We start from the raw sequence: 134,703 nt of genomic DNA on the forward strand, positions 1-134,703 counted from the left end.
TTGCCCCCAACAACCAGGGCTGAGTTGAGGCAAGGATAAATCAATAAATAATAAATAAATAAATAAATAATATAAATAAATAAATGCTGTCCCTTGCTAACTAAATCGCCTTAAATGTTATAATTTGCATATTTGTATTATCTCATCTCATCTCTCATCTCATTTTCCGTGCCGCTTATTCCTCATTAGGGTCGCGGGGGTTGCTGGAGCCTATCTCAGCTGTCTTCGGGCACGAGGCGGGGGACACCCTGAATTGGTTGCCAGCCAATCGCAGGGCACACAAAGACATACAACAGTCACTCTCACACCTAGGGACAATTTGGAGTGGTCAATCTGCCTGCCATGCATGTTTTTGGAGTGTGGGAGGAAACCGGAGGACCCGGAGAAAACCCACGCGGGTCCAGGGAGAACATGCAAACTCTACACAGGGAGGCCAGAACGGGACGCAAACCGGCGACCTCTGCACTGTGAAGCCGGTGTGCTAACCACTCGACTACCGGGCCGCCCTGTATTATCTCATGCATGTCTTAATTGCCCCCTCAAAGATAAAATAAATCAAGTTGTTTCTCAACTCTTCTTCAGCTCCCTTTTTCACTCTGCTCAGAGGATCGGCCTTCTGCCGGCTTAATGTGAGGGGCACCCTTCAGTATTCAAATGGGCCAGTGTCAGATTTGTAATAGCAATTTGTAAACTGCAAAAGTGAAGGAAATGAACTCTTTCATATTGTTTTGAATCATGGCATACAGTACTTATTTGCATAAAAAAACCCAAGACTTATTTTGTTTCTTGAAAATCTTTATTTGTTCGGTCTATTTCAAAACATGGACTGTATGTGTGCATAATCAGACAGCAAGGGGGGGTATAGAAACAGTGTCGCGATTGTTTTCATGACCGGCTTCTTTAAATACAGTATGTGATAGTGAAGTCAGAGAGGCCAGACTGAGATGGTTTGGACATGTTCAGAGGAGAGAGAGTGACTATATCGGGAGAAGGATGCTGAGTCTTGAACTGCCAGGCAGGATCCGAGAGGAAGACCGAAGAGGAGGTTTATGGATGTGGTCAAAGAGGACATGAAGGTAGCTGGTGTGTGAGAAGTGGATGCACAAAACCGGGATAGATGGAGGACATTGATTCGCTGTGGCGACCCCTGAGCGGAAAAGCCGAAAGGAAAAGAAGAAGATGTGATAGTGTCTGATCTGCTGTGAGTTGACCATTTTGACATGACCCGTTGAACAAACAGCAACCGGTCTCCTGTGCTTCTCATGTCTCCTGAATTTACAGAGTAGTAGCTGAAATGTGAGCGATTTTGTCAGACATGGTAAAGGGTGCTGGAGCATAAGTTTAGGAAATTACATTTCTGTAATTCCTAATACACAAGCCGGCACAAATGTTTATCCTCAAGAGGCAATCGTTGACAACCAAAGCAACAACCAGAGCAGATTTTTAATTGCCCACAAGCAGCTTTTCTCGCAGCACTTCACCACTGGAAGACATACTGTTCCCAACTCTCAGTTAGGTTAAAGATAATTAATGTTCTTCTACACATCATAAAGGTCACAAGATGAGATTCTGACTTCAATAATTTTCAATGTTCCCGTGCATAGCACAATGTCCCTACTCCAAATGATGGAAGCCATTGGAAAAGCAAAAGTGATTAACTCAACGGATGGACAGAATAAACTCTCCAGGGAATCCGAAATGAAAATGAATGAAACGACATTTCTTCAGTCGAATGAGCAAGAAATGTGTGTCTTCGTATCAGACCTGGGTTCTGTCTTGTATTTTGTGAGTTCCGCTAGACACTGTAAACAGCAACACAGCAGGTTTTCAACGGGATATCGAAGACAGTCTGTGAAGTTGAGCGCTGAATAATGCATTAATCACAAAAAACTGCACACATTTTTTGTCCAGTTCAAGTGGCACTTGAAGCCACTGCAGGCCAATGACAGGATTAAAATGGCCATGGTCAGTTAAAAAACAAACAGCCACATCCATCCATTATCTGCCACGTATCCAAGGTCAGGTCGCAGGGGCAGCAGTAGGGAAGCCCAAACATCCCTCTCCCCAGCCACTTCTTCCAGCTCCTCCAAGCGGATCATGAGGCAGTCCTAAACCAGCTGCGTGAGTCTCCCCAGCGTGTCCAGAGTCCTCCCCACTGTCTTCTGCCAGTGGGGCATGCCCAAAACACCTCACCAGGGTGTCCAGGAGGAATCCCAAAGTGGCACGACTCTGAGCCCGTCCCAGACCGAACGTTATCTCTAAGAGGAGCCTGGACACCTTCCAGAGAAAGCTCATTTTGGCCGCTTGGATCCGGGATCTCGTTCTTTCAGTCATGACCCATAACTTGTGACCATAGATGAGGGTTGGGATGTAGATCGGCAGGTAAATTGAGAGCTTTACGTTATGGCTAAGCTCCTTCTGCCCCATGACAGATTGGTACAAAGTCCGCATCACAGCAGACACCGTACCGATCCAACTGTCAATGACAAATTGGTCCCTCCTACCCTCATTCATGAATCCAGATACTTAAACTCCTCCATTTGGGGGAAGATCTCCTCCCCGACCGAGAGAGGGCACTCCATTCTTCTCTAACTGAGAACCATTATCTCAGATTTGGAGGTGCTGATTCTCACCCCAACCGCCCCAACAGTATCATATCACACATCCACATTTTGGACAAATTGTGGACCAGAAGACCTTTTCCGGGCAAACCAGAAAAATGAGCAGATTACATTAAATTAATATTATAAACATTTATTGTGTGGCAGGATCTGCCAGGGCATTAAATGTACTCCAAAGCTTCCCGGCGCCCATTCACCCATGTAAAATTCCATGACAACATGGGACAAAAGCAGTGACGTGCAGTCAGGGGAGGCAAGTGAGGCAGTGCCTCACCTGTCATCATGGAGATATCAAATAAAAAAATAAAATAAACAGTCATATTTATTTAGTGATTTGTACTTTAAAGTTCTTTTCCATTTAACTGCACCATTTCTGGATTTTTTTTCAAAATCGCTGAATTTTCACATTTACCGTTCAAATATGAAGTAGAGACGCGCGGTGAGGCAGAGGCCGGCTGAGCCTCACCATGGATTGTGCAATAACTGTGCTGGCTTGCTCTGCAGTGAGACCGCATTGCTGTCCCTCTGCATATCGCTATTAAAGTGTCCAGTCATTTCTTCGTGTTGCTTGGCCTTATTTTCAGAATGGATGATTACATATCTAAATTGAAAGAAATAGAGTGACTTTTAAAACTGAAGAAAGATAAGGAAGGCTTCTGCAAAGAAGTTATCGATGCCTTTCTTCAGAAGGAGCGGCGCATGGACTTTATTTATAAGTAAAGGTAACACGATAATCCCGTTTTTTTATTCTTTTTTTCTATGCTAAAGTTTACATAAAGAATGCTGACATGACATTTTAAACAAAACGCGTTAACTGTTGCCAATCAGATGGTGAATAAGCTACTCTGCAGAGTTCATGTTTGTAAATCTGACTGTGATGACGTCAGTGCCTCACCAACCATGAACCTCACCGCACGTCACTGGACAAAAGTGAGAGACTGCATCAGAATTTGATATACTCAGAGGGAACATCCCGGTTTCCGTGAAAAACTGTGTACCAAAATGGTAGACATCATTGATCCGCCCAGACTCAGCTGCCTTGTCCTCACGTGAAATATATCCATGGGTGACCATGAGAAAACTTGGGAAAACTTGAAAAGGAAAAGTAAAAAATGCTCATATCCCAAGGCAAACAGGACTTTACTGCTTTGCCCCCAACAACCAGGGCTGAGTTGAGGCAAGGATAAATCAATAAATAATAAATAAATAAATAAATAATATAAATAAATAAATGCTGTCCCTTGCTAACTAAATCGCCTTAAATGTTATAATTTGCATATTTGTATTATCTCATCTCATCTCTCATCTCATTTTCCGTGCCGCTTATTCCTCATTAGGGTCGCGGGGGTTGCTGGAGCCTATCTCAGCTGTCTTCGGGCACGAGGCGGGGGACACCCTGAATTGGTTGCCAGCCAATCGCAGGGCACACAAAGACATACAACAGTCACTCTCACACCTAGGGACAATTTGGAGTGGTCAATCTGCCTGCCATGCATGTTTTTGGAGTGTGGGAGGAAACCGGAGGACCCGGAGAAAACCCACGCGGGTCCAGGGAGAACATGCAAACTCTACACAGGGAGGCCAGAACGGGACGCAAACCGGCGACCTCTGCACTGTGAAGCCGGTGTGCTAACCACTCGACTACCGGGCCGCCCTGTATTATCTCATGCATGTCTTAATTGCCCCCTCAAAGATAAAATAAATCAAGTTGTTTCTCAACTCTTCTTCAGCTCCCTTTTTCACTCTGCTCAGAGGATCGGCCTTCTGCCGGCTTAATGTGAGGGGCACCCTTCAGTATTCAAATGGGCCAGTGTCAGATTTGTAATAGCAATTTGTAAACTGCAAAAGTGAAGGAAATGAACTCTTTCATATTGTTTTGAATCATGGCATACAGTACTTATTTGCATAAAAAAACCCAAGACTTATTTTGTTTCTTGAAAATCTTTATTTGTTCGGTCTATTTCAAAACATGGACTGTATGTGTGCATAATCAGACAGCAAGGGGGGGTATAGAAACAGTGTCGCGATTGTTTTCATGACCGGCTTCTTTAAATACAGTATGTGATAGTGAAGTCAGAGAGGCCAGACTGAGATGGTTTGGACATGTTCAGAGGAGAGAGAGTGACTATATCGGGAGAAGGATGCTGAGTCTTGAACTGCCAGGCAGGATCCGAGAGGAAGACCGAAGAGGAGGTTTATGGATGTGGTCAAAGAGGACATGAAGGTAGCTGGTGTGTGAGAAGTGGATGCACAAAACCGGGATAGATGGAGGACATTGATTCGCTGTGGCGACCCCTGAGCGGAAAAGCCGAAAGGAAAAGAAGAAGATGTGATAGTGTCTGATCTGCTGTGAGTTGACCATTTTGACATGACCCGTTGAACAAACAGCAACCGGTCTCCTGTGCTTCTCATGTCTCCTGAATTTACAGAGTAGTAGCTGAAATGTGAGCGATTTTGTCAGACATGGTAAAGGGTGCTGGAGCATAAGTTTAGGAAATTACATTTCTGTAATTCCTAATACACAAGCCGGCACAAATGTTTATCCTCAAGAGGCAATCGTTGACAACCAAAGCAACAACCAGAGCAGATTTTTAATTGCCCACAAGCAGCTTTTCTCGCAGCACTTCACCACTGGAAGACATACTGTTCCCAACTCTCAGTTAGGTTAAAGATAATTAATGTTCTTCTACACATCATAAAGGTCACAAGATGAGATTCTGACTTCAATAATTTTCAATGTTCCCGTGCATAGCACAATGTCCCTACTCCAAATGATGGAAGCCATTGGAAAAGCAAAAGTGATTAACTCAACGGATGGACAGAATAAACTCTCCAGGGAATCCGAAATGAAAATGAATGAAACGACATTTCTTCAGTCGAATGAGCAAGAAATGTGTGTCTTCGTATCAGACCTGGGTTCTGTCTTGTATTTTGTGAGTTCCGCTAGACACTGTAAACAGCAACACAGCAGGTTTTCAACGGGATATCGAAGACAGTCTGTGAAGTTGAGCGCTGAATAATGCATTAATCACAAAAAACTGCACACATTTTTTGTCCAGTTCAAGTGGCACTTGAAGCCACTGCAGGCCAATGACAGGATTAAAATGGCCATGGTCAGTTAAAAAACAAACAGCCACATCCATCCATTATCTGCCACGTATCCAAGGTCAGGTCGCAGGGGCAGCAGTAGGGAAGCCCAAACATCCCTCTCCCCAGCCACTTCTTCCAGCTCCTCCAAGCGGATCATGAGGCAGTCCTAAACCAGCTGCGTGAGTCTCCCCAGCGTGTCCAGAGTCCTCCCCACTGTCTTCTGCCAGTGGGGCATGCCCAAAACACCTCACCAGGGTGTCCAGGAGGAATCCCAAAGTGGCACGACTCTGAGCCCGTCCCAGACCGAACGTTATCTCTAAGAGGAGCCTGGACACCTTCCAGAGAAAGCTCATTTTGGCCGCTTGGATCCGGGATCTCGTTCTTTCAGTCATGACCCATAACTTGTGACCATAGATGAGGGTTGGGATGTAGATCGGCAGGTAAATTGAGAGCTTTACGTTATGGCTAAGCTCCTTCTGCCCCATGACAGATTGGTACAAAGTCCGCATCACAGCAGACACCGTACCGATCCAACTGTCAATGACAAATTGGTCCCTCCTACCCTCATTCATGAATCCAGATACTTAAACTCCTCCATTTGGGGGAAGATCTCCTCCCCGACCGAGAGAGGGCACTCCATTCTTCTCTAACTGAGAACCATTATCTCAGATTTGGAGGTGCTGATTCTCACCCCAACCGCCCCAACAGTATCATATCACACATCCACATTTTGGACAAATTGTGGACCAGAAGACCTTTTCCGGGCAAACCAGAAAAATGAGCAAAATAGTACTTCAATCTGGACCACACAAAAGCTAGGATTTGAGCCTCTGGATCCTTCACTGAAAGGATCTAATCTTTGAAATTTTATGGAGATGAAAACTTCTTTTAAATGCAAATCAAATGAGTCTGGTCAACTCGTGTACACCAGGGGTGCCAAACTTTTTTTCCCCCCCTGGGCCACTTCGTGTCACGATCTGGTTGGCGACCAACGGGTGGCGCTGTCGGCCCTGCCCTCATCAGAGGCAGTTTAAAGGACTCCCAGCACGACCATTTGGTGTCGGGTTATTGTACTGTGTATGTGTTTGCTGCACCCTGTCAGGTTTGTTTCATCTTGGCAGATTTTTACACATGATTTTCTTTGATAGTCCGTACTTTTCTGTTCAGATGACGTGGATGTTTTAGATTTTGTTCCTGCTGACTTTATTTTAATACAATTTGTCAAATACATCCGTCTGCTCCCTCCTGCCTGCTTTTTTTGGGATCCACAACCACCATCACCAGCTCGCAAACTGTGACACTTCGGAGTTATGGTTTGCCACGGATGGCCAGTGAAAAACCTCAGGTTTATTTATTACCTGTGACAATTTGACATTATGGGACAGATTTCAGCAAGAATCATGAAACCTGACTCTCGCCGGCCAAACACAATGGTATGGGGGGCAGAGGCCTTGACTTTCACACCTGTGATGTATACTATACTTGCATATCAAATCACAGGCGCCGGAAATTTCCCCAACTTTCAGTGTATATTTTCACCTGTAAGTATCTTGATATGTACTGAGACATGTACAAGATCACATTACGAACAAAGGTTTTCTGTTTCTGATGACAATCTAAAGCCACAACCTTGCAACTTAGTTGCATCATAGTTGCAAAACATTCCCTCACCAACTGGTTCCATCCCCCACTTTATTGAACTCATTTACTATCCAAACATCTAATCTTGAGGGTACACATAACGTTAGGTTATTTACCAAACCATGGCAATTGGATAGTAAAAGACCTTGATCACGACTTTGCACAGCTTACATTACAATGTCCTGCACACTACAAATTACACCATATGCTGACTCTTCGTGGTTGATTTATTGCCACCTCTTTCTTGGAATATTCATCTCATTCGTCATTTTGTCACGTTGGTTGATGAAACGAAATGTGATTGTAACTTTAAATAATAACAATCCTTGCGATGCTAAACGTGTTGTCTCTTTGCACATCCTTCAAAGTGATCTCGTTGTTTTTTGAAAGCAGAAAGACTGAAAAATTTGATTGTTCACCACATAAACGTGTGAGCTTGAACCTTGGACCTTTTAGGCCAATTTTCGACACATCACTTCTGAAACAAAAGGTGTCCCTGAGTACTGACACACACACACACACACACACACTTGAATGAGGTAAAGACATACCAACTTTCTTTTCTCATCTAGGTCGGCCATCTGTTGGAGAGCCCTTGTCAACTCAATGTCACCTGATGACATCATGATCCTGCCAACCTTTCCCCTCATCAAAAATTCACGTGTGCGCTCGTGCACACACATACACGCACAAAAAGTATTCACACTTGAATTCAACTTTTGCCTTTTGTCCCTGGAGTTACATTTACAGCCAAATCAACTTTCTTACCTTCATGTATCTTACTTGGGGTAAAATAAATGATTCTTATCCTTCGACAAAAGACATTGAAAATAGTCCACACCACGTACAACAAACACCATATGACAACACGGAAGACAAAAAGAAGTCTTTGAGATGGCTGTGAACTATGGCGCCATCTTGAAATGTATACACGGCAATGTTTGAGTAATGATGACCCACTATAATTGTACTGGGCAGCCTAGTTGCTTTCCTCGGTCGCTCCATTTCTAGTTTACTGGTTATTCGTGGACTTTTTCGCTTTGGATCACTTTTTTGTGGCGATATCACAAAAATACCAAAGTTCCCCCCAAAAAGCAAAATGGTGGCGGCGGCGATGATGATAATTATGGCCAGACTATATCCTAATTTACAAGGGGAAATTGGGGTAGAGGATGACCTTCAAAGCTACTTGAAAGGACTCTTCTCATACTTTCACATTTGCCTCATGGATGGATGAACTTAATTTACCACAAGGGAAATTATTGAAAAATAATTACATTTAGGGAAGTCACTCTGAATTAGAATTGTGCTTGCTAAATATTATAATCCCTACAAGAAGATACTGCATTGAATGACATGTCTATTAAGAAAATGGGCAGGGGATCATTTGAATGCAAGCAGAATAGAGGGAGCATGTTTCATCATTTTTAATGGAACATTCAATGGTCGGCGGGAAACTCAACTTGTCATGCCTAGAATGTGCCACTTCAGTAATGTGCATGGAATGTGCAAGGAAACCATCACAGATTTCAAGTTGCATGAAAGCAAATAAACAAAAACACAAATTAATTGCCAATTTGAAAATGTATTCTTGTTCTCAATCATGATCTTCTTTTGACTCAAACCTATTTTGAGGTGTACCTGCTCAGCTCATGGATGTCATAAAGCAGGGTCACACTTCAGAGGAATATTGGGCCCTCGTGTGTTCTACATACCTGGCAATAAAGATGATTCTGATTCTGAATACATTCGCTCATCTGTGGCGCTCTACTGTCATCGAGTGGCGAAACTATCAAAGTACACAAGCATCATTTTCATTTGTTGACTCATTCATTCATTTTAAAAGGTTCGTTTGGATTAGTGGTGCACTGTGTTTGGGGTCACTGAATGTGAATATTGTATAATTTTCTTGAAAATGTGTTGAGTTGATATTTCAGTTGGGCGTGACTTAAGAAACGTCTCGTTTAAGTATCACTGATGTGTGTCAAAAGGAAGATTCTGTGATATCGTTGGCATTTTTAGAATAAGTTAGGTTAGTCACTGTGGACTGAATTCTGGATCTCGATAAGAGATTATTTAGACCAGGTAGCCTGAAGAGGCCTCAAATCACAACAGTTGTGATGGCAAAAGTCAGGATCACATCTTCATTACCTCGTCTATGTTTCTTGATGCTGTGGATCAAAACTGATGGCAACTTAATGAGCCTAAGTACAGTGCATCTGGAAAGTCTCCAGAGCATTTTGCAGAAATCTTGATTGCAGAGCTCTCCTTTCCTGAGTTTGCATTTTCTCACCGTGCCTAGGCAAGTTTTCTCTGGGTACTCCGGTTGTTGGATTATTTTGATCGTTAGCCCTTGGTTCGATGATGACGTAATGTAAATGCGACATCATGTAAAGGAAGGCAGGAAATGACGTATAAGGAAGTCCAAAATGTAAACAAAGATAAGCGAGCGATGTTTAGAGATGTTTGTATGGCGAATTACACCAACACCGGTTTACTCCCATGTTCCAAAAACATGCATGGCAGATTAATGGAACATTCAAAATTGTCCCTCGTTGAGATTGTGAATTTGGATAGTTGTTTGTCTACGAGCCTTGCTATTGGCTGGCAACCAGTTCTGAGTTGGGATGGGGTCCAGCACACCTACGACCCTAGTGAGCATTAGCGGCTCGGCTAATGGGTTGGATGGACTGCAAATCGGATGGAGAACGAGCTCAGTCTTGAGTTTTGTGACAAAGGTTGTGAATATTTACATAGATGTAATTTCACAGCTGCACTTATATTGTAAATATACTTTGAAAAATGACAAAGCTATCACGATACAAAATGTGGAAAAATGAAACTGCAAATATGTTTGAGCTGCGCTCTACATCATACCCATTTGAATTGCCAGTGGATCTGAGATGTAAATTATGTTAATATTTTTTTCCAGAATTAAATATCCACAATCTTCACTCATAAATTGATCACACCCTAAGCAAGGTGTCATCCATCAGACATCATTAACATCACGTCTGATGACATCGTCACGTAACTATGAAACCAAAGTCAATTAAAGGATCGACATCACTTATGGACTTCGTTTCAAACATGCATGCTTCCACACATGCACATTCTTTGGTGAAGAAAGATGGGAACAGGATAACTCCTGTAAATAAATGAAAATGACAAATACAAATTCAAAATGTCCCAAAAAAACACAAATACTTTGAAACTTAAAGGTAGACAATTTGATACATCCAATTTTAAAATGACACGAAACAATTCAAATGTCAAAATAATCATAAAAGGCAGAGGAACATTTTGGTGAGGAATGTTCTTAACGTGCACCTGTGCTCATTCTTATTTCAGAAATCCTTCCACAAAAGTACAAGACAATCAAAGTCTTGGGAAAAGGCAGTTATGGAGTTGTCCTCAAGTGTGTGGATCGAGAATCAAAAAAAAGCATGGCCATAAAGATTGCCAGGCCAGGGAGGAACATCCGTCGTGAGGTGTGTCGCTGTGTTCGCTTGTATTGTCAGTGAGTATTGAAAAGTTGGGCAATTCTAATGTTTGATTGGCATTGGAAAATAGTCTCAGTATCATCTTAGTTTGCCTTGAAGGGGTCCTTAAAAACTGACAGTGCCCCCACTTATTCTGCTGAAAAGGGGGATTTAGAGAAAGTCACATATTTTTCACTTGAAAGACAATGAGAGAGTAGAAGATTTTGGTGAGAAACTGGAAGACAGTAGGATGAAGGTCTTGTAATAAAAATGTGGTAACATTCACTATCTGTATCAGTATATCCAGTTCACAATGCTGGAGCAGATAGGGGGAGGGTCAGGATTCTTATCTCACTCAGCATATTATTTATTTATGATCTGTTTCTTTATTTACTTATTTATTTGTTTATTTATTTACTCATTTATTAGTTTATTTATTTACTCATTTATTTGTTTATTTATTTTATTTATTTATTTCGTTTATTTGTCATTGTGCTTGGGTTGTTTGCGCCTGCCCAAAGGTTCTATCTGGGTTTGAATCCTGACTCGGGCCTTCCTGTGTGGAATTTGCATGAGCTTCCTGTGGTTGTGTAGGCTTTTTCCAGCTTCCTCCAATATTTCCAAAAAACTGCATCTTTCGTTAATTGAAGTTTGACAAAAAGATTCCCGATGTCTGCTGTACAACTGCTTTCATGTTCTCCTATCGTCGCTACTATTTAATCGGGCTGCCCATGGGCTGATGTACATTAAACTTCAAACTTTTCAGGCCTCCATACTACAGTTGTTGATGGACATTAGACTTGATCGAGACAACATTGTTAAGTACTACGCTGGCTCCTCTAGTGCCAACTATCTGGTCTTCGAAATGTTGGATATCAGCCTGTCTCAATATTATCAGGCAAATGGGCGAATTCATCTCAAGGACATCAGACCCATCATTCAGCAAGTGAGGGTCAACACAAATCATTCATCATTGAATATGTTGTTTTTTGGCTTCTCGACACAAATATGCTTGATACTGTTCATGGTGCAATCCAGCTCGCCACGGCGTTTGATGCACTGAAAGCCGTGGGAGTGATCCACGGTGATGTTAAACCGGACAACATCATGCTGGTGGATCAGGTCAAGCAGCCGTTCACAGTGAAGCTGATTGACTTCAGTGTGGCACTAGGTCGACATGAAGCCAAGAAGGTTATCATGAGACAGGTTGCTTATTTCAGGTTGGTTTTCCAGCAATGGTTGTTTCCATTTTCATTTTCTTTGTGCCTTGTTTAATTAGTTCTTGAAACTTTTTTTTCTATCAAAAGAGCTCCCGAAATCATCCTTGGACTCCCTTATGCAGAGCCCATCGACATCTGGTCATTGGGTGTTGTAATAGTGAAGATGGTACTTGGTATTTTCCCCTTCATTGGAAATACAGACTATGACTTAGTAAGTTTGCTATACAGATGCTCCCCACCTTACGAATGAGATACGCTCCGAGCAGTTGTTAGTAAGGTGAATTTGATCATAAGTTGCTTCAGTGCTATATTTTGTATGAAACACAGACAGTCTTAACAGTCGTAAAATAAATTCACACCTACTGTAGTACGACGACATATATCCTTGGGTCTTTAGTAAGCGATTACTGAAGCCGCTAGCACGTAATTACCGAATTATGTGGCGTTACTTTTTTTTTCAAATGGCTTGCAAAAAACAAAGTAACCGAAACAAACAACACTGCAAACAAAACAGAACAAAATCAATCAAAAACACTGGCTTTGAATAGCTTGTGGAGCTTCTAGAAGTGAATCAGAGGTGTGTCTCAACAAATCTTGTGCCATTATTTATTGTAATGTAATTGTAGTTTACTTGTTTTTATTTTATATACTATAACTGTTATTTTTAGATTATGTTATGCCTGCTAATGATATTGGTGTTATTCGTCTAGCTGGAATGCATGATTGGTGTCCTTGGGCTACCACCAGACAATGTTCTAAAAGCTGGAAGGGAAACAAGGCAGTTTTTCAACAAGAGTGCTTTGGGTCAGTGGAATTTCAAGGTAAAATGAGACATTGATTGATACTGTAAGAACCATTTAAATCTCTTTACTTGTGATTCCTGGAATTGATACCGTTGTGAAATATAGAGTAGGTTTGAAAATCATTGTATTTTATTCATTAATGCAGTTGCCACGCTTTACCTTGAAAAATAGTTTGTTATCATTTATTATCTCTCTGCTATTTCTTAGACACGTGAAGAATATTCAGTTGAGTCAGGCGGCACAGTGAATTTCAAGAAATACTCTCTGGAAGAAATGATCAAGGTTGGTCACTATCAAAGTAATGTTTCCCAAACTGAATTATGAGTTCTGTAAGTCTAACAGTTTGAACGTTTATCGACTTCCTAGATGTTTCCAGAGAGAGACAATGAGGTTGACAGCTTTTTTGAGCTATTAAAAGCAATGTTCAAGTGGGATCAGACAGAGAGAATTACACCTGGCAAAATCCTCAAGCATCCATTCATCACCAGAAGCTACATCTTCAACAGCTCCCACCTCTGCTTTTCTCGACAACTTCATCGGGCCCTGCATGCGGTCAACAACCAGACCGCTATGAAATGCAACAAACCGGGTTGCAGAGGTGTTGCTGGATCAACACCATACCCATCTAGAAGGAAAAAACATCCTCCAAAGACGAGGGGTATGCACTGTATCAAACGTTTAGCCTGCTGGATGAAGAAAAGCATTTTATTGTTACTGCTTGAAGGTGCGTGTTCAGTCAAGATCCAGTAGGTCGCAAAGTCCGGACATTCTTCCTTTGGTTGTTGAAGTGGACTCAAAACATGCCGATAACTACAAAAATATGCCTAAAATGTTGATGTAGACATACAACCAGATTTTAGTTTTTTTACCTCGACTCGGTCACAAATTAATTTGTGTCTTTTGCAATCGATTGTCTGTTGTCCTTATTGTTTGCTCAAATGATGCAACATTTTTGTCACGGGTGTGGCCCTTTTTTACCAATTCTCTGAATTCCCTTAATTGATGATGGGGAAAGTCAATTTTATCAAGTTGTAAATATATTGCAGTAGAATGGGAGAATCTCTCTGACTGTTCCGAACAAATATTTCCATGCCAGTGTCGTATAAAGCAAAAGAAGAGACATACAGAACCGCGGCTGACGTCTGCATGGATGCAGCTCATCTTCCCACAGCTGATGTCATGTTGTTTAGACCACAGACTATATGAGCCTGGTGGTGACTTAAGCCAAGTAAGCCACTTCACTTTGCTTCAATTGCATAAAAATCCATCAATTGCACACAACTGACCAAATTCTGAATAATCATTTCAATTACATGCATGAAGTATTTTGAAAATTGCCACTGCTACCAGAATATACTGTTGACCTCATCCTGGACCAAGTTCTTTGAAGAAGGAATCATCTTCAAATGTAGTGGACTTGATTTTACAGAGTGAGACTTTTGCAGTGTCAGTGAGTGAAAGAAACGATCATCTTTATCTTTTCATAAAGATGACAGACCGTTTTTCTTTTAAATGGTAGGAATAAAATTGTATGTTTTCATATGAAGAGACTGATTTTTAACTTTTTGTCTTTCACACATTTCTTTCTTTCTTGATAAAACTTGCAAAAAAATCTAGCATATTCCAAGAACAATGGGCATGAAAATAAGGGGATTTATTGCTGAATGTTAAAATGAATATACAGTTTTTTTTCTGTTAACCAAGTGAAAAAAAGAAAGAACCTGTTTGCTGACTGCTTAATCCATGCACCCAACTACCATAACCACTAGGACATGCGGGGGGAGGAGAAGAAAAATTGTTTTGAAAAAAATATGATAGAGCCCAACTGCGTAACATAGACAGATATGAAACAGCGTTGGGTGTGTTTGTGTGTGTCCTTCTATTTGTCAGTGTTCATGCACAGTGCTGAGTGAAAAGTGTGTAAGTCAATTTGGAGAGGTAAAGGGCGAGGAGAATGAGGGTGGGAGTTACCAATTCAACAAGCTCTAAAAGCACACTACCCTCACTTGCAGTTACAGTATTTCAACGTTGCAAATCCCAGATTGATAAATGATAAGAAAACTAGGCACACCTCACAGCCGTTAAGCCCAATAATGTGTGTGTGTGTCTCTCTCTCCACACACATCATTCTAATATGATGATAGTCCATGAATTGAAGGGATTCCTCTTTATCAGAGTGTGAAGATGTAATTTTAATGTAATTTGACACAATTGGAGGGCTGACAAGACCAATGCACTGTAGTTATCAGAAATGTTTCTGTGCTGTGATTAGACTGACAGTAGTGTGCAGAAGATGGGGCCTTGATTCACCAAATACTTCTGAAGGTCTCCAAAGTTCTAAAGACATACATGAATGTGTAGGAATGGTGGAAGGGACAGGTGGAATCACATGGACAATGCAGTATTCAGTCAATATGATCAAGAGACACAGATTTTACCAAGAAAAGTATTGGAAAATGTATCAGAGATGTGGTAGTTACCGTTACACCAGTGATCGGCTTGGAGCTTAATGACAAGTACAGCCAGCCGTAACATGAATAAATTTCTTTGCCATGAGAGCAGCGAAATGTGATGACTTTTCAGTTTCACCAACATTCCAGAAGCGCAAACATAAATAAAGCCAGAGTGAGTAATAATGTGTGCTCCTCCTGTTTCAGAAGTGAACAGAAGTAGTCTCATGAGCAACATGCGTGGCCACTTTCACACAGTGACAGTGTCTTGATATTAAAAAACAAAGCATCTTCCATAGTCATCCTACACATTCTAAACTGCAGCCCTGACCTGAACGCATCAAAATTGGTCAATGAGAGATGGGGGGGGGGGTGATTCTGGCCCGCGAACTGAGAGGGTGACTTGACGAGCTCTCTCCTCTCAAGTCCTTTGACTGTGATGGGATGGGGAAGTCCTGAGACACAGTGCGGCTCTAAGCTGCTGGCATAGGAAAAATGTGGGCTTGGCTAGTCCACAGGAGCCCAGAATCAGGCTGCATTTCAACTGGTGGGTTTCGGTGGGCGGCTTCCTGCCTGCTCACGAGGGGAGGGTCAGTGCAATGGAGCTTCTGGCAGCGCGAGGATCGGTGAAAGGAACATACTTGTAAAACAAGACATCACCCATATGAGGCTTGATGAGCTGCACGCATACTGTACACACATACTCAAAGCCAATCAGTGATATTGCAGCACCCTGATCACATCCATGAGAACGTGATGCCGTATTCCCGTTCACGGTTCCACTTCTCGCAGGAAGAAACAAATCAGGAAGTGGGCAGAGATGTAAATGAATGATGCGTGTTCATCCAAAGTGACAAAACTACCAAGCACACGAAATGCGTCAGTGACCCATGCCTGTGAAACAAGCGCATTACGTGAATCAAAACTATGTAAACAGACACCTTGGACACAGAAGGACTCAATATTGCACAATGACATAATCAGATCACAGTTCAAAAAGAGGAGGATCCCAAGTCAGAAAACAAATAAATAAATAAATAAATAAATAAATAAATAAAGCAAAGGAAGGAAGAGGGTCGCTCTATATAAAAATGAGAAGTATTCATAAGAAAGGCTACAAAACTCAATGGGACCTCCGACTTTAGCGTACAGCAAAAGGCACCACAATATAATTCTATGTAACTTCTGAAAAAATTGGCACGTAATTCTCATCGCGCATACTGCTGTAAATCAAAAAACTTTACATATAAATATCCCCCTCCCCCGTTATAAAAAAAGTCTTTGCTGTTAGCTAGTAGACAATTTTTGCTGAAATGAAAATAAATATTTCATTTGTTTACAATATCTGTCTGTTATACAAAATAAAAAATATTTCTCCTTGGAGGTCTCTAGTCCAGAAGAGGAAGAGGTGTGTGCGAGGTGGACCAGTGTGTGAGCGGGGCGAAGGCAGGGCCGCATGGGTGGGCAAGGAGGATGATGGGACGGTAGTCTTAAAGGGGCATGTTGTCCGACTTGAAGCGATGCGACTGTGAGCCGCGACTCTGCACGTTGCTTCGATTCCCCGGCCGACTCAGCCCGCGGTGAGTCCGTGTGTCGGCACCTGACGATGAATGGAAACCTGGCACGTTTAAAGGCAGGTCCATGTTCATGTTCTGCATACTGAGGAAAGGCGTGCGCTCCCCTTGAGCTTCGTCCTCGTCTTCCTCGTCTTCCTCCTCTTCCTCTGATTGGCTGAAGCTTTGTGACCTGTAGTCCTGTAAACCCGCTGACCTCTGAGATACGAGTCCATTGAGGCGGTTGCGTCGCGGGCGCCGTCGACTTCGGATGGGTTCCCTTGAAGAGGCATACTCCTGCGTGGTCTCATAGGCCTCTTCATCGGCGAGACGGTAGGGGCTGGATGGGAGACTTCCTGTGCTCTCTGTCAGGTAGGGCCGACGCGGTCGTCGAGGCTGCCTGTACAAACTGCCATCCTGGAACATAAAAAACAGATTATTGATACACCAATATTTTACATTTCTTGGCAGCACTGACAAGGTATCAATTTCTCTTTCCGTGACCTATTTCCATGCACTTGACAGACATGACTAACAATGACAAATTATACAATTTTTGTCAATTTTAACTATTGATAATAATAATAATAATAATAACAATACAGTAAAGTCTCATTATATCGATATCGGTTATATCGATAGTACCGCTTATTACGATACTACAGTAAAGTCTCGTTATATCGATATTCAAGGGAGTCCGAAAAAATATCGATATAACCGGGACTATCGATATATCCGACCCTGTTTGCATGTAATTTTCTCCGTGCGTGCATAGAAATAGTATCGATATAACCGGGACTATCGATATATCCAATATCGATATAACGAGACTTTACTGTATTTCTATGAACGCAAGGAGAAAATTACATGCGCACAGGATCGGATATATCGATAATCCGGTTATATCGATATTTTTTCGGACTCCCAAGAATATCAATATAACGAGACTTTAATAACTGTAATAATAATAATATAGACTGTAATAATAATAATTATTGCAAATGAGAGTGAACTTTCGGTAGTGATGGCCTACCAGTTTGATGCAAATTTCTGAAATAAATAAAAAGCTAATGTCACCTTTAATAGTGTTACTAGTATTAATAATTAACTCATTCGCTGCCTTTGTCAAATTATTTGAGAACTGAAAAGCATAACCTGGAGCACCATTTCTGAATTTGTTCAGGTTTTTTTTTTCTTGGGGGGTGCCCTGGTCAGACCTCTGGCAATATTTTCCCTCCCACGAGGGGGCATCATTTGCCTTTTGTACAGCCAACCCCCATTTCCAATGCAGATAACTGCCAAGTAAGCTCAAAAATCTTTTTTTTCTGATGTAGGAAGAGAGTCTAATGTTTCTTATGCTGCGTTGAATGTAGTCCAAAAACTAATGTTCTGTGGGTCCTGCAATTTGAGTGAAAATGACAAAACCCTGGAACTCGTGTGGACACATATTTGTACATCATCTCTCAATGAATGCATTTATTAAATGTGAAGACACTGATCGTTTCAATAATTTCTAGGCCAAATCATTTTCCACAATGAGACGGTAACAATCTGATAGGTGACACTGACAGAACCAACTCGCATCTTTAAACATCACAACTCCCTGCCCTTTTGACCCCATAACATCCATGGTATCATTTTAACCACTTTTCCTGTCATGACATTTATTTTCTACATGAATACAAAATAGAGCAAATGAAGCATGATGATGCTTCAGCCTATGAGCGAACTAATTGGATAGAAAGCCTCATTGCTTCACGATGAATCAGTTTACCATCACTATTATTTTGCATGATGGTAGAGGACCCAAAAAGCAGGCAATTCGGAAAGGCAGGGTGGACTGAACAAAACATATACAGTAAAGTCTCGTTATATCGATATTCAAGGGAGTCCGAAAAAATATCGATATAACCGGGACTATTGATATATCCGACCCTGTTTGCATGTAATTTTCTCCGTGCGTGCATAGAAATAGTATCGATATAACCGGGACTATCGATATATCCGATATCGATATAACGAGACTTTACTGTATATAAAAAAATAATAATCATTGCAGGTGTACAATGAGAAAACTAACTCAACACAATGGGTTAAGCACGCTGATTGGTTAAACACAAGGGACACAGATAATGAGAACAGGTGGAGATAAAAAAAAAGGCATATGGGGGAAGAAAACTGAATGGAACCGAAACAACAACACAACCGAGTGTTCAGCAAAACATGAAAGAAAAAAAAATGCTGATCTGGGGAACTGTTTTTTTCCCCGCTATACTAACTCCAGTGGGTGGAGAGAAGGGTCATCTAGGATCCTGAAAAGCTGGTGTACCTACATCAGGGCATCGTAGCAGTGGCTGGTCGTCATCTCTGCGGTAGACTGCGGCAGCAGGTAGAAGGGAGAGGGCATGGCTTGTGTTGGGTGATGTGATGTGGAAGGTAGGAACTTGCGGCGGCAGCGGTGGGTAGTGAAACTCCACCGGAGATAAGCGAGCTGGTGTGGTCAGCGCAGACACATACCTGCATAGGGTTAGACAGTTAGTACATCATTTGCACTCATTAACCAAATTCGCTTTTTTTCACTTTAACTTCAAATGTGTCAGAAAAAAATAGAGTGGTATACATTTTCCCCACTCAATTTATATGTTGGAAAAAATTCAGTGGGGCCTCGGTTTACGAACACCTTGCCTTGCAAAATTTTCAGTTTATGAACATTTGTGAAAATTAAACCTTGGATTAAGCACTACTTTTCGGAATACACACGGAGTGCCGCCCCACCACGGCTGGCGGAGTAATCTTCGGTGGAAAAACACCAAAGCACACGACCGAACAGCGCCCCAGCCGGCCTACCTTTCCACACCCCCTTTCTATGAGTGCACACATCGATACTTTTGCTGTTATGGGACCGAAAAAAGACCCCGGCACAGGCTCGTGTTCAGCTGAAGAAGACACAAACCACAATTACAGTCGAGGAGAAGGAGATCATTGAGAAACACGAACGAGGTCTGCGTTTGTCTGATTTAGCGGCCCGGTACCGAAATGCTAAGTCCACCAATGCTACCATCCTTCGCAACAAAGGCTTTATTTACTCGATGCTTTCACGTGACTAGTGACACCGAACTTGTCACGTGCGAGTTGACAGCTGGGGCGGGGCCGCCGCTCCCGACCTCCCCTAATCACTGACACTGGGACATTTAAACGAGTCGCTGTCAGCAGTGACGGATGATTACGACGCCTCGCGCCTCGCCAGTGTCTTGGACTTGCAGGCACAAGAGTTTGCTTCGCCTGAGGTGATTGTTAGCCGCGATCGCGTCATTTTGTTGCTTTCCAGAATCGCGAGCTTTTGCACCCTCGTGTGCCATTTTATTTTGCATTTATAGGCTGGACGGATCGCCCCCGCCCGCCTACTACCCCTTTTTTTAATATGATCTCTGCCAGCACCTACGGGACTCAGATGACATCGAGGAGCTTGTTGCTGACCATAATGGGGTCCTCAACACAGAGGATTTGATTTGCCTTCAAGAGGACAACCAGAAGCAAGCCATTCCGGAGTTGTCATCAGAGGGCGAGGAGGATGAGATGGCTGCAGCATCAAGTGAGAGCATTCAAGGCAATGCTAGCTAAGTGGAATGATGTGCAGGCTTTTATTGAACAGTTCCATCCAGAAAACACTGTGGCTATGAGGATCATCAACATGATGAATGATAATGTGATGCCTCAGTTTCGTAAGACCTTACAAGTCAGAAAGCAACAGGTGTCAATTAAGAGCCATCAACGACCACCACAAATGTAAATAAAGTGACTTTATTATACAGTGCAGTGTATTTCTTTCATTGCAATACAATAGAACATTTATCATACATAGAATAAGATATGTTGTGTGTAGTTTTAAGGCTTATTTAGTTGAAAATTATATTTTATGGGAACGGATTACTCTCATTTTAATGGTTTTCCATGCGAAATTATTTTTTGGGATACACACTTTTCGCCTTACACACTCTGTCTGGGAACCAATTAAGTTTGTAAGCCAAGGCCCCACTGTACTCTGTTCAGATAGTGAAATCGAAATTCGGATACAAAAACAATTGTCAAAAAGAAAAACTCATGTGAAAGTACTGAGGCGATTTGTGTATTTACTTTAATTCAAACCAAAAACACAATCAACATCTGAAGGGCCAGGATAAAGTTATTTCAAAATTTATTTTCGCTGGCTACCTAGCATGCTATCTATTTGCTATCTCGCTAGCTATCTATCGATTAGCTATCTCGACAGCTCTGGCTTGTTCTGTAGCCACAAGGGGACACAAGCCAGTGTCTTCTTGTGCCGGTCCCAAGCCCGGATAAATACAGACGGTTATGTCAGGACGGGCATCCAATGTGAAAGCTTAGCCAAAACAAACATGCAAATGAAACCTCAGAAGATGGAGGACACTGATTCGTTGTGGCGACCACTGAAGGGAAAAGCCGAAAGGAATAGAAAGGAAGAAAGTATTTGTTTTCCAACGTCAAACGTCAAAGGGTTTAAGAAACATTGATGATATTTTCTTTAACTATCTGATCTGTTCACGGGGCTGGTGTTAAGATGTGAACATCTTGAATAAATCAATAATCAAATGGTCAGCTCCTCTTGCAGAATGAAGGAATCCGTACACATTTTCGGCCACTTGATGTCGCCCAAAACTAAACAGAGATTGTGTAACAGTAACAGATGAGACAACGAGGCAAAAATTTCAAGAGACAGCAGGTCTACAGACGCTGGCGTTTCATCTTCTAAGGCGCCTCGTATTATTTTGGGGTGTTCGATTTTATGATGATGATTGTTGAATTTTAACAATAATAATCATCATCATCATCATCATCATCATCATCATCAATATACATTTTATTTATAAGCGCCTTTCAAAACTCTCAAGGACACTTTACAGTCACAGGATATTTTTTCTGCGGTTGAGCAGCGACAGCCACACGCGCCAGCGTTCAATCAACCCCAGAACAAAATGCAATAGTCACTTATTCGATCATGTTACTGTTACTGATGATGAATTTGGAATTGACATTCTTTCTGCTGAAGTAAAGTTCATTCCCACGACTATGAATTGTTGATGTCCATATGATTAAATGTACCGTGTAACAGCAAAGCAGTGAAATTGATGAAAATATTTCAGGCCGTGTTACTGAATGTACACAAAAAAAAGAGATTCTGCTACCTGTCACTGTGAGGCGAATCCCTTAACGAGTCGTAGGAATCTCCATATTGCATTCCTGGACTGGAGACACCTGTACAACTCCAATGGGCTCTCCTTGCCATGCAAGCTGGACTACTGCATTTACTGGTTCCAACAGAGCTGGACAGGCCACCAGATTGGCAGTCTGAATTCATGCTGTCTGTTCGCTCTATGCTCCACGTCTGCTCTTCATGTCTGCAAATGTTAAGGACAGAAATGGTTTTAAAGGTAACCGTGGGACTGGCAAAGCAAAAGGACGGAGAGAAATTTTAGGGAACTCCTGAAACATATACTAGTGCAGCGTGTTCTACCGGAAACAAATTCCTTGTGTGTTCTACATACTTGGCAATAAAGATGATTCTGATTCTGATATTCACTCAAGACATTTTCACGGAATTTACTCTTACGTATCATTTTACTTTGGTTTCAATTGTCCTTGAGAATATTTTTTTATCACCAGCCATTACGGTTGAGGACTTTCTGAGGTTAACAGTAGCCCATTTTTTTTCTGCTGATTTTTTCAACCTCTCTCTCAATGTCCCTGTTCACTTTTCACACGGATTGTACTCATGCCTGTAGTGTGAAATATTGTTATTTGTATAGCCATTGTTGGTTTGTGCAAAGTAGTTCACAGTTCAATTCACAAACTCTGAAATGAACAACTTAAATTCAGAGTTCGTGAATCAAAAAAAAAAAAACTATCTGTAAGTTCAGCTTTCGAAAACAGACCTGTTCATTGTTCTCCGCCACCTTTTTTTTATTTGATTGTATTTTAAACAAAATGTTGCTTGCTATAAATATCTGAATCACAGACTAATGTGAATTATATTTTGTCCATGAATTCTTGTTAATTAATTTCAAATTGTCTTTCAGCTTCCTTTCATTGCTTTTCCCCTGTTGTGCAGCTTCCAGGTGTTGTTTTCTTATTTAAGCATTTAATCAATAACATTTCAGCCATCATTTGTTACCAGGGTCAGAAATCTACATGGACGCCTTCACAATCAGTTCTGCAGGCCCTGGAGCATTAAATGCGGTGTCGATGACTCTGTTGCTTTGACCAAACAGGTTTTTAGTTGGTGACGCGCAAGGCCTGCTCGCAGAGTTTTCACAAATTATGATTGGCTAGTCACCAGTCAATCATAGTATCACTAGCCGCTAGTGAAGTGACAAGAGCATACTGGCCAGAGCTGGCCACTGTATCTGAAGCGAGCTGTATAAGCAAATATATTTTTATGTTTATTTAATAGCGGGTTTGTCAGCCCACAATGGCTGATGGAGAACAAATTAATTTGGTTGCATATATGCTGTTAAAACCATTTTAAGGACAGTCTTTTAAAGAATAGATGGACATCGTTAAATAAGGTTGGACAGCTTCGAAGCTAGCAAAAATAGCAACAAATATTGCAAGTTTATGAGGTTAACATGAATTTTATGAGGTTATCATGAATGTGTGTCCGTTCGTGTGTGCGTGTGTGTGTGTGTGTGTGTGTGTGTGTGTGTGTGTGTGTGTGTGTGTGTGTGTGTGTGTGTGTGTGTGTGTGTGTGTGTGTGTGTGTGTGTGTAAGAGCTACCTGGATGCATGTGAGGCAGTGGTCGAATGATGTGAGCGGGTAGACATTCTGCTGCCTGCGTAGTTGCCAGCACCTTCTGCGCCGTGGCTGATGACACACTCTGTGGTCGGGACACTCTTGGAGATGTACTGTAAAACATGTACACACACTTTTTACTCAGCAAAATGGATGAAAAATGTTTGGAGGCTGATGAGGTGTTGTCCTAGTCATTCAATGTATTTATTTTTAATCAGAGTACAGTGAGACCTTGGCTTACGAACTTAATTGGTTCCCAGACAAAGTGCGTAAGGCAAAAAGTGTGTATCCCAATTTTTTTTTCCCATAGGAAACCATTAAAATGAGAATAATCCATTCCCAGGTCTCCATAAAATATAATTTTCAACTAAATAAGCCTTAAAACTACACACAACATACCTTATTTTATGTATAATAAATGTATGTATGTATAATAAAGTCACTTTATTTACATTTTTGATGGTTGTTGATGGCTCTTAATTGACACCTGTTGCTTTCTGACTTGTAAGATTTTATGAAACTGAGGCATCACATTATCATTCATCGTGTTGATGATTCTCATAGCCTTTTCTGGATGGAACTGTTCAATAAAAGCCTGCACATCAACTCCTGAATGGCCTGCTTCTGCTTGTCCTCTTGAAGGCAAATCAAATCCTCTGTGTTGAGGACGTCATTATCGTCAGTAAAAAGCTCCTCGATGTCATCTGAGTCCCGTAGGTGCTGGCAGAGATCATATTACAACAAAAGGTGCGAGTCCGATGATTCCACGGACGCAGAATAAAACCCGACAAAAGAAGGCGGGCGGGGCAATCCGTCCAGCACATTCGCGATCCTGGAAAGCACCAAACTTACGCGATCGCGGCTAACAATCACCTCTGGCAAAGCGAACTCTTGGACCTGCCAGCACAAGACACAGCGAGGAGCGAGGCGTCGTAATCATGTCACTGGTGAGGTGACAGCGACTCGTTGAAATGAAATGAAATTGAAGTGTCTTCTTCGGATGGCGGAGGTCGCGAGCGGCGGCCCCGCCCCAGCTGTCAACTCGCACGTGACAATTTCGGTATCATTAGTCACGTGAAAGCATCGACTAAATAACGCCTTTGTATGGAGCTTTTAGGTGAAGGATGGTAGCAATGGTGGACGGTACCGGGCTCTTTATTTGTAGAATGGTTGTCGAAAGTTACTCTCAGGGAAGTGACACACAGCGTGAGAGATGTGTCAGGCTGAGATTCACATGACAGCCGCGGTGTACACATGTGACGCAACAAACCTCGTTCGTGTTTCTCAATGATCTCCTTCTTCCATCTTGCATTCATTTCCTAATAGTAAAATTATCTGCAAAAAGCTCCTCGGAGGCGATCGACGTGTGAATTCAGAGAGAGGGGGTGTGGAAAGGTGAGCCGGCTGGAGCGCTGTTCGGTCGTGTGCTTCCGCCGAAGATCCAAAGATCACTCCGCCAGATCCGAAGATCACTCCGCCAGCCGTGGTGGGTGTGTATCGCGAAAAGTAGTGCGAATTCCAAGGTTTAATTTTCATAAATTTGACGTTCGTAAACCGAAAATTTCGTAGTATAAGGTGTTCGTAAGCCGAGGTCTCACTGTACTTGAACAAATAAAAAGTGCATTAGATGAATAAGACCAATGCTTCATGGTGGATCCATTTCAAGGAGACAGTTGACAACTGTTCCTGGACAGCCCTTGGGGCGTTTGTGCTTTTGCTCCTGAAATGGGGAGCATTTTTTTACAGCACCGCTATATTCATTCAGCGACAATTCCGGTGAAAAAGTTGATTTCAACCTTAAACCTTAGGACAACCTGGAGAATATGGTTAAACCAAACAAATGTGTGAATGGGCTCTTCACTCATTTTTTTCAAAGTAAAAGAAATGGAATACTGTAATCCTAATCCCTGCGCCATTGTCTTGCAAGGGTTGCGACGAACAAACTGGTCAAAGCCACAAGACAGGGATATACGTGTCCATTGGTCGAGAATGTCTATTTGTTCATTCTGACATCAGAATTACCTGTACCCGTCTCTGCTGTGTGTTTCTACAGTTTCGACTCACATCAACCATGGGAATTTCTTCGGGACCAGGCCCGGGGTGATTGGGCCCATTGGCCAGCATGCGGTTGGGTTGCTCCATACATTGATTCTGGTTCTGATGGAGGTGATGTTGCATCTTCTTCCTGTGCTTCCTGTTAAATACATTATCGGGGAAAAGATAACTGATTTGGCGAAGGGGTTCATGTCAATTCAATATCAAGTAACCATATTCTTGTCTTTGTGACAAATGAGTATGACACACTTTTTTGTTTTCAGAGTGGGTGATGATGACAAGTGTGTTGAAAAGTGTGCATTATTTTGTGTACTATATTAAAGGACATACTTGGTTTTGCAGTAGGCCACCGCGCAAACTATGCCAACCACCAACAAGGCCACACAGATCCCTGTGATGGTCAGCATCCGCCTTTGGTAGAGCTCCTCGGCCTCTGTGACAGAAACCGCACACGTGCAAATACAAACATTCATATACGCACAAGACACACATTTATGCATTGTAGACAAAAGCACAGTACAGGAGCACAAATCATGCACAACACGCATCCAAACAATAACACACACACACACACACACACACATACACACGCATGCATGTTATCACATAATGCGCGACAACGTCTGATAGTTTGTTTATGAAAATAAATTGCTGTTCTGTAAACATTTACATTTCGAATATGCAATGTATTTTCTTTTGATTATTTCAGCCTGCCCAGTGTCTGCTAAACTATTTCATTTACTGAGGTGTTACGGAATGAATAAATTCCAATTAGAAACAGTCTATAAGTGAACATACATATCTCGGCTATATGCAGTGTGCGCAAAATTGTGATGCTGCTGTTAATACTAGATGCACTTCAGTCATACATAATGCCTCTATCACACTTAAGACATGTTACATTATGAGAGAGAACAGACATTTGAACGCATGCTTGCATAGATGCAAATGTAAAGTTAAAAATGCAAAAAGTGTGTTGACACCACAATAATTACACTGAATGTCCGGATGCTCAAAGCAAAATTCTGGGCTCGCAAAAGTAATAATAAATAAATAAATAAATAAATAATAATAATAAAGGTTGCTGACATGTTGCATACGTCATATAATAGTTTTATCGGCCCATTATGGGAAATGATCTACTCTACTGTATTTATACTTCTCTGCATTTTAGCAACAAAAAAAACAAGTGTAACACAATATCAAGTTTAAGAGTACGGTGTTTGAAACTGCCTGTTGCCTGTCATGATCCTGTTCGTGTGTCTCCAGCGGGTGCCATATGTGGGCCTTCCCCTCTGTGCACACCTGCAGCCAATTTTTATCAAACTTGTATCGAAAGACTGACAAGCTGCCTGTACCATGTCGGTTTATTTGACATGTTGCTGCTCTTACTCGAGTGTTTGTTGTCTAGACTTCTCGCTCTCATCATAGTTGTTTGTGTTCCCTTCGTTCCACATTTTTTGATGTATAGTTTTTGTTTTGTCGTGTGAATTGGACTCTGTCATTTCGTTTGGTATTCCTGGTTTAATTTGCTCCTTGCCTTTTGCAAGCATTTTCTATTAATGTATTTATTTATTTATTTTTCCTGGATCCTTGTGTCTAATGTTTTCTTTTTTTGGACTTTGTCGGCTTTGCATTTTTGATCAACAATTTTTCTTGTATTTTGTCTGTCTCTGCATTCCTGGGATCCAAAACAACATTCGTTCTGAACGAGCCTTTGTGTAAACTATTGGGATTGATCCAGGTTGAATGTTTTCTTTTTTACTGTGGTGTAACACGAAAAAAAAATGGGAAATGAAAGAGCAACAGCACAACAGCATGGTGGTGGTAGTAGGAGGGGGGCAAACAAAGGGACAAGAAATAAAAGAGGGGGCAAAATGTCCTGAAAAGCATAGGGAGGAACCTAGATGGGAAGAAGAGTGGGTCACGGCTGATAAGGGAGTCCAGGAGGGCAAAACTTCTTCCCAGAAGCAATAATATAACATTGTGCTCTCCTCAACTCAAAGTTGATTTTAAAAGCTTGTCGGTCATGCCCTAATAGATATCGCTGTAACAATTCAATGTCGTACTAAATAAACTTCAGCTAATTTGTCTAAATTAGATCACTGAGCGAAGAAAAAAGAAATGACGGAACTGTCAAATACACAATTGGCCCAATATGTGCAATGGGCCAAAGCAAAAGTTGTATCCGTGGCTAATATTTCGATGACTTAAATCAAATTACATGACAGACAGGAAACAATATTATTCAGAGCTTTAATTATGTTTCCACACCTCTGAATACTTCTTTTTTTGGGGGGGTTCTTCTTTTACAACTTAACAATATTAACTTTTTGGATACAACGGTCTATACTCCGCTAGTGGATATAGGGTTGTGGCTGATCATTGAATATAAGATGTGGTAGCTTAAAAGAAATGCAGCCCAGAACAGATAAGAAAAAATACAGTGCCTCTTTGTGGGTAAAGAGACAAATCCAAATTATCTTTAAAAAAATATCTTTTTACCTCAATGAGGTGGCTATAATTTCTTAAAAGAAGCCCTGAGTGGAAAGTGACGAGTTACTGGTAGCCTTGGCCCTGCACTGTGCCTGTATTACTGTGCACTGATACAGAAAGCCAAGGGAATTGGGAAGGCAAGCTCGCATTTGTGAATGAGGACATGCCCACTGTTTGACTTGTCTCTGACACTGACTCAATAAAGGGCACAATAATTAGGACAAACAATGTGTTCATGGCTTTTGGGGCCCTCGGTACAAATTTTCCAAAAATATTGACCAGTGGCATTTATTAATATTTCTTGTGTGAAACAGCGTTTCCGATCTTCCGTGTGATCCAGTACATTGTAGCCCATTTACATTTCAGCAGAATTGTCTCTGCCCTTTCTAGCTTTAAGGGATTCATCTCAATTACCATTTTCCTTCCTCCTTAACTATGTTAGTCTATGAAAAAAGAGCTCATGCAGACAGGGGGGAAGAGAGATTACAAGTCTTAAAATAAGGTTAGTGGGCGGAAGAATAGGAGGGTCAGGTTTGTTGGTTTTAAAAACAAATAATACAATAATGTGTGACTGTGACACAATCTTGGCAAACGCTTATAGTACAACAAAATAAACAACAATGTTCCATACCCATAAATTCAATTCTGAGAAGCTCTGCCAGCACAGAAAGTTGTTGTGGTAAAAAAAGGAAAGAGACAAACAAGGGTCAGCTGTAATGTCCACTTTGTAGAGGATCTGATGTGTATTTTGTTCCTTTCCAGTACAGGCTGAACCAGGAAGTCCATTACTGCTTTGGAATTTGTCAGTCAGGCTGACAGTAACAGACAAACAGTCACACAAGAACCCCAAAAATGTCAGAAAAAAACAGAAGCACACCTAACATAAAAGCAAAAGGATACAAAAAATGAAGCCTATCACGAACAAAAGCGAAATCAGCAGGCAGGAAAGCGCGTACAGAAAGACATGGACAAGGATAGCAAAACACAAAGTCACATCACTGAGTGCAATATTGAAGACTGCTTGTTTATAGAACATCGGACAAAAAAATACAACGGCAAACGAAAACAATAAATAAACAAAGCCGTGAGATTGTTTGGCTAACATAAATGCTGAGGACAGATGATGATAGACTGGCAGTGAAGGTGATGCTGTACCTCATTTTGCTAATGACAACTCTAGTTAAGCATTTCTTCCGCACTCATATCTTCTAGTCCTGCCCAGAGCTGTTAGAACATGTTATGAGTTTGCGTTGCGTTGCATTGCATGCATTAGTCCAAAAATAAAAGAAGATGCTCTTGCCCATCCAAACCTGATCTATAGTTTGACAGGGCTTGACAGTCAGTATATCGACTAAGCAGACATTAAGGCATCACGATGATCTTTAAACAGCACCAAACTGTTCTTTCAAACAGATTGAAAGAAGACAATACAAAATAATGACACACAAGCATAAAGCACGAGTCCTGAGGATGGAAACAAATACAATATTCAGACAACAGAAATCACAGTGTGTAGTCCTTACAAAGTGATGACAATTTATTGAAGACTGAAATACAAAAAAATGAGGCTGTAAGACCAATGCAATGTCTCACATTTTTGTTTCTTTTTTTTTTGTCATTGTAATAATATTATTGTTGCTTTCCAATACAAAACAGATGCAAACACATCCTGTTTAATTTCATTCCAAAATTAGAGACCACATTTTTTGTTTGACCACCATTTTGGTTCTCGGAGTCCCCTGTTACACCATTTTGTAAGAACTACTTTTCAGTCAAGAATCTAATATTGCCTTAAATTGATTTGGTGGATTGACAGTCAAAATAAAAATACCCAAAAGTTTAAAGATTGAAGAAAGAAGAAGAAGAAGAAGAAGAAGAAGAAGAAGAAGAAGAAGATTAAAGATGAATGTCGGTACAGACAAATATGCAAAGTTGAAAGGATTATTGAATTTAACAAGAGTCTTTCTATAACTCTATGTATGCGTGTGTGTGTGTGCGATGTGCATGTATTACTATATATCATGATTTTTTGCACCTTCTTATTCATTTTCCTCAGAGTTTCAATCGTGATAACTCTACATGCAACAGTACAAGGATTGCACACAAAGACAACAGGCATGACCACCACTACCCCTCCGCTCCCATTTATATCCCTGGTCATCTTGAGGCAAGTTTTTTGTTTTGTTTTTAAACATAAAAGAGCATTTCAATCACTACATATGATGCTGATGTCAGTAACTCATTCAAGTGTCATATTGCCCATGCAATGGGAATGGAGATCTAAACCAAGCCCAGTGAGTATATATGACTTCCTCATACAGCCAGCTAAGCTGTCTGTACCTGAATAGATGATGCTTGTGACAGCGGCAGGCTTGCTATTTCCGCTTATGTAAAGATAGCTTCTTTCTAGCAGCCGGATGATGGCTTTCATTTAACCACACGGCTGTATCTTACAATTTAGCTTCATAGAAAAATGACATCATGTAACAGATAGAGGAGGAAAACAACAGTTGGGAGAGTATGATTTGTCATTGTTCAACCTCCATTCAAATACATAGGACATTATCACAAAAGGGAAAGCTTTCATCAGCGGCAAAAGATGATTATTCTTTGTCTCATTACCTTACTTGGCTAGTTAAAGCCCCCCAATTTAGTTCAATTTGCGAATCTATGAGAGTCTGCCCCCACAGCAATTGTGACAGGCAGGTATTCTAAACAGTGCCAGAAAGACTCATTCACCGCATACAGACCTAAATTGACACTTTTGTTCCAATTGTGCAGGTGAAAGAAATCATGATGTTTTTTCTCAAACAGTACTCCAATTTAGCTTTCATTTCCATAAAAGAAAATTAAGAAGAGGTACGGCCAAAAGGTGGCCACAGTCATGTTTACTGTCATTGATATTAGCATGTCTCAGGGGAAATCAGAATTCCCATAAGCAGACATGGCATCTGCATCATTTTTGTATGTGTAAATGGTTGAGCAAGAGCAGAGCGCATCTAACATGGGAGGAGAAACTAGTATTATTAACACGTACATTAACACCTGTGGGAAATTTAGGGTCCTCAATTAACCCAACCTGTTGTTGAAACACAGGAGGGTCTGAACCAACGTTCAAACTCAAAAGTTTGAAAAGAAAATACTTATAAGTGTTCATGTGTTCCTCTGTGCTGCCATATCCACTTAAAGGGTGTACATTTGACAAATAAAAAATATTTGAAGCCATAACTACCAATGCTATTGATAGAGAATAGACAGAATAGAAGTTATTATGTTTCAAAGTTGCATCTTTACACATGCCCCGGGGGAGGTGGGGTCATTGAGTCCGAATGGACCATGTTCCGTACCTCCCTTGCTGAGGTGGCAAATAGGAGTTGTGGCCGTAAGGTGGTTGGTGCCTGTCGTGGCGGCAACCCCCATACTCGCTGGTGGACACCAGTCGTAAGGGATGCCGTAAAGCTGAAGAAGGAGTCCTATCGGGCCTATACAGCCTGTGGGACCCCTGAGACAGCTGACAGGTATCGATTAGCCAAGCGGAATGCAGCCTCGGTGGTCGCCGAGGCAAAAACACGGGCACGGGAGGAGTTCTGTGAGGCCATGGAAGACCGGGGTGGTGGTCCCCCTTTTTAAAAAGGGGGACCAAGGGGAGCCTTCGCGGAGCCGGTCCCCCCTTTTTAAAAAGGGGGAGCGGAGGGTGTGGTCCAACTACAGAGGGATCACACTCCTCAGCCTCCCTGGAAAGGTCTATTCAGGGGTTCGAGAGGGGCGGGCCGTCGGAAAGTCGAGCCTCAGATTGAGGAGGAACAGTGTGGTTTTCGTCCCGGCCGCGGAACAGTGGACCAGCTCTATACCCTCAGCAGGGTCCTCGAGGGTGCCTGGGAATTCGCCCAACCAGTCTACATGTGCTTTGTGGACTTGGAGAAAGTGTTTGACCGGCCCCCTCGTGGAGTTCTGTGGAGGGTGCTTCGGGAGTATGGGGTACAGGAGCGGCTGATACGGGCCGTTCGGTCCCTATACGACCGATGTCAGAGTCTGCTTCGCATTGCCGGCAGTAAGTCGGAATCGTTTCCAGTGAGGGTTGGGCTCCGCCAAGGCTGCTCTTTGTCACAGATTCTGTTCATAACCTTTATGGGCAGAATTTCTAGGCGCAGCCGAAGCGTTGAAGGTTTCCGTTTTGGTGGCCTCAGTATAGCATCTCTGCTTTTTGCAGATGATGTGGTACTGTTGGGGCCTTCAAGTGGAGCTCTCCAACACTCTCTCGAGCGTTTCGCAGCCGAATGTGAAGCGGCTGGGATCAGAATCAGCACCTTCAAATCCGAGACAATGGTTCTCAGTCAGAAAAGGGTGGAGTGCTCTCTCCGGGTCAGGGAGGAGGTTTTGCCTCAAGTGGAGGAGTTTAAGTATCTGGGAGTCTTGTTCACAAATGAGGGTGTGATGGAGCGAGTGGTCGACAGGCGGATTGGTGCGGCATCTCCTGTGATGCAGACTTTGTACCGATCTGTCGTGATGAAGAAGGAGCTGAGCCAAAAAGCAAAGCTCTCAATCTACCGGTCGATCTACATCCCAACCCTCATCTATGGTCACGAGCTATGGGTTGTGTCCGAAAGAACGAGACCCCGGATGCAAGCGGCCAAAATGAGCTTTCTCCGTAGGGTGTACGGGCTGAGAGATAAGGTGAGTTCGGTTTGGTCATCCGGGATGACCGAACTTCTCACTTTATCTCACTTGAATTTGCATGTAGTCTCAATAAAAAGCTGGGCAGGGGCTGCAGAGGTCAGGTGTCAGTCGAAAAACACACACAGAGTGGCTACATGATAACTACACCTCCTGCCCGCAGTAAAGAACAATTTTCCTGTGTTCGAGCCTTTGTTCAAACTGTCCTATTAAACATTTATGACAGCTGTGAATAAATGTGTGTTTAAATGTGTATTATTACATCTTGTACTTTGAAAAACACATATTGTGTTACAATACCTGCACCACATTTTAAACCGCTTTTTAAGTATCGTAGTGACTACAGCGTAGTCTATTTTCTGTTATCAAATTGGTAGGTGTGCCGTGGGCATGTGATGCAAAACACCCATGGACCACTGTAATGACCAGTGCCGCGCGGCCCGCTAAATTACACTTGCCCCTTAGTGAAAATGGAAATGTGTCGGTTTTTATTCATAAATAGTTTCATTGCTCAATATCAATACTTGAGATACTTAAATTGTTCCTGTATTGCTACTCCAGTCCACTCGTCTGTTGAAAGTGTGGAACAGACAAGCAAAGAGTAAAGGCGTGGCTGCAGGAGGTGTGTAATTGTGTGCTCAAATGAGTATAAAAGTAATGCTAACTAAACATCTGTTTAAACAAATGATGAAATATGTTCTTATCAGCTGAAGAAACAAAAAGTTCTTGGCCACAATGTGAGGATTCTACAAACAATATTACACGTTAAAGGACAACCGATGTCACTTTTTTGTTTCCTCACTGACATCAGAAAAACGTTTTATAGCATCTAAAATACCCAAAACATGCAGTATGATATTTTTTGTAAAATGCAAAACACCAGTAAAAATGACTTGAAGTGTCTAAAAAGTACATCAATTTGAAACCGGAAGTGGCCAGTTTCAGAAGGTCCCGCCCCCGTGCTCGTGGTGTCACGGCAAGACGTCTTGCCTTGCTCGAGAATCAAAACAATGGCTTCAGATTTGGAGAATATGCTTTCTTGTTACTCATCCAGTTATGAATATGATTCAAATAGTTCTGAATAAGAAAGCATACATGTTTGCAATCGATTAAATAATTTATTATGTGTCATTTTGAGGTGTCAGGGATGGGAAATGTCGCACCCAGAAAAGGCAGAAAATAGTGACAAAGTGGTGGAAGGAATTAATCAGCCCGTTTCCACAGGCTGAATAATTCCTTAAATGGAGCTTTCTCGCCCTCTTCTGCCTCTTTTTGGTCCTACATGACGTTTTCAGACCAAAGTACAGCAAAATGCATTGACGTGATGGAAGGACTGCTACAATGTGTCTGTTTTTCGGTCAGGGACATTCCTTTAGTGACGTAGGGTGAGGACTCGTCACCAACTCAAAAACAAGACTTGCGGAATATTCAGCGTGAGTCTTAAAACGTAAAATATAGCTATATGCGGTGGAATCTTTGTAAAATATGCTCAGTAGAAGTCATTTAAAGCCATTTTACAAATTATGGACACACCTTGTCTGGAGACGTCGGTTGTCCTTTAAGGTTCCAATTTTGCCATGGTTGGTTTAACCACACCAAAGGGTACAGGACAGTTGACATCAAATCCTCTTTAGTATCCAGTGTAAAGGTTTGAAAAAAATTAAGATTTTATGTTTCTAAAACCTCACATCCTGATATTGTTAACCAGAGGGGCAGTGGGGAAACAAGTGATCACTATTAAGGCATGCAGACATATTCTGTCCGTAAAATATGTCAGACACAAGCTCTGCAATATTGCATGCTGTATCTCAGTGGAAGAAGACAGACAAGAGCAAAAGGACATACTGTAGAAACCGGCCATGACGGAGTTTTCACAGTGGTCCCCCGTATAGTCATTGGGACACCTGATGGAGGGGAAAACAACACACAGAGGGGAGAGAGAAAGATTTGGGGTTCAAGTTTACAGGGGAGGGAGCGTGGGGTATATCAGGAATAATTAGAGGTAAAACACAAACACAGACGCAGGGAAAGAGAGGGGAGAGGGGATTGGAAGGAGACACAAGAAAGCATTGAGAATGTTGAATCAGAAACAACACAACTCACCAAGTACGGAAAAAAAGACCATCATACTGTCTCATCACCGTCATCAAAACGTGACACCAGTAAGCGCATCATCACAATAATGAAGTAGTCATGTGATGTAGTCTGGCAAGTAAAGGTGGCAAACACCCAACTCCGACATTTACATCAACACATACATAAACATATAATGATTACCGGGCACTACATTAGGTACATTTGAACAACCTAATGAGTATCACAAACATGAACGCTAACTAAGACAGTGTAGGAAATGCACAGTTTTGACTGACAAATAGGAAATGACTCAAATTTATGCAATAACACATCATAAGCATTATTTCTGATATGTTCAAAAGAAAATGTTGGATATGGAGTTGATATTCTTATGTCATTGTCTGTGTACTAAAAGGTTGACTGAAAAGTGAAAACATGACAATCAATCAAACACCAAGGGCCTGATTTATGTAAGGTTTGTGCGTGCAAAATCGAGCAGGAACTGAATTGCATTGTGCATTTTGTGCATCCTGGGAGAAGCACATACAAATAGATGAATTCAGCACAAGCAATGTCCTTCATCAAACCTGAGATGGACGGTGTTGACTCATTTCGGATCTTTAAATAGCGCACCTGAAAAGGCCTGTGTGAATTCCAATACTGTGCGAAAGAAACCATGACAAGAAAAATTCTTCCTCTTTTGGAAATCTTTGTGAAGCGCCACCTACTCAATAAACGTCTTCTGTTCAATAGTGCAATTTTGGTGTTTGTCAACGATCGAAGGACTGCTTTTATCTTTGCATTTCTTTGGGTCTTGGTGATTTCAGCTCACAGTGACAAGTGGTGCTCGCAGGCTTTAAACACTATTTTATGAATTACAAAACCACCACGATAAACAAATACCTGTGGAAAACCACAAGTCTTTGAGAATTTTGCTAACCAGCAATGTCTATGGTCTACTGTATTACATATATCCTCAGCTCACATCACCGCCAAAACATGACAAATTTCGTCTCTTGAAAACTTTATAACCATATAGGAAATCAACCAACCCAAGCCATTCCCAGGTGGAATGTTGGCGTGAGCACGACAGATTGCAATGAAATGAAGTGGTACCAAGCCAAGATGAAACACTGCCACCAGGATCAAAGTAAAACAGAAATGACTGGGTAACTCCAGAGAGAGGACAACGTTTGGGAAAACCAAAGGCAATCTTTACAAATGGAGATTTGACATAAGCCCAGACTGTCCATTTGGAGAAACAGAAGAGAGAATCACAACCTTCACAATTACCAGCTGCGTCCTTAGTACTCTGTTGAAGACCTTTAGAGGGCAAATAATATTACCCATTTTTTTGGTGCAACAAAGTAACAATGGATGCCTAAATACAAACTTTTATTATTGGTGATGATGTCAGAGCGTTATTATTTCAGTTTATTCGTGAGCATTATTTTTACAATTTGAGACTTGTAAGAGAAGCTCACTGAGTTGGTTCAAATTTAGGTATAAAAAGGTGAATTCCATTTGAAATTTGGATGTCGACATTTCACCTCTCTGGATTTGAAATGAAAGTAAGTACCATGAAACATCACACCACAACAATTTTTTTCATGAAGAAAAAAAAACAAAAATCATGCAGTAATAATGACATGAAGTGTAAAGAATTCATCAGTGCGACAATCATAGTTTAACACTCCAATTTGTTGTGTCTTCTTGTGCGCCAACCTTGGCCATTGGGTGGCAGTATAATATACAAGCAGCAAAATTATCAGCCATCAGAATCAGAAAGCCTTTAATAGTCCAACAATGGGGAAATTAGTACCTGTATGCCTGTGAGAATTGTCATATTACATGTGTGCATGTATTGCTCCATTTGTGTTCAAATAACCATTGCTAAAAGCACATCAAACATGTGACTCTTAATGCAAATCACTGTGTGAATTAATTAAATGGGTGTGTCCTTTGCACACTTTTAAAACAGTTGGGTCAAAACTAAACCACTTAGAGGGCAAAGGGCACATCCACTACTTGGGTCGACCTGATATTGAATCATAGATAAATATGTATATTAAATAGGGACAAAACTGCTTGAATACTATTTTATGATGAATTAATTGTTCATGAGTGGCCAAAGTTTCAATCACTCATTTATTTTCTGAACCGCTTTTATCATTTACAAGAGTCACAGGAAGTGCTGGAGCGTAACCCAGCTGTCTTCGGTCTGTAGGCGTGGGACACCTTGAATTGGTTGCCAGCACACAGAAATGAACAACCATCCTCGCTCATGCTCACATCGAGGGACAATTTGGAGTGTTCAATCAACCTGCCATGCATGTTTTCGGAACATGGGAGGATAGAGGAGGTACCAGAAAAAACCCATGTGGGCCCAGGGAGAACATGCAAACTCCACACTGGAAGGGCAGAGCTGGAATTGAACCAGGAACTGGCCAAACTTGAATCTTGAGGCATCGATGCATTCAATGCAATCATTGTCAAAGGCCTGCTGCATGGATTTGTCGAATATTTGTATTCCAACGAGTGCAAAGAGGAGAAAGAAAAGAACGACAGAAGAGTTCTGAGGCTCAACATGAAAACCGGAAAACAAGAAAGGAGATCGGAGGAGTGACTAAACTGTGATCGTGGAGAGTGTGGACAACAAGGCAACTTACTTGCAAGAAGGCTGGTTTATACCATGTATGAAGTAACAGTCACCACCGTTGATGCAGTAGGCCTTTTCCGTGTCGTTGCAGCGCCTCACGTGACTCACACCCGGGGACAAAGTGGTGATGGTTACTTTTAGGTAAATACAAGAAATGTAGGTTTTGTCAGTGAAATGCTGTCTTTGAAATGAAAGTTGCTTTGTTGGCTATCCTAAAACCTGCACACGACTTACGTAAAAAGCCTTCACAAAAATATGCAACAAGGCAAACTTAGCATGATGAAGCATAGTACACCACGGCATATTAAAATTTAAATGGCAATGTTCAACAAAAATCCATCTGAATGTTTAGACAAGTTTGAAAATATGGAGCACAAACAGCTTGTTGCTTGATATTGATTAATACATAGGATGAAAAACATTGTTGTATTGGATTCCATTATTGCATGCCAAAAACAACGTAAACGTTCATGATTTAGGGTCATCATATTCTACAGAGACGCACGCACAGGGAGCTTCAGGTACAATAGTCCAAACCCCATTTTGCATGACATTTGCTCCAGTTACATATTGATTTACAGTATATGGTGAAATATTGATGGCATTGACTATGATCGCATTATTATCAAGAGTGACAAAAAATCAATAAATAAGTGAAAACAAGTTCAAGTTGTTAAATGCTTACAGATGTGTACGCTGATAATACTTGTGACATTTTCTTCTCCAACTGAGTTTTCAGCCACACAAGTGTAGCTTCCAGAGTCTTCTATGCGCACTCGACTGATCAGCACCTTGGAGTTTTTTCTGAAAAAAAAAAAAAAAAAAAAAAACATTAAAACAAAACACACAACATGTTAGGGATTGAGATAGATTTGGGTTAGAAATGCCACATACTGGACTGTTGCTGAGGTTTGTTCAGAAAAGACCAGATTCCAAGCATAGAAAGACTGCTTTTCCCCCACATTTATTGGTTTACGGAACTTAAATTACCGTGATAATATTTATCATCATCACCTTTCACTGTTGTCAGGTTAAATAGGGTAAAAGTAACATTACCCAACTTTATTAACTCATTCACTGCTATTCCAAAATTAATTCGGGAATTGAAAAGCATAACGTGGAGAACCATTCCAAAATTGTTTGTTTTTTTTTTTTTGCGGGAGGGGCGGGGGTGCCGATAAAGCGCGAGCACGACCTCTGGCAATGTTTTTCCCTCCCACAAGGGGCAGAATTTGCCTTTTGTACAGCTGCTCGCATTTCAAGCTCAGATAACTCCAGACCCATATAATTGAGAAATTAACTATTTCTTTCTAATTTAAGAAGAGAGTCTAAAGTTTCTTACTTTGCATTGAATATTTACGTCAGGGGTGTCAAAGTCATTTTTTGCCGTGGGCCACATTCTACTTATGGTTTCCTCTCGAGGGCCGTTATGAATTTGGGGAACCCATTAGAATGTTTAAATCCCTTCAAATATTACATATAGAGCACACAGCAAATTAATGAATAACTCGTTTTCAAATCTGAAGTCAAGAATAATGACTTTTATTGTGGTTGACATCCAAAAATATGACATTTTGGCTCAGATTTTAGCAATCATCATGGAATTTAACAAGTTTGATTTGCTTTCGCGGGTCGAAAAAAATGATGTGGTGGGCCGGATTTGGCCCGCGGGCCTTGACTTTGACACCTGTGATTTACGTAGTCCTGAAACTCAATACTCTGTGGGTCCTGCAATTTGAGTGAAAATGACAAAAACCCTAGCACTGGAGTGGACACATTTTTGCACATTGTCTCGCAGTGAAAGAGTTAATTGAAACATTTGTATTCAACATTACAACAAATATAGACCATGATAATATAAGACAGTGAACTACTAAAGAAAAAAAAGACCCCTTGATATTATGTTATGATGACTTCAAGATGGCGACGTGGGAGTGGCTGCCTTGACAGCAGCTCCAATACTTTTTGTTTTCTCTCTTCCTTTCATAACCTTTCTGCTGTAGATTGTGAATTTCTCCATTGTGAGATCAATTAATGTTTTCTTATTTGTACAGTGATACCTCGGTTTACAAACGCTTTAGTTTACTAAACTTTCGCCTTACGAACATTAAATTCGCGAGAATATAATCTTGGCATATGAACTAGTTTTTGGCGAACGAACCAAACCACACGGAGCGCCAAGGTGGCGGGCGGACTCGTTTTCCAAACCCCCTCTGAGTTCAAATGTAGGTTGTTATCGAGTGCAGTACTTTTATGATTATGGGACTAAAAAAGACCCCACCACAGGCTGGTGTTAAGCCGAAGAAGACACAAAAGAAAATTACGGTGGAGCAGAAGGAGATCATCGAAAAACACAAACGAGGTGTGCATTTGTGTGACTTAGCTGTTCCTGTACCATTACGCTAAGTCGACCATTGCTAACATCCATTGACAACTACCATCACAAAGGTAAATAAAACGACTTTATTATATAGTACAGTTTATTTTACAATTACAATACAATAGCACATTTATTATACATAAAATAATATTTAATTTGTGTCGTTTTAAGATTTAGTAGAAAATTATGTTTTATGGGGACCTGGGAACTGATTATTCTCATTTTTAATGGTTTCTTATCGGAAATAAATGTTTGGCAGACGAACTTTTCACCTTACACACACTTTCTGGAAACCAATTAAGTTCGTAAGCCGATGTATCACTGTATTCTTATCTTTCTTATAAAATTGCTTGGTAGTTGCCAACTCCTTATCAATGCACATGACTGCGATAGGAAGGTAAGAAATCAAGACTGTTTTGGCCTGTGCTTCAATCATTTAGAAAAAGATTTTTGTGATTGTCTGTTTTTTTTTTTTTTTTTTTTTAGCCTTTCAGGGTCTGCAGTTACTGCAGTAGACAACCTATCGTGTTATCAGGTTATAGGCTGCACAAACCAGTAATTCTGTTTTCTTGCAAAACAGACATCAATTAGATCAGGTGGGGAGGAAGCTACTGTTCTTTCCAGCCTAGTTTATAGTCTGCACTTGACTGTCCTGTGATCATGAAGTGGAGTTGAGAAATCTAAAGTACAACCGGTCAGTTTGGCAGACTTACTTGTTGGTTTTTATTCTGAGGTCTTTCCCTCGCTGAAGCTCATGTCCGTCTTTGTACCAGCGAAAGGATGGACTTGGATTCCCTGACGCCTCGCACTTCAAGTACAGTTTGTCCCCTTCTATCAAAGACTGGCCTCGCATCAGTCGCAGCTTTGGAAGAGAGGCTGGGCAAAAAAAGAGACATATTTTGTTTCACATTTTGTTTTAATGAATTAACCACAATAAAAATAGGTAGATTGTGCACGTACTAGTAGGCGTATGTGTCTGAGCGGTACAGCGTGTGTTTGACTGCGTTCAGGCCAAACACAATTGGAAGCACAAAACCACATTAACAAATGTTTATTCCATGAAATTGTTTTCATTTATTTTCAACAGCCTGTTGTCTTCAATTAGTAGTGTTTCTCTTGGCCGCTCTTATTCTAGTCAATATGAATGTTAGATTTCAGCCTCTTCATGCCGCCATGTCAATCTAATCTGGCCTGGGCCTTCGGAATCAATAGTGCTGGCCAATGTAACTCAAACTATATTAGCGAAAGGACTGTTTCTTAAAGCAATCACATTTCTAATTTATCCTCATGTGGCTAATGCCCTGACCAAGATGATGTCAGCATTTTTGCAAAGCTTGTATCAACCAACTTTGAGCAACACATCTCTACTGATATGCACGTACAGTATGAAAACATTTCGTCATCCGCATTTCTAGTGAGTGTTATGTATTTTTTTTTGCGATTATTCATCTCATTGTGGTTCAAGTTGTCAAAAATCGGGCAGGCAACGTTATGGCGTAACTTTTCAGAGTTGTCTGCCCTGCTGTCCGCTAACTTTTTGTCATGAGTTTCAGACATTGCTATTGCAATTCACTTCTCTTTGGTGTCACTCAGAAACTTCTCGACAAACGTCAACTCGTCCAGAATTCTTCAGCCCGGATCATCACCATTGCCTCATCGTTTCACCATGTCACTTCCGTCCTCCAAGAGCTCCACTGGCTCCCAGTCAAATATACAATCAACTTTAAAATTCTTCTTTATACATTTCAAACTATCCATAACCTTGCCCCCCCCTCCCCATACCTATCTGACCTTCTTCAAATTTCTATTCCCTCTCGTTCCCTCAGATCCTCTTCCTCCCTACGCCTATGTGTGCCCCCTGCCCGTCTCAACACGATGGGTGACAGAGCCTTCAGCTGTTCTGCCCCCAAACTTTGGAATTTACTTCCTCCCAACATTCGTAACATCGATTTTCTTCCCACCTTCAAGTCCCATCTCAAAGCCCACTTATTTAAAATTGCATTTTCTGTGTAGCTCTCTCTTTTGTTTCTATTTATAATTGTATTTTATTTATTTCATTCTATTTGTGATTGTATTTTATGTATTATATTACCTATGCTTGTCTGTAACTGTAAAGTGTCCTTGAGAGCTTTGAAAGGCGCTTAAAATGTATTATTATTAATTATTATTATTATTATTATTATTATTATTATTATTATTATTATTATTATGAAGTCCTTTGAACGCCTCGTGTTGAACCACCTAAATAACATCACCGGACCTCTCCTGGATCCTCTTCAGTTTGCCTCCCGGGTAAACACGCCTGTGGAGGATGCAGTCAACATCGGGCTGCACCACATCCCCGAGCACCTCGACAACACAGGAAACTACGCAAGCTCTGCGTTCAATACCATCATCCCAGAACACCTCATGCCCAAACCACTGGTGTTTCCCCTCTGATCTGCCAGTGGATCCTCAGCTCCCTGACAGGACGGACGCAACAGGTCAGACTCGGAAAAATATCATCCTCAACACGAACCATGAGCACTGGAGCCCCACAGGGATGCATCCTCTCTCCATTGCTCTTCTCCCTCTACACAAATGACTGCACGTAAACGCGCCCAGCTGTCAAATTTATAAAGTTCGCGGAGGACACCACAGTCATCGGTCTCATCAAAGACGGAATCACAGTCTCCCAGACATGAAGTGGGTGGTCAACACCAACTCCATCCTGAGAAAGGCCTAACAGAGGATGTACTTCCTGAGGCTGCTAAAGAAGCATGGCCTGCCACAGGAGGTGCTACAACATTTCTACACGGCTGGCGCTACCGATCCATGCGCAAAACAGCAACAAAAAAAAGTTTTTTTTCGGGGATAAAAATCAACTTGTATGAACAAATTATGCCCAAACCCACCTGAAAAATTATACATCCTCTGTGTAACAAAAGCGTAATAGTTTTTCAATTGTCAAGCAGGGTGAAGATATATATATATATATATATATATATATATATATATATATATATATATATATATATATATATATATATATATATATATATATATACATACACATATAGTGTATATATAATAGCAGTTATATGTAAATTTATATGTAAATTTCACCACTGTGAGACTAATAAAGGCAAATCCAATCCAATCCAATAACAAAAAACAGGTTATTCTTGGGCACCAACTGATCAGTAAGAAAGGACATCCATTTTGTGAATCCTGTCAAAATGTATTCTAAAAACACGTAAAATAATCTATTTTTGGCAAGCGATTGCTCAAGTGTACTGACAAATTTGTTAGGTGGATTAGAGTGACAGCATTTTGCTGGTGCTCAATTTTGAAAAAAAATGTGAGTGACTTCTAGGATGTGAAGGGAGGCCAGGTTCATTCTGCAGCTTAAACTGACAAACAGATACCGCTTGGTGCGTAACATGAATATTTTTATGCATACACCTTTAATATGCCCGGATATGCATTTTATTCAATGTATCCTGTGTGTTTGTGTGTGCGCGTTTGTGCGTGTGTGCGGTGAAGCACTCCAAATTGCTGATCTAAGCCTTCTATATCATTGTGTGATCGAGAGTTTTCTCAGCAAGAGCACCCGATGGGTTGTGGGGAGGCTGAAATGGACAGCCAAATGTGACCAATAGTCTGCAAGTGGCCTTTCACGCGAGCCAATCACACAGGACCGGCGGTCTCATCAGCCATTCATCAAGAGGTCCTTTTCTCAAGGTCAGTTGATATTTGCACCCCCTTACCTCCACCCACCTCCAGTCTACCAGCAAAGAGGACATCAACAAAAGTGATAGAGAGTGACAGCGATTTATATGGAAGCTAAATTAGGTTGTTGCCATATGCCATTGAGTGTTTGGTTCAGGCTAAGTAACAAGATGGGCCCAAGTCAAGAAGATGAAAACATGGAAAAATAAAAACATGCAACCTGCGTGTACTGTATATCTTCAGGTTGTAGGCGCAAAAGCACCATTGGGCAATACTGAAAGAAATCAGTATACTGGTCCGTTGTGTCATGTCACCTCATTCCCCGGAGAGCCTGATGAGTTAGTTATGTTTGGACTTGCAGCGCTCAAGTACTGGATGTGTCTAAGTGTGCGAGCACGCCTGCGTCTCTCCTTATGTATAAAAGGGAGAAGCCTCTTCTATCTCATTCTCCGATCAGTGTGATTTCTGCACCGCACAGCTGTCACCATGGAAACCAGTGAGGGAGCCGGAGATAGAGGATGTATGGCAGAAAGAAAAGGGAAAATGAGATTGAGAATGAGCGAGAGGAAGAAAGAGAAGAGGCGAGGGTGTGTACATGTCAGTTGTTGGATAACAGCCACAGAAGGCCCGCATGCAGTATCGCCCGCCGCTAACCCGTTGCGCAGCAGCAACACAAGCAAAAGAGTTGCCCTCCGCGTGTGTGACGTTTCGCAACAGTATATGTAATCACAACCACTGCTCAATGAAACATTGAGTGTACAAAATTGAGTGACTGCTCACAGTTGCGAGTGTCAAAAGGAAAAATGCCGGCCTTCAATTTCTCAACGTGAACTCTGCAGTAACAATTGTACACGTAACAACTTCCCATTGCACACGAGGGTTCTCAAACCTCACCCTTTCTTTGTTAATGTCTGACATCTGATATTTACACTTTGACCCCATACGATGTCTTGATGTATTCCCACTAAAATCCTCAATCTGACACCCGAGAAACTGAATGAGAGAGATGACGGAGAGACCAATCAGTCGATCGATAGATATTCTTCTTCTAATTTTTAAAATTGTGAGCAAGTCATTCTAGTTCCCGCTTCATTTATTTTACCCGAACATTTCTCGCATTCAGCCCCTCTTGAGGGAGAGGGACTGTAAACACTTCGAATTCTGCCTCTCCTCTCACCTTCCCCGTTTCTCATCACTTGTTTTTTCCCCTCTCTCTTTCTCACTTATATCTTATTTCCTCCTGCTCTCTTGGCTTTACACCACCACACCCCTTTGCAACGCTTACCCATTCATTTTTCACCTCACATTTTCACTGTGAACAACACACCCAGCTGAAATGTACATACACGCACCCACGCACACACACACACACACACACACACACACACACACACACACACACACACACACACACACACACACACACACACACACACACACACACGCACACACACACACACACACACACACACCATTAGCTGCAGATGTATAAGCAGATGAGCATAATAGAGGTGTTGATCAGATCTGTCCACACACCAAAATGTTCCATTGCACTTTGGAAGGCCTAAAAACATGCTAAGATGAGGGGGGTTAACCCCGATTAACCCACAGACATCACCTAAGATTGTGGATTCGGAAAGTGGTCCCACGGACCCTCTGAGGGGTGTGTTTATCCATCCTCTCATTGGCCCAGCTATTCCCTTCTGATTCGTTCAGTCCAATGTGTGGCCAAAGCTTGATTTATGCTGGAGAAGATATCGGACCAGTGGCGGACCGTTAAGGCCTGCAAACCCTTCTCTGCTGGCCTAAAAATATCTGAATCACAGTCTGATGTTAATTATTTTTTTGTCCATGAATTCTTATTAAATAATTCCAATTTGTCTTTCAGCTTCCTTTCATTACTTTTCCCCTGTTCTGCGGGCCGTGGTGATTCAAATGTGTCGATCAAACAGTTGCTTTAACCCAGGGCTCTCAAACTCCGGTCCTCGAGGGCCTCAGTCCTACATGTTTTCCAACTCTCCCTGTTGCAATGCACCCGAGGCTGTGTTGCAACAGGGAGACTTGGAAAACATGTAGGAATATAGCCCTCGAGGACCGGAGTTTGAAACCCCTGTAACCAATTAGATTTCAGGTGGCAACACAAAAGAGGGACCAACACCTTCTTGCATGTGCTGGTCAATGCCAGAGTTTTCGCAAACTATGATTGGCTAGTCACTAGAAAATTACAATTTGCAAAAATTGCTCTTGTCAGTAGCCGCTAATGACAAGAGCATACTGGACAGAGCTCGCACACTGTATGGTAGCGAGCTGCATCAGTAAATATATTTTTGTATTGATTTAATAGTGGTTTCGTCAACCCACAACGGCTGAAGGAGGAAAAGAAATGGATTTGGTTGGAGATTTACCTTTGAAGCCATTTTCCAGACAGACTTGCCAAGAAAAAATGAACATCATTAAGAAAGGTCGGACAGTTATTTCCTGACTAATGGTACCCTCTAGTGGACTTGTAGTAGATCACACCACACTTTTTTGGATTGTGGGTTGATTCAGACATAGCATTACTGAAGGCCGAGTGATGAAATCCACGGCTTGCCACTGTATCAGACCGTGATTAAAATGTAATTTCAATGCGTACTTTTCAATAAAAACAGAGCTTAATGTGGCTATTTCAACCAACACTAATTTGTAAAGGGGTTATTTTTTTCCAATATGGATGTTGTTGACACTAGGTGTAAGTTGAGTAAAAATGGCCAACCTTCCATGCAAAATTTTAGAGAAGCTATCTGATTAATTTGTGCACGTGCATTTGCATTGCTATTGTTTTTCTGTTTTGACAGATATTTTTTTACATCATCCAAGTGAGAATAGACCAAAATCATTTGTGCCAGTTTGTGCTTTAAAAACTTTTGTTTCTGCTGCTAATGTTAGATGAATATTTTACATTTTAATACATCATGTACTGGCAAAATGTACTGCTTTTCACCCACCTCTGAAAATTATCCCTCATGATAGAACAACGGTAGCAGCACAAATTGAAGTTTTTACAGTACAAAACAGTACAAACAAAGCACAAACAAATGGTAACCGTTTAGATCGATTCCGTAGTAGATGGGGGGCTGAGTAACATCAAAATTTCAAGTCACGATCTCAAAAACCATAGCAACACAACCCAGTTTTTTTCCGGCACGATCCAACACAGAGGAAGCAAAAAAAAAAATAAAACGAAGACACCTTTGTCCAAATATTATGCGTGTGGTGAGGGGATCAGCTGCACACAGTTGTGATATGAGGGCGTGAGGACGGAATGCTGTGTTACATTGCGGCGCGATACACTCAAATAGAAAAATGTTCTCTTCCAGTTGTGCTGATGTCAGGAGGTTCTATCAAATAGAAGAGGGGCCTGGCAGAGTGATTTCAGCATGCTAAAAGCAATTGACCCTCCAGCGGGAAAATTCACCCAGCTACATCCCAGTTGGCTGCTACATAAGCAACTTACAAATTCGGCTAAGAATGCAGTGCCCCGTGCTGAACACCAAGAAAACAGTACATTGTGAAAAAGCCTTAAAAGCATTACCGTATTGATTATTTTGTATACGGTGTTAGAAGATTCTGCATCGACAACATAGTTTTCCTTTTCACAAGGGTTTTCCAACAATTGTATATACAATACAATTACTAGGCATGAAGTTGATTTAAAATGAGATGGATGAACAAATACAACACCGCTCATTGTGTAGTCACAGAGTCCAATGGATTTCACCTGCTAGGAGAAGATGCAACACCCGTCAGAATCAAACACCAATACACAAGAGACAAAGTAACGATAGCCCACGTGTGTGTATCTCAAGGATCTGGATGAAGAACAGGGTGATCGTTTGATGCTATTTTTAGCATTCATCTAAAATTAGCTGAAAATGATGATTACCTGGGAAGCATAAGTCAAAAGCCTTGCTCCAAAGCACAAAACCGTGAACGTTGGTTTTGCGACAGTTGAAACTGTCACTTATCAACGACATACTAAATATTAAGTGTTATCATAGTTTGCTTCTAAGCCACCTTCTTAAGAATTATGCCAAACATTTAGTTTATTTTGCAACAGCAAATGTGCTGCAATTTATGCATGGGAAAAGTATATTTAAATGTGCTAAAAATAATGACTTTCTACATCTAAACTTCTGTTTATTAAATTTTAAATGTACTGTGCACTTCCACTATGGAAAACAATCTTAAATGAGAAGCTAGCGGCACATCCATCTTGGCTGAAAAGATGCACTTTGCAGATATAGTGAGGCACCTACCACATCAGTGTGTGGGCGGTGTGTGCAGTGCACTATCACTGGTGTGTGTGGGGGGAGAGGGGTGGGGATGCGCTCATGGCTTCAAAAAGACCTCCCTCATTCACAAACTAAGCCATGTGGCACTGAGCGGCCCCTTTAAGAGGCATGAGCTTTCTGCCGAGGCTGACTCTTGGAAAAAAGATGAGTGCCGATATATTATTCACCACCAAGGACACACACATATGCAGATACACACACAGCCTTACATGCAAGATAGCCAAGGACAAGAACACAAGTTAGGCAGTCATCAGCGAAATGGACAACAGAGATGTGTGTTAATATAACATGATAGGCATAATGGGCCAGGGAAAATAAGCATAGGGAGACTGTATTCAGTGGTCATACAGTCTTAAAGACAAATACGTACACAACAGAAGGGTGAAATCTTCAGCATTCTGTTATTCCCTGTGCATAATTTATAGCAGCCCCAAATCTCTCTGCTAATGACAGAACACTGGGGCATCTGCAGCACAGCAGCAACAGCTGACTGGCATGGCAGTGTGTATGTAGGGTGGGGGTGCAGTGGGCGGGGGGGGGGGGGGGGGGGGGGGGGTATTGTGCTTGGCTGGAGCAAGGGCGGTATGAGAGACAGAAGGAGATAGAGGAGGATTCGTACCAAAGAAACAGAGTATCAGAAATGGTCACGGATAAGGCAACAACGAGGCAGATGTGACAGACTTCTCAGAAGATAAATACACATACACAGCCAAGTCAATGTCCTCAAGGATATTTATTCCCATTGATGTTCCGTATGTGCGTCAGACTGAGTGCCACCTTTATTTAATATGTTATTCTTGTAACTTTTTAATTATTGATGTATCCGAAAGTCGCCTTTTTTGTAACATTGTCACCACGTCAACTCGCCCCTTGCTGCCTGAAGTACATACACAACAGTTCCCAAAAATATATATTGTGGAAAATGCTAATGAAAGCCGGTCAATGGTGTGGCCTTGGTATGGATATAACTCCTTTTGCAAGAAATGTCTTGACACAATGCATGCAACATAGCATTGTCCTCCTAATTCTGAGATCAATGCCAAAGTGATTCTCCCCTGCAGGTGCTAAGTACACTGATGCAAGATAAAACCAAGAAAGCATAAAGACCTGCTCTGAATGTGTGCACACACTGGAGCCTTGACTGATATCCCTTAAGTCATGGTCTTTTGAATATGTGGAATAAATTGCCAGTATCACTCTGTTAAAGGAACAATAGTAAAACTGTTTATTTTTCAATGTTCATTATTTGAAAAACACACAATTAATTCCAACCATACGCATATCCAGTATGTACACACACCCATGGTACCTTATCACCATGACTACAGCATATGCAAAAAAAAGCCCATGCATTTACTCCATCACTGAAACAAAGAAAGTGGTAAGGATGATATTTTTCTTGTACCTCTGCTGAAAAAAAATAGTGGTTGGCTTCTTGCTGAAACACTGTATTGCGAGTGCATTTTAGGTCATGGCATTCTAATAGTTCAGCACTTGATGACTCTAAAAGAAGTAATAACTAAAAGGAAATTAACAGGAAATTAATCACCAAAAATCAGCTGTTACTTTTGAAATGTGGTTGAACAGAATTATTTTTTTAAACAAACACTGGAAACAGGCAAAAATTGTAAACAAGTGGACCAGATGGGCATATTTAACCATGTATTCTCAAACAACCATCACAGGTTACTTGAAATGGGAGCATTTTTATGGCCTTTTGAAAGATGTCACTGTGCTGTTTGGTGACAGGAGGCTTATTTTACATGGTGCTTAAGTCAGAAAAAGTGTACAGCAATGCACTCTGGCTGCACAGATTCACCCATTCAGCCCAAAATGTTGCACTGCAGTGCTATTTTCCAGAGTTTAGCAGAGAATATGCCCCAAAGTGTGTCAGAAATGCATGAAATACATTGACTTCATTCCAGCAGGAGCAAAATTCGTGATAAATTCAAGTAATGGACAATAAAAATTGTAAAAAAAAAAAAAAAAAGATCCTAGAAGAACCTACAAAAAATTAAAGGTGAACGACAAGGCCGACTAATGATATCAGCGTCAGATCGAGACATCCATTGTTTGAGCCAAAGTGGACTGCATGGGAGATGACCAAGGAGGACACCATTGTTCTGTTGTTTCTTTGCTCTATATGGCCCTGGGTGGCTTGAATCTGTGCAAGACACAATGAAATCTCAAGACTATGATGTATTATATAGGGAAATGTGTCCAGTTTCAAAAACCCAGTCTCGTTCGCGGATTATGGGTTTTGCAACAGGATAAAACCTACACGGCAGGTACAGTAAAATGATAGGTGTCAAATTATCATAATATTATCTGCATGAAAGAGTCCTCCTCTGCACCGTTGAATATCCAGGGTATGGACGGGTGACCTCCAACAAGTAGCTGGGTGTTCTCCTCAACAATAAACTGGACTGGACTACAAACACGAATGCCCTAATCAAAAAGGGACAGAGTCGCCTCTTCCTATTTCGGAAAGTGAGGTCTTTTGGGGTTTAGGGGTCACCCCTTAAGACCTCTGTGGTCGATTCAGCCATCCATTATGGAATTGTCTGCTGGTCAGACAGCATCACCAACCACGACAGAAAAAGACTGGAGCGCCTGGTCAAGAGGGCCAGTTCTGCCCTGGACTCTCTGCAGGAGATGGGCAACAGACCGGACTCTAGCTAAATAAAAACTGATTGGACAGCCCCTCCCACCCGCTCCTGCCCACCCTGACAGCCAGACTATTACACTTGGGCTGCAAGAAGAAGAGATACCGCCGCTTGTTCCTACCGACTGCTCCCTCGCTTCTTATTAAACACACATTGTAAATAGCACAGCCACCTTATGTCAAGTCAATTGAGTTACATATAGCAAATATGCTTTTTAAACTGTATTTTTATTCTTTGCACTATGTACAGTTCTTTTCATGAAACTTTTGTGCAGTTGTACATTTCAGTCTCCATACTTTCTTTTATGTTTTGATCCCCCCCACGCCTCCTTTGAATTTTGCTGCTGTAGATTGCAAATTTCCCCATTGTGGGAATATTTGCGATTAATTAATGATATTCCTCTCCATCTGTTACTTTTTTGTGTTCAGCTTAATTTTAGTATTTGTCTTTATGGTTTCTGTAGGTGGGTTGCCTTTTTCTACTCGCCCTTTTTATGTGTTGGCTTACTGTGTTCGAGTTGTTGGGGGTGGTGAAAACAACAGTCAGACACAGCCTGAAGCAGACATATTTGGCTGCCAATATGTTGGGCTTGTTTAGCCAAAGTAACGAAAGCAAGGGTGAGCAAGTGAAAGAATGGAAAATTTACATTCTAAAAACACAGTGACAACAGAATTAATAAAGGTAGAGTGTTGTGCCTAATTTGTAAGGAGTTTGTGAAGTACTCATTATAGCACAGTGATTTAAGGGTATATTTTATTTTTTATGTATGTGTTTATCTGAAGCAAGTTCAGTGTTAGGTATTAGAACAAGTGTTTTCTTACCGTTTTTGACTTTTTAACCTAAGTACTAATGTTTTTTTTTAAGATGTACACATACAAGCAAACAGTTATATTCCCCCTCATGGTTCAAACTAAAGGTTGCAGGCAAGATTGTGAATAGGCTCAAAATGCAGAATATAAATGGCTAGGAAAACATCTGTACAAGTCTACTGCAAAACAAGAGAATATTCCATAAATAAGAATTAAAATAACAATGTAATGTGTTTAAAATGAACATAGTTTCTCTCAGTAATTTGAGATTAGAAATAAATTCATTAATTACGCCGTTTTAAATCGCCTGACACCACGAGCCACGTGGACGCCACACTTCAACGTGGAGTTACACAGCAGTGCTTGATACAGAATGGGTGACAGGAATATTTGGCAATCAGATGAGCTATTTTCGGAAGAATCTGTCAATGTACCTCAAAAGGAATGTCAACAAAGATGATCAGAGAAGCATTTTGTCAGGCTGTTGCCTGGAAGATTCGATAGGTGTGGATTTGGCGCATCAACTGCACAGACTTAAGGATTCAGATAGACCACTTGATCAACTCATTCATCATTGAGAGAATGGCCTGTTACCATATTTATTCATGGTTTTTTTTGTCTTCTATTTTCTCCCTTTCATTGAGTTGCAGCTATAAATTGTGAATTTCTCCATTGCGTGACAAATAAAGGTTTTCTTACCTTATTAGTAAACCCCATTAAAGACCTTAGATACTATTGTTGGTTCGAAGGCTATATGCTAGCTCGATAAAGATGGTGTATAGGAGGGTGTTTGGATTGATTGATTGATTGATTGATTGATTGATTGATTGATTGATTGATTGATTGATTGATTGATTGATTGATCGGTAGATCGATCAGTCGGTCGATCGATTGATTGATTGGAGGGTGTTCAGGGACGGCTGTGACTAGTTTCTAGTATTCGACGAAACAAGGATTGGTTCGGGGTCAGGATATGCATCTGCAGATCACCATGAAGCTCATCTTAATTAAACACAGCCAAACGTGCATCTTTCTGTACGAATGATGTTGATAAAACATTAGGAGTACTCACCCAACAATTGAGCGCCCCCTCGTCAAAGAGAAAACACTGTTTATGTGGGCCTGACAAAATATTTCTTATCATTGCCTCTGATTTTAGTACATCTCCTGGTTACTCTGATTTAATGCATCTGTAGTGTTCACATTGGCTTTATTTGGAATGTCTCCCACTTCCGATTATGTTTCTACTTGCCGATGTGTGTGTGCTAAAAAATATGGTCCAGACTGAGGCCTGATTACAACAGCCGTGTCATAAATAAATGACTTGATCATTTTCGCATGTCACAGGGCTAAAAATAGAACATCACGTTGTTAGCTCGGCTGTTGGATGAGCTCTTTGTACAGACGTTTGACTTCCTTCCTGTTCCTACTTCCTCGAATGATATCATTCAATCCTATTTAATCATAGAGTGTGTATTCATTACAAATAAGTCATTGCAAGGCACTTGCCATTTAGAACAGGTCTTCACACTCCCATTTTGTGTGCACAGACATATACCAGTTTTTTAATGATCACAATATTTTGGATTTTGGGTTACAATGAAAAATACAAAAAGACCATGGCATTACAGATGGAGTAATACTTTGAAGACAACTCAAGTGAAAGAACACCTGGCAATAACAGTCATCAAGATGAGTAGTGAATAACCCGGTCCGCACCGGTCCGCCTGTCGACCTCTCGCTCCCTCACACCCTAATTCGTGAACAAGACCGGATAAGTGGCAGAAGATGGATGGATGGATGGATGGATGGATGGATGGATGGATGGATGGATGGATGGATGGATGGATGGATGGATGGATGGATGGATGGATGGATGAGTAGTTAGCTTTTACAGTTGTGACAGTCCTGGACTTTGAACAAGACCATTGATTGTATGTTGATGTTTTTCGATGAGTTCCCTTCTGGTATGCAAAAGAATACAATGTTAAATGTTTGAAATGTGCATGATATTACATTGGTTTCACCTTCTTTTGTAACAATGCATTTGTTATTCAGAGTCTCATTGTATTTACCTTAAATATGCTGAAGAAATGCTTCTTCGTCTTATGCTTTTTATATATCATGCAAATAATTTCTTATATTTAAGTGCAATGTTTATATTCAGACTGCACAAATTGTTACAATGTTTCACCAAATAGATTTTTTCATATACTAATGACAAAATATCTTAATTTAATGATAATAATCTCTAATGACACTTTGTCGTGACACTTGCTGTCGAACGTTGGAGAACCACCGATCCTTGACCCCCATCTATCCAAGATCTCTTGTTTATCCGTATCATACTCATTCAAGCATGTGATCATGCTGGATCATAAGAAGGGGTTCTCAAACTTTTTCTCACTCAGATAAAAGTACATAACTGTTACTTATATTTTATGTTTCAGCTCCAATCCAAAGGTGTTGTCCAAATCCAGGGTGGTTCAAAATGATAAAAGCTAAAAGTGCAACAGATGTGCGTCCACAGTGCACGTTGTGGTACTAATGCTACATGGGATACCCAGTGGATGGGGTGGCCTATCTGAACCCTTCACTCACAGGTCACCGCAGTCACAACTGGGAGACGTGTCATGATTTGACATCTGATATACAGGCCCCTGGCAACAATCTTCAGCAACAGACACAAAGGTCACCTCAACACAAGCTTGCTGTCCACAGACACACAGATACACACTCATGCACACACAGGAGCTCCACTCTAATCTGTGATGGTGCAGATCTCTGCTCAAAGAGTCTGAACGCACTGATCACCAGTCAGCAGGAGTCCGCAGTGGATGTAAGGAAGGGAGGATGACGTTGGGTGGTAGTTTCTACAAGCAGAGCCACACAAGCATATCCATAGGACGCACACACACGCATGCACATTTTCTACCATGCTTCTCATTTGATTATAGGTGACCGGGTTATGGAGAATTGAAGCGTCAATCGGCTGGCGCACGCGCAGATACTGTATAGACTCCAGGCGTGCACGAGCCTGTCTCCTTTACATCAGGACCAGTGGCCCTCACAGTGCATGTGCAACTGGAACTTACCGCAGTCCTCGCACAACACTCTCTCCACATCCTTCTTGAGCTCAGGCTTGCTGGCGTCCACGGGGGCGTACGATGCCTTGAACACGTCGGGCACCCCGGTCGGGTCCATGAAAAAGATATACCTGTGGTCCTTCTCCACCGTGGTGCAAGGGGGCTCGGAACTAAAGTCCCCGACGGTGACGAGCTGCTCCCTCTCCAGGCCGCCGCTGTTGACGGGCCACACGTCCAGCACTTTGACATTCACACGGTAGGGCTCGCGGCGGGAGGAGACGTTCTCCGGGGAGGAGCGCACCTCGCCCTCAATGACCACAGCTGATCGGTACGCCTGGTCCTGGAGGGAGTTGAGACTCGGGGCGTAACAGGCGAACGAGACCCCGATGACCAGCATGGAGAAAAAATTGGAATGGTTTGAAACCCCCTTCTAGAAAATGAAAAACCATTTTGGGAAATTTGGAAAAACCAAAAAAACCTTTATTCCCTTTCAAAAATTTTAATGGTTTTTAAAAGTTTCCTTTATGTATTTTTAAAAACAAAAAATTTTTTTTTGAAAACCCCTTTTAAAAAGAAAAGGACTTTTAAATTTTTTCCCGCTGCTTCGAGGATAAAACCACCTTTATCGATGATATACCTCATATTAATTGGATTCAATATTCGATAATCGATATTAAACCATATCTTTATGTAAGATCTTTAATATATGTTTGATCGGTTTATTATTTTTTTTGATGCATGTCTTTGAGACTCGTCTACTAGGCTTTATTTCAGAAGCGTTTTGTTTAGGATTCAATTCATGGGTATTTCACCGCGTTGAAAATTACGCAAATCATATAAAACAATTTAGAATGAAAAACCTATATGACTCAAAGAATTAAATTTCCCAGTATTCATGACTGTTTTCGGTACCATAAGGTTCTAAAAAAGTGATTTAACTTTAATTTGCAATTAAATGGGCTTAAAATTCCCGAAGAACCATAATTTACAATTATAAAAGTCGTTCAAAAAACAAGCAAACAACAATGAACGCAGTGCAAAACAACATAAACAAGTGTATCCTCATTATGACCGATAACATTCCACGAACGGCATGATGAGCGGCATCTACCTACAGAATTCAGTGCTACATATTGATCAATTGCATCGCTGACTCAGACTGCTCTCTGCGCAATCACATCCAGGAACTAACGCAAACTCCACAGATAACTAAATGCAGTTAACTAGGATTCTGGATGATATACAGAACATAGCTGTTAACTGTTTAAGAGTGAATATGTGATACGGCTATAATTCAGTTATTTGACATACATTCCACGGCGAGCACTAACAAACACGACACACACCACGTACAACCAACGACATCGAAATACAAACCACGGGACGCCACATCCAACCACATCCACAACTAACGACACCAAATATCATACTGTCATGATGTACGGACATCTGTATATTTCTATGAGCTTGTAGGTCGGCATGTAAGTGAGCAACACTGCGCTGATAGCATAGACATGTCAAGGCATAGGCTTATTCTGACGTAGTCTAAGGCATGCCACAATGGCATGATTTCAGGCACGATGTAACATCGCATGCACCTAAAGATCTATTGCAGGTTCGAATCGTCCATATCGGTTTCATGATTGAGAAGTAGATTCTTCCGTTACTAGCGCTAAGGCGGATGTTCGCAAGGATGGTCCACTACTGCATTTATTAGTCATCGTGACTAATTCCTATCTAGTGAGTTATATTATGTAAGATGATATGCTCATATGAAGAATACTTACTGTTAACACTGCACATACACCTATACCATATGAGTTTAAAAGAAGATGCGTTTACCATACTGTATTCATCTATTGTAAGATTTGATATCACAACACATGCTAATGACAACATGTCAGCATACGAAACTCAATCCAAGAAACAACCCAAGACATCGATCACCTTAGCTCTTCGACTAATGTCAACCAAAAGAACACACGCATATTTTCAAATCATTATCCATGATATTATGACAATAATCAGCTTTGTATCCAGTCAGAGCACTACAATCAGTGAATCCATTATTGAATGACCTTGAATCATTCATTGTTAGCATACAGGATAATATGTGTAAGGAGTAGTTAAAATTACTGTCACGAGCTATAAAAATGATTCATTCGTTTCATGATATCCAAACTCTTAATTCGGTCCAATGTAATGGCAATATTTGATAAACGACTAATTGCTCTCAGAATCCTTAATTAATATAATAATATCCTTATGTAATCTATTAATCAATGTTATCAAACTTTATCAAATGATAAGTCTTATACTACTCATGAGTCCATAGGCTTCTTCAAGATCGACTCCTATATACGTGTCTAATTATTCTAATTAGATGGAAGTTTCAGATTGCCTAATTCCTTGAGTAACCATGCTCGTTCCATAAGAGTGCTACCACTACGTATTGATATGTCGACCATAGCACACTGTTGGCCTAACGTCTTCCTGAGAGCTTTTCCTGTATCTCATCGTTACTGTCGCACCATTGTCTTGCTTGAAAACGATATTGTTAAATGAAATAGTTCCCATACAAATGCTTAATTTGAACAATTCTTGACTAGCCTACGAGATGCCTATTATCAGTCCGAAATATGACATAGTCCGAAATAAATTCGTCCATAAGCAAAGTATGGTTGGAAATAGCCATTGCACATGTATTGCATCGGAAGTGTTAAAAGCAGATTGGTCGGCTCAATGTGTGTTGCAGTAGTTCTCAAGTAACCATTCTATGCAATGTGCTTTGTTGTAAGTTTCCAATGTACGTGAGGAAAGATATTTACTATAGATCTAAGCTAGTATGCATACTGTATCATTGCTAGCAAGATAACATCTGACAATCATTCAGAAGATTACATACATCATACATACATTCACATGCTGAGTTCTAGTGCAACATAGAATTAGCGAAGTAGATGTCATAGATATGTAGGTAAATGTTCAATCGACTAGACTTCTCAATGGCATACCTTCTAGTTCGTTAGAGGCAATTCTGACATTGCCTGAGCACATCGTACAAACAGATCAGTCATCAAATCGCATGCATACAAACACATATGTAACTATCTCACTACAGATGACCAATCGTATGTGCGGTGTGACATAAGCAACGGTAGACCTTTTGGAGATATAGTTTCATCCCGAACCGATCTAGAACTTCTCAGACGCGCGACCTCGTGGGGCTTGATTGAAATATAGCCGAAAAAAAAATGCTGAATCTTCAATACATTAGCCAAAATACAATGCTCAACATCTAATTCTTACTAAGTCTCCCAGCTCCGTATTACTTCACTCGTTCATCATGACACTCTTTGCACATGTGAGATTCAACATGAGATGGAGGTTGTGCGATAAAGGAGTATGCTGACGACCGGGACTTACGTGTTACTTGCATTCCAAGCTGTTGACAGACTCTACCAGTTCAACATCTACTAGCTCCTTCACTCATTCATGCAAAGCAAAAAGAATATTCTTCAAAATGCAATAGGATTCTATGGTATGTTCTTATTGCAACTAGAGCATCTAGATATATACTCGCAGCCTGCTTCAGATTCTAGGATCAAAGACCTGCGCAGGCAGGACGCTGGGTGATGTTTTGACGATAAACATTGGAGGTACATCAGATAATTATGCAATAATTCTTGGTGAACTTGCCATATGTTGAGTTGTCAGATTGTAACGCTGATGACTTCTTTCCACATGTATGCTACGTACAATGTTATAAAAGGATCAAGGTGAGTTGATGTATTATGCAATGTCGCTACGACTAAGAGTCAAGATTGGCCAATGGCTTGCACTAGTGGTACACATTCCTTAAGTCCTACTGCTTTAATATTACAACTACTGTTTGTATTCATATTTAGCATGAGAGATTGTTCAAACTAACCGATATATATGCCTGAATGTCTAATTATACAAACTTAGCAATGATTTTAATGGTTCCACAGTTTGTAAGTCACATCTTAGTCACAGTATTTGATGATTATCAAAACAATTCAATTGAGAATTGCCATACGATAAAAATGCTGAATGAAATTCAAATGCGCAATGCATTTGAAGTCCGCCACAGTTGTATCGTACGCTGAGTCTAGACATTGCGGAATCTAAAAGAAGGTCGACATTGGTACACATCAGTTCTGAAAGATATGAGTTAGTCGTTTCAAGTCTGATAAATTTGTACTGCTTTATATCCATCTCGGGGCAGTTTGACAAACAGGGTCGAATGGCACCACTTCTGTAGCAAGAATGCCTTGTCAGCAGGCATTTCAGCTGTTAATCCTACATGTCCTTCTAATCTGGCTCTTCGTCACACACAGGTTTAAGAAATCTAACATTGACGTTGTTCTACTAAAGTCTTCCTTCACTTCCGTCAGGACGCATGTGTCTCAGCAACCCAAAAGCACTTCCGAATTAGATGACTTAAAACTGATAGGTATGATCAGCATACGTTAATCGGTCAAAAGCTATTGATGGATTTGGTTATCAATAGTTCAGCAGTGTCGGAGAGCGTTGTTTACACAGTAGAATAAGAAGTCAGAAGCTAGACATTTTACAGGTTTGACCAAGATTTGTGCACACTTAAGTGAATCGGTTTGATATAGGGAGGATTGCTGATTGAGACTTCAGGAGAAGCTCTCACGCCTCGAAAGATGTGCACAGCCTCAGGTCTCTGGATAATGGGTCTCGTGTCCAGCATAATGTTCAAGTCAGAATTAACTGCTCTCAGGTTGACGTCACGTGGACGTTGGTGCTGTTCCTCAGTGGGTTTCTCCGGGCCTTGCGGTGGATTTGCGGATCCCTCGTAGGCTCATAACATGCTGCAGATGGTCACTTCCACTCGTCTACTAGTGAAGATTGGAACGGTTGGACCTATGTCACATGCGATGCTAGGTCAACAATGATCTGGGTTGTCATACACTATGGCTAGGCACGAGAATGTGAGTTGATCAGCGAAGACGCTGGGTAATTGCCGGACTTAAAATCGGCGAAAATGGTGGATTGGTATGTTGCATGACAATATCCATTCACTTGGTCATGAATTGTGAGCTTTGCACATTCGGACTTGGGGTTATCAGCGGTCTCCTTGAAAACTATGACTGCAAGAGATAGCAGAATTTGACCAGAGCTCGGTGACGAGGGCGGACTGATTGCGAAAATGGGAGGAAAAACAAGAACAAGGGGTACAAAAGCGAGACACGGAGTGAGACGGAGCGCGATGAGGAGATTGACAAGGGAAGGATAGGTGAAAGAACAGATATCTTTGTCATTAGTTAATGACATTTTAAGCACACGACGATGAGTAGCTCAATGGCGAAGGCAATGGACATAGTGACAAGAGGAGAAAGTGGGGTAACTTAGAGACAAAACTGTGATCAAAATAAGCCTAGCAGATGACGATTAAAGCGTATGTGAATGAATACGAGGGTAAGTAAGGACAGAAAGGAACGATCACTTACGCGATGTCAGATCAAGTAGTCAGCAGGAATGAGCAGTCTTTGTGACAGTTACATTGCAGTTATCTAAAAGACAAGCATAGAGAGTACAAAACTGGTGTGTAAACACGCATGCATGAGTCATGAAGTGAGGAAGAACATGTCGGTGACATTAAGAGACATGCAGACAAGTAACTTGGCCTGGCAAAGCAGTAATCAACTAAGTGTCATGGCAGTCTACATAGATGACATGCCATGCACACATCTACATTGGTACACCTAAACGGTTATGACACAGGTCAACTACATTATGCGCCACAACTTAGGTACACTTAAGGTGCGAAATTAACACCTCAATGTTAGTGCATCGTGATCAGCATTGAACTTTGAGGTACACATAATTAAGGACACATAGTACATCGTGAGGAATATACTAAGAGTGGACACGTAAGGAGTAACTCAGTGACCAAATGCGCTGAAGGATATGAAGTGCAGAATTCACGAGGAAGATGACACTGACTGACAGGCTGCAAGAGGATAGGAGAGAGATAAGAAGTGACAATGGTGGCAGATGAAGTAATGAGAGTGACAGGAATGATGATGTGGCACAAGATATAGAGATTGACTGTGCAGTCGGCAAAGATCTTGTGATAGATTGTAATGGATCGAGAAGATGAGCCAAGTGAGAGATGAAGGAAATGTGACGGAATGAGAGACAAATGAGATGTGACTGTTGGGCCAAGACGTAGCAAATTAGCAAGGATGAAGTGAGGAGGGCGCTGAGAGGATGAAGGAGGGGAAGGACACGGGCCTGATGATTCCAATCGAGGATGGAAGGTTGGAGGCTGGCGTGTGTTACAGACTGAGATGTGATGTCAACAAATCTTAGATGGTGAACAGTATGCCATGAAAGAATGGAACGAAGTGTGCTCCTTTTATTCACTTGACGTATTTGACTAGTCCCTCTGATTCCCCTTTGCTTTTCCTTCAAGTTCTTACAGCTTTGTCTTGTCCAAAATCGTGTCAGGTTTCTCTCTCCAAGGCGGAGGCACAGCTATTTGCACGAGAGGGTCGTATCTTGTTGTGCAATATAACATGCATGCCAATCATGGCGTAATGTCACGTGTATAGACTTTCACCAGATGAAAACAATGAATAGGTATATGCTCATTTCAAAGCATGAAAATGTGCTTATTTAACAACGTGATGATTTGTTTTTGTTTTGTTTTTTTGTTTCTCCTCAGCTAGAAATTATATCAAACTTGAATCAATGTGTTGGGTTTGCTAACCCAGCATGAAAAACGCTCCCTTTCTTTATTCTGCTCCACGCACGTACACACACACATACATACATGAACAGGCCCTCCCGACCTACACGCACACACACAGCTTATCCCCTGCTGAGGCCTCATATTGCATTTGGAGTGTTCGGGAGGCCTCCACAGTATTTCCAACGAGGCCTCCTCTCATTACAATCCGGGAGTGTGCTTATGGATTGAGCGTGATCCCTTTCTCACCTGAAACTGAACACAGGACATACAGATTCCAATTTGACCCGTGCTTTTATTCTAGTTAAGCTTTCACATCAGCAAGGAGCTAAAAGTGGACAGTTTGAGCCTCTTATGAAACATTCTCAAATCAGTCTGTAGAACATGAGAAGGTTTGTCTCTTGAAGTCTGTCGGAAGAAACTGGGACTTTAATGGCTCAGGACCACCAATCCATCAAAGTGGCTACCAATGATCACCTTTCGCAATAAACCACAGGGACATAATTCCATCATGAGTAGAAGTATATTTCTCACATTGGCGGAATATTTGTAAAGAACAAATATTCATTCAACAAACATCCATGGCGTCCATGACACAAAGCTTCATGGACAGTGGAACTAAAACTATTTCTGACAATGTTTAAGGCTGCCCCTGAATAATATGCACGTTACGTGTTGTTCGAGAGGGAGAACCCTGGATGACAGCATCCGTGCCCTCCATACTGTACATCTCGAGTGACCGTGCAGCTTTTTCTTAAGGCCTCGAACGTCAGCTCTTGAATGGAAAATACACGTTTGACAGTATTTTCATGGTTGTTGGAAATTGGATTGAGCTTTCTGCAGTGCTTTTTTCATGCAGCTGTAGTCATTGTAGCCAACCCGATTCAGTCTGCCTCTTGACAACAGTGTTTGCAAATGTGTTGATATGGACAGTCTGTCATTTGCATTGGCCATGCCCACGTATCAGAGCCGTTTTCAGGCCCCTTGAAAATCAACTCAGTCTTCTGAGAGGAACATGCGTATGCATGATATCAAACGGCCACCTTCCACACAACGTTGGAGGTGGCCTTTCGTTTACCAAACTGGACAGCAAACACATCTTTGACTTGGTGTGACAGTCCAGATTTCAGTATCTCTCATTGGCCATGCAGGGTTCTTGCTTAACTTCACATCCAAGAGCAGCCTCTGGTCACATGACTCCACACAATGAGTTGCTCATTCTGCTCATCTTCCAGTTGTGCTCATACATGGCAGTCCATAGCGGAGCGTATAGGCTACTCTTGCCGCTCATGCAACCTACAACCAACAACCTATAGACCGCTGTTGTTGTCCCGAAGGAAAGTGGATCCCAGATTTTTCAGTGCAGAAGGGTGTCGATGCACAATGAACACATCCCATGCCACCGTTTAGTCTGAAATCTTTAACCATCCTAGATGAAATATGTTGTGCTTTTCGCTAATGTTTTAATCTGTGATGTGTGTATGAGTGTGCGTGTGTACATATAGATAGAAAATATATCTATAAATATATGGTTTGTTATATATGATGCGGAAAGAACATAATATTGTTATATAAATAGGAAAGAACATTGCATTTTTCTTTTGCTTTGTATATTTCTACCTACAGGAAGCATTGAATAAAAATGGATACTTACTTGCACTTTAGATATATTAAAAATAAGAAAGCAAATCTAGATATTATTTTTGATAGGGATCTTATTCAAACAATATAAATGACAAGCTTTTTGACCGTTGCTGGACAGAGATGTATGGAGTTGTACTTATTGAAGTATATTTTGTCCGTGTCAGAAAGTTTACTGAAGTAAATTGCATGATAAAGTAGTGCTATACACCAATATTGTTCTTTTTATTTTATTTTAAGTTGGTAAAAAATTGTCTGAGAACTGTGATAATGGTCCTCTTGTATGTTAAAGCTCTCCATTCCCTTTCGAGGGTATTTCTTGTCAAAATATGGCCTTTCCTGACTACATGTCGATGGTGCTTATACTTTGACTTTCACATCGAGCTCATCCTGTGCATCTCAATGTCATCACGACTCGTGTCACCACCTTATTAAATTTCTGTTGATGGCAAAAAAAGAAGAAAAAAAGGTGTGCTGTTTTGTACAGTGCTGTTTATTTTTAATGTTTGGGGGAGTCTTGTTGTCTGAAAAATGATTAATCATGCAATAAAAGTTCATTCCATGCGTCCTTGTCATCGCTCATCTGCAGCAACACTGCATTTATGGCTGTTTTTTAGAACGGACACAGCATGACATTTACTATCTAGTCTTTTCGCATTTTTACTGCATAAATCGCAAAATATATATATATATATATATATATATATATATATATATATATATATATATATATATATATATATATATATATATAGTTGTATCATCTTTAATCCAAGATATTCTTAACAAATGTTTTAGTTGTGTGACTTGTGCTGGCTTTAAAACACTGGCCTGGGAACTTAGTAAATATGTAATATTTACCCGTGAAATTAATACATTTATCCCACCTTGATATTTAGATGGATATTCAAAGAAAAAAATGTTAGTTATTATTTTGATTAAAATGTCGCAGCTTCTGCGAATGTTGCTTTTGCGCAACCAAAGTTGGAAAAAAGTATTGATCAAATTGTGCATATTAGAATTAGGATATATGAGAACAGTTATATATATATATATATATATATATATATATATATATATGACCGAGCAAAGTTCCTGTGGGACTTCCAGATACAGACTGACAAGATGGTAATGGCCAACCAACCAGATATCGTGGTCATAAAGGGAAAAGGAAAGCCGTTGTCGTGGATGTAGCGGCCCCGAGTGAGCTGTAGAGAGCCTGGAAGGTAAAGGTGACAGTCGTACCTGTGGTGGTCGGAGCACTCGGGGCAGTGACCCCCAAACTCGACGAGTGGTTGCAACAGATCCCGGGAACAACATCGGATATCTCGGTCCAGAAAAGCGCAGTGCTAGGACCAGCACGGATACTGCGCAGAACTCTCAAGCTTCCTGGCCTCTGGTAGAGGACCCGAGCTAAAAAAAAAATACACAATACATTGTCATTCTTTATTTGATCTTCAGAATCAGAATCATCTTTATTGCCAAGTATGTAGAACACATTAGGAATTTGTTTCCGGTAGAACACGCTGCACTAGTATCGTCATCAAAAAAACTGCTAAGTGGCACTATACAGTTCCATTTTGGCTACTATTGATTATTTCTCTGGTTGAAGTTTCTGTTCGAATGTCCTAAAAACTGTCCAAAAAATGTTTTTATACCGGTAATAATAATTTTTGATTCCAAAAGCATTGAAAAATGCCATAAAGACAGTTATGGAAATTGACCGATCTGTGTGTGATCCCCAACAAAAAAAGACAAAATGGGCCTTCATGTTCAAAATTAAGTCTAATCACAAATAAGGTCTAAATCTAACCGTATTTTCCGGTCTATAAGGCGAACCTGAGTACAAGGCGCACCCCCAATGAATGGTGTATTTTCAAACTTTTTCAAAATATAAGGCACACCGAACTACAAGGCGCACCTTCAATGAATGAAACAAGTTTTCTAAATATAATATATATACATATATGTATATCGAAATGTTTTCCAAATATAAGGCCACGCCACATTATAAAGCGTTACAGTGGAGGCTGGGGTTAAGCACGACTTCTACAGGGGGAAAGAGAGTCGTGACTGCTGACATTAGTTGCCAGACCTTGTGGCTTGTTATTACTTCACATATAAGGTGCAAATGCCTATAAGGCACAGGGTCGTCTTTTAAAGAAAATCAAGGCTTTTAGGTGCAACTTATACACCGGAAAATACGGTAACTTTTGTGGCTCAATTCGTCAAACATCTTAACATCCAATTGTTTTGGTCTCTCATCTTTGTATGAAAGACTTGTTTATTTAAAAAAAAAGTCAACTAATTTGCGAACATAAATTGCTTAGTTGTTGGTGATACCGTATATAAAGGAGGGGGGAAAATCACTGTTTTGCTGTCTAGATTACAATTATAAAATATATGAAGTGGTTGTATTCTTCTAAAATGCCTTTAATATAGAGTACAAAGAAATATGTACAGTACATCATTGATGTCCATGGCACCCAAACTGCCGCATATGGTTTGGGTGCCAATATTAATAAATCACAACTACAATCTTCTCTATAAAACCTTAGTTGATGAAGCAAAGACTAAATATTCAGTTACTATATCTTGTACACTTTGTAATCGTAAAAAGTTCAAATATACAACCAAAACAAAATGACTAATACTGGATTGACTTCGTGTTTTTTTTTCCAATGAGCATAACAATGAACATATTTTATCACAGTCCTATTTTACAGCATGTTTAACCTAACACTGGGTACATTGGTTAGCACAACAGCCAAACTGACTAGAAGGGGCAATCTTTGCGTTAAAAAAAGCTATAATTAAAAAATACAGTTTTATCCTGATATAGTACAGTTTTCAATCTTAAGCATTGTCCAGCTGGAATTTGGAAACTAGAAAGTTTCCAGTTAAGTCCCCAAATGATTTTCAAAACTGTCCGTTAGCAAGAGGATAGCTGGACCCCAAAGCAGAGACGTGACAGCCTACAAGAACATGAAAAGCTCCGGTAACAACACATTTCATCTGTGCTGTATGTCATGCATATTAGCATATTTGACAATAAAGCTGACTTTGACTTAACAAGTCAACAAGTGCCTCACTGAGGAATAAGGTGGGGGGTGGAGGGGCTCTAAGCTCTACAGTTGTGTCATATGAAAACTACTTTGAACGTGTGTCATATACTGTGTATGTGTGTCAATGTGTGTTCCCGCACAGGTATTTAGGCAGGATCAAAAATGTGCTCGCAAACATCAGTACCAACACCACTTGCTCGGCATGACAATGTCCTCATATTATGCAAGTTGCAAGAGAAGAATCTTTAATGTGATATTTTGTTCAATATAGGCAGGGTGTCTGCTCCACCTTGGGAGTTCTTACTGAGAAAACAAAACCATTTGCTTCCTCGAAAACAAGTCTGTCGCAACGCTCAGAGTGACCCATGCGGCGGATGTTTTGATGGCTATTTTGCTGGCCACATTGTTTTCCAGCCACTCTCCTGACACTTTTTTTGCGGGGGTGTTTGGTGCAACCGATCGGAACAGGCCTACCACTGCATTTGTCCAAATGGGCCAAAAGCAAAGAAAGAAATAAACTGTGGAAAACCCCGAGACTAAAATATCATCATATTTTATAAAGAAGTGCATCTCACAAGAATGGTAGCTGCATTTGTGCTGAAGTTTTTTTTTCTGAAATAAGAAAGCCTGTCCCTTTCGGCAAATGATTTTTTTCTTACCTAAAATACATGAAGCACAATTACTTCATCAAGCCCAAAACAATGCTACGTGAAATTCTTCCTAACCAACACTCAAAAAGTATTTTAACAATAACATTGCCAACTCAGACCTTTATACACTGATGTGGTGTAAATGAAGCGTTTATTTGCAGATTTAATTGAAGAGGTCAAAAAAGAATCAGAAAAAGTCAAGAATACTCTGGTAAAGGTAAACCCATCATCTTTGCGAAATGAAAATCTGAATCCTACATAATGTTGAGCCATTGAAAATGGACACATAAAATTGGCCATACTTCTGAATGCTAAATGACATCTTTTTGAGGAACCCCTTCAATTAAAGCTAAGTGTTAACACTTCAAATTCATTTTTGTGATACATTACATAAATATTGTTCATGTCCAAATACTCTGGACTCTAATTGTATTGAGAAGTGTTTCCACTAATATTTTAGGGTTCAGTCATCATTATTTCAACTCTTCCCACCCAAACTATTATCAGTGCAGGCTTTCAAGTAGAGAAAGGTGCCACTTGTAACAGAACATGACATAGTGCTTTCATTCAGTCACATGCTGATTTCTTCTTTGAAACGCTAGATAGAACGAAAAAAAAATGCAACACATGCCGTGTTTTTAGGGGAACGGCGGTTTCGAAATCACAGCGCGAGACCTCAAGCAAGAGTTGGCTCGGTTTCAAGTCCTTTTTGATTCAAGTTCGTTCTGGTTGACCGTGTGCTCACTAGCTGGTGTCAAGGTGCCATGAGTAAGGCACTCCACTACGAGCTCCTCCGGCAAAGAGTTCCACCAGGGCTTCGCCCTCTATGCGTGTGCAAGGAGACTGTTTGAAAAACTCGCGGCAATAAACATTTTCTCTTGCAAATTAAAATAAATAAATAAATATGTTCAACATGGGAGGATCCATCTGAGTGTTTTTTGTTTCAATTTTCCGTAACAGATTTGTGGTACCGCCTTTGCAAATCACACTCCACCCATTACGCAGGTCCAAAGGGGAGTCTGAAATGTAAAAGCCCAAATGCTACAATCGTACCATTTCCGCTTCCTCTATCTCAGCCGCTGCCTGCAGAGACACCAGACAGAGAAAGAACCAGACGTGCTCGAACATCATTTGTGGTGTCTGGTCTCATTCGAGCTGCTCAAAAGCAAATCCGTATTTTGACTCCAGACAAATCAAATCACATTTGCTTCGAAAAAAATACCGATGTAATAAATAGCAATCACGGTTCTGATCATTTTCAATGTGCAACAGTACTGTGGTCGAGGAGGTGGTGGTGGGGGCGTGTCATAGTGCCGAGGAAGGGTCTTCTATTGCTCAAGGAAACTTTTTATCAACAGGGTTGACACATTTTTGGAAGGATTTTGATTTAGGTAAAACAACAACCCGGGATCCGATAACATGTTACATGACACCACTTTTGGCTTTGAGGGAGGCTTTTAGGGCAATGGTGTCTGTCTGTGGTCCTCCCTCCTTTTCAGCTGGTCTGACCCATGGCAGTGCAACCAGCTCCTTTGCCATTTAAGCCACCGTGAGCCTGGTTGATGGACGGTGAGGACTGAGTCTTGCGGAGATGGCAGTCACGGCCGGTGAGGACGCCTTCCATCATTAGGCCCGCCAACGCGCTGGCCTCAATCTTCTCCAGATCGTCTGTCTCAGTGCGGATTTTGGCCCCAAGTAGGCTGATGTAGGTCTCATATCGAGTCTTCTGCTCACAATGGAAGGAGAGTCGGGAGAGGGTTTGATACAGAGAGATGTCACAAATGACTGAAAAAAAAGAATCCAGACATATTAACTCATTCACTGCAAGACAATATGCAAAATGTGTCCACTGCAGTGCCAGGGTTTTTGTCATTTTCACTCAAATTGCAGGACCCACGGAATATTGAGTTTTAGGACTACATAAACATTCAATACAGCATTAGAAACCTTAGACTCTCTTCATTCATCAGGAAAAAAAGAGTTAATTCCTATGTTGTATGTGTCTGGAGTTAGATGAGCGTGAAATGGGGGCGGTTGTACAAAAGGAAAATGCTTCCCCTTCGTGGCAGAGAAAAAAATTGCCAGAGGTCTGATCAGCTCTTTATCGGAACACATCGGCAAGAAAAACCAAAACTTGAACAAATATGGTAATTGCGCTCCATGTCATATTTTCAATTCCCGAATAAATTCAGGAATGGCAGTGAATGAGTTAAGCTGCCCGCATCTACTTTTTTAGTAATGTTTATATTGTCTCTCTATGTGTGTTGCTGAATCCTTTGTGCTTCTATGTAGATTTGTTTCTTCTGAGTTTACGCCAAACTCTTCTAGCAGACTTCCGTAGGCAATGGTTACTTAGCGATTTTGGATTTTATATACAGTAAAGTCTCGTTATATCGATATTCAAGGGAGTCCGAAAAAATATCGATAAAACCGGGACTATCGATATATCCGACCCTGTTTGCATGTAATTTTCTCCGTGCGTGCATAGAAATAGTATCGATATAACCTGGACTATCGATATATCCGATATCGATATAACGAGACTTTACTGTAATATGAAAACGCCAAACCAGTGGGATTGACTGCCATCATCACACACGCATATCTCAAATGGATTCTTCGGAAGATATTCTACTTGTAATGCAGTATTGTTTAACCGGCTCGACCCACAAAATAACTTAGATTGTATATTTTGAACAACCCTTTGTTACAAAGCCATTCAAAGGCGAGCATTTTTATTTATTTTTTTTGCTGCTGTAGATTGCAAATGTCCCCACTGAGGGACTATTAAAGGCTTTCTGATTCTGATTTTGTTTGATTGATACAGGTCTGTATCTAATGTTGAGTGAAAATCACAGGCACAGTGTGAAACCAACAACAAATGACAAACGCCACAGATCATGTAAAAAAACATGACGAATTATATACCTCATATGTGAGGTAGTGCTCTTTGAGCCGATACTCCTCCCATTCGCGGCTTTTGGGGTCAGATGAGGGCGGGTTTTTCCGGTGCTCTTCCAGCTCAAGGCTCATTTGCTTCAATTTGCTCTCGTGACTCAGCAGCTGCTCCTCCTGCGCCAATCACACGCCGGGCAAAATATAGAAGATCCGCAAAACAGCCCATAAAATGAATTTGCATATAAATAGAATGTGTAAAGGTATGTCATGTAATACAGTATAAAGGACACATGAGAAGTTTTGTAATTAACAAGAAGGTGAAAATGTGCTTATACTGTCTGTACTGGTTTACATGATTAGATATAAACAAACACACGCACGCGCGCGCACACACACACACACACACACACACACACACACACACACACACACACACACACACACACACACACACACACACACACACACACACACACACACACACACACACACACACACACACACACACACACACACACACACACACACAATATTCCAGTGTACCTGATTGAGTCTTGTTGATGATGACGGAAGGATGGGTCGGCAAAATTTTTTCATGGAGCCAATGGCGGCAGGGAAGGCTGGAGCAGAGAACAGCGCCGCAACCAGGTTTATTCGGAAGATCCACGACATCATCTCCTCCTCGCTCCTAAAGAGGAGGAACACAGCGATGAGCTGATTCAGGTCAAGGTAAACCAGTCTGCTAAGTTTACTCACGGGGCTTGTAGCAGAAAAACTCTCCAGTCGGAGGTTTTGAGCTTGAGTACATTGGCTTTCTTGCTGTAATCGGTAGCGCGAGTGGCTAAGGCGTGGTGGATCCGCACTGCATTTTTCAGGTCCACCTCTGAAATGTCAGCATCTGGCTTATATTCATCCTAAATGAGATCAATTGTAGGTTATATTGCATGTTAGACACACACTCAGTTGTATGCATCAGAAAATGAAAGAAGTACCGTATTTTCCGGTGTATAAGGCACACCCAAAAGCCTTCATTTTCTTCAAAAGATGAACCTGCGCCTTATACACAGTGGCGCCTTATATGTACTTCTACTAATTTTGAGCATAGATTTGCATATTGAGCCACAACAATCTCTTAACGACTGTCAGCAGCTACGACTCCATTTTCCCGCCATGGAAGAAGTAGTGCGTAACCCCAGCCTCTACCGTTATAATTATATAATGTTATATAATGTGATATAATGTGGTGCGCCTTATATTTGGAAAACGTTCATATATCATATTTGGAAAACTTTTTCCTGTTCATTGAAGGTGCACCTTTACTCCGGTGAGCCTTATATATGGAACAAATTTGAAAATACACCATTCATTGGGGGTGTGCCTTATACACCGGAAAATACAGTAAATATTTGCAAAATGTCTTGTGACGCAGTGAAGGTAAACGGTCACAGTCCTCAAAATTGAATTCAGAGAAAACAAGTACAGTGATATCTCAGTTTACGAACTTAATTGGTTCCCAGAAAATGTGTGTAAGGCGAAAAGTGTGTCTTCCAAACATTAAATTCCCATCAGAAACCATTAAAAATGAGAATAATCCGTTTCCGTTTCCAGGTCCCCATAAAACATAATCTTATTCTAAATAAGCCTTAAAACTACACAAAGTATACCATATTTTATGGATAATAAATGTGGTATTGGATTGTAATTAAAGAAATAAACTGTACTATATAATAAAGTTGTTTTATTTACCTTTGTGATGGTCAATGTAGTTGCCTCTTGATGATATCCGAGTGAAGTTTCAGTGCTTTCTTGGCGATAATACCCGCACTCACACTATGCCCTGCAATCTGCTTTTCGTTAATCCAAATCAGTTTTTCAACCTCTTCTATTGCCTGAGACCGTTTCTTAAACAAAACAGAAAAACCCTTAGCCACACGTAGCAATGGTCGACTTAGCATACTGGTACTGGGACACACAAACGCACACTTCGTTCGTGTTTCTCGATGATCTCCTTCTTCTGTTCGACCGTAATTTTCTTTTGTGAACATTAGCCTGTGGTGGGGTCTTTTTCGGTCCCATAATAGCAAATGTATCCTTGATAACAAACCACATATGCCACGTATGCACTCAGTGAAAGGGTGTGTGGAAAAGTAGTCCGGCAGCCACAGTGGCGCTGTTCGGCCATGTGGTTTGGTGTTCTTCCGCCGAAAACTAGTCCGCCAGCCATTGTGGCGCTCTGTGTGTTTCCCGAAAACTAGTTCGTATGCCAAGATTAGATTCTCGCGAATTTAATGTTCGTAAGGTGAAAAGTTCGTTAGCTAAAGCGTTCGTAAGCCGAGGTATCACTGTACTACTAATTTTGTGCAAAGATTTGCAAGCCACTCCCAGGAAAATAACAATTCAACACTCCCATTTACACCTAAAGTCAACATAGAGTTTACAATTGACCAAACATGCATGGTTTGATGTGTGGAGGTAGAGTGCATACTCCACACAGGAAGGTCAAAGATGGAATTCAAGATCGGATCTTCAAAACTGTGAGGCAGACGTTCCAAGTTTTCGCTTTACATCGTTTGTTGCAATCAAGACTCATCGCCAAGAGAGGGAGACAAACACACACGACAGTTGCCTCCAACTCACTCGCCAAAGCATACAAAACAGCTCAGTCAACCACTCAACAGCATGCACCACATCAGTCATGTGCTGTTTTGTGTGTGTTTCTATGGCAACAAAGAAAACAGGTGGGATACAGTACCTTTTGGAGATATAGTATCATTCCCTTCAGAACCGCATAGAACTTCTTCCAACCGCGGCGACCTCGTGGGGCTGCATTGTAGAAATATGAGCCAGATTAAAAAAAATGCTGATTCATCATTCAAGAATACATTATGCCAAAATTAAAATATACATGTTAAACTGCTCATACAGACTCCAGGATTGGTACGTTCACGTTTATATACTTACTCCGTTTGCCATCCATGTCAGCGTGGCTTTTGCGAGTCAGAACTCCGTGTTTGTAGGTTACAGCATTGAGGAGGACGGGAATGGCGATGAAAGGGTTATTGCTGTCCGTTACCCTGGGAACACGTTTACTGCCGCCCTCACACTGCTCCTCCACCAGTTCTGAGAGGCTCTTCCTTAGCTCTTCTTCTTCACTGCACACAGCAAAAAATAAAATTATTTTTAAAAAATGAATAGCAGATTCCCATAGAGATGCCTTTTCTTTTGTTGCAGAACTAAAAGCATACTCACACAGCCCACTCGAGCTTCTCGTTCTTGATTGAGTTGTACAAGACCTGCGCAGGCAAGGAAGGACATTGGTGTGACAAAATCTTGCTGCGAGGATAAAACATTTTTTGAGGTACAGGCACACTTTCGGGAGGTGAGTGCTGTACCTTCAATAAGTCTTTGGGGAAGTCGTTGCCATTGTTGAGGCCATCTAGATTACTGATAAACTGCTGGCATGACATCTTCTTTCCAATGTTCTAAGGAATGAACAAATCAAAAGTGTGACCATTAGTGGTGTAGTTTTATGTAAATGACGCTGACGACGGTAAACCGAGTCCAAAGAAATTGGCCCAAACTGAATGCAGTTGTGTATCTGTCCACTAGGTGGAAATGTTTACACTATTCCCAAAGCTCGTGCTTTTATTTGACAAGCTTGTACTTGGGTTTTGATGTCATATTCTGGCCTGAGCAAAGAAGTTCACAAATTATACACGCATATATTAATTGTTGAATGTTATATTTAATTCTTTGCCGTTCTCACAATATTTAAAGGACAACCGACGTCACTTTTTTGTTTCCTAACGTTTTATAGCATCTAAGATACCCAAAACACGCAGTATATTTTATTCAAATGCAAAACACCAATAAAAATGACTTGAAGTGTCCAAAATCTGAAAAAAATTGAGCTGTGAATTGGGCATTTTCAGAAGTCCCGCCCCCAGTTCGTGACGTCACGCCACGACGTCTTGCATTGCTGGAGAATCAAAACAATGGCTTCAGATTCGGAGAATATGCTTTCTTGTTACACATCCAGTTATGAATATGATTCAAATAGTTCTGAAGATACATGTTTGCAATCGATTAAATAATTTATTCCGTGCCATTTTGAGGCAACATTGGGGGGAAATGTCTCACCCAAAAAGAGGCAGAAAATGGCCACCGAGCTTCTGTGAGGAATGAATCAGCCCGTTTCCACAGGCTGATAAATTCCTTACATGGACGCCCTCTTCTGGCTCTTTCTGCTGCAACACAAGGTTTTCAGACCAAACAAGCATTGACGTGATGGAAGGACTGCTACAATGTGTCCTTTTTTTTTTCGGTCAGGGGCGTTCCTTCAGTGACGTCACGTGCGGACTCGTCACCAACTCAAAAACAAGACTTCCGGAATATTCAGCATGAGTCTTAAAACGTAAAATATAGCTATATGCGGTGGAATCGTTGTAAAATACGCTCAGTAGAAGTCATTTGAAGCCATTTTACAAATTAAGGACACAACTTGTCCGGAGACGTCGGTTGTCCTTTAAATGTACTGTAAAATTAGGAACGGGCACTGAGCCACATTTTCACAGGTGACCAAGGATTTTTTCCACTATGATGAGAGGATCTGTTGTGTTGATCTACTTTTCGGTGAGGATGTAGCAGAACTTCCTATAACAGATTAAAATGCAAACAACAGCGCCTCTGATGGTCCTGTACTACATTTGGCTCGGTCACATCAAAAATTATTCATTATCTGTTGAATATAAAGCGGCCCGGTAGTCGGGTGGTGAGCACACTGGCTTCACAGTGCAGTGGTCCCGCTCCGGCCTCCCTGTGTGGAGTTTGCATGTTTTCCCCGGGCCTGAGTGGGTTTTCTCCGGGTCCTCCGGTTTCCTCCCACATTCCAAAAACATGTATGGCAAGCAGACTGAACACTCCACATTGTTCTTAGGTATGAGTGTGCGAGTGACTGGTTGTTTGTCTCTGTGTGTCCTGCGATTGGCTGGCAACAAAATCTGGGTGTCCCCTGCCTCACGCCCGAAGACAGCTGGGATAGGCTCCAGCACCCCCCGCGACCCTAATGAGGATTAAGCGGTCTGGAAAATGGATGGATGGATGGATGTTGAATACAAATATCCCATTCATCTTGGTCAAAGAATTGGTGGCTTCTTTGTCTTTTCTAAATTTGCGGTCATTCAGCTTCATCCGTTGATTTAGAACCTCAAGTAGCATAAGCAACGAATTTGGGACATTGATTGTGAAACCAAAGGGAGCACAATACAGGGACTGATTCAAAAATTGGCACCGGAGGAATACTTACCACCTGCGGGGACAGAGAGAGGCCAGGAAACCGGATGTGGTGAGCATGGGGAGGATTTGAAAGGGAAGAAAAGGAACAAAAAAAGGAGAAAGGATGTTAGTTAAAGGAGCGCGATTCACTACGCGAGTGTTTAGCAAGGGCAGGATTGATGTGAGCACTTGAGGGAACATGGGCTGATAACTACTGATTGTGCTATGTGGTTCACATCACCATTATCCAGTTAAAAATGAACACTTGAGACTATGTAAGGACAGGAGTAGGTCAAAAAGTAGGCTGGAAGGCAAGTGTGAGGAGAGTCAGTGAAGGGAGGAGGAGGAAGTGGCGGGTGACTTTAGAAAGACAGAAACATGTCGATCAAAAATAAGCTCTGCCATTGACGGCAAAGGCCTGTTTTGTTGATATTTTGAATCTACGCAGGGTGGTTACATAAGACGAGAATAGAAACACATACATGTCCGTGTAGATCTGTGTTAAGCAGCATGAGAGCACAGGTTAATGTGTGGGCTCCATCTGCAGAGGGACGACACACAAGGCTAAGGTCAACTTGGTGTCACGCATGAAAAAACACACGCATGCAATGTCATGCAGTCTCTTACAGTGAAGTGACACGCATTCAGAAATCGTTCATGTCACGGTGTGATCAACTAAACTTATTAAAGCACCACAGCGCACTGTACATTCGCCTGCCACAACATTAGGTACACCTAAAATGTGTTGTGGAGTCTAACCACAGCACACTGTACATTTGCCTGCCACAACATTAGGTACACCTAAAACGTGTTATGGAATCTACAGTATAGTTACAAATCGTTGTGATGTGAAATTATACTCCATCACACTGAGCAGCGCTCATACATATTTAGTTCTCTTATTTAACTGCATGAGAGGAAAAAAGAAGTGGGACACTGAGGTGATGGACGAGAGTAGACTGCAGTACAAGGAGATGCAGCGCACAGTTAAATAAAGGTGGCAAAGGCCAAACAAGAGGCCTATGATGACTTGTATGCTCGGTTGGACAGCAAGGAAGACGAGACTGATCTTGACTGAGCACGTTCGGGTAATTAAGGATCGAGATGTATTAACAGGTGCCAATTGTGTGATGGCAAGATTGAAAGAGTACTTTGAAGAATTGTTGAATCAGGAAAATGAGAAGGAACAAAGAGTAGAAGATGTGACTGTTGTGGGCCAAGACGTAGCAAACATTAGCAAGGATGAAGTGAGGAGGGCGCTGAAGAGGATGAAGGGGGGAAAGGCACTCGGGCCTGATGATTTACCAATCGAGGTATGGAAGTGTCTTGGAGAGGTGGCGGTTGTGTTCCTGACTGGGTGATTCAACAAGATCTTAGATGGTGAACAGATGCCTGAAGAATGGAGACGAAGTGTACCCGTGCCCATTTTTAAGAACAAAGGAGATGTGCAGAGTTGTACTAACTACAGAGGAATAAAGTTGATGAGCCATACAATGAAACTGGGAAAGGGTAGTTGAAGCTAGACTAAGAGCAGAAGTGAACATTTGTGAGCAGCAATATGGCTTCATTCCATAAAAAAAAAAGAGTACGACAGATGCAGTGTTTGCTTTAAGAATGCTGATAGAGAAGTAGAGAGAAGGTCAGAAGAAATTGCATTGTGTCTTTATAGATCTGGAGAAAGCGTACGACAGGGTGGCCAGAGAAGAGCTGTGGCATTGCATTAGGAAGCCTGTAGTGACAGAAAAGTATGTTAGAGCGGTGAAAGACATGTATCATGACTGTAAGACAGTTGTGAGGTGTGCTGTAGGTGTAAATGAGGAATTCAAGGTGGAGGTGGGACTCCACCAGGGGTCAGCTCTGGGCCCCTTCTTATTTGCTATGGTGATGGACAGGCTAACAGACAATGTTAGACAAGAATCTCCTTGGGCCATGATGTTTGCAGATGACATTGTGATCTGTAGCAAGAATGGGGAACAGGTGGCGGAGAAACTACAGATTGTGGAGATATGCCCTGGAACGGAGAGGAATGAAGATCAGTGGCAGCAAGACGGAATATATGTGTGTGAATGAGAGGGATCCAAGTGCAAGAGTGATGCTACAGGGAGAAGAGATAAAGAAGGTGGATGATGTTAAGTACTTGGGGTCAAATGTCCAGAGCAATGGAGAGTGTGGAAAAGAGGTGAAGAAGTGTGTCCAGGCAGGCTGGAGCGGCTGGAGAAAAATGTCAGGTGTGATGTGTGATAGAAGGGTTTCAGCTAGGATGAAAGGAAAAGTGTATTAAAACAGACCAGCCATGATGTTTGGACTGGAGACTGTGCCACTGAAGGAAAGACAGGTAGCAGAGCTGAAGATGTTGAGGTTTTCTTTGGGAGTGACCAGGTTGGATAGGATCAGGAATGAGTACATTAGAGGGACAACTCATATTAGAGGCTTTGGAGAGAAAGTCAGAGAGGCCAGACTGAGATTTGGACATGTCCAGAGGAGAGAGAATGACTATATCGGGAGAAGGATGCCTTGAACTGCAGGCAGGAGACCGAGAGGAAGACCAAAGAGGAGGTTTATGGATGTTGTCAAGGAAGACATGAAGGCAGCTGGTGTGAGAGAAGAGGAAAAGCCAAAAGGAAAAGAATAAGATTTAGCTGCATGAGAGGGGCAAAAATAAGAAGAAACATATGCAGTACTGTGATTCAGCAATATATTATTACATTAAAACCACCTCGATTTTTTTTCAACCAGTATTCAAACGGAACATTAAATTGTAAATGTTGGGGGGTAAATATGTTTTTTCATAAACATGTAGTATTGGGTTGAGGCATCCTCAGTTTGCAATAAATATACCAAAAATATAAGCATATATTTAAATCGGGAGGCGACATAATCACTCAGATATGCTCATGCAGTATTAGCTTCACGATTATACTTCTGTGCCATTAGAAATGTAACAAATAAACACATTGATAAATAAATAATTAAAGGACAACCAACGTCATTTCTTTGTTTTTTAACTTTATAGCATCTAAAATACCCAAAACACGCAGTATGATATTTTTAGTCAAATGCAAAACACCAATAAAAATGACTTAAAGGACAACCGACGTCTCCGGACAAGTTGTGTCCATAATTTGTAAAATGGCTTCAAATGACTTCTAGTGGGCGTATTTTAATAAGATTCCACCGCATATAGCTATATTTTACATTTTAAGACTCGCTCTGAACATTCAGGAAGTCTTGTTTTTGAGTTGGTGACGAGTACTTACGTGACGTCAGAAAAGGACCGCCTCCTCACCGTAAAAAAGACACATTGTAGCGTCTTTCCATCACGTCAATGTATTTTGCTGTACTGTCTTTTTGAAAACCGTGTGTTACATACAAAAGCCGCCCGCAGAGGGAGTCCAAGCTCCATGAAACGAATATATCAGCATGTGGAAACGGGGTGCTTCATTCCTCACAGCTCGGTGGCCATTTTATTGCCTCTTTTTGGGTGAGACATCCCCCCTGCCCGTTTGCCTCAAAATGACACGGAATAAATTCTTTAATTGATTGCAAACATCAGATTCGGAGAATATGCTTTCTTGTTCCACATCCAGTTATGGATATGATTCAAATAGTTCTGAAGAGGAAAGCATACATGTTTGGAATCGATTAAAGAATTTATTTGTGCCATTTTGAGGCAACATTGGGGAGAAATCTCTCACACAAAAAAAGAGGCACAAAATAGTAATAATACATTGACGTGATGGAAGGACCGCTACAATGCGTCTTTTTTACGGTCATGGGGCGGTCCTTTAGTGACGTCACGTACGGACTCGTCACCAACTCAAAAACAAGACTTCCTGAATATTCAGCGTGAGTCTTAAACAGAAAATATAGCTATATGCGGTGGAATCTTTGTAAAACACGCTCAGTAGAAGTAATTTGAAGCCATTTTACAAATTATGGACACAACTTGTCCGGAGACGTCGGTTGTCCTTTAAACGAGGAACTGAAAAACAGCATTATCTGACCAAATGATGACACACACAGTTGCCTCAACAAGTCTGCAACTCTTGCAAATGTCCAAATCATGGATATATATGTTTACATTTAAAAAAAGGCAAAAACAATACATTATAAACATTAATTGCAGCAGTCATGAAACATGTCTTCTTGTGCCACATGAAAAAGGAACGTTAGGGCGCAGGCTGTCTGTAATGTAATTGAAATGGCATACAGAGAGAATGTCGTAAATCAACGACCCCTTAAAATTAGATTTGCACATGTACCTAATGTCATGCCAAGTCAATGTATACAGTTACTTTGTATCAAAACACATTACATAACCAAGTTATTCTAAGCCACTACGGTATGGAATATTTTGCTTTCCATAAATTCTTCAAAGGCAACAGGATTGCTCTGACCTTCAGATGTGAGTGTCTGTAAGTTGCAGTGGCAGAAGCGTTTGGAGAAATGCACTAGAACGCGCTCTCTTTCTTGTGTCTCCCCCATCAGTGGAAAGGCTTTTAAAAAGTTCCTGTCACACATGAAAGGCCAAATGGAAATCACAAGTCTGAGGTCACAGTTACAGTCAATCATGCTTTTAGAAACAAGGGAAAGGGGTCACGCATGATACTGTTGCGTGTGTGTTTGCTGGTAATAGAAGATCCCTTTTGAACTTTCAGCCGAAGACAATAAACAATTGTCAAAAGAAAAGAAAAGTGATGAGCCATTTTCTTAAACCATTTCAATCCATTGACAGTCTCAGAGTCCCTAACAGTTGGGATTTTTCCGTGCCACATGGCCGTGTCATAGCAAATCATTAGAAGTGCTTGAAGTAGTAGTTTGTTTATGCCTGTAATCTACAGTGACAGGCAGAACCACATTTTCTATACATGTTACGCTTGTCATTTTTTCAATTAGTTTTCAATCACATTTACACCTTATTTAAATAGTTTGTTTTCATCATTTTAAGTGTGTTGTAAGAATGAGCCAAAAAAATGTGTAAAGTGTATGGAATTTGAAAAAAAAAGATTATTTGTATGTTTTGGGTCTTATTGATACGAGAGAGCAGATCTTCCCTTGTGGCTATTTCGCGATGTCAGCTGGGAGATGATCCAGCTTCAGATAATGGATGGATGGAAGGGTGCAGGTGGATTTTAAACCACAGTTAACAAAGTGTTCACTGTTCTTCGATTTGATTATTTTCAATGTCAAAAGTAGGATTATTTTAGGGCCAGTTTCATATTCTAATAAAGAGCTGCTGGAGGTAAAGAAGCTAGTCTACTGACAAATAAAACTGTCATTAGCTAAACCTTCCCAATAATTTTATTTCAAATAACACCACAGCTTTTGTAGTTGAGTAAAATGTTCACTTATAGAAAGAGTAGTCAAATATTCAGAAGCACTGTGAGCTTCATGGAGGCGGTTTGACGACAGTGTGTTAGAACGCCCACAGGTCAGACACAAGAAAGTGCTGCTCTGGCTAGCTGTCTGCGTCACAGGCTCACTGCAGCGAACACGACAGCTTGATAAGCACTCATGCGTTGTGAACAGTGAATATGACATCCACAAATTTGTGGCCGAACGAGCCTTTACCCTGGCACGCATACAGTGTGTGACTGCTGTGTGCATTAGATTAGATTAGATTAGATTAGATTAGATTATATATGCCTTTATTAGTCTCGCAGTGGGGAAAATTTACATTTCACAGCAGCAAAGTGATGAAACATTACCTTAAGGCCCGATCCAGTGACAAACCAGAGAAGTCAAAGAAACTCAGGTACTCTGATGCCACCAACTGACTAAAATCATTACTGCAAGAAAGTAGAAAGCAAATGAAAAGGAGATTGTAACGTCCATTTAAACTGCTTTCAAAAACTTGACATCGGGTGAGTGAACTTAATCTGACCTTCTAAAAATCTTTGAATGAACGTATCAAACTTTGCAATATCTCATTATGTTTTGCCCCCTTTGACAGTCTCTAACAATGAGCCGAACAGCAAAATTTACAAGAGGCGTTGGCTTCATTATATGCCCTGCTTCTATTTGAATTCACATTTGCTCTTCATTGTGCTGTTGATGTTTTGGCATCATGGGACAAAGACAATCCCCCAAAATTGATCAACAGCGCTTGACCATTGTAAGTGAGAGCTTAGCATGTCATACTGTCATCGGCAGGTTGCAATCAAACTACAGACAAAGAGAGAGAGAGAGAGAGAGAGAGAGAGAGAGAGAGAGAGAGAGAGAGAGAGAGAGAGAGAGAGAGAGAGAGAGAGAGAGAGAGAGAGAGAGAGAGAGAGAGAGAGAGAGAGAGAGAGAGAGAGAGAGAGAGAGAGAGAGAGAGAGAGAGAGAGAGAGAGAGAGAGAGAGAGAGAGAGAGACAATAGTCTATGTCCTTGAGACAAAGAACACCGGATGTTATTTTTGCCTTTCACCTTCTCGTCAATAATGTGTGTGTGTGTGTGTGTGTGTGTGTGTGTGTGTGTGTGTGTGTGTGTGTGTGTGTGTGTGTGTGTGTGTGTGTGTGTGTGTGTGTGTGTGTGTGGAGAGGGTGCGGGGGGCACTAACAGAAGGTCAAATTCAATTAACCTTTAAAAGATATACTGTATTGCCCAAACGTTTTGCGATTAATATTCATGCTTGCATTTGCTCACTTTTTGCCCAGGTGTCTGGCCACATCGCAACGCTTGAAGCCCTCAAGGTGATAAAGGCGTTTGGCGAGCCTTTTGGCAGCTTCATAGTCAGCTCGGAAGCCATTGGCCAGAGTGTCGGTGCTACCGCGCTCCAAATGCTCCAGACTGCCCAACTCACACTCGTCTGAGTCAGACAGCACGTCTGTGATGTTGGTGTCGCTGTTTGGAGGAGCACAAACACATTCACAGTCAAAAACAAACACACAAGCAAGGTGCCCAGGTTCATGAACATTTTTTTCTCAAAATAGAGTTATACTGTCGAATATGGTGTGTCATTGACATGAATTCCCATCGAAATAATGGCACTCTTCTGAGCTGAAAGGGCAGATCACAATCTCCACAATAGCTCTCAAAGCCCCAACAGTTTATTTCAAGTATTAATTCACTCCTAAAGACGTTCTATGACTCTGTGGTGGCTTCAGCCATCCACTATGTAATTGTCTGCTGGTCAGGCAGCATCACCACCCGGGACAGGAAAAGACAAGAGGGCCAGTTTTGTCCTGGGCTGCTCGCTGGACTCTCTGGAGGAGGTAGGCAACAAACGGACGCTTGCTCAACTAAAATCTATGATGGACAGCTACCTCCCACCCACCCTGACAGCACTGGGTAGCTCCTTCAGCCAGAGACTTTTACACCCGCGCTGCAAGGAGGAGAGGTACCGCCGCTCGTTCCTACCGACTGCTGTCAGGCTTCGCAATTCTCAAAACTAATGTGGGAAAAAAACTAGACACTTGACACTTGGACTATAAATATGGGTTGATGAAATACAGCTACATATATCAATATGCCTTTCTTGATACTTGCAATATGTACAGTTTTTGATGAAACGGTTTTGCGCATTAGTAACGTCAGTATACAGTTGATTTTTTTTTTTTTTTTGCTATGCTTTCAACAGTAGCCAAAATGGAACTGTATAGTGCCACTTAGCAGTTTTTTTTTGTTTTTTTTTTTTTTTTTTTTGACAACGATACTAGTGCAGCGTGTTCTACCGGAAACAAATTCCTTGTGTGTTCTACATACTTGGCAATAAAGATGATTCTGATTCTGATGCTTAGAATATCTTGTTTTCTATCCTTTCACCCTCCCACACCCACCCCATTCCCTTTCAAATTGCTGCTGTGGACTGCAAATTTCCCCATTGTGGGACGAATAAAGGTTTTCTGATTCTGATTATGAATTCAGAGTAGTCTACGATGATGGCTTTGGCTCAACCAAACTAAGCCTTTGTTGTTATAAAGATCCTGAGGTAAATTGCTTCAGCTGACCTACTAAGTGTCCATCTCATGCCCACTAGCTGCCGACCTGGAAAATAAGCGATGTAAGAATGTGACACTGAGACAGAGTCCTCTGATTCCTTTTAGAACTGGGTGAACACGATTTAGTCACCCCTATTTGGAATAGTTATGCAAGTTGACAGTTGAAGTCCCTGTAAAGCGCAAAAAAATATCTTGTCAAGTTGGCAGAGCTCATTAAAGAGATTATTATCATCATAAACATCAAACCAAATGATGTGGAAATGTAAAATCACTAGCAGACTTGTGGACAAACAATACAGCACTGAACTGATGCCACATGAGTGTTGACAAACAGACACATTGCATTCTTTGAAGGGCGAAATCAAAACCACCGACATTAATTCTATACATTGTTAATTTGGGATGGGGAAAAAAACAACACAGGACTTTAAACTGTAGGACACATTTCACAAGAAAAAAAAAACATTCCTATTCCCCACCATCACTCTAAATGACATTTGCTGATTTCCTTTGGGTTTGCATCAGGGTGGCATGTAAGCATTCCCGCCAGAAGGTTTGTTTTTGCATAATCACATCAACCCAATTGCATTACCCTCACAAACTCAATACATTGCTAGCCATTATCGTTTAAGATTTGCCGGATACCAATGGATACAATGGCAGCCAAGTTCAAATTGAAAGGGCTCAATTGGGCAACTTGTCAAATTAAAAAAAAAAAGAAAAGAATGAAACTGCCATGTGAATAGAGACTGACGCTAAAGGGAAAAAAAGCAAACAAATATTTCCATTGCCCTCCTGCAGGCTACAGGAGCTGACAAAGCCTTTGCTGTGACCCCATCCTACGCCCTTCACAATTTTTCTTCGTCAAAGGTTTTACTTTATTTCCTTGGCTGATTCAATCAGACCATCATTATTTTTCAAAATGCCCATGACCTTGAACCACTTATAACTGTGATACCATGCTTGGGGGAGCTACTGCCCTCAACAACATTGCTCACAAATTCACATTAATCCTTCAAGCATTAGTAGACAAGAGATGGACATACACTATTCCGAATTAAAGTACGGTCAGATTGTATCTGCCAAAATTGCTTTCATGTGGGGGTTTCTCGGCTCATCCTTGGGGAGAGGGTGGGCAGCTGTTATATCCGGAAGTGTGAAGCCATTAGAACAGTTATGTGTTGAAGGGCAGCCAGTGGAGTTGCTTGGGGGGAATCTGATTAAGATCCTTCCTGGAGAACAGGAGGGTGAATGTACTGTATCTGTACAAATACTTTAGCGCACAAACTCGGGCAAAGCGTTAACATGGTTTGCAAAACAGCATCAAATTGTTTGATTGGAGCTAAAATGCATTTCCCTGTCAGATCCATATAATTTCAGTCAATACAATCTCATTGACACAGCAAAAAGTTATGGCAGTTCCAATACGTATTTTGTTCTTCTACTTCTTCCTTTCTGAATGTTACTGCTGTGAATTGGGAATGTCTCCATTGTGGGACGAAGAAAGGTTTTCTTTCTTTGAAAAAACGTGCTTGCAGCATACACCACACACGCTCTGCGCCGATGCGTATGTGGAACTGTCACGGCTTGGAATTGAAGCGTATTTACGTGGGACAGGAGATGTGAGACAGTCTCTTTTCATCAATGGATGCTACAGCTTCGTGTTTGCTTTCAACATTTAGCTTGTAGCAGACGTGCACATTTCACCTTGACGTCCCTTATCCACTGGTGAAAAGGACGTCTTGATCCTCTCCCCTTTCATCTTGAAATGCTTCATACAACAATGAGGGTGCAGAAAGTGCTTAAGATTGAATAACTGCCTGTCTTAGTTATTTTTTGTTATTTTGACTTCAAGATGGGGCCGCGAGAGTGGCTGCCTTTTCAGCAGCTCCTGTATTTTGTTTTTATGCTTCTTCCTTTCCTTTCCTCTTACTTTGATCACTTTGCTGCTGTGAAATGTAAATGTCTCCACTGTGAGACTAATTAAGACTAATCCAATCCAATCGACCAGGCGTGACCAACGTGACCCCTCACCCGTAAGTAGTTGGCTATACAAATAACTCACCACAACTAACAGGACATTGTTATTTCGTAGGAATGCAGTAGAATAGATCATTTTAAAATGTAAACACATTGTGGACTCCTAGGAATAAAGTGTTGCAAATTGACATTTACATTGACATTTGTTTTGGAACCTGTAAAATCATTCCAATGTGATCAGTGTCGTCATTGAATTATGAATACAATTCATAATGGTGAAGAACATTATATAATATGACTCTCGTGTTGGTGGCCCTTTGCACTTACACCGTTGCCAAAAAAAACAGCTTGATGTTTAAAAGAGCTTGGTGATTAGTACGCTTGAGTTCAAACGCAAAGAATGTCTGCAAACATCATAATACACAAGACAACTTGAAAGTGACTATCGATCCCAATACAAGACTGTAATTTACTGTGCATACAGAAGCTCGATGCTACATAACTGCTCACCGAGAACACCATTTTGCCTTAAAATGTTTGCGTCAGTGATACAGGACATGGTGAACATGATGGTGCATGTCAGTGACTCACTTAATCTCTTTGGTGGAGCAAGAACATGGAGATTTTCTGCCTGCAAGGTATGTTTATATGTGTTCCTGAGCTTGACTGGAAGCGTGAATGGGACTGTAAGTGATTCCCTTGGCATGTGGGACAGCCATCAATTATGAAATGCTGGAATGTCATTGTTCAATTGTGGTTCACCAATGTACAGTCCATAACTTGCAGAAAGGCTTTTGTGTATGCGCGCTGTTGTGTGACAGCGTGTTTTAACTGATGAGGACCGCAGATACGATGTCGACAAAAAAATAACTGTTGCAATGTGTACTTGGGCTTCAAACCGCTATTTCATCAACTGGGGCTACTTTTTGGCAGTCGGGTTTGCGCATATTGATTGATCAAATTCGTGACCCAATGGTTACACCACGGGTCAGTCACGTTCATGAGGATAACCAAAAGTAAAATGACAACGTAAGAAGACTCCAAGGAGACAATTTTAGGGTAGGGAATTGTTTCCTGAATTTTTTACATGAATTACAAAAAATGGTTATGATTACCGGCATTTATTTATTTATGTACACTCCTATTCGAGTATACTAGGCTGCGCTCTGTAGGTTAAGACGCCGTGAGAATTGGCAAATGTGCGAATGATATACAGTATTTGATGTGTGAGTCAAAAATTAAGAATTTGACAGTGATTTTCCTTGTAACGGGGGCTCACTCGTTCCACTTTTCCACGCTGCAAAATCGCTTATTCGACAGTAAAACCGCCCACCGGTCTCGAAAAAAAAAATTGAACTTACAGAAGTAGCAGCAAAAAATCGAAGTGAGCATCATATTCTTCTTTCCACATCGTTTCAGAGCCTTTGAAATTACTGGTTAAATTCTCAATGTCCGAGCGACACATCACCCGTTTCTCGCTCAAATCCGCATGGGTCCGGTTGATTATTTCCGAATGTTTGTGCAGTGAAGCGGAAGTCCGCTGTAATATAACTCCAGCCCACGAATGATACGTCGCTGGGTATTATTCCGCCATACTATCAACGGGAGGGGGAATAAATGTGGCCCTTTTCCTCGAGGTTTCTTGGCTGTGTGAAAACTCAGCGACAGAGAGGATGTTGGGGCGGAGCAGAGCACTGCAGATACTTTTCCTGATACAAGGTCTGATCCTTGCGAGTCTACGTCCATACAGTAGAGTACAAAGACGCCTGCTCAACTTCCTCTCCGGCAGCACATCAGTTCAAGTGTCATGCACGTCCTGGGTTTTTAATTGGTAATTTAAAAAAAAATAGTTTCAATCCACATTTCGTTTCCAGACGTAGCTCTTTTATGGTTTTAAATATGGGCTTGATGTGCTGCAATTTCATTCCAGTCCGAATTTCAAATTCACGAATCTCCAACTTGTTTTAGGAGCCCATTGTCCTTCACTGACAATTTCATCTATTTGCTGTTTTTATGCTCAGGCTTACGTTCTGCCAAATATTTTGTACTTCCTTGGTGTCACTTTGTGCCTTGAGCTATGTGTACTGTACGTGCATGTAAAGGGTGAAGCTTCAATTTACTGGAATGAAACAGTCTCCCATTAGCAAGCAGACAAAAAACTCAACATGAATTGAGGAGCATTTAGTAGTGTTGAGTGTGTGTGTATAACGTGTCCCCAAAAAAAGACTGGAGCGCTTTGTCAAGCGGGCCAGTTCTGTCGTGGGCTGCTCGCTGGACTCTCTAGAGGAGGTGGGCAACAGACGGACGCTAGCTAAACTAAAAGCTATGACGGACAGCCCCTCCCACCCCCTCCTGCCCATCCTGACAGCTCTGGGTAGCTCCTTTAGCCAGAGACTATTTCACCCGCGCTGCAAGAAGGAGAGGTACCGCCGCTCGTTCCTACCGACTGCTGTCAGGCTTCACAATTCCCAATGATCACATGTGAAAAAAAAACAAAACTGGACACTTGTAAATATGGGTTGTTGCAATATATCTCAATGCATTCTTGATTCTGCACTATGTACAGTCTTGTTTATAGAACGGTTTTTGCACATCTACATTTGCACAGTATACAGTTGACATTTTTATTTTGTTATGCTTAGAATATCTTGTTTTCTATCCTTTCACTCCCACCCCAACCCCATCCCTCTTCAATTGCTGCTGTGGACTGCAAATTTCCCCATTACGGGACGAATAAAGGTATTCTGATTCTGATTCTGATTCTGAAAAGTCATTCACCACAAAAAAAATGAATGCAATGCGGTTTACAGCTTAGCTAACAGTTAGCTCCCGTCCTTCAATTTGCTTCTCGACAATAATCAATAAAATAAATAAATCATTAAATGTTATTTTTTTTCATATACCTCAAAAAGGGCAGCCTTTCATTTCTTTCCTAACTTTGCTGCTGTGAAATGTAAATGTCTCCACTGCGAGACTAATAGAATCCAATCCAATCCAATAGTCCAATGGTTAGTGCATCGACTTAACAGTGCAGAGGTCGTGGGTTCAATCCCCGCTCTGGCCTCCCAGGGTGGCGTTTGCATGTTCTGCCTGCGGGGTTTTTCTCTGGGTACGCCAGTTTCCTCCCACTTTCCAAAAACACGATTAAATTGTCCCTAGGTGAAAGTGTTAGTACAGGTTGTCCGTCTCTGTGTGCCCTGCGATTGGCTGGCAAACCGGTTCAGGGTGTCCCCTGCCTACTGCCCAATGAGGGCTGGGATAGGATCCAGCATCAACAAGGTCAAAATTGATTAAACCCACAACATTCTGGCTGAGAGTTGACCACCTGAACCTGCTGAATGGTGGTGGGTGTATTGCAATAAATATACGGATGGAACCAGAAATGTGAGTATTTATGTGACAATTTCATGTTACCCAGCCATTTGTAGGCAGTGAAATCTGCATTATTGTTTAATGTATAGGATCTGTTTTTCTATGAACTCTTGTTTTCCCTTGTTCTTTGTATTTTCTGACAGTGGGCACCATGCTCAGGACAGTCGTTGGGTCACTGACGTTTTTGGCACGTGCAGGTTGGTACCAGTCCCAGTTTTCTTCAAAATATCGCTATACATGTAAATTAACTATGGGCACAAATAAAGTGTAACTGTTTGATCGTTATGAATTCTGTTTGTGTGCGGGCATGAGTGTAAAGCAGATTTCTTGGAACATGATTTGGTGACATTTAATATTCTGTGTGATATGAATGTCTAAAATTTCAGTAGTTTTTGTCATGGTTTGTGTGTTGATTTGGTTCCGATTTGTTTAGTTTTTCTTGATAAATGGCTGCCTTGTTAGGTTATTGGGTCCACCTGTGCCTGTCATCCTGGTGCCTTGCATCTTCCAATCAATTTTCCCTCAACCACCTGTGTTTTCGACCTGTCAGTCTCTTTGTTTTGTGCTGCTGTTTCCTTTTTGTCCATGTTGGTTCATTGTCTTTGACAGGGTAACATTAGATAGATGAACTTGGGTGTTTGTTGTCAAATATTTTGTTAATTTGTCTTTTTTTTTGTACTCTGAACCTTGTTGGATTGAGCATTGTTGATTTAAGTTTTCGATCAATCCAGCCTGGCCTCCCTGCTTCTGTGCAATTAGTTCCATCTACATCAAGTGTAGCTAATTCTCATCTTTGGTTTAAATATATACACGGCAAAATTTAATTGTTAAACGACAGCAGCCACAAAGCACAGGAAAACTTGCTGATACACCGCTGCATGCCCTCCTTCCTCTTTCTGTTTAAGTGGAAATAAGGATAAAAGAAGCATATGACAAAAAGCAGCTGGAAAAGTCAGAGGTAAAGCAGAAGATAAGAATAGGGATGCAACAATTGAAGGATTGTTAAATGGTTACAAGCCGTTTGATTACTTGGTTTGCAGATGAATTCTGTTGGTGCCCACGCCAATGTCAGAATGATCGTGTGGAAGCCGGCCTTTAACCAGTTCGTAAACAACGGTCCATGCCTCGTTGATAACCTTTGTCATTTGCTCGAGTCTTTCACAAACGGCAAGTGGCGGACAGATGTGATCTTCTCATGGCAGCAAACACTGTGGATGACATTGCGGCTGGCTAATGTCTGCACCCACGCACAAGGCTCCATTAGTCAAATGCGCTCATTCTTTCCAGCAATTCTATATTAGAACCTCTTCAAGCCAGGAAAGGGGGCTTACAGCATAACAAAAACATCAATAAATAACACAATTTTCATCCAAATTTTGAACAGCAACTTGATGGACTTCAAGTCACATCAAGTTTATTTCAAATTAATATGACTTGTACCTATCAAAAAGAATAATCCCTTGTTTCAAAGATTATTATTTATTATAGTGAATGAAAACAAATAAAATCGCTTACTTCAATTGAATAAGGCATTTCAGTGACAGAAACTAAATTAAAACGAAAATGCTTTTTAAAAAAAAGACAACTGGCTGACTACCCATTCATTTTCAACACCGCTGATCCTGAATGGGTTTGTGCCAGGTGATGTAGTCTATCCTAGCTCATTTTGCCCAAAGGGCGGGCTACATCCTGAAGTGGTCGCCACTCAATCACAGTAGACATCTAGACGTAAGCAAGCTTTCACACCCAACTCGTCACCAAATGGGTGCCAATCCCACACGGCTCACTGACAAATCACGCGATTGGAGCATGACCAACACCATAAGTGACTTAATGTAGTTGACATCATATGTATACAAAAGTAATTATAATTACAGGATTACAAAAAAAACCTCCTTCATTTTCATCTTGGTCATTTAAAGGACAACCGGACAAGTTGTGTCCATAATTTGTAAAATGGCTTCAAATGACTTGGCGTGACTTCACGAATTGGCGGCGGGACTTTCTGAAAATGCCCAATTCGCAGCTCAATTTTTTGCAGATTTTGGACACTTAATTCATTTTTATTGGTGTTTTGTATTTGAATAAAAATATCATACTGCGTGTTTTGGGTATTTTAGATGCTATAAAACGTTTTTCTGATGTCAGTTAAGAAACAAAAAATTGATGTTGGTTGTCCTTTAAAGGACAACCGACGTCTCCGGACAGGTTGTGTCCATAATTTGTAAAATAGCTTCCAATGACTTCTAGTGGGCGTATTTTAATAAGATTCCACCGCATATAGCTATATTTTACATTTTAAGACTCGCGCTGTACATTCAGGAAGTCTTGTTTTTGAGTTGGTGACGAGTCTGTACGTGACGTCAGAAAAGAACCGCCTCCTCACCGTAAAAAAAGACGCATTGTAGTGTCTTTCCATCACGTCAATGTATTTTGCTGTACTGTTTTTTTTAAACCATGTCTTACCCCCAAAAGCCGCCAGCAGAGGGAGGCAAACTCCATGGAAGGAATGTATCAGCCTGTGGAAACGGGCTGATTCATTCCTCACCGGAGCTGGTCGCCATTTTTCTGCCTCTTTTTGGGGGAGACATTCCCCCCCGCCCGTTTGCCTCAAAATGGCCCAAATGATTTCTTTAATCGATTGCAAACATGTATGCTTTGCTCATCAGGACTATTTCAATCATATTCATAACTGGATGTGTAACAAGAAAGCATATTCTCCGAATCTGAAGCCATTGTTTTGATTCGCAAGCAATGCAAGACGTCTTGGCGTGACGTCACGAACTGGGGGCGGGACTTTCTGAAAATGCCCAATTCGCAGCTCGATTTTTTTTTGCAGATTTTGGACACTTTAAGTCATTTTTATTGGTGTTTTGCATTTGAATAAAAATATACTGCGTGTCTTGGGTATTTTAGATGCTATAAAACGTTTTTCTGATGTCAGTTAAAAACAAAAAAGTGATGTTGTTTGTCCTTTAATATCATACATAAACTTTCAGGTTGTATTTAAAGTTTGTTTCTTTAGGGGTTCTTTTACGTCCGTAAAAAAAAAGCAATCATTTGAGAATTGTAGTTTCCATTACCTTATGAAACAACACTTAATGGCGTTGTATTTTTTATGTTCTTGTCAACAAAGACTCCCTAAAGTAAAAATGTTAAATTATACTAAAAATAACGTATTCAAAATGAAAACTAAGTCCTATAATAAGTTAACTAACTCCATTGTTCTAAAAACAGTATTAACCCCCTCCTCCACCAAAAAAAACCTCAAGATAAAATAAACAGTAAGTATAATGACAAATCCATAACCCAGTTATTACCCAGGTTAGTTTGGTTGAGTTAAGTACCTTTGTCCCAGAGGACTGAATGTGCCTCACCCAGGAAGTAGTATAGTACTAGAGCCTTTAAGGAACAAAAGAGATTGCAAATAATGATTGCCATCCATATGTTTTTGAAACCTACTTATCCGACAGTGCAAGTAGCTTCTACCTCAAATGGACTACATGCTAGACTGGTCTCCAAAGGCGCATATATAGTAAAGAAACAGACAACTATTTACACTGGGAATCACACTCTCACTGAATTGGATCTACCCTGCAATAAATGTTGTCAAGACCAAGGCCTGGGGGCCAAAACTGGCCCGCCACATTAATTTATTCGGCCCGCAAAAGCAAATCAAATAGTTGAAATTCCACGATGCTATTAATTTGTTGTGCGTTCTGTATGTAATATGTGGTGCGGATTAAACATTGTATTGGCTTCCCAAAATTCTAAATGGCCCCCGGGAGGAAACTATAACTACAATGTGGCCCGCAGCTAAAAAATAGTTTGACACACTTGCTGTCATCCATCCTGTGCACAGATAAGTGAATCAGAGTGCGCCCTGCCATGATAAGAAAACAAAATATTTTCAATATTTAGCCGAAGTTGCAAATATGTTTGGACGGATTTGCCAGCAAAAATGTGTCCTCCACTTTGGCAGTTGCAGACTTCGGTATGAGACAGGAAAAAAGCTTATGGGAAAGAAGCGCTCCCCTCTACCCAATCTGTTTTTGTTACAGTGAGACTTTGTGATATGTGTGGAACACACAGGCTGCAACTATAAATAGACAAGAATAAATCTGTCACTTCTAAAATGATTCAGCGACTGTGTGTGAGCAAGCCTGTGGGGAGGATGCAGCAGAATTTTGTATGTATTAATGCTTGTGTGTGTGAGTGCCTCGCTATTCCTGTCGGCGTGTGTGTGTCTATCTACTTTATATCACTACTTCACTGAGAACCAGGAGGGGATAATCTGTCGGATGGGATTTTACCATGCTATAGAATCACATTAAAGGTTTTATTCCAGTACTCTTATGCGGAATTATGCATATGTGAGTGTCAATGTATCAAGACTCATCACATCAAGAGATGAAGTCCCACGTTTGTGTCACTACTGAGACCTTTGTATGCATATGTGCCACATATTTCTTGCATGTGGGGCGGCGTGTGTGTAAGAGATTAGTTGTCAAGGCAGGGTTGCCTCTTCCAATATGGAATTATCAAATGGAATCAAAATCTGAGGCCTGAACACAAGGGGAAACACGCTGCATGTTTCCAGCGTGAAAGACATGCCTGCATGCAGCAGTGCAGCCACAGATGCTGTCCACATGTAATCGAGTAAACTACATTTTAAAACAGATATTACCGTATTTTCCGATGTATAAATCGCACCGGAGTATAAGGTGCACCCCAATGAATGGTGTATTTTCAAACATTTTTGATATATAAGGCGCACCGGACTATAAGGCGCACCTTCAATGAGTGAAAAATGTTTTCCAAATATAATATACATAAAAGTTTTACAAAAAATACAAAAAATATAACGTCTAAAATATTGTCATTGTTCACCATCAGCAACAGAAAAAAATAGACTTTGACACTCTCCATTGGCCAAGTTTCCATCCTTCTTTGATATCCCCCAAGCTTTGTTGAGTAGACATCACTGACTGTTTCATTATGAAATAGATATCGTCTTTCAAAGAAAACTACCCCAACAGATGGATCCACTCTAGATTTAATTGGCAAGACGGCAACACTTGCACATGCGCGCACATACACACACATTAAAAGCCTGCTGTGTCGAGGAAAGCTGAAAACGATGATGTCATTTCATAAACAATAGCTCATTGAGTTTGGCACCGCTGGCCAGGAAGCAAGCCTGTGCCTCAAGCATAACATCTTTAGATGGGGGACTGCGGGGGTGGACCCACATCATCTTATCAAAGCTAACTGAGCTGTGGAAGCACCAGCAGGGCCTGATAAACAAATCCCAGCAGTTAGCAAAAGAGATTGTGTCAAAGGTGTATGCATCTGTTTGGCATTCCGGTCGATTTGTGACCGGAGGAAAGCTCGTGAGGGCAGTGTTGGGAACTAATGTGTGCAGGGAAACCCAACAGCCGTCCTACCATAGGTCAGGTTACATGGCTCTCCTCATATGGTTCCTCTTACCACTGCCCCCTTGGTGAGTGCTCGTCTGTGTTATTTAGTACCGGTTGCAGTGCTATTAAGGTAATTACACACAAGTTAAATGGTATACCAGTGTGACCCATTTGTCCTTGGGGTCTTTCAGTCTGAGAATAGTGATGTAACGAAGCATTATCTCACATGAGGGTCATCATTCTACCATTTCGGAGACATTGCCCTCTGGCTCACTGACCGGTAAATGTTATTACATTGTAGTCGTATTACTCCGTTCAATAATGACTTTCTGAATATTCAGCTATTTGAACTGATTAAATAGTCAGATATGCATTGCTTAGATCGATAAGAATTTAGCATCATTTGGAAATCATTTGAGAATGCTTAAATGGGAGATCTAGAAATTTGAAATTGACAACAATTGGGATGCAAACGCTAACAATCTTTGATTAGCATGGAGACTAGTGGTACTTGTACGCTCTACGACGTACCTTATGAAACATGACCCGCCAAAAAACAGACTTGTGCAAATAGTTGAGTCTTAAACGATCAGTAGATATTCGTGAATCTTTTAAAACCGCTCAAGTGAGTAATAATTTGCAAGATACAAACTTATCGACAAGTGTTGAACCTTACACGGATCTAACAAACGATACGCATAATTGACTCACAATTCTCAACAGTTGCTGATTGCAACTTTCAAATGCAAATATGGCATAATGTAATAAGAATAACATAGAAGCTCTAATTAGGTTCATAAACTGTCATTCTGTCCACATGAAGAAAGGACGTAGCGCAGGCTGTCGTTGTCACATGAATTGAAACAGACAGGAAAGATTCTACAATTAATCAGTATAATGTCTGTAATAAAGATGTTAATTAACTTCTAAGCCACACGTCATGAAATTTTGTATTGTATCAAACCATTTACAATTAGTTCGATCCTACGGATTTCTCTGCATATTCATAGGGAATCGTTGGAATATTGACTGAAGCATCTTGAAGCACAATGTCTCATGCTTGTTCAATCAATCTTAAGCATTAGAAAGTTATTCATCACTGAAGTCAAGTACAGTCAATTGTGTAAGTAAAGTTCAAGCAAAGAAAGAAAGGCCAATATGCGTTATGTTTCTGGGTCACATTAGTCAAGATCTTTGAACTAGATAGCTATAGGCAGATGATGATACATGTTCAAGAAAGATGGCTTGTGACTTAGAATTTTAAACCATTACAATTCATGAGAACTCGTGAATTTTCTAACGTCATTCAACATTAAGTCTTAGCAAGTAGTATTCTTAATAGTGCTAGTGACGTGTACTGCAGATCATACAGTCATTAGCTATCATAATTTTAATTAAGTACATCAACACATTTCATACAGCTTACACTTATTAAGTATTTTACATGCATTTTATTATAAGTGTTTCACATAATTGTTAAAGATGTGAACAATTAAAGTTTGGATTTGAAAAGTATTGAAATGTTGCAGTTGTGCATGAGCGATTCTGAGGAAATGCATCATTGATGTATGTTGTCAGATCAGTGGAGAACGCTTGATGGTTAGAATGATAGATCAATTAGTAATTGAATAGTTCGAGTGATTAAACTAATTTCACAGTTACATTATTCAAGTCATTGATATAAGCAAGTCTAATAAACAGGTAGACATAGTAACTATTCTATTTCAATAAAACTTATAGAACTTTAACTATAAACTTTTAGCAACTTATAAAATGATTTAGTCAATATCGAAATGATAAGCATGAAGCTTTATGAGTGCGTTAAGCATAGTCATGACGACAGAGTAACAGAGGCTCTGCGCTGTCATGCTCACAGGCCTGCACGCAGACACTTGTAGCACTCTGTTGACAGATATGCTTGACAATTGTGGCAACAGCTCCTGCAAACACTACAGCTTGACAGTGAAGTGACTCATAGCATTTATCGATAGAATTATGACTACGATTGTGATGCTGTTGAATTAGATTCACAGGGAATAAGTACATTAAGCTAAGGAGACATTACAGTAAAGATGCATATGAACAGAGTAGAAAGAAAAGATCAACAAGAATAGAAAGAATAAGAATGAGACCATTAACGTACAAAACTGACATCAAGAAGTGAATTCATGTACAAACTTGAATGAACTTCCATTTGAATGCTATATTTGCAGTGAGCTGAATGTCGGCTTGCTAAGTCTTAATGGGATGTTAAGGTTGCTTGATTTGATTTCTAATTTGCTTAAATTTCATAACTTATTGTATTTGCAAATCATAATATGTCAAATGCCATTATTGCTCTACTTGAGCGCAATTTCCATAGCTGGATGCTGTATAGCTCTGCATCCATGTTGCATACTACAGATCAGGAGCATGAGAGAGAGAGAGAAGCAAGAGGCAAGAGAGTGATCAGACAGAGACGAAGAGAGATGAGAGAGAGAGTAGAGAGAGACGAGGAGGAAGAGAGAGAGAGAGAGAGAGAGAGAGAGAGAGAGAGAGAGAGAGAGAGAGAGAAGAGAGAGAGAGAGAGAGAGAGAGAGAGAGAAGAGAGACGAGAAGAGAGTAGAGAACCAAAGAGACAATGGGACTAGAAGCGGATCAGATTACATTAGCTCACGCAATAGTTGTATGTGTGTGTAGTGTATTAGTGTTTGTGTGTGTGTGTGTGTGTGTGATGTGTGTGTGTGTGTGGTGGTGTGTGACAGGCTAGGGTGGCACTTGGATCTAGTGACTTGGATCTATGTTGGATTGCAAAGTTTTGCGATTATTTCAATGTGCTGCCACTTCCAAGTTTTGCCCATGCGCTAGAAGATGAAGCCTTCTAGCCAAGCTTGCTGTAGCTTGCATTCTATGGCCCAATGCACGATACGATGAGTCGCTCATACGAGCTCCAACTTGCGACGTCATTGCAACTGTCTGATAGTACGTCTGAGAACACTGATTTGTGCTTACGTGTCAAGCTCAAAAAATAAGTCAAGTCACATCACAGTCTTATTTTACACAACTAGGAGCTTTACACAATACATTGTTCTATGAATAAAGATTCTATGATATGATTCTTAAATCTATTCCATCTACTAAAGACTTACGCAACATATCTCTATATTCATATAATCCCCGTTATTAGATATTAATACTCTAGGTAATGAGGCCACCAATACTTGTTAGATCAGGCAATGCCCAGACTTATGGCAAGGCAGCAGTCCATGGAAGTGACACGCAGGAGTCCTGGGCTGCTCCTATCTATGTGGAACTATCGCATGTGCACTACACATGGACAGTACAGCCATGAGCTCCACCAGACTGCATGGGTAGCTACCTCATGCTAAGGAGTAGAGCACCGACTGCTCAACTGATGATGGACGCTGTCACTGCATCACACTACGATTGTGAAACAGAAAGACTGACACTGACTGAAATGAGTGATGAACTGAAACAGTACATTGATAGGCTTGCGATACTCAAAGTACATGTATAATGATTTTGATTGAGTAACGGGTAGAAAAAGAACTCATATCATGCTGATTGTATTACATTTAGAAGAACTTGTTCATAGCCATAGGTTATGTTGATTCGATTTTCAGTTTGTTTCTGAACATTTATCAGGTGCCTTAGATAAGTGATTCTTCGGTTGTTTATATTGATTTGATACTATCAGATCCTCAGTCATATCTGATCTTCTTAGTTTGCCTGACCAATATTTCTTGTGGCTAATGAAAGTTGTCCTTGATTGAGATAAAGTATTATGATGGCTGATCTAGAATTCTGTCACAATTTGCTGTGTCTAGCAAATGCTGGACAATAACTTGGTATGCTTCATGACCTTTAAATGATACTACTCTGGACATTGCATCAACCATAGCTTTGTAATAAGCTGAGATTGCACTTAGACTGTCTTGACTGTGTCAGATATGCGCACACATTTAGTCAACCGATTGAAAGTTGAGCTTGAGAATCTTGTAAGTTCGGCAACCTATTGGAATAAAGTACAGTGATTGTACGCAAAATACATCATTGGACATACAAGTCGTAGCGTAAATCGAAAATACTAGATGTGACACGACTTGGAGACAAACATGAAGCATGACGTGCACACATGAGTGTTGAACAGACACATGACACAGCCATTGAAGGCGAATCTATACAAATCAATACTACGAATTAATTTAACATGTGTAAATTTGGGATGGAATAAACTAATCACATTAAAATAACACATTCACAAAACATTCCTATCCCACCATCCTCTATATGCTATTTCTTGTTTGCCATTGGGTTTCATCAGTGCATTGAAGCAGAAGGTTTCCGCAAGTGTTACTCTGCAATGCACTTACCACAACCATTCCCTACATCTAGCATTGTGCTTATGTTAGCGATTACCGTGGATACCAATGGAACAATGGAGTCAATGAGGGCATCTTTCAGGGCATGCATAAAAAAAAAGAGATGAAAGCATGTAAGTAGAGACTGCACGACTAACTAGGAGAAAAAAGCAAACAAATATTTCCATTCCCTCCTCAGGCCAGGAGCTGACAAGCCTTTGCTGTCCCCTACCTCATTCATTTTTCGAATTTACTCATATCCTTGCTGTTATCAAGAATCTTGTTTTCAAATGCCATGACTTCATTTCGTGATGGCATGCTTGACACCTCATAACATGATTGTTCAAATTCCATTATCCTTCCTTATAACAGATGCATACATATTCGAATAAATCGTCAGATTGTATGACAAATATAATCTCATGAAGGTACATCGGTCACCTTGGAGAGTGGCATGCTATTACCAGAATTAAACGGCATTTATTGACAATTAGTGAAGGAGCAGTTGGTTATCTGTACATCTGATCCTTAGAACAGTTAGCCATGATGTTGAAAGGAGCATGGAATGCTTGGGTTAATATCTGTGAAACAGGATCGTAGAATGTTTGAGCATAAATTTTATGTAGTCTATCAAATGACCTTGGACAATTCAGTCAACTTACATTCTTGAACCACAAAATCATTTTATGGCATTCATACGTATCTTTGATCCATCTATTCGTTCAAACATTTCTGAACTTACTGACATTGTCTCAATTGGGAATGTTCCATTGTGGCGAAGAAGTCTTCTTTTGAACATTCTAAAAAGCGTTTGCACATGAACAACACGCTCTGCGCGTCATGATGACTACCTTGAATGAACGCTTGTGGCAGGTATGTGAAGTATGTTCAGTGCTGACGAGCATATGAGTGTGTTCCAATGTGCTTGACACATTACTGTACAGTTGTGCACTTGACATCTTGATCTGTTACTTGAGCACTCTTACCTTTCTACGTGCTTATCTGTGAAACGCTGAGTGCCTAGTATTAATGCTTAGTAATGTGATGACAATAGCGACGTGAGTATGCTGTCTTGATTCAATATTATCGATCTTACTGTCTTTGCTTCCATTGATTTCTGTGATGTATGTCTCCTTTCACTTGACTATCATCATGCCTTGAAACTGTAATGTCTCCTACTGTGAGACTTTAGCTATCAATCCAATACCAGCGTACAACTGAGCACTCCCGTGAATAGGTGAATCATCAAGAACTACCAATACAGAATTTATATTTGGTAATCAGATAGATAAATTTAAAATGTACTCTATTAGCAGAATTAATTTTGATGGATGGATGGATAGATAGATAGATAGATAGATAGATAGATAGATAGATAGATAGATAGATAGATAGATAGATAGATTTTTATATATATATATATATATATATATATATATATATATATATATATATATATATATATATATATATATATATATATATATATAACAGTACATATATATACATATATGAAAGTAAGGGGTCAAGCCCAACCCCTGACTGATTAATTAATGAAGATTTGTTTTCTCAGTCCTTCCTGCCCATATATACACAATAGCATACATAATGCATGGCTTTATCTTGTTATCGGCTTAATCTATTCCATTTAGAACAGTCTTTGTGGGGGTTGTACATAACCATCATTTCAATCTTAGCATTCTCATGCAAAGTCTAATAAAACTGTAGTGCATTGACAACCCTTTAAATTCTCACATTTGAAAGGTTTTTCTTGTTAAATCCTTTGCAGTGATAGAGACGGATCTTCACTTGTGCAAATCAAGTGTGAGTCAAGTGGGGCCTGATGCCGCTGCTGGATTGTCTCCATGTCTGACACCTTGACTTTGCGATTAATACTCGGGAGAAGCACTGTGCTGGTGTTGTGCTGTGAGATGCAAGGGATTTTGACGAGACATGTAAATGTGTATAATTAGGATAACCAGGTCTTTTCCAACACTGATAATTAAATTGTCGTTTCGTCCCTCTTCCAAAGAACCCCTGGTTCAGTATAAACAATCCATGTGTCCATTTGTGTCAACCAACAGCCTGTTAACATGTGCTTGTCCCATGCTTGTTTTTCCCAGTCCACAGTACGCTTTAAATGACAAACAAACTAGATAGACAGGCCACATTGTCTACTTCCAGTGTGCACGTATATGTGTGTGTGTGCGTGAGAGAGAGAGAGAGAGAGAGAGAGAGAGAGAGAGAGAGAGAGAGAGAGAGAGAGAGAGAGAGAGAGAGAGAGAGAGAGAGAGAGAGAGAGAGAGAGAGAGAGAGAGAGAGAGAGAGAGAGAGAGAGAGAGAGAGAGAGAGAGAGAGAGAGAGAGTAGTGTAGAGACGTCCTCCCAGCCTCCTCCAGCCAGTAACCATGACAACAAGATGGCTGGGAGACTTGTTTCAAGCTCAATTGAGGCCGGTTTCCTACAAAATAGACCTGGGCAACGTTTCAATAAGCAACGTGTCGTTTAACTCATGAAAAGGGGCAATGAAATACGAACACACCTGTCATAAAATCCCACGATCTATTCGTTGCGTTAGCTAAACACACATTGCAGGTCTAGACCTAATATTATGATCACAGATTAGCAAGAATAACAGCACGTAGAGCACCTTGCCACCCCATCTATCATGTCACACAGATAGACCAGAACGATGTTACGAGTCCATTAAGACACAGTGCAATCATGATGTAACGATAACCGAAGCACCCCCCCCCCCCCCCCCCCCAAGATGAATATTTCTTCACTCACCGGTAAATTGCGAGCGTGGCAATGCTCCTTTTTCGCCGTCTGCCTCTGTACATCCGCACCGGGGAATAGCGCGCGTAGACGAATTCGGTTCTCCTTCCCCAATCTCTCTCTCACTCTCTCTCTCTCTCGCTCTCTCTATCGCTCCCTTTCTCTCTCTCTGTCTCTTTCGCTCCCCCCCTCTCTCGCCTCAGTTCTTGAGGACGACGGGTTTATACCTCCACACGAAGCCGCACATTGTGTCTGGTGAGCGGCTCGGATGCGCTTCGGAGCAGCGTCATTTTAACTGGTGTCAGCAATGGCTAACTATATCGCATTTGAAAACTCCAAATGTGTTTGTTGTAGATTACTGGAGAAGGATGAAAGAGTGAATTGTCCTCCTCTTCCATTCAAACCGGCCTATTTATTTCACGGGCTATTGACATCACAAGTCATGATTGGAAGAGGGGAAAGTTGGAACAGTGACCTGGGGGGAAAAGCACAGCCTACAGATGATTTACAGTCTTTTAAATAGTTCTGTCCAAGGTCTAAAGTATCACAGATGTCATATCCAGTCGTACACATTCATCATGCATGTTTGGTTAGATAGGACATTGACGTCTAGACAAATCAAGATGAAATCGCCTGAATTTATACATTCTGGGCCAACTACCGGTTAAATAAATCAAGCAATTTAAACCTGATTCGGGGACATGAACATGTGTCAAAAATAGAATATTTGACAAATGATGAAACTGTATCTCCCTAGAACTGTTTATCAGCTTTAATTAACCCGAGACACATATACAGTATAAATACATATCCATTAATCTTCATTGGAAAAAAATAGCCTCTAAAAGTTACCTACCTACCAAGAGCATCAAATTATTCTGCCTTTTGGAGGCAAAGATAAACAAAATACTGTTTAAGTCAAGAAATAAATTTGCACCATGCAGTTGAGTGAAATTACAGCATTTGGTACAGCACAGTAGGAATCAGTGCTTGTATTTATGGGGTTGGAGGTGGTGCCAAATTACTTTAAACAAACCTACATTAGGAAAATGATATTGGCCACAATTATGAGACAATCTCAACAAACCACTGAAGTGCAGACAATCAATTTGTCAGCATAGAGAACAAAGATGAATAGCGCTTGCTGTCAGCTGACACCCTTTGGAGAAGTCTTGATTTATTGGTGGACGTTGTGTTGTTGTGAAAGTGTTCTTTGGAAAATGAAGAATTGATTTTTGCCACATATTTGTGAAAAGAGTGAGATTATGCCGTCAACAAGCAGTTGGTTTCTGCCCTGAACTGTGATGACGTGTCCGCTGAGTGTCATTCAATAGAAGATGTTATTTGTCTGTGCATTCTCTATCAACTATATATCAACTATATATTTATTGTAAATTAGCACTGTTAACCCTTTGGGTAAAAATGACCCAAGACTGTGTTAAAAATGCCCCAAAAGACCCAAAATTATATGTTTTAACTTGAAATGTTATGACTTTACCAAGATTGTCCCCAACTACAGAAAAATGGAAATTTCCTTTTTATTCTAATTTCCAATGAAGCTGTACAAAAAAAGGACAAAGATGGTATTCAGGTAAAAAAAGAAAATCGAGTTACAATTGAGGTCATACGCTTTTTACACACCATAGAATCTTTCAATGCTTTAGTTGTGCCTCAAAACAATTAATTGTACATGTGAGCAAGACAGTCACAGACATAAACCAGACAAGATAGGCGGCATTCTCGCAGATGGCAGAACTAATTTTTTTGTGGATTTCAAGGTGTTATAAGGGTGCTACATATGACAAGGACCCCTAATTCTCTGTGTGCTGACGCCGTGGTTGTACAATATGACATCCAGCATAGACAACTGATTCAGAAGAGGAAGTGGACAATGTATCAGAAGAAAATGAGGAGGAACATAACTCCCGGGAGTATGATCTTTAGGACCTTCATTGTACCGACATTTTACCTGTTTATCACAGAAGCAATAGAAAAATAATGCTGAGATGACAAATCTGAAGGGTTTTATACGGCGCTACAACTACAATTATCATGGGTTAACTTGTTTTCATATTTTTGTCTTTTTATGTATTGTTCCGTATTGTTTTAAATTGTTCATTGGAGGGCAAAAAAGAACGTTTAGTCATTGAAATGCAAAAAAAAAAAAGAACGAAAAATCATCCAAAAATCCTTTTTGCACAGTTTTCCTTTTCTGAAGTGATACAGATACAAGCGAGGAGGGAACTATATCACATATTGTGGTGAGAGACAAGCTGTTTCTTCAAGCAAAATAAAAAATTGTGTTTAAAAATTCATTTAAGCTGCTTATTTGGGGGGATTTACTGAAGACGGCCATTTTGACCCAAACGACACGGTGTGTGTACAGAAAATGAGGACAACAGGATGGCTACATTGTGTGATTAAATACAGAGTATTGAGCTAGCATGGTGCGATAGATACAAACTCGATTTCGGCGGCTTTGATTGTGTGTTGGCTTACTTTATGTCACTCCAGTGAGGTTACATGAAATTTGCTGACGACTTGAGGAACTTTGATGAGCTGATTGTGTGACCTTGTGTGACTTTGAAGTTTTTTTGTGGAAAATGTTGGTTGAATCTGCTTTGAACAATTTGGAGGTACCACTGTTTGAATGTCACCTCAAAGGCAGCAATGTGATTACATTTTTTTTAATACCAACATTTTTTCATGTTTCTTTCTTCAGTATTGGACTAAGCCGCTCAAGCATTACAGTTAAATCCCGATGGATTGAAAAACTCCATCAATGGGGGATCTCTTGTGATCAATAGTACATGAGAAGGAGATGGGGAAAAAAAGCTGAAGTACTGTATTAGAAAGAAGCGCGTTTATAAAGTCATAAGGGGGTTGTCGGCAGAACAAAAGAGGATGCTGTGTGTGTGTGTTTGTAGACAAGGGGAGGAGAAGGTTAGACAGGCAAGGCCTACTGTGAGGCAGGTGGGGGGTAGTCAAAGAAGATGATGTTCAAAAGATGGAAAGATGATAGGAGGGTGGGGGGGGGATTCAGATGACAACGGGAAGATGCACAGCTGACCAGAAAATAAGAGATTCAAAACACAGTTTTGGGGGAACCGACTGGAGAGGCGACATCAATCCTAATTACTAATTCATTAACCTGCTGGTCTCCCCCCACCTCGTCTGGAGACACATATACACAGACACACATTGCTCCCTCATTTGTGTCCCTGGAGAGGCGGAGAAATGGATGGAGAAATAAAAGTGGTGTGCCTGCTGCTGAGTGACATCTGCTGGACCATGACGGCGAAAACGTTTTGGGGACGCTGGAAATCCCCGATGTGGCAACGGAATGGGGGGGAGGCAAGGTCGAGTTATTGCTGGGTGATGAAAATAAGATAACAGCTTGGTTGGATGGGGTGAGACGGTCCCCTGTGACACTGCATGCAGAAGTGAGTTGTTGTGTAGAGAAAAGACATGGCCATGTGGTGTGGGCAAGGTTTGCAAGGCTGTGCGTACCCTATGACTAATGATGAATCAATCGGCTCATCAAGGAACAACATTATGGAAATAAACTCATTGGTCGCTTGCACAAGCTAATGAAATCCAATACCAAGGATGGAAACAAACACTCTGCTGACAAAGTGTGTTGCATATACAATATTGTTTATTATGAGTTCGGTCCAGCAGTGGACAAAATGATTGTTGAATGTAGAGTGCTGTTCCGTGATATGACATAAAATCCCTTAAATGCCACATTAAACGATCATCTCTAACATTGGCATTAATATATTTTATGTTGCATGTTGTACCTAATGAAGTGTCAAGTGTGATACTACCATCCATCCATTTCCCATGCCGCTTATTCCTCATTACGGTCGCGGGGGTGCTGGAGCCTATCCCAGCCGTCTTCGGGCACTAGGCGGGGGACATCCTGAAGTAGTTGCCAGCCAATCACAGGGCACACAAACCACCAGACACTCTCACACTCACACCAAGGGACAATTTAGAGTGTTCAATCAGCCATGCCTGTTTTTGGAATGTGGGAGGAAAGCGGAGAAAACATGGGAAGAACATACAAGCTCCATACAGGGAGGCCGGACCAGTTTTGAACTCACGACCTCTGCACTGTGAAGCCGGCGTGATAACCACACGACTACCGGGCCACCCCTCAGCCTGATACAGTGCACAGGATAGACATATTGCTCTTTTTCAACATTTATTTTCAAACAGCCCTAATATTATTCTTACACCGCAAATTCTTCACAAGGAAACGAACAACGTGACCTTTTTTCAGTGTCATAATAATAATAACAATAATCATCATCATCATAATGATGAGAATATAACATTACTAATACTACTATGAATACTAAAACATATAATTTGGCTTTTCCCTTCACACAGCGAATCAGTGTCCTCCATCTAAGTCGGTTTTGTGCATTATCTAATAATGATAATAATAATAATAAGAAGAAGAAGAAATAGAACAACAACAACAGGGCGGCCCAGTAGTCAAGTGGTTAGCACATGGGTGTTTACCTCACAGTGCAGAGGATGAGGACGGGGACATTGCCTGTCTGGCTGTGTGTGTGTCAGGATGTCCACAGTGATGAACAAGTATGACACATTGCCCCAGATAAGTGAGTCCTGGAGAGGTTTCCATCACTTTCACCTGTGTGCACTTGTTCACCACATGGAGCCGAAGGGGGAACATTTAGCACCTGAAAAAATGTCTGTGTTGTTTTTTTTCTGGCGCGCGCATGTGCTTGTGTGTGCATGTGTTTGTATGTTTGAGAGACCGCAAGACAGACAAACATGGGACACCCTGCCAACATCATGACGGAGTGCACCATGTGTGTTTTCAGATTCATTCTGTCTATTGTGGCCAGCATGCTAACTGAGAATTTGCCGGGAAGCCAGGTAAAAAAAATTATTAAAAATTTGAAAATGGACATGTTGCCGTAGCAACAGCAACACACTATATGCCAAGTTGTAAATATGGAATTAACAAGTCCTTTCCAAGAAAAGAAGAGAAACAGTACTAAGCTGACACACAGATGGAGTCGGGTTCCTTCTGCCTTTCCCTTCCAAGAGCTGACTTCAGCCACTCGAAATGTGATTTTGTGCCCTATTTTTCATGTGAATTGCATCCGATTTCCAGAAAATCCAGACTCCTGACAGTGCATTCTTTTAGGGACCTTAAGAGTGTGCGGCAGCAGGAAATAGAATGCATAGCTCCCTGCTGGTTTTCTTTCCAAAGAATAGGCCAACACACACTCACTCTTGTTTTGACTGCTCTCAACACTTTCGGGGAGAGGGGTTTTATTGTGTGTGTGGAGGGGGGGGGGGGGGGGGGGGTTACTGAGCTTGTGTCCAGATATGGCACTTACTACAAATGTTTTTCCACTGTTGATCCAGCTGAATAAAAAGCAACAATTTTTAGCCTTCAACTTGGATACGTTTCACAACCTGGAGGCTAAAGAACCTGACAAAGTCATGAATAGATGGAAACTTTTGAAACAAGTCTCTCCTGTGTGAAAAAAAAGTGAATTCATTCACCAGAAACTCAAGTCATGCATCGTCCTTAACTAATTGCTGTTCTGCACTCTACCAAGTTAGCATTATTGTAAACATAACAGAGCATGACTTTTGCTTATGATCTAATAAGGTCTATAAATACTGTATAGTATCTATTGGTTCGATCCCAAAACCTCACAAAACAAATGGAACAGAAATTCCAAAGTCTGCTTCAGGAGAATGGTGCTCAATGATGGCCCCAGCTCGCTTGGAGCTTTCCTCGGAAAGAAAAATATTGTAAATCTTTGTGGTCAGTCTTATATAGAGAGCTGTCCAACTTAAGGTCTACGCGTGGAGTGTGTTCTCTATCCTCACTATTAGTGGAACAATTCAGCCCACGAGCAGAACAGTGTCTTCCTTGTCACTTTTTTCCCCCACAACTGGCTTTCTGTCCTTTCTGGTCATGATATCTTTATGCAAACGAGTACGATAACTGCGACCACATGTTACTTTTGTGACAAAACTGCTCAACGCGACATCTGCATGCTGTAAATATTACTTGTGAAGTGCTCGATGTTTTATAGTATAATGTTATAATGTCACTTATGCTACCAGTTGTATGCAGTTTTCAATTAGCACACATTTATGCCTTGCTAGGAATATGTACTTTGCATATACTACTTGTGTGATTTGTATGAGACGGTATCCCAATAGTGAAGACAAACACCTATATAATAAATGCTTCAGTGGCTTCCCATTAGTCTGTGGCTACGCAAAAAACATGACAGATTGTTTTGTTTTTATTAACTTATCAGCTGTCTGCGGACAAGCAAGCTCTGGTTATAATACTTTCTCTGTGTATTTATTTATCACTTCATTTTGAGCTTACTTTCAGACAGACGTTACGTTGTTTGTAGTTCTTGGTTGTTTGTAAAAATCATTCGCCGTCCCCTCAGCATAGATATATACGGTATTATATTTGTTTTGAATATAATCATTTAAAATCCCTCCACATCTTAGGATATTCATCTTGATGTCCCTGATTTTCTTTATCCAAGCAGGTCTGAAACATTTTTATGTTGATTGATGACTTTGCCTACTCATCTCTTATTTGTTTTGACAATGGTGTCTACAGGGGCACCTAGTGTTGAATGTAAGAACTGCAATGCACACCACCACACGTTGAGTGCAGCCCAAAGTTCGTTATTTTCAATGTCCTGCGGGAGATAAAAAAGGATTTGCCAAAATTCAGAGCTGGGGCTAAATTTCTCCATATATGACTACTAAATGCTTCCAGTGCTGTAAATTAATGTTCTACTACAACTTTGGTATAATCCTATTTGTTAGGGGTTGTAGTGAATCTTCGAAATAATAGATTTCAGTCATTTTGATTTGTTTGAGCAGAAATCAGAGGAGTGTAAAGTAAATGGAAAAGATGGAATCATGTTTTTATGTTCTCACAACAGTTCCCCTCGTTCTTTCCGCCCTATTATTGGATTGGATTTGCCTTTATTAGTGTCGCAGTGGAGAAATTTACCTTTCACAGCAGCAAAGTGATGAAAGGAATGAAAGTAGAAAAACAAAAGACATGAGCTGCTCGAAAGGCAGCCACTCTCGTGGCGCCGTCTTGAAGTCAAAAGAACCAAAAAAAAAAACAACAAAATGACAATAATGTGACAACACAAAGGCAATATGACAACACAAAGACACAAGAGTAATTCATTCTTAAGCATTGTCTGTACCCTCTTTGTTACATGAAGCAGTTCTAGATGAAAGATGAGAGTATTATGTGTACTGTATTTTGGGGTAGGGGTGTGGAAAATATATAATTTTAAGGCTGCATCTAATTAACTTGCCTCTGTCCATGCTGCAGCTGAGTATCCTTCATGACTGCCTCAGAATTGGACAGAAGGCAAGTATGACGTTATTAAGCAGCATGTGAGAGGTCGAGTTCATCAACCCTCCATTCTGCGCACCAACATACACTCCTGTTTGTCTTGTGTAGCAAATAAATAATATGGATCAAATCACAATCCCAACAGCGTTTGGTTCTGTGTGTGATTGGGATAATCACTGCTGTTCTTTGCACAGAAGTGAGTGTCAATTGTTTGAATAAGCTTCTTCTTTAAATCCATTCAGTTCTACAGAACAGTAATTTTAAAATACATCATTCAGCAGCTCACACCTTCATTACTAACCTCGTAACCGAACACATAATATAGTACAGTATTACAAATATTAACTGCTCAGTGGCTAAACACATTCTAAAAAAACTGTGCTTAAGTGCTCAGAATTATTATTATTATTATTATTATTATTATTATTATTATTATTATTATTATTATTATTATTATTATTATTATTGTTATTGTTGTTGTTATTGGTAAGCGTGGCTCAGGCCTTTTGTGTAAAATGTATTATTTCCCTTTGTGCTTACATGAATTTTCTCCCAAAATGGTGTTAAGATCCATCCATCCATGAATTCATTTTCGGAGCCATTTATTCTCACTCGGCCTGCGGGCGTGATGCCGCCTATCCCAAGTGTCATTGGACAAGAGGGAGTCCGTTTTTATTTATTTATTTATTTATTTATTTATTTTTATTTATTTATTTATTTATTTATTTAGCGGCATCGTCAGAATTGTCCAGCAGAGGTCACTCTGGGTACAAAATAGCATTAAAACGTGCTCTGCGTTCAAATCCGCGTCTCGTCTAAATGCTCTATTGCGCTTTGCAGATAACCGTGGGGACTTTCCCAAGGCGTGTAATGAATGAAATACAAATGTTGGCTGATGACGAGGATATATGGAACGCTCGCAGTGGAAAACAATTTCCTCATAATTCCAGACAGCAATTGAAATTAAAGGAGTGGTCCTAATCTTCAAATGACTAATCGTTCCTTTTAGTCTCGTGATATAAATGGGTGACAGTGTCGTTTGCCTTTCTGGTTCAGACATTTCTTTTATATCTTATGTTAAATGATATTCTGCCTATATAGTACATCTGTTGAGGGAATATCCTAAAAAAAATCTTGTTTGTTTTGTGTGGTTGTAATTGTTTCTTCTTCTTTCTCAGATTTTGCTCATTTTTCCTCAAAGAGCCCACTAAGCCAGGGTTCTGTTGTTTCCATTTCTCAACCTTGGCCTTTCGTCCGTCTCACCAGTGATAATCTAGGAGCAAAGCAAACAGGTGTTTGGTATCGGTGTGACTCGACTTTTGACAGAAACTCATGTGTCTGTGTCCTGACCATGTGTAGAATTACAAGAATTAATGACGTTGTTTTTGTTGAAGTATTTACATGCAGTCTCTGAGAAAGTCACATCAGTTTTGGCCAAATAGTCAGGTGGAATTAACACCAACAAGACAATAAAATATCATTGTGGGTGCAGATGAGATGAAATAAATGTATCTAGTTATTATAAAAATAGAGTTTAAGCTTTTCCAATGATAATTTGATTGATTAAGCTATTTCGTTCCGAATGCTCAACAGCTAGATAAGAGAACCAATAAATATTGTCAGTTGCTCTTAGTGTTATGTAGTCCAGTTGCTTTCTTTCAAGGGTCATTCGTGTACTACACAGTTTGGGGTGCTACCCAGGATTGCAGCCACCCCTGACCAGGGCCACGGTTGTCATGGTAACGCCATCCATACTCAATATCGGCCCATCAGTTGAGGCCAGATTTCACAAAGACAAGGAATGGCACTTGTAAAGTCAACAAGATTAAAAGATCCTTGCTATCCCTTTTTTTTTCACAAACAATTCTGAATACGAAACAGTTGTGTAGCAGATGATTTTTTTGAACTGGTCCATAGTGCCTAAAAGTGCCTCGGGAGTGGAAAGAGCCTTAACTCCTCAAGAGACCGCGAATACCAATCTCGTCAACTGGACTCTAAAATGGTGGCATTGTGAGGTGGGAAGGACAAAGAAACACAATGAGCGGTGGCTTAATAAACGTTCCAGCAACCTGTCATCAGCTTAAGTGCGCGCATTCCTTCCTGCGCACGTGGTGTTTTGATTACTGCTTTCACACAAAGCCAGCAGGACTTCCTGCAGGAAGAAAACAACAGAAGGAGACTGTAGATCAACAACCATGTCAAACGGTAAACAGATGAAATGGGAAGGAAAAACGAATCCCCCGCTAGTTCCTGGTTGTGATGTCCACATTATGAAATCCTGATTGATGATGGTTTTATTTATACAACACTGACTAAGTAGGCCAACTTCCGTGTGCAGCAGAGTAACATTTAAGAATCATTTGTAATGACGCTGAGCTGTTTTTAGATCACCTGTCTGGAAATTCATCTTTTGTTTGTTTTATGTGATTCATTTTTTGTCAGGTGACTGGGGAGAGAGGAGGGAAAAGATCAAAATTGTATTGTTGGGCCGTCCCACTGCTGTTGAGTACAAATGAGGCAGCTGAGACGGCATTCCACCCATCTGATGACTGCGCTTACACAGACACGTACACACCTTACACACATGCCTGCACAAACACACACTGGTATGATGAGTGTGTGCCCACGTCACACACTCATCATACCGCTCTCTAGAGGAAGCTCAGACTAGTATACGGAGATGCTGGTGGTTGGCAGGCAAAGTAAGTCCATTCTCTCTTTTTCCTTTTGTCTTTCTGTTCGTCGCCATTCTGCCGTCTGCCTCACTTCATTTGTCTCCCGCATTCTGCAGTGTCAAAACAGCCGCTGAGTTCTCACACGGGATGACTTTTAAAACTTTTCGCTCAGCATGCGTTGCACACACCTTGCGCCTCTCTTCCTCACACACACAAACACGCACACACACACACACACACACACACACACACACACACACACACACACACACACACACACACACACACACACACACACACACACACACACACACACACACACACACACACACACACTCACACACACACACAAACACTCTTTCTTTTCTCTGCATGTGAGACCAGGCATAAGTAAGATCTGAGCCTATTTGAAGGTTGGAGCACAGCCAGAGGGGCACGCTTTGTCTTTACATGGGAACAACAGAGTTGGGCCAGTGAATGTTGATCCTCTATTTACGGTCTCCTTGAAACTGTTGATTATACTAGGTTAACTACAGCAGGTAGGGTGCCGTTCGATGATTGCTACGTGTTAGCATACAACCTGTTTTGCATACATTTTAGATGCATGCAATTAGACAGACAACATCAGAATCAGAATCAGAATCATCTTTATTGCCAAGTATGTAGAACACACAAGGAATTTGTTTCCGGTAGAACACGCTGCACTAGTATCGTTGTCAAAAAAAACTGCTAAGTGGCACTATACAGTTCCATTTTGGCTACTGTTGAAAGAGTTCAAAGAGTTAATGGCTTGGGGGAAGAAGCTGTTTAAATGTCTGCTGGATTTGGTGCGCATGGATCGGTAGCGCCTGCCTGAGGGGAGTAGCTGGAAAAGGTGGTGGGCAGGGTGCGGAGGGTCCAGTAGGATTTTCCGCGCCCTAGTTTGGATTCTTGCAGTGTGCAAGTCCTCGAGAGTGGAGTGGATGGAACATCAATCTATTTTTTCTTAACCACTTTTAGAAACGGTTTCTTCAGCCGTCATCTGTACTTCTTTGAAGGTGTCGGACGTTTCGCACCTCATCCAAACAGCTTCGTCAGCGAACTAAACTTCTGTTGGTATCTCTGGCCCTATATATATCCCTAATGTACAGAGGTGGCGGTGCCAGGCCTCTGCTCTGATAGGTCCCTGCTCTAAGGTTGGGGGAGCAGTAGACTACTACATTAAATTAATCTTCGGAACAAAAGAAGTAATCAGATTAAGGATATGTATAGGGCCAGAGTTACCAGCACAACTTTAGTTTGCTGACGAAGCTCTTCAGATGAGGTGCGAAACGTCCAATACCTTCAATGAAGTACAGATGACGGCTGAAGAAACCTTTTCATCGACGGACCACTCCCGTACAACTGAGAGCCAACACAGACACTTTTAGAAAAGTGTATTTTGTTTGTTTTCCTTAGGTTTACAACCTGGCATCGGATGCTCATTTTGGTCATCCAATCAGACTTTTTGTCTTTAATTTGTTTATTTTTTAAATGTTACATTTTGTATTGATGACATCAAACCGCCAGTCTTGTCATTGTGTGTATGCGGTAATTTGGATTAATTTTCCAACAGTAAGGCATCAACTTTTTGCATGGGCATTAAATAATTACCTTAGTGTTCCAAGTTAAAGTGTGCGTTAAAGTGCACACCCGTTGAAGGCTTTACCTCAATGCTATCAATCCAAATCTGGCTCACACGTGGCCACCCCTGAGGCTCCAAAGTAGTGCCTGATGTATCAACACTATTTACCTCCTTTCAACAGCCATTGGCTGAGCCTCATCACACAACTCGGTTGCTATTGGCTGCATCTCACTCGCTCTTTTAGAATTCTGTTTACACACTTTGAAGGAGGAAGTTGGTTTTTCCCGGAATGGTCTTTGAGGATTTCCCGCAGTAATAACTAACTCGGCTGTTAATGACTACCAAGCAATGTTTGTGTGTGTGTGTGTGTGTGTGTGTGTGTGTGTGTGTGTGTGTGTGTGTGTGTGTGTGTGTGTGTGTGTGTGTGTGTGTGCGCGCGTGTGCGTGTGCGCGTGCCCGTGCGTGTGTGTGTGTGTGTGTGTGTGTGTGCGTGCGTGTGCGGCGGGGTGTTGGTGAACTACTGTGTGTTTATATTTATGAGTAAATGTGTGAATCATAGTATGTGTGTATAAGAGCTCATTTACCTGATGGTTGAGAAGAAGCATCTGAGGCCAAAGACAAATTGTACCAGAGTCTTCATTCAGGACCTGGATTTGACTCTGGACTCTGTCAGATAGGAGGATTTTCATTTTGCCATATTTTTGAAAGGAAAAAAGGACATTCTCACTGAATGCGCTTGTGTCAAAGGAGAAATCATTGAGGTAACAAACATCTTTCTCATCTTTCTTGTCGAATGACAGCAGCAGCCTCTGGTGTATACCGCTGCTCCAGACACAGTTCCCCCTTCAACTCAAGAGAGTCCAACATATTCTCTCTGCTCTGAGGAGGAAGACAAGCCAAAGGATAGCGAGGCGCTTTACCTGATCCAAAACCGGGACGAGCCATTATCAGCTATCACTGAAACAAGAAACTCTGAACCAAGCGACTTCGGGACTGACGGCTGGTTGCTGTGCTCCAAGAAGGGCGCCAGGATGCTTGCGAAAATCCTGGAGGAGATGTGGGTGGAGCCGGAGGTTCTGGAAGCGCTGAATGAAGAGCAGAAAAGGATTCTCTTCCTCAAAATGAGAGAGGAACAAGTACGCCGTTGGAAGGAAAGGGAGGAGCGGGAACAAGAAGACAAAAGAATACCAAAGAAAGGTAACATCGCTTAAACAAAAACAAAAGTAATACAGGTTGACAAATACTTCACATTATAAAGCAACAACGTTTATGTAAACAAGATCGAAAGTCCCTTTATGTCCAGGTTGTTAAATATGTCCGCTTTCTCCGACTTAATCCACCATTTCTGCAGGCAGTGATCTTGTGGTTTATTATATCAGCTCTTGCACATGTTCATCAAAATCCCTACCTGCAAGTCTTGCGATGCAATGCAAACAGAAGCATCCCTATGGCCATTCGTGTGTGTGTGTTTGTGTGACAGCTTCCATCAGCAGGAGTCGAATCAGTTTCCCAGTTTGCAGCTGAGTAAGATTGATGAGCCCCCTGTGGTTTCGACTATCTATTAAATTACAGTCTTTGTTTAACCACTTCTGAGACATCACCTGAGGCAACCAAGTCTGTGTTACACAACACCTGTTTTTTTGTTGCTAGTGATGTTCATTGCAAAAACCAAATAGCCAATTAAAAGTTTACAATAGAATTAAGATACATTTTAATAATAAATGTCAAAAATATATTCATTATTTTAATAATAAATGTATTTTTGACTTGACTATAGAAAGCATGCTAAAATAAAATAATAAAGGTAACGACAGATAAAACAAAAAATGGATGATCAATGTGTACCTCATCTTCAGGCTGGTGTTCGCCGAGATATGCTCCAGTTCACAATTCAACTTGCGGACGTCACGTCCACGACCAACCTCAGAAAATAGGCTGGCTGTTTGGTCATTATCTCAATAATGCTGATGTCATTTACAATTAACAAGTATAAAAATCCTTGTCCCCAGAGATGGATAATAAGCAGTTGGATTTTAAATTCTTATACTATAAGCACTGTTTTAATGAGAACCTTGAGTTTTAGCACTAGTGGGGTGCATACAATATATTTTACTGTAAAATAGGTTTCAGGCTTGACTCCCCTTTGATATACTGTAAAACAAGCAAAAACCTTACCTATGTTGTCCTCTAAAGAAGCGACCATTTAAATCACCAAGCCTGTTAGAAAAAAATCCAGGAACAAATGAGATTGAACACGTCCAGTTATTCAGTCTCTGTTAAAAATAACTTGATTTTCCCTTTGCCTGTTGTTTTAATATTTATTTTTTTACTTGTGTTTAATGCAAATGTGAATTTATTTATTTGATTGAAATGACAGAAGAAAGTCTAAAATATTTGACATAGCAATAAATATGTAACATTTATTTATGTATTTATTCTATTTTGATTGAAGATGAACACTATTCCTGATTACTACACAGCCTTGAACACCATTCTAAAAATGTAAAATAAAAAAAACACAATAATTTCAACAACTCTAATCAAAATGTAAAAAACGAATAATAATACAGAAATATGGGAAGAAACCCCTTTGAATATAATTTCACGACGCAGGGCACGAATAATTTGGGTCTTAACCGCGTGTGGGTTTTATCCAAACAGCAATGCTGCGTTCATGATTTCGTTTCGGTCCACTCTTCACAAAGAATGAGTCTTCAATCTGCGAGTAAAAGGCCCCAGGGGCAGAAATAATACGCAAGCAAGGACAAAGAGACTGTCAGAGGAATAAATTTGTAGTACAGCACCATCTTCTGGAAACAAGACTTCATAACAATCCACGAGACGACGTACTCCAATAAATTTCCCTCTTTTTTGTCACTGTTTGCAGCCAACAACAAGCACGTGAGCTGGCTCCTCGGTCGTGATGGAGATGTCTGCGTCCGTGTGATTGGAGAAATGGACGAGTTTAGGTCCTCCAAACATCTCCAGAACATTATCAATAGCAGGTTAGCATACAGAAAGGCACATTAGTTAGGTACTGCCATGCACATTATTTTTATGAAAGAATGAAAATCGAGTATTATTATTATTCGTGATAAAATAAAAAGCATTTACAATGTACTGGATCTGACGACAAACCATAGCTACCATCATTAAAAAACACATTAACTCAATATATCGATGACAAAGTCCAGTGTGTGTATTTCTTGTAAAACAGTGCAGTCCTTTTTGTAGAAACACGGGTACGCAAAAAAAATCAACTATTAACTTTTCCAAGGGGCAACACTGAAAAAAATGCTACTTTGCTGTGAAAGTAATCGTTGTTCAGCTCGTGAAAACAGTAACGGTGCAAATTTACTGTCCCGTCAAAATACCATATTTTCCGGTGTATAAGATGCACCGGAGTATAAGGCGCACCCCCAATGAATGATGTATTTTCCAAATGTTTTCCATATACAGTATAAGGCGCAATGGACTATAAGGCACACCTTCAATGAATGAAAAATGTATATTATAAACATACATTAAAAAATAATTATGTAAATATAGAAATGTTTTCAAAATATAAAACACACCACACTATAAAATGCTACAGCAGAGACTGGGATTACGCACAATTTCTCCTGGGGGAAAAAGGAGTCGTTGGTTGCTGACAGTTGTTGCCAGACCTGTTGTGACTCAATATTACTTCACATATAAGGTGCACCTGTGTATAAGGCACAGGGTCATCTTTTGAAGAAAATTAAGGCTTTTGGATGCACCTTATACACCGTAAAATATGGTAACTCAATACCAAGACACAGCTAACTACACTAGTGACAAGACTCCTAAGTGAAAAAGTCAAAATTGGTCCACAAGTGTTCATTTGTTTGTATGACCAGTATTGTTTCCCTCTTGGCCGTGAAGTTCACTCGAGCTTTATTTCCATGAAAACCGTCTTCCACTCCTCCATTGAAAACATCACTAAATAACTCACTTTTGTGCCATACTGAGAGAACTCATACTCACGGTTGGCTCTTGATCCTCTGTCAGCACATTCTACATAGATTCCTGCACCCCTCCAACTCAGCACGTGACAACATGACATCACTTAGCCTTTGATAAAATGAGAACAGCAAACTAAAGTTCGGGGGTAGCATGCTATCCACTCATCCCTTATTGGATTATTCAAGTTATTTGTCAATGAGTAATTGGAGGCTGGGATAGGCTCCAGTGCCCCCCATGACCCTAGTGAGGATAAATGAATGAATGAATGAATGAATGAATGAATGAATGAATGAATGAATGAATGAATGATTGGAGGAGTGCTTCAAAGGCTGTGTGACTGACTGCTTGCTGACTGTCCTCTGATGGCGACTGTTCCGCAGGCTCCATCGTGATAATATGAATGGCATCCAGACAGCAGACACGCAGGCAGGAAAACCCACCCAACAGCTTGGATTAAAAGAAGAAACCCAGTTTGCCCTCACGGCTGTGAGTTAATGTGTTTGTGTTGGCTGTTTAAGTTAAGATAATGTGATAACCGCCAACTGGTTGTCACATTATGCGCTCCTTGCACACAGAATGACCCCGACTCGCCAATCATCCAATCGTCTGAGGATGTGGTGGACTTGTACAGCGCCGATGACGACTTGAAAGACCTCAGCCAGGGCAGTGACAATGAATCGGGCAGTAGCTCGGACAATCTCGGTGACTGGGCTCCTCGCTACAGGCCCCATCTTAGTCGCCATGGCAACAAACCAGCACTCAAAACCCAGCTGTTAGACGCAGAAAAGGTCAGCCCACAGGCCAGAGGTGAGAAAACCAAAGAGGACTGATGGTGAAAACAAACTGCCAATGGTCAGTTCTCTTTTTGGTACAAAATATTTCTTGATTAAAAGCAAAAGTGGTAAAAATGCGACAAAATGTATCATTAGTTGAGCATGTTGACCCTGCATAAAATGACAATCTTGTCAAATGCATCACTCTGAATCTTATTACAATTACAACATGTATCAATCCATGAATGCTTTTCAATACCACTTGACTGGTTGACTGTACATTGTAATCCATTCTCAGACTGTTCCAATACATTCATATGTAGATAAAAATGTTGTTTTGACAATGTTGTATGGAAAATCTAAAAGGAAACAAACATCAAACCAACACATTTCTAAAATGAGATTCAGGCGATAAGGTGTGATGGACATAATCGATTAGGTCTTAGAACGCATCCTTGTGGAGTTCCACAGTTTGCAACTTGGTTGCAGGCAGTTAAGTACTGCAAATAATTATGTTTCAGACCTTAGCCTTGTCTGTTTATTATTTTCCCGAATTCCAATCAGGTTATGACATTATGTAATTAAAAGAGCACAATGATGTGCTTATCCTTTTCATCCCGTAATCAAGTGAATACTCTGCATCGACAAGTTGTTTCATGTTCAAACTGATTATCGGACTAAATCGTTTAGGTCTTAGAACGCATCCTTGTGGAGTTCCACATTTTACAAATTTCCTGCAGGCAGTGAAAGACTGTAAATAATAATGTTTCAGACCTTAGCCTTATTTATTTATTTTTTCCTCAAATTTGGTTGTTCAAAAGTAAGGGTGCTCTGAGGAAATACCACCTTGTGAGCAACTGTGTGCTGTGGTCTGATGAATCCGCATTCCAATTTGATTTTGGAAATCATGGACGTGGTATGCTTCAGGCCAAAGAAGAACCATCCAGATTGTTGCTTGTGCAGAGTTCAAAAGATATAATTTGTGTGTGTAGAGGGTGTTGGTGCCCATGGCATGTGAAACCTGCACATGTGTGATGGCACCATTAATATTGAAAAAGTATGTATTTAATTTGGGGCGGGATATGCCATCCACACAATATCCTCTTCAGGGACATCTATGTTGATTTCGGCAAGAAATTCACGAGTCAGATAATGAATGAATGTGTTACAATAAGAGGCATAGTATCACACTGACCTGTCCTGTCGAATGTTGTAAGCATGTGGCTCATGCTGAAACAGAAAATCCAACAATGAGGACCTCAGACTGTTGAGTACAAAAGAAATTAGCAGAATTTGTGCCTGAAAATGCTTAATTGGTGTTGATAAAAGAATATGCAACACAGTGATTAACATGACTGTGTCCTAATGTATTAAATGCACTGAATTCAAAATATGTGAATATTTGAAAGTAAATCGATAAAAAATACAATGACCTTTTTTAATATTACATTGATGATAGGCTGAAAAGGATTTACATTTCATTCATGTTTTACACGTTGTCCCAACTTCATATCAAAATATTTGTACAGTAAACAGTGTTTTCATGTTTGTTGTTCCCCAACCTCACCTGCACAATTGCAGGTACGTACAGTATAATACTCAAACCAGCAGTGTCATTCTGACTTTTCTGAATTAACATCAACATTTTCCTTCCCAGACATCTCAACTCGTCAAAAAAAGAAATCCGAATGTGGAGGCAGAGTGGCCCAGCTCAGGAAAGCCTTTGGATCTGTTCCTTCTCATGGTTTCAGTCAACCTCTGTTGCCTGCAAAACCTGCTCATCTACTGACCAAAAGCACAGCACTGATCCATTAACATGCCGCTCGGCCTGCTGTGAAACAATTCTGTGGCCCCAAAGAGACTGATGAACTGAAACATGTCACAAGTACTCTGCAACGAGTAACGCCTGACTTAAGACATCTGTGGTCCAGCTCAGGCCACATGAAGACGGACCAGGACCCGGACTCGAATCCCAAAGTTGAATTGGGCATGGCGTAATGGAGGACACTTACTGGCCAAAACTTTGGGTACTTGTGAATCTGCATACGCCAATTCATGGACAATGCAAAGCTGGCCCCAAGTTTTGAAAGGTGCTTAAAAATTAAATTATTATTATTATTATTATTATTATTATTATTATTATTATTATTATTATTATTATAAGTAAATGTATAGGATACAGTTGCTGAAAAAATACATAATTGAAACTCCACAACACTTTCATTTGTTGTCAAGTGTACCAGTTAACACAGCCAGGATAAACCGTGAATGTCAAATATTTACAGACCAAACTGCACTGTGTCCCTTTAGGGGGAGTTCAGGAAAAAACAAAACCCACATCAAAACAAAAGTTATTGTAGCATGGCATGATCATGCAAGCATCGCCATTGATTGTGTATTCTATTAACTCATTCACTGCCACACATGCAAAAATGTGTGCACTCCAGTGCTAGGGTTTTTGTCATTGTCACTCAAATTCCAGGACCCACAGACTATTGAGTTTTAGGACTACATGAACATTCAATACAGACAGCGTTACAAAACCTTAGATCATCTTCTTTCATCAGAAAAAGAGTTTATTCCTAAATGATATGGGTCTAGACTCTAGAGTTATATGAGCTTGAAATGAGCCTGGCTGTCCAAAATACAATGCAATACATACATATGGGTTTCTATAGCGCTTTAACAACAGCTGAAGCTGGAACAAAGCGCTAACATGGAAAAAAGGGAAACGTTGCCCCCTCATGGAAAGGAAAAACATTGCTAGAGGCCATGGCCAGCACTTTATCAGCACCCAATCATGAAAAAAACAAAACCTGAACAAATTCAGGAATGGCCCTTTATGTCATATTTTCAATTCCTGAATAAAATCGTGAGTGGCAGTTAAAAGAGTTAAATGTTGCTTTTTCGTGTGTTCCACCAAATTGAACATGGATAGTGTAAATGATGGGGAGAAAATAATGTATTTGACTTTAATATAAACTCTACTGATGTGTGTGCGCGTGTGTGTTTGTTTGTTTGTTTGTTTGTTTGTTTGTTTGTTTGTTTGTTTGTTTGTTTGTTTGTTTGTTTGTTTGTTTGCTTGCTTGTTCGTTTGTTTGTTGTGGTGGGGGGCGGGGTTTCTGATAGCGCTAGTCAAGGAGGTTGTTGATAGTGGTCGGCTCTCACAACGATTATCTATTCAGCAAGAAAACAGCCCACCATAGATCAAACAGAGAGCACATAAAGCTGATTAGCATGTGGTTAAGACGCAGAGACAGAGGGCGAGACGCTCGAGGAGACGGAGCAAATGCCAGTTGGGTCACGGGGAAGCAACACGTCACAGCCGACTCATTAAAGCTCCTCAGCATTCCCTCACCACCTCCACCCCCTCAGGATTTGGCGTCTGTGCGAGTGGGTGCGTGTGTGGGTGCGTGTGTGGGTGCGTGTGTGGGCGCGCGCGTGTGTGTGTGCGGGTATATGTGCGTGTGTCCGTTTGTGTGTGTGTGTGTGTGTGTGTGTGTGTGTGTGTGTGTGTGTGTGTGTGTGTGTGTGTGTGTGTGTGTGTGTGTGTGTGTGTGTGAGAGAGAGAGTGCGTGTATCCGTCCGTCCCATATCTTGGATCATGTGACTTGACGCACGCACGCAGTGTGAAAAGGCCCACTATATTTAGCAGGGCAGTGTAGGGTTTCCCAGCCCGGCATTGTGGAGAGAGCGGTCAACTTTGCCGCATAAGAAAGTGAACGCATATCAAGTGTGAGAAGCAGGAGTTTGCAAGTGCTTAAGAAAATTGATGTCTTTCCTACCCAGAAGGAGAAATTGAGGCACTTCTCAAGTGTTACAATACAATACATCCTAATTTATATCACATGCTATACACCTCAGACCATTTCCATCCATAGTGAAGTAATTGTAGCAAAACATCATTATTATTTCTCAACAGCTGCTTAAAATGAAATACGATATACGCACACAAAGAGTAAAATGTTGTGTGATTCAAAATGTACAGTGATACCTCAGCTTACGAATGCTTTAGCTCACGAACTTTTCGCTTTACGAACATTAAATTCGCAAGAATATAATCTTGGCATACAAACTAGTTTTCGGCTGACAAACCAAACCACACAGCGCCACGGTGGCTAGCGGACTAGTTTTCCACACCCACTTTCTTTGAGTGCAGATGTGGTTTGTTATCGAGTGGAGTACTTTTGCGATTATCGGACCGAAAAAGACCCCACCATAGGCGAGTGTTAAGGCGAAGAGGACACAAAAGAAAATTACGGTCGAGCAGAAGGAGATCATCGAAAAACACGAACGAGGTGTGCATTTGGGTGACTTAGCGTCCCAGTACCAGTACGCGAGCGACCATTACTACGTGTGGCTAAAGGTGTTTCTGTGTTGTCTAAGCAACGGTCTCAGGAAATAGAAGACTTTGAAAAAACTTCTGTTGATTTGGATTAACTAAAAGCAGTTAGCAGGAGACATTGTGAGTCAGGGTATTATCGCCGATAAAGCACAGCAACTTCACTCGGATATCATTAAGAGGCAACTATATCAACGGCCATCACAAAGGTAGATAAAACAACTTTATTATGTAATACAGTTTATTTTTTTAATTACAATCCAATAGCACATTTATTTTACATAAAAGAAGGTATATTTTCTGTAGTTTTAAGGCTTATGTCGTAGAAAATTATGTTTATGGGGACCTGGGAACGGATTATACTAACTTTCGATGGTGTTTATGAGAAATAAATGTTTGGCAGACAAACGTTTTGCCTTACACACACTTTCTGGTAACCAATTAAGTTCGGAAGCTGAGATATCACTGTACTTTATGTTACACTGGTGGTTCTTAACATTGCTAGAGGGATGAAAAGGTTTCTTCAGCCATCATCTGTACTTCTTTGAAGGTGTCAGACATTTCGCTTCTTATCCAAGAAACTTTGTCAGCAAACTAAAGTCTTACTGGTAGTTTAGGCCCTATATATATATACAGTAAAGTCTTGTTATATCGATATCGGATATATCGATAGTCCCGGTTATATCGATACTATTTCTATGCACGCACGGAGAAAATTACATGCAAACAGGGTCGGATATATCGATAGTCCCGGTTATATCGATATTTTTTCAACTCCCTTGAATATCGATATAACGAGACTTTACTGTATATCCCTACTGTCTGTGTAATACTGATGAGGTGATACCGGTTGAAGTGGGGCAATCAGGCCAGTCGTTAGTCAGAACGACAGGAACTATCAGTGGAGCAGCTGCACGGAGTAGTCCTCTGCTCCCCCCAACCTGAGAGCAGGGACCTGTCATAGCAGAGTCCGGCAGCGCCATGTCTGGACAGTAGGGATATATATATATATATATATATATATATATACAATATACAATATATATATATATACAATACAATATACAATATATATATATATATATATATATATATATACAATACAATATACAATATACAATATATATATATATATATATATATATATATATATATATATATATATATATATATATATATATATATATATATATATATATATATATATATATAGGCCTAAACTACCAGTAAGACTTTAGTTTGCTGACGAAGTTTCTTGGATAGGAGGCGAAACGTCCAACACCTTCAAAGAAGTACAGATGATGGCTGAAGAAACCTTTTCATCGATGGACCACTCCTGTACGCCTGAGAGTTTACACAGACGGATTGCTAGAGGGACCGAACCCAATTAGTTCATATGCAGTATCACTGAATCTTCATTAGAGAAAAACAAAAATACTGTGTGATTTTTTTCACAAATTAAATACCTAAATAATGCATTCATTAAAAACAGAACAAAATATCAAGACATGGATTTTTTTTTTTTTTAATTGTGCTGTCACGACAGTCACGCGTTGAATGCTGATTTTTCCTCCAGCGCTGATAGGACAAGCTATATCATGTGATTGATGGCCAGGCGGGCATGTCATAACTAATTGGCATGTTGAGTCGAGTGTTTCTTAACTTCCATGGCAGAGGATCCATTGAACCCGAGATCAATTCAATTGAACCTAGGTTAAGAACCACCGTGTTATATTGTATTTAGCAACTTTACTTTTCTTCACTTTTCTTGAGTAACATTGCCATGCACATTAAAGCGGATAATTTGGGGTACAGATGTTCAGAAATACCAAAGAGTGAAGCTCTCAGTGTGCAGTGGAAATATTTTGTCTGGCAAATACGTTCAAACATACATTCTAATGCAGCTAAATTCTGAGTATTTTCAGACAGGTTTAAATACATTCAAATGTACTGACAAATATGGTCAAATGTACTCACAAGAAGGAATGCACTAATACAAAATCAGTACACGCCTGGTAGGACCTACAGAAGACCAAAACACTTACATCAAGATATCAAAACCTCCTGTTTCATTGTAAACGTGAATATTGTCCTTGTTGGATGTTGCTTACTTTATTGTATATGAAGTATCCATCCATCCATTTTGTAATCTCCTTATCCATTTGCGGGCATGCTGGAGCCTACCCCAGCAATCTTCGGGCAATAGGCAAGTACACCCTGAACTGGTTGCCAGCCAATTGCTAGGGACCATTCACCCTCACACTGAAGGAGTGTTGCATTAACATGCCATGCGTTTTTTTAAATGTGGGAGGAAACCAAACCACCCAGAGAAACCCCACGAAAGCACGGGGAGAACATGCAAACTCCCCACAAGAAGGCCGGTGCCAGATTTGAATCGACCACCTCTGCTCTGTGAGACCAATGTACTAACCAATTGACTATGGTGGAACCATTTCTAAATCAAAATCGGATTTTCAATGTTTACTTTTCATGAAATTATAATTAATTCTTATTTTTGTCACATTTAAGTTACAGTAAAGTCTCGTTATATCGATATTCAAGGGAGTCGGAAAAAATACCGATATAACCGGGACTATCGATATATCCGACCCTGTTTGCATGTAATTTTCTCCGTGCGTGCATAGAAATAGTATCGATATAACCGGGACTATCGATATATCCGATATCGATATAACGAGACTTTACTGTATTTCTGCGTTGCGTTTTCTGTCATTACCAGACAATGATGTCCATGTATATATATGTCAATCGATTCCTCCATCCATGCAATATCTGATCCGCTTATCCTCACGAGGGTCGCGGGCATGCTGCAGCTTCTCAGAGCAGTCTTCCAGTAATATGCAGTACAGATCCCATTAGATTAGCACAAGCAATCAGATTAGATGCTTACTACTTGTACTCTGCCAGTTAGTTTTGTTATGTTGCATGTCAATTAATTGCAGAGAAAAAAACACATTATATCGCTCTTTGTTCAAATGATCAAATGAATGGCATCAATGCAAACGGTAATGCTTGGCCTTCTGGATGCAAATTGTTTTGTTTTTTGAAATTGTGAGACCGAAACATGGAGAAACGCATCAAAAAGACAATGCTTCAGCCTTACCTGAATATGAAATATTAAATTGGCACAGATGCTTGAGTGCATCTTAGCATCAACCGTTTGTGCAAGGCGGATTTGACTGGGTTAAGGAAAATAAAAAAATAGACTTTAATCTATTGCTATTATTATCCAATGTTATTATTGTTACTGTATATCACAATTATAGATTACGCTGCATAAATAATGAGGTTAACTCAGGAATAAAATTATATTAGCTAAATTACAGGACTGATTCTGGATGGTTTTATTTTTTTATACTTATTCTATATTTTAGACACATATGATTTAAACAAAACAAAAAAATGTTCCAACTATTTTAAACAGGCTAAGACATCTTTTACATAACATGTTTGTGGCAAAAAACTAAAGTAATAAAGCACCCTTTACACACCTTATTTCTCCTATAGTTTAATTCGAATATATTGCACATTAAAACGCTTCATCAAAAATATATCTACATAAAAGTTAGAAGAAGAAAAAAAAACACAAGACTGGGAAAGAGGCGTGGTACCGGTCGCACATGACCGGTCGCCAACCATGTCTCGTGTCATCGTGTACCAAATATTTTTGTTTGATATATTAAAAAGCTACTAACATCTTTTTCTGCGCTCCCCGCGCCCCCCGGCCTCATTTCCCGACACACACACACTAAAAATACACAACAAAAACACCTAAATGTCTGCCCAGTAAACAATTCTGTTTAAACTATTGATATTTGTTCAAACAACGCCTCAAGATAGCTGATGACTCTCACACGATTTGCAAACCCATGACAAGTTAACGGGTCTGTGGTGGATTACAGAAGCAGTGCCGCTCTTTCTTTTCTGGAAATTGAACCAAAGAACCACTTTTTTGGGAGTAAAGCGGTTTAATTGAAATGCACATAAATTTTAAACTAAAGATTATTTTTCCAACCCACATTGCATGTTCATTAAAACGATCTGTTTTGATTTTAATAAAGGAGATTAAAATATAAATAAACAATATTCAGAGAAAAGAAAGTTGTAGCTAAACTAAAAAGCCTCACCACACTACTGAAGGAAAGAGGAATGTTTATTTCTTCATCATTGTGAGAGCTCTTGCTACCATTTTGTGAACAACAAAGTAAACAGATTTTATGTGCATTTACACATTTTACAGGAATTACCATGCACATACTATTGAAGAAAACTGTAATGCGAGTGCTGATTTATCACCCATGACTGGTGTATGTTCATTATAAATCCAGCAAAATTACAACTCAGTTCAAGGTTTATCAGTCTGTTAAAAAAGAAACGTTCTTGAGAGTGATGCAAATGGAGGAGCGAAGGCCGCTCCGAGCTAAATCCTCGGTGGTAACAATCGATTCCGCATCATGAGATGGCGTGACAAGAGGCCGTGATGAACTATCGCTGCAGGCAGGCAGACTTTATCAGCGTGCTTTGCTTAACTTCCTGGAGCCACGGTGGCTCCCCCCCCCCCCCCCTGCAACTAGCAGCAGACTAAAGATTAACAGGATTTTTTGCACACATTACCTCTGAGAGGGAGAACACCATCTGACCTTGCCTAAAATGGCGACCAAATGTGTGAAATTGTTTTGAAAGCATCAAGGAGACATGTTAAATTGTGGCAGGTTGTAACATTTTTAAGGCCATGAATGAGACACGTTTTCATCAAGGATCAAGAATGATGATGTCTTGCCATAACCTGCAAGCGAATGACATTGGAGATCTACTTTTGGGCTACCAACTGGAGGCATTGTACTGTACTTGTGTGGGGCGGGGAGGCTCACTTCCTGCATTACAAGGTATACATATCCGTGGCAGATGGACCAATCAACATACAAATACATTCATTCATTTGTTCATTCATCTTCCGAAACGCTTATTCCTCACTAGGGTCGTGGGAGTTGCTGGAGACTAACCCACCCGCCTTGGGGCAGTATGCTGGGGACACCCTGAACTAGTAGCCAGCCAGTCGTAGGGCACACAGAAACAAACAATCATACTCACACTCGGGTCAATTTGGAGTGTTCAATCAGTCTGCCATTAATGTTTTTGGAATGTGGGAGGAAACCAGAGGACCCGGAGAAAACCCAAACAGGCCCGGGGAGAACATGCAGGAAATTGAACCTACAACCTCTGCACTGTAAAGTCACCGTGCTAACCACTCGGCTATCGGGCCTTCTACAAATACGTATTTCAGTATGTTTGCGACCGCGTCGATATATTCTCAGAGCAAACAAGTATTTGCATCTTATCTGAAACTAACACTGTGAGACACATTATAAAGTAAATTTAGAGATTTGTCTAGAAAGACAAAGATTCAAGATGAAAGATAAAAGCATGCAAATATTAGGAAATATGTGGCATTGAGCTGTTTTGCAATTTCAGTGTTGCAGATGTTTGAGGTCTGGCTCAAGTGACTCCCAATTACGATTTGAATTAATATATTATATCAACAGCATAATACAGCACAGCACGTTAGCGAATGCTAATTGTCTGCAAAAAATGACAAAGATAGTTAAACTATAACAATGTCATGATTTGCAAGCTACTGGTGGTGGTGGACCCCAAAAATGCAGGGCGGAGGGGCGATCAGGATGTATTTAACAAATTGTAATAAATAAAGTCAGCAGGAACAAAATGTCAAACAACAAAGTCATCAGAACATCAAGGTCAAAAGTAGCAAACAAAACCATGAGTAAAACATGACATGGTGAAACAAACCTGACAAGGTGAAACAAACAATAACCCAATACTGAATGCTATGCCGGAAGTCCTTTAACTGCCACTAATTAAAATGTCACCCATTGGTCAAAAACTGAAACGTGACAATCAAAACTACTGCAGTTGGGTGGAGCCTCAATAAAAGTCAATATGTTGTAATTGCACCTTTGGGGTATGAATAACCACATCTTTCGAAATTACAGTGAGACCTTGGCTGACGAACTTAATTGGTTCCCAGACAGTGTGTAAGGTGAAAAGTGTTTATCCCCCCAAAATTCCCATAGGAAACCATTAAAATGAGAACAATCCGTTCCCAGGTCTCCATAAAATATAATTTTCAACTAAATAAGCCTTAAAACTACACACAACCTACCTTATTCTATGTATAATAAATGTGCTATTGTATTGTAATGAAAGAAATACACTGCACAGTATAATAAAGTCATTTTATTTACATTTGTGATGGTCATTGATGGCTCTTAATTGACACCTGTTGCTTTCTGACTTGTAAGATCTTACGAAACTGAGGCATCACATTATCATTCATCATGTTGATGATTCTTATAGCCTTTTCTGAATGGAACTGTTCAATAAAAGCCTGCACATCAACTGTTGAATGGCCTGCCTCTGCTTGTCCTCTTGAAGGCAAATCAAATTCTCTGTGTTGATGACCTCATTACGGTCAGCAACAAGCTCCTCATTCACTTCGACTTCCGTAGGTGCTGGCAGAGATTTTATGACAACAAAAGGCGCGAGTCCGATGATTCCAATAAAATGCGATAAAAGAAGGCGGGCGGGGCGAATAAAATGGCACACTCGCGTCGAACAATCACCTCGTGCAAAGCAAACTTTTGGAGCACAGGCAAACTTTTGGAGCACAAGACATAGCGATGCACTTTCGTCGTAATCGTGTCACTGGTGAGGTGACAGTGACTCGTTGAAATGAAATTAAATTGAAGTGTCGCGAGCGGCAGCCACGCCCAAGCTGTCAACTCGCGCGTGACAATTTAGCGTGACTATTGACACACTGTTCCGGTGTGTGTGAAAACACTAGCTCTGATTGGCTTACCATGACACATGACTCCACCCTTTAGCCAATCACAATCACTTCTATCGCATCTTGACAGGGGGGTGCGTTCAAGTGTAGCAACACAAAAACGTTGGCAAGTGTTTGTCACCGCTCATTCAGTTAGACAATGCTTTCCAAACAGCCTCAAGTCTTAAGAAGTCGTGCGCTATTCTTGGATGACAAATAAACAGAGCAGAGTTAGACGTATACGGCTGGTAGTTTCTTCAATTTATTTATAGTAACGCACCACATTTGAACTGAGGCTGAACACGAGCCTGTGGTGTTTAATTTCCGGTCCCACAATAGTAAAATTATCAGCACAAAGCTTCAAGTAGGCGATCGACGTGTGCATTCAATGAGAAGGGGTATGGAAAGTAGCGCCGGCTGGAGCGCGTTTCGGTGGTGTGCGTCCGCCGAAGATCACTTTCGCAAGAACCGAAGGTCGTGTGCTTGATCGACCGGCCGTGGTGGGTGTGTATTACGAAAATAGTGCTTATTATAAGGCTTAATTTTCATAAATTTGACGCTCGTATGATGAAAAGTTCGTATTATAAGGCGTTCGTAAGTTGAAGTCTCACTGTATTAAGAACACAACTGAACCACATGTATGGAATAAATAACATAGTTGTTTTCATCTATTGAATGTAGCTTCATTTAAGTTTTAAAATACATATCAAATGAATTATTTAAAAAGACCACACAGTCCTTCTCATTTTTCTCCCTAAATTCCCTTAATACACACAAACACACACACACGCGCGCACACACACACACACACACACACACACACACACACACACACACACACATGCACACTATCACTGTATTACTGTATCGCTGTCCAAAAACTGTTGCTGATTCGTGATGATTGTTGTTCAACCTTTGGGAACTAACATTGGCTGTCCTAAAATTTATGTTGGAGTTTTTAGATATTAACAGGAGCTTCCTTTTGGTGTTACCAAGTAAACACTTTATTGAATGACTGCTTTATGATAACTTAATTAGTAATGTTGTGTCCAGATCTGTCTGCACAGATTCCATCCCACTCTATGCATTTTTCTTCGACACCATCTAGGACAAACATCGGTAGATACAGTTAAAAGGAAGAGTTGCATTTAAAGTGAAAAGGATGCCTGGGGAAATGTACTTCCTGTGGACATTCCACACTCACCAAAGTAGCAGGATGACCCAAAAGCTATTTGATGTTGCAACCAAGGACGCTATGACCACTCAACTTAGAAATGTAGTTAAACTAGTAATGCAGCTACTTGTGACACCACTACAGTGATAGCATCTCTCTATGTCAGTGGCCGGTCTCTGGTCGTCTCTTGAAAGTAGAACTAAAAACTTGACCGCGTCCAGCCAATCACAACAAAGAAAAATCTCATGGTGATGAGTTATTGTTTCCCATGCGAGAATGCCCACTGTGGGACAGAAGGACACAATTGAAAAAGACATTATTTAGAAATAGGCACTCGAAAAAAATATTGTAATGTATGTACATGTACTTTAATTTCACTCTTGGTAAGTAGGCACTCCCCCTAGAAAATTATTGATTCATTTTCAGCTCCTTATTGTTCTCACGGGCGACCCGGTAGCCGAGTGGTTAGGACACTGGTTTCACAGTGCAGAGGTCGCCGGTTCGCGTCCCGGTCCGGCCTCCCTGTGTGGAGTTTGCATGTTCTCCCCGGACCCGCGTGGGTTTTCTCCGGGTCCTCCGGTTTCCTCCCACACTCCAAAAACATGCATGGCAGGCAGATTGACCACTCCAAATTGTCCCTAGGTGTGAGTGTGAGAGTGACTGTTGTATGTCTTTATGTGCCCTGCGATTGGCTGGCAACCAATTCAGGGTGTCCTCCGCCTCGTGCACGAAGACAGCTGAGATAGGCTCCAGCAACCCCCGCAACCCTAATGAGGAATAAGCGGTACGGAAAATGAGATGAGATATTGTTCTCACAAGGGGTCTCAGGTGTGCTGAAGCCTATTCAAGCCGACTTTGGGCAAGATGCAGGTTCATAAGGCTCATAATGGCCTGGTGAACAGCCAATCAAAGAGAACATAGAGACAATGACAATTTCACAATTGAATTTGAACGCAAGGACATTTTAGAGTCTTCAATGAACCTAACATGCAATAGTATAAAATTACAATAAAATAATCAATAGCGGGGAGAACATTCAAGCTGGATGGCTGGGGTGGAGGTTCAAACCCAAGTCCTCATAACTGTGCCGCGTACAGAGACACCAATAACTGTATTGGTGCAGTGCTCAACCAATTCAAAATTCATTTGTTTTGTTTTATGTTCCCCATAAATAGTCAGCAAAGCTGACAACCATAATGTTAAACATAGTTTAAACCAGAGGTGCTCACACTTTTACAGATTGGGAGCTACTTTTGAAATAAAGTAAAATGATCTACCCATTGTAATTATTGAGAAATATATTGAGGATTCTTGCAACTTCATCCATCCATCCATTTTTTGTACCGTTTATTCCTCATTAGGGTCGCGGGGGGTGCTGGAGCCTGTCTCAGCCATCTTCGGGCACGAGGTTGGGGACACCCTGAATTGGTTGCCAGCCAATCGCAGGGCACACAAAGTCAAACAGTCACTCTCACAATCATACCGAGGGACAATTTGGAGTCTTCCATCTGCCTGCCATGCATGTTTTTGAATGTGGGAGGAAACCAGAGGACCCGGAGGAAACCCACGCGAGCCTGGGGAGAACATGCAAACTCCACACACTACACAGGGAGGCCGGAGCAGGACGCGAACCGGCGACCTCTGCACTGTAAAACCGTTGTGCTAACCACTCGACTACCGGGCCGCCCTTCTTGCAACTTATGTTGATCAGAATCAGAATCAGAATCATCTTTATTGCCAAGTATGTAGAACACACAAGGAATTTGTTTCCGGTAGAACACGCTGCACTAGTATCGTCGTCAAAAAAACTGCTAAGTGGCACTATACAGTTCCATTTTGGCTACTGTTGAAGAGTTCAAAGAGTTCATGGCTTGGGGGAAGAAGCTGTTTAAATGTCTGCTGGATTTGGTGCGCATGGATCGGTAGCGCCTGCCTGAGGGGAGTAGCTGGAAAAGGTGGTGGGCAGGGTGTGCAGGGTCCAGTAGGATTTTCCGCGCCCTTGTTCGGATTCTTGCAGTGTGCAAGTCCTCGAGAGTGGGTAGGGCGGTGCCAATGATTTTTTCCGCCGTCCTAACCGTCCGTTGAAGTCGGATTTTGTCCATTTTTGTGGCGGCCCCGAACCAAACGGTGATGGAAGAACACAGGATGGATTCGATGACAGCCGTGTAGAAATGTTGCAGCACCTCCTGTGGCAGGCCATGCTTCTTTAGCAGCCTCAGGAAGTACATTCTCTGTTGGGCCTTTTTCAAGATAGAGTTGGTGTTGACCTCCCACTTCATGTCCTGGGAGACTGTGATTCCCAGGAACTTGAAGGTCTCAACGGTTGACACAAGGCAGTTGGATAGTGTGAGGGGTAGCTGTGGTGATGGATGTTTCCTGAAGTCCACGATCATCTCAACTGTCTTGAGCGTGTTCAGCTCCAGGTTGTGACGGCTGCACCAGAGCTCCAGCTGCTCCACTTGTTGTCGGTACGCAGACTCGTCGCCGTCTTTGATGAGACCGATGACCGTGGTGTCGTCTGCGAACTTTATGAATTTGACAGCTGGGTGCGTTGAGGTGCAGTCGTTTGTGTAGAGAGAGAAGAGCAATGGAGAGAGGACGCATCCCTGCGGGGCTCCAGTGCTCGTGGTTCGTGTTGAGGATGATATATTTCCCAGTCTGACCTGTTGTGTCCGTCCTGTCAGGAATCTGAGGGTCCACTGGCAGATCGTGGGGGACACACCAAGCTGGAGAAGTTTGGGGATGAGGAGTTCTGGGATGATGGTATTGAACGCAGAGCTGTAGTCCACAAACAGGATCCTTGCGTAGGTTCCTGTGTTGTCAAGGTGGTCGAGGATGTGGTGCAGTCCGATGTTGACTGCATCCTCCACAGACCTGTTTGCCCGGTAGGCAAACTGAAGAGGATCTAGCAGAGGTCCGGTGATGTTCTTTAGGTGGTTCAGCACTAGGCGTTCAAAGGACTTCATGACCACAGACGTCAGAGCGACAGGTCTATAGTCCTTCAATCCCGAGGGTGCTGGATTCTTTGGAACTGGGACCATAGTAGACTGTTTGAAGCAGGATGGGACTTCACACTGCTCCAGGGATCTGTTGAAGATTTGTGTGAAGACCGGAGCCAGCTGGTCAGCGCAGACTCTCAGGCAGGAGGGGGACACTCTGTCAGGTCCTGCAGCTTTCTTGATCTTCTGCTGCTTGAAGAGCCGTCTAACGTCCAGTTCGTGGATCTGTAGGGCAGAGGGCGGAAATACGGTAGTTTCTGGTAATGGTGGGCAGACCGGGGAAATTGGGGTGTCCTTTTCAAATCGGCAAAAGTATGTATTTAACTCATCAGCCATACCATTGTTGTATAAATGCATATGATGCACAACACAATATTATTATGTAAATGTTTTTGCCATTGCCTGCGTTCACTCTGATAACTTGCAGACGAGACAAACGCACTTTGATAATGTCATCGTGAAAAAAAGTCCTCCTCCCATTCCGTAAAGTGATAATTTTTTTGTTCTTATTTGCTACAGCTCCCACACTCATTTTTATACCCTTTTATATCTTTAAGGGGGAAAAAACGAGCAAAAAATGAGGATGTAACTAACGATTAGCTTAACTTTGCAAAACTCAGCGTCGTTTGAGCACGCAGGGTACTTAATAATGACAGGTCACCTGATTGGTTGTCCGGTACATCAATCAAGTGAAGGGATGGCTGATAGGCTGACGACTAGTTTTTTTTCTCTCAAAACAACGCAACTTTATTTGTACATATAGCTCTTTGACTGTCTTCATCAAAGGTGGCATTCTTTTTGAAAAGCGAGACTTACTCATTATGTGATCCACGAAACTGATTGGGTATTACGGTAACAGCACAGCAGTGACACTGAGTATTTTATTTTTGTAAACCTCCCTTATTCTGTAAAGAGCATTTGTAATGGATCTTTATTTAGGTGTGTTGAATATAGCGGCTGCTCAGTATAATATTTGAAAAGGACAAAATCAATCCATTACTGTATAATCATTTACGGGTGGGTGAAGCTGTTTTTAGATGTTGGCTTCATCCAAATCCATCTTTAATAGCTTAAAAGGTCAAAGGTCAAGAGTCCCCTTTGGCCCCAGTGTCACCAAAATACAACCAGAGGGCACGCTGAACTTTTCAAGGAAGTAGAGACATCTGCGATGGGCGTGGGGGTTGGGGATAACCGCAGTGGGCTTGGTGGTCAGGCCTCACAGCTCTGAGGTTTGGAGTTTGAATCTCTGCTCCAGCCTTCTTGTGTGGAATTTGCATGATCAAGCCATGCGAACAAAGATTGTTCTTCCGCTCAAAATCACCCTAATGTGAGTGTGAATGTTTGTCTTCATGATTGATTGGCGACTAGTCAGGGCGTATTGCGGCACTCACTCACAATCACTGGCCCAAATATGGACACACACAAGAGAAAATCAAGAGAGTGTTGTGGTTTTAAAAGATGCTTTTTGCCATACAATGAGACGCGATAGCCAGGACCGGAACGGTCTGGCTGGCGAGTGGGGGTCCGCCCTGCCTGCCTCCAGCGCAGGTTGCAACGCGCAGGCTGGCAGAGTATCGCACTGCAGTGCAAGAAGAGTTGCTGCCAACATATGCAGGCGCCACGGGGTTGCTTGATTGCACGCACCGAGTGGCAACAACCGACGCCGCCGTCATTCGTTCGTTCCGCCCGGCACGCACACGCGGCGGGCCTCACCTTACTGTCGCCATGCATTTCTATCACCTTGGTCACTCGATTGTCAGGAACTCACACTCGTCTCTTCTCTTTCTTTGTTTGGCCCACGTTATCTCCATCCCCTGCTGTCCATCTCCCCGTGTGTCAATCTTTCTCTTTTTTCACCTCCTGTGGCCTGCTTTTCATCCCTCCCAGTTTCAGCCTCTCCCTTCGCGCACCCCCCACTCCCACCTCCCTCTCTGCCCTTCACCAACTCTCTTTCAAGCCCCCCGACGCAACCCCGTTCACCCTCCACCTTTTCTCCTTCTCCCTGGATCCGCTTTCGACCCCCGCCACTCCTCTTCCCCCTCCTCCACCCTCCCTCTCCGTGTCCCCTGTTCAATCCCTTTTCCTCCCCCTTTCTTTCCTGCCATCTTGCAGGCCAGTGGAGCCAGACTGCAGGCGTTCAGGGAGTCACTGGACCT

The 134,703-nt window shown here is 41.1% G+C and overlaps 4 protein-coding genes and 1 long non-coding RNA gene across 9 annotated transcripts; 2 read left to right on the forward strand and 3 right to left on the reverse strand.

Annotated features, from left to right (window-relative positions):
* The first annotated feature begins 9,799 nt into the window (after window positions 1-9,799).
* LOC148901617 (homeodomain-interacting protein kinase 1-like) lies at window positions 9,800-14,398 on the forward strand. 2 transcript variants are annotated; one of them, XM_088989510.1, is made up of 8 exons: window positions 9,800-10,090; window positions 10,704-10,843; window positions 11,601-11,780; window positions 11,873-12,054; window positions 12,142-12,265; window positions 12,765-12,875; window positions 13,065-13,139; window positions 13,224-14,397. In XM_088989510.1, exons 1-8 carry the CDS (start codon window positions 10,054-10,056, stop codon window positions 13,605-13,607), a joined length of 1,233 nt encoding a protein of 410 aa, XP_088845636.1. In that variant the 5' UTR covers window positions 9,800-10,053; the 3' UTR covers window positions 13,608-14,397. The 2 variants fall into 2 exon arrangements, with proteins under 2 accessions (XP_088845636.1, XP_088845637.1); XM_088989511.1 differs by lacking the exon at window positions 9,800-10,090 and having other exon boundaries at window positions 10,708-10,872; window positions 13,224-14,398.
* A 78-nt stretch (window positions 14,399-14,476) lies between these two features.
* LOC148901618 (pro-neuregulin-2, membrane-bound isoform-like) lies at window positions 14,477-55,012 on the reverse strand. Of its 4 annotated transcripts, XM_088989509.1 has the most exons (13): window positions 54,916-55,012; window positions 54,624-54,829; window positions 40,722-40,884; window positions 38,314-38,432; window positions 37,639-37,762; window positions 34,739-34,797; window positions 28,851-28,874; window positions 26,054-26,156; window positions 25,691-25,862; window positions 23,654-23,781; window positions 22,065-22,277; window positions 19,194-19,377; window positions 14,483-17,277 (listed from the first exon to the last, which is right to left on the reverse strand). In XM_088989509.1, the coding sequence occupies exons 2-13, from the start codon at window positions 54,730-54,732 to the stop codon at window positions 16,798-16,800; spliced, it is 1,878 nt and encodes a 625-aa protein (XP_088845635.1). In that variant the 5' UTR covers window positions 54,733-54,829; window positions 54,916-55,012; the 3' UTR covers window positions 14,483-16,797. The 4 variants fall into 4 exon arrangements, with proteins under 4 accessions (XP_088845632.1, XP_088845635.1, XP_088845631.1 ...); XM_088989505.1 differs by having other exon boundaries at window positions 54,624-55,012; XM_088989508.1 differs by having other exon boundaries at window positions 14,491-17,277; window positions 25,733-25,862; window positions 54,624-55,012.
* Window positions 55,013-66,652: 11,640 nt separating this feature from the next.
* psd2 (pleckstrin and Sec7 domain containing 2) lies at window positions 66,653-86,617 on the reverse strand. Its single transcript, XM_088989512.1, has 13 exons — window positions 86,153-86,617; window positions 81,517-81,714; window positions 80,596-80,676; window positions 79,285-79,397; window positions 75,370-75,428; window positions 73,006-73,095; window positions 72,863-72,906; window positions 72,575-72,765; window positions 72,366-72,436; window positions 70,370-70,527; window positions 70,157-70,301; window positions 69,644-69,787; window positions 66,653-68,441 (listed from the first exon to the last, which is right to left on the reverse strand). Exons 1-13 carry the CDS (start codon window positions 86,254-86,256, stop codon window positions 68,211-68,213), a joined length of 1,629 nt encoding a protein of 542 aa, XP_088845638.1. The 5' UTR covers window positions 86,257-86,617; the 3' UTR covers window positions 66,653-68,210.
* A 1,724-nt stretch (window positions 86,618-88,341) lies between these two features.
* On the forward strand, window positions 88,342-120,163 carry LOC148901620 (uncharacterized). Its single transcript, XM_088989513.1, has 6 exons — window positions 88,342-88,360; window positions 113,208-113,604; window positions 115,295-115,412; window positions 116,775-116,880; window positions 116,970-117,201; window positions 118,825-120,163. The coding sequence occupies exons 2-6, from the start codon at window positions 113,439-113,441 to the stop codon at window positions 118,980-118,982; spliced, it is 780 nt and encodes a 259-aa protein (XP_088845639.1). The 5' UTR covers window positions 88,342-88,360; window positions 113,208-113,438; the 3' UTR covers window positions 118,983-120,163.
* LOC148901621 (uncharacterized) lies at window positions 108,865-113,214 on the reverse strand. The gene is made up of 3 exons (XR_016114151.1): window positions 112,992-113,214; window positions 110,199-110,281; window positions 108,865-109,402 (listed from the first exon to the last, which is right to left on the reverse strand). It is a non-coding gene; the product is annotated as an uncharacterized LOC148901621 (long non-coding RNA).
* Window positions 120,164-134,703: the final 14,540 nt, after the last annotated feature.

This window comes from Hippocampus bargibanti, linkage group LG02 (genome assembly GCF_051943395.1).
Source record: "Hippocampus bargibanti isolate YZ-2025 linkage group LG02, ASM5194339v1, whole genome shotgun sequence".
Lineage (NCBI taxonomy): Eukaryota > Metazoa > Chordata > Actinopteri > Syngnathiformes > Syngnathidae > Hippocampus > Hippocampus bargibanti.

Bases quoted from the DNA above. Each gene is read 5' to 3' on its own strand.
- LOC148901618 (XM_088989505.1), bottom strand. From the start codon at position 55,011: ATGCTGGTCATCGGGGTCTCGTTCGCCTGTTACGCCCCGAGTCTCAAC. The intron at 28,875-34,738 runs GTATGTCCTTTT...CTGTGCTGGCAG, and splicing joins CGTCATGGCCGGTTTCTACA to AGCTTCTCAGAATTGAATTT. The intron at 19,378-22,064 runs GTAGCAGAATCT...AACCCTATGCAG, and splicing joins GATTCGCCTCACAGTGACAG to GTATGTGTCTGCGCTGACCA.
- LOC148901620 (XM_088989513.1), top strand. From the start codon at position 113,439: ATGCTTGCGAAAATCCTGGAGGAGATGTGGGTGGAGCCGGAGGTTCTG. The intron at 113,605-115,294 runs GTAACATCGCTT...CACTGTTTGCAG, and splicing joins CAAAAGAATACCAAAGAAAG to CCAACAACAAGCACGTGAGC. The intron at 116,881-116,969 runs GTGAGTTAATGT...CCTTGCACACAG, and splicing joins CCCAGTTTGCCCTCACGGCT to AATGACCCCGACTCGCCAAT.
- LOC148901617 (XM_088989510.1), top strand. From the start codon at position 10,054: ATGGAGAACGAGCTCAGTCTTGAGTTTTGTGACAAAG. The intron at 10,091-10,703 runs GTTGTGAATATT...TTCTTATTTCAG, and splicing joins TCTTGAGTTTTGTGACAAAG to AAATCCTTCCACAAAAGTAC. The intron at 12,055-12,141 runs GTTGGTTTTCCA...TTCTATCAAAAG, and splicing joins AGACAGGTTGCTTATTTCAG to AGCTCCCGAAATCATCCTTG.
- psd2 (XM_088989512.1), bottom strand. From the start codon at position 86,256: ATGTGTCGCTCGGACATTGAGAATTTAACCAGTAATTTCAAAGGCTCT. The intron at 73,096-75,369 runs GTATGTGTTTCT...TTCATTCCTTAG, and splicing joins ACACAGATCTACACGGACAT to AACATTGGAAAGAAGATGTC. The intron at 72,766-72,862 runs GTGAGTATGCTT...TGCTGTGTGCAG, and splicing joins GAGAAGCTCGAGTGGGCTGT to TGAAGAAGAAGAGCTAAGGA.